The sequence below is a fragment of the Schistocerca americana genome, chromosome 2 (genome assembly GCF_021461395.2).
Source record: "Schistocerca americana isolate TAMUIC-IGC-003095 chromosome 2, iqSchAmer2.1, whole genome shotgun sequence".
NCBI lineage: Eukaryota > Metazoa > Arthropoda > Insecta > Orthoptera > Acrididae > Schistocerca > Schistocerca americana.
In genome coordinates, this window is record NC_060120.1 from 840,779,611 (window position 1) to 840,923,789 (window position 144,179).

Below are 144,179 nucleotides of genomic sequence, written 5' to 3' on the forward strand. Positions count from 1 at the left end.
CTCATCCGTCATCTTCACGTCTATGTATTTCACAAAACTGCGTAGATACTCCTTCTCATACTACGATTGCTCCACTTAAGCACCTATACGTCGTGGATTCCTACTTCTGTAACTACTTCAAAGGCATTATCAAGTGTCATGACTCTGTTGACTTCTTTAGAACAGAGGCAGTCGCATTGTACGTGTTGTTGAACAACGGTGCTCGTTTGGGACCTGACTGCTGTGGTTGTGCTATGACATACTCGGACGACACTTCTTCAGGAAAAATCCCGTGGACAGTGGCTGCTGTTGCGATGTGTGCAACATCTGCGCGTCCTCATCTGTAGGAATAATAATAACAAGGTCGTAAATATAACAATATACACATGTAATAATGATAATTAAAGGCGGATTGTCAAAATATCTACTGATAGCCTTCTTCTTCCCAGCCGATCGCAGCTGCTACTGCTGGCGGCTCTTTATGCTGGACAGCAAATGATGAAGCACACTTAATCACATTATTATGAAAAAAAAATGGTCAGAGGGTGGGGAGATGGATTTGCAGGCCATTGGCTGACAACGTGCAAAATTGCTCGGGCGAACTTGCATGCAATTCGCTGAGCAGGGCACAGGGATGTGGGGGAGCTTGGTGCAGGGGTTGGGGGCACGGGGGCGGGAGGGGGAGGGTAGTGTTGATGACAAGGAAGTGCTGATACTGATGTCAGAATTCTCGCAATGGCCATGGTGCAAATGACCTGATGCAATGATGACATAATTCTAGGAACGGCCTTGATAATAAGACAGCACTGATGTTGATGTCAGCGAAATATAACAAGCATAATTGCTTTAGAACCGAGTGCTGATGCTGATGCCAGAAAAATTCCTGCCCATATTCTCAGTGATCCACTACTTTCCTCAAGCAAAATTATCAGCTGAATCCCAGAGTTCCAATGAGCTACTTAATAAGGGTTATGAATAATAGGAATCAAGATAGGTGCTCAAAGAACAGCATACTCGGTCACGAACGTCGTTCCATAGCTTTTACGAATTATAATCAAAAATTTATCAATTGGTTTCATTAAAGATTGATGGCGTGTCATTGAAGACTTGCAACATGAATGATAGCTATCTTATCGTTCTTGAGAATACGTGACAGAGTAAGCTCATTACAGAACTGTTGCGCAAGTTCACCTTCTGCTGCTCGATCGGAAGCTGATAAAGTAGAAGGTCACTAACGTTCAGTATTCGTTCATTTCAATATTATCTATTGTTTACTGGGATCAACAGAAATTTATGACAGATTCTAACTAATGTGTAAAAATCAATTCGTTTGCTATGTTTTATTCTCATTGTATGTCCAGTTTATATTTGTTGTGTTCTACAGTACCGCCAAGTTTCCGAGCCTGGGGTTACGCCAATAGGCGACTTTCTTAATGGTCTGGGCGGTTGTGCAGAGCTTTCTACACTGTTAGAGTATCCATTTCTATTTTTATATTAGTTTTGTCGCGCAGCACTATTTCCTCTGTTGGAAACGATGAAGACGCTGCGCGATGCTATCTGGACGTGATGTTTCCTCAAGCTCTCTGGAATGAAATAAAAAAAGGGGGTGATTAACCCGGAGTCAATTAACGCTGATCTTCGTTGAAGCCATATACTAGCTGACTGCGCAGCCACCATCAGTTCGATGAACTGAAAGAAACATTTCCTTGCTTTATAGTTAGATCTACGGTTCCAGCAGTCGGCCATCTAAGAGTCTATTAGAATCCTTTTTTTCACATGCAGTCATTTTTTCCTGTTCTGCAGGAGAGTATGTAAAAGATTCTTGTAGTACGAAACTTTTTCATAGTATCCTAGACCTGAACTCAGCAAGCGAAGAATTGTTTCCCGACTGAGCAATTCAGTCACGACAGTTCAGTCACGTCTTACATATCCTCCCTTCCCCCAGTCCCAAATCTACTCACAAGTGCAATTCCGCAAGTACCTCAATTCTACTTTACCAAATTCACTCGAGTTCTCCTGCATACCTTGGTGTACCAAAACAACTGACAGGACGTAAACTACGGAGAACTGGTATACCACTACCTACAAATTGTTTCCGTAAGCTTGTTATCCCCACGTAATGTCTGACAAGGTAGATTGTGACCGTGAACGATACTGACTTCGCAAGGGAGTATCGATGATACTGTAGTAAACCTAGAGTGAATAGCTCTCTCTGCAATAACGTCTACACTCCGCAATGAAACTCTTGTCGTTTTAAACTTATGTGCTGAACCGGGAGGCGAACCCAGAACGTCACTCTCTGCTGCCACTGCCCGTAACAAATGAACTATGCAAACATGCTTCACTGCAATCCAAAAACAACCCAAGATCTTGAATTACGTCTTTGTGCACCATATCCTGTTACTCAGGGCTGCTAGTTCAATGGGCTATGCAGGAGATCCTCGATGAAATTTATAAAGCGGCAGTCTGAAACTTTGACTGGCAGTGGGGCTTGCTTTAGTGGTTCATCCGTCAAAGCGCTGTATGCGACAACTTTCGATTCAGTCGGATTCCTTACCACAAGAGGGATGCCTTTGGCCGACCAAATATCGCTAGAGTATCTAAGCTATCCTTTATAAAGGCTGTTGACTCTCCCAGCCTCAGTTGTCACATATAGAAGAGAGGTGCCTGAATTGCACCACTTTATTTCTTTTGACCTAAACAGTAAGTTACAGAATTCTTTAAAAAACGCCATTCTCAGCTGCAGAATGTTGATCTTGGTATTTTATTTAAGAAAAAGAAATACACTACACTTAATTTTCTTAACATCTGCAAGTGCTACAAAGTAATAATCTGGCTTCCTAATTTGTAACACTTGGTATATAAACTGAGCTACTGTTATAAATGATGTCCCTGAGCTTAAACATTAGTACTAGTCTAAGTTTAAAGAAATGTTCCAAATTGTAGGTCTTACATCATTATTTGCAGACACTGCAGCATAACTTTTTCCCTCCTTTTCCCACCCTCGTTCACTTTGCATGAGTCCACATTTTTCATTTCATGCAGCTGATCATTTCTTCTATTCCGCCTTTTTCTCACATCTCTATACCATTCCTCTGCTTTACGAATAAGTTTCTGTGATGGTTCCCTGCAGAGTCTGCAAAACACTTTTTCTTGATGGGTGGATCTTTAGTTCTAGATTTCTTCCCCATTACTTCGGTTAGCTTTTTTATTAGCCTTGACTAATCTTCAGTTCACAGGTTCCTTGCCTAAGACTTGGAAGTTTTGTTTGGAGCCTTCTTCATTTCCTTCGGCTTCGGCGATATTCCTTGGATGGATATCTTCAGACCATTTTTTGCCTGCCATGGCTTCTTCTGCACTAAAATTATGGAGCAATCTACTTCCTTCTGCAATGCTGAACGCAAGTTTTCTTCCGTGCGACATGTTTAAACCGAACGTTATCTCTCCCAATATAAGAATATGCTCTTCGGATTCGTTTTCTGCACCATTAGAAAACCATTTCCTGAGATCAAAAATTTTTATATCCGAGTTTGCGTTTTCGTTTATATTTTCAGAAGGCCTTCTAACTGTTGACTTGGGCGCATTTTATATGCAAGGACATTCACATAATCTGTGATCCCTGTTGAGATGAGGGACCGATGACCGTAGCAGTCTGGTCCCTTTAATCCCACAAACCAACCAATCTGTTGAGATGTACTGCCACAACTAGATGTAATTTATCTGTGCTACAGTTTCCATAGCGCCTTTCCGTTGCCATATAGTAATAAAAAATAATTAGTTAATTAATAGCTTAGGATAAAGAACACATTATAAAATTCATCATGACATTTCTAAACATTATGTTGCACTAATAACGCTAAATTCGTTTCTAAAGCACAATTTACAAGCAAGTTTCTTAAACTTTCTATAAACGAACCATAAAGAATACTGTTTCATGACTGTCTGCAAACTATTTCATGTATATTCACCAATAATAAAACTTGATATTGGCAGTTAACTTATAACAGTAATTACGTTCACCACATACACAAAAAGTTAAATGAAAGCTACAACAAAACCAACACTGTTCTCAGACGATCTGTTCCTCAACACGCAGAGCTCATAATCGACAAAACGTCTCCAAGAAGCTAGTAGTTCATGCTGACCACGCTAAATACCGGTTAGTGCAAGAGATACCATTTTTTATAAAAAAAAATGTTTCAAATGGCTCTGAGCACTATGGTACTTAAGTTCTAAGGTCATCAGTCCCCTAGAACTTAGAACTACTTAAACCTAACTAACCTAAAGACATCACACACATCCATGCCCGAGGCAGGATTCGGACCTGCGACCGTAACTGTCGCGCGGTTGCAGACTGTAGCGGCTAGAACCGCTCGGCCACCCCGGCCGGCCCATTTTTTATAGCGGAGCCAGTAAAAAATAGGCAATTCTTCCATACCACGTAATTTCATCAACTTTAATTGCGTTTATAAAATCGGAGATTGTGAAAACAATATACGAAATCCGCGGTTAGAAGGAAAAGACCGTAAGTGTCTGCCGGCGAACAAATGGAGACAATCACAGCAGCGCGCGTTATCTACGGCCTTGTAGAGAGCAAGAACATCACTTGAGCTGATGATCAGAGTTTTGATAAGAGCTTGTGGCTTTATATAGGGGAAGGTGCGGGCATCAATCTCGCAGACCATGGCTGTGACAGCTCGTGTCCTTTTGCCGATAGCCGTTCTGTGTGGACTGGCTGTGGTGGAAGGTGAGTACTCTCTGTCCGCAATCTATTTCAGATTGTGCCAAACTATCAAGTTCTGCGGCATTTCTTCCCGTATACAGCAGATGCCCCACTCAGCCATTTTCTTCTGAACGTCTATGGACAAAGCAGATGTACAGAGCGATCGAAAATTCGCTTGTACGGACGCACTGTGCCATTCCTTGCACACTAACAGTACGAAAATATCTGTAACAAAATTTCGTCCCGTACATATTTTCGGGTGAAAATAGACTTCAAAGGACTTAAGAGAAAGACAATTTTGCAGCTTCGATAAGTATGTTCATTCGAGACTGTGCCGCTGTGCTGGTCATATATAACACAGTATAAAGAAAATGTTCTGCAAGAACTATTAAAACAGATTACGGGGAACTTTCAATAATTAAAGAGATAAATTGATGTAGATTAAACATTGAATTTTTTAAAAATTAGACTTTTACTACTTTTCAACTTATTCCCCACCACTATTAATAAATTATTACACAGGGTGTTTCAAAAAGAACTCTCTAGTTTTAAGTATAAATTTAATGGGGAATTTAATGAAAAATTACATCAATAAGTACATTTCACGAAAGAGAAATCCGTCACGTTTTCTTTAACGTTAGTAGACTTCAACGTGGGATCCATTTGTTGCCCTTCTCGCCACGTATTCACCAACATTTCAGGTGTAACTGTCCCAACCGTCACGACGATTCTTTCCCGTAAATGACTGATATCTCTGATCTCTTTGCTGTACACAACGTTGCACTGTAACTGACTCAGTTTTCGCAAGCCAAATAATGCAATGCTCTTTCTGTTGCGGAGTACACATTGTTGCTGAGTTGCTCTGCACTGTACTCCATGCACGCCTGGGCTGAACTGAGGGAACAGAGGAAAAAAGAAACAGCACTGGTGTCGTCTTAAGAGCAAGCAGACCTGCCAACTGCAGGGGAGCCAAACTGGGAGAGTTGATGAATCAAACACCACAAACTAGAATACTAGTCCCACGGATGAACTAGTTTTTTGTTTCATCCACTTTCCCGCAAATTCTTTGACATCCTCGCTGCTACTGATCTTTGTTTCACGCAATCCATTTTTGTGTGGACCAAACAAATGAAAATCCGAAGGAGCCAAATAGGACTGTAGGGAGAACAAGGAAGTATATACAAATCCTTTTTTTTTTTTTTTTTCAATGATTTCTTGGGTTAGCTGGGCGGTGTTAGAGTATTGTCGCGTACAAATATCTCGCATTTTTTCTTCGAGATCCGCGACGTTTTTCCTCTCCCTACTGATTTTTTTTTCGTTCATCAGCATCTTTGAGTGCTGTGCAGTGTTTACTGTGCGCTGATTTCCCAAATAATCACAAAAGACGACACCCAGGGCGTCCCAAGAGACTGTCAACGTGAATTTTCCCGCTGGTGCTTGCGTTCTGAATTTATTTCGAACAGGTGAGCTGGTGCGTTGCCATTCTGTGCTTTGTCTTCCGGACTCTCATTCAAAATAGTGAATCACGACAAGCTAAAATCTTGTTTATAAATTCGTCAGTTTCCCTTTCATACCGTTCTTTCGAGTCTGTACTTTAAGTCTTGTTTCCTTGTATTCTGCGTCATCTCTTTCTGACCCCAGCTTGCACATGTTTTGCTGTACTTGAGCTTCTTACTGATAACGCTGTGAACTGTGCCAACACTTACTGCAACTGCTTTTGCTAGATGTTCAACTGTAACATGTCGGCCTTTACGAATAATTTCGTTAATGCAGGTTCAAAGCAAATGAGTTGACACTTCAAGTTGCCATCCATCACTAAAGTTCGATCGTTTTTAAACAGTTCTGCCAGCTTATAAAAATTTCCACACTTCATGCAATTTTCACCGTACTGAAAAACAATTCCAGAAAACATTTTAGCCAGCCTTTCACCTTCAGAAATCAAAAAGTGGGTTGCTCAAATAATTTGGAAACTTCAAGCGGAGAAGGCATCGTTAAATGAAATTTGAGGTTATAAACAAAACAATGTTTCTCCGTCAGCTGTTATCAGCTCAACGGAATAATGCCACCCTAAAATCACGAGAGTACAGAACTACTGCCACAAACTGTTTCATTTCTGCATCATTTTGTCTCCTTAATTATTATTAAATGTACCTCGTATGTTGTTTAAATAATATGATCCTGTGGATACAAAGAGATGACGCAAAACCCTATGCAGCGTGTTCGACGTTCTCCACATCTCTCACGCTTTGAAGACATCTGGTCTTCAGTTTCTGAGGGACTGTAACGTCATGACTCGCCAGCCAGTACATGTCGATCCGTATCTGTCTATCATGATACCCAGCCGCGTTAGACTAATGTTGCCGATACAGATGGGAGCTATTTGTACTAAACGAAAACATCGTATATCCTCAAATCATCAGCTTTGCTCATGTGCTCATTGTGTTATACTGTCCACGCACAATAAGTGAAGTAAGGGTGCCTCCTGTTCTCCCTGGTTTTACAAGTTCAGTGGTCAGCAATTTATTTGATGCCGGCGTTGCCCGAGTATGTATGTAGTCCAATCTTCCGTTTAGCCATCTCCTCCTTTCCCATCTGCCCATGACCCACTGCCCCCCCCCCCCCCCCCTCTTTCTCTAGTAATATATGAGCCAAGTTCAGTTAAAATTGATCCAGGTGTTTAGCAGGAGCTTTTTATCCCCGAATTTACTAGACTAAGCACATGTCACGCATGTTTAACATATTTCACGCATATTTCACCTGTCTCTGTAGCGAATTACGCCCTGCAGTTTCGTGGTCACGTAGCTCAATAATTATGACGTCACATCTTCCCGAAGAACGTGTCGTACAATGACCTAATTTTGCAGCTAATTTCAGTGGTATATTTGAATATTGTCTGCGAAATGTGTTGCGAAAAGAGTTTGCCACAAGAACGTAATAAATTAAAACGTCATGCATGATCCGGCAGTTTTTCACTCATCTCAGTGTTTATCTCATCAACTATTTTCCTAAACCTAATTGGTAGTATTCTGTCCTAAGCACTCCTCAACATCGCGTTTCGAGAGACAATGCTTTCATCATCAAGTTTTTAAACGTAGCTCACGAGGTTAAACACTTAAATGTCTGCTAACGCAATAGCGGGTTTCATAAAATTAAATTGAGTAAAAACACGTTGGACTGCGTGTCCTCGTCCTACATTAGAATCGTCGATTGTTGTTAGACTTTTTATAGTGTTTTTTTCATGATGAGTTAAGTCTTACAACCTGATAGTGAGAGCATTGTCTCGAAACCCAATGTTGAGCTGTATGTAAAACAGAAATACGCTGGAATACACCATTTATTGCTGTTAAAACATAACAATCGTTATCTCACATCATAAAAATGGATAATATTTTATTCCTAAAGCATTGTGTCTGCCCACGTAACAATGTTAATGTCTTTTGTGTTTTATGGAAACTGATCCATTTCTAGGCGATAGCACACAGCCAATATGGACACATCTACCTCTGGTTTTGCTCTGCGTAAGTCACTGTACGGTGAGTAGCGAAAGTTCCACAGCATACCAGTAACATTTACTCTCCTAGCTATTCTAATCTACGATACTGTATGAGAAATGATCGACTGTTGAAATACCACGGCAACTTTTCAAATTTCTGTAATTTCATTGTCATGGGCATTAAAAAGAGAGGTGTGTTTTGGCATGATGTAATATTCTCGAAACTTCATGCAAAATACTGCCTCATGATTTTAACAGTAAGCGCTCTCGTAGTGCACAGTGCCTCTCTCGTCTCACATTGAGGTTAGAGGATCATTTATGTGACCTTATCGTGCCCACAAAACAAGCCAGTGTCCCGCTGATCTTTTGAATCAGTAACGAAAACGTAAAATCTTACCGTGATATTGAGGTGTACTATGCTATATAGAGGAAAATTCAGCAGTTGCAAGTTACAACATCCATTCAGAAACCACATGTGAATGCTTGCAGGTCATTGCGTTCTGATAGTGGGTTGATTTAAATTCCAGATATCTGCTGTAGCCCGGTGATTGATAGAGATAACAGCTCGCCTCAGATAATGGTCAAATGGCAGCACGCCACAACTCTAGAAGAATAACACCTCTAAAGCCATGGAGGCCAAGTTATGATGTCCAGTGTGCATTCTCAGTAGGTCACTATGTGCAGGAAGCGCCTACTGCGGTAGCAGAGTATGTTGCACACGTGGTTTTTTTTACGTTAGAGACATCCCGCCACTGAGGCGATAAAATATGTTCTAATTTCAAATGGGGAAGAATACTGTCTCTGTTAATTATAAAATAGTATTCATCACGGCATATCGAAGAAAGATTGTTGATATAGTATTAGTTAACTGTAGGATCGCCTGTGGAAGTATCCCTAAGTTCGTTTATAAAGGTAACAGTGCCCACATAGTACTAAGGACAGAAAATGGCTGAAGCCAGATGTTAATTTCAATGATAGTCTAAATTACGGTTGGAATGTGCAGCCATATCGGAAAAATGCATTGAACGCCGGTGTTGGTTGCGAATTCGTAGCTGTAAAAAATACAATACTACCTAACAAGACTAATACGGATTCAGAATGCGAAATAAGTTTTAATGGAGGATCAAACATAGTCATCGAATGTTTTTATAGACCCCTGCTGTACGAACAGAAGCGGGGAAACGTTTGGTGGAAACTTGGAGAAGATTTCGCGTAAATTTCGTGGTCCTGTTTTAATGTTAGGTGTATATTTCAACTTACCAACCATACACTGGGAGACTCAAGAGAAAAAGATAGGTAGTGGAAACAGGGAGTTATGAGAAACTGTTGTAAATGCCGTATCTGCAATTTACCTTGAGCAGCTTATCAGGCAACCGTCGCCTAAAGGCAACATAGTAAATCTCTTGGTCACCAACAGGACCGAAATTTTCGAATCAGTTAGCGAAGAACAGGGGATCAGTTATCATAATGGAGTTATAGCATCACTGAATACGGTTGTAAATTGGAGTGTAAAGAAAGATAGCAAGAACGACAAGAAACTGATTTCAGATTACTTGAGTATGCCGTGAAAAATTTGTGATCGAAAATGTTGAGCATCACTCAACAAATTTTAAGAGAATAGTACAAAACGCCTTAGACAGGTATGTGTCGAGGCATGCTAGTGTCAGTTTAGTATACGAAGTAGTTCATAAAACCCTTTGCTTTCGACAGTGTTCCAGAAATTCATCTAAATGTACTGACGGTTTGTAAGACATCTGCTCGTGAATTTCTCCCATTTCAATAATGCATGAATGAATTCAGATGATGTCGCATTTCCATACAAAGCGACATTTGTGAATGGCGTCCTCCCAAAATTACAATCACAGCAAAGCTAAACAATGCGATACTTACATGCTGACAGTAGAAACTCTCGCCGTTGGCGGATGAGCATTATCTTGTTGGAATGTAAGCCCAGGATAGTTAGCCATGAAGGACAACAAAACAGGGCGCAGATTGTCGTCGACGTACCGTCGTTTTGTAAGGGTGCCGTGAATGACAACCAAAGACGTACGAAATAGCTGGCACCTTATACATGCTATAAGAAAGAGTCTGGTAAGTTAATATACAAAGAAGCCATGAGAAAGCTACGCTCAAGATAGGTACCGCAGTTGTTCATAGCTTAAATAGTGAGATGCAAAAAGGTATTTTCTATGATAATTAATTGAAACCCTCAGCTGCCGACAGGTGTTGTTGATATACCCCGACATCCGTTTCAGTTCGTCATTGATCCATTAGCTCAGTTTTTTTATTGCAGATGGAAGCTAACCCTCTGACAGAACACGCTGAGCTACCGTGCAGGCGGTTTTTTTATGGATATTTTTTTAAATTTTGTTCGTTGTTGATCGTTGTGTTTGGTCGTTGTGGACATCACTTGACATCCTTTCAAGTTCGTTTGATGATCCTTCCACTCAGTTTTTTATGACAGAGGCCAACCAGCTCTCTGACCGAACACGCTGAGCTACCGCGCCGGCCATTAAACTTAGTCTGTGCGAATGCGTACAGGTTGCCCGAACTCTTACGGGAGTCGACACCTTAGTGTGCGCGAGTAATGAGTTGATGGGCAAATATCTATTAGATACATTACGTATGTAGATTGTGGACAGTTGGAAATGTGGGTCTCACGGGAAGCGCGCAAGAGATAAGTCCCTGCAGTCAGGGTTTTCAGCTGTGTCCTCGGTGGCTCAGGTGGCTAGAGCGTCTGCCCTGTATGCACGAGATCCCGGGTTCGAGTCCAGTTCGGAGCACACATTTTCAGGTGTCCCCATCGAAGTACATCAACAACACCTGTCGGCAGCAGAGGGTTTCAATTAATTATCGTTTGTTCTAGTGAAGCTGCACGGTCATCGATGGTCTCTGTTCTTCCGAGAACAGTTACTATCTTCATATATTAGGTATTTTCTATGCTGATGATTCTATGCAAGTGTATTGACCGAAACGGTGAAAAAAATTTGGAGGTGTCAGAGTTACAAAAGAAAACCATATTTTACCATGTGAACAAACCCACTCACAAAAGTCACGTAATCGGAAAATTGCAGTTTTGAAGTACGATGCGTTCACCAGATTTGACATTGGATGACTTTTACCTGATCTGACGTCAAAGCAGTTTGTCTTTTGAGAACCTTTTGACTATTAAACAACTTTTTTTCAGTGTTGGAAACCTCTCAGCACATAAATACTGGACTTATGCACTGACCTGAGAGGAATTTATGACCTAAAATCACAGAGTATCAGTATAAATTAGAGATATTAGAACTGAGACATGTGCTTTCTACGTCTAATTGTTGATTTTGTTCTGAAATTCACTGTTTGACGAACGTTTCAAGTCACAACAATGAGCGCAGTACGGTCGCGAAAGCTTCATAGCCCTCTCTTCGTTGCTGATCTTTTTCGCCGTGATACTCCATCTGACTAGCTTCTTGGATTACTGTCGTGACTTCGTGTTGTTCTGTTGTAGGTTGGGGACGTACCCACCGTCTCCAAGTCCAAGCCGGCCGCATCGTAGGGGGACGAAATGCCACCATCCAAGAGTTCCCTTACCAGGTAAGTCCAAAACCACTCCTCTCCACGAGTGCTGTTTCAAAGGGTTTGCCGGCCGGAGTGGCCGTGCGATTCTAGGCGCTACAGTCTGGAACCGAGCGACCGCTACGGTCGCAAGTTCGAATCCTGCCTCGGGCATGGATGTGTGTGATGTCCTTAGGTTAGTTAGGTTTAATTAGTTCTAAGTTCTAGGCGACTGATGACCTCAGAAGTTAAGTCGCATAGTGCTCAGAGCCATTTGAACCATTTTTTTTTTTTTTAAAGGGTAGGGACAGACATTCATTTTCTGACAATAAACGTAGTACAGGTACACGGCCATCCTGTGAGAAAAGTGAGAAAATATAACTTGACGAAGTCATCTATAGTTCCGACCGTTACAGGAACTAAGCTTTGTCGTATGACTAGCCGTGTACAACTGTAAAGTCGTGCGATCTGGAATTTTATAGTATAAACCAAGCAAAAAATAATAGGAAATACAATCTAAGACAAAAAAAAGATGCACCACGAAGGAATTATCCAAATGGGACGGAAATTAGTAGATGTGATGCACATGTACAGACAGACAACGATTCGAATTTCAGAAAAAATGTGGATGATTTATTCAAGAGAAGGAGCTTCACTAATGAGCAATTCAACAACGTGCTGGTCCATCTCTGGTCCTTAGGCAAGCTTGTTGGCTTCGCTTCGATTGATAGAGTGGTTGGGTGTCCTCCTGAGGGATATCGTGCCACACTCTGTCCAGTTGGCGAGTCAGATCGTCGAAATCCTACGCTGTCCATAATGCTCCAAATGTTCTCATTTGGGCAGAGATTCGGCGACCTTGCTGGCAAACGTACGGTTTGTCAAGTAAGAAGGAAAGAAATGGAAACTCTCGCTGACTGCGGACGCTCATTGTCTTGTTGAAAAGTAAGCCAATATGGTTAGCCATGAAGGCAACAAAAAGGGGCGCAGAATGTGGTGTTGAAATGGTGATGCATATGACAGCCAAAGGTGTCCTGCTATGAGATGGCACCCCAGACAATCACTTCTGTTTTTCGGGCCGTACGGCGGGCAACAGTCAGTTTGGTATCCTATCGCTGTCCAGGGATTCTCGAGATACGTCTTCGCTGGTCGTCCAGACTCAGCTCGAAGCGCGACTCATCACTGAAGATATATATTCTCCTCCAGTCAATGAGATGACAGGCGAATGCGTCTGGGTACGCACTGGACAGTGGTGGGATAACAACCTGACTGTCGCCCGCCATAGGGCCCGACTACCGCGAATTATGGTCTCGGGCGCCATTTTTTTTTTCGTAGCAGAATGCCTTTTGTTGTCATCCGCGGCAGCCTTCAGCACAGCGGCACGTCGACACATTTTTGTGTCCTCCATGGCAAGCCATCATGGGCTTACATTTCAGCAAGATAATGCTCACACGCACACGGCGAGAGTCTCTTACTGCTTGTCTTCATGCTAGCCAAACTCAGAGTTGGCCAGCAAGATCGCTGGATCTCTCCCCAACTGAGAACGTTTTGAGCATTATGGGCAGGGCCCTTGAACCAGATCGGAATTTTGAAGATATAACGGGCCAATTGGACAGAGTTTTGCATGATATTCCTCAAGAGCACATCCAATAATTCTGTCACTCTGTGCCGATTACGAGTAGATTAACTGCTTGCAAAAGAGGCAGAGGTGGACCATTACGTTATTGACTTGGTCGATTTGTTCGAAAAATGGCTCAAATGGCTCTAAGCACTATGGGACGTAACATCTGAGGTCATCAGTCCCCTAGACTTAGAACTACTTAACTCTAACTAACCTAAGGACATCACACACATCCATGCCCGAGGCAGGATTCGAACCTGCGACCTTAGCAGCAGTGCGATTCTGGACTGAAGCGCCTACAACCACTCAGCCACAGCGGCCGGCAGGTCGATTTGTGAAGCTCTTTATCTTGAAAAATCATCCAATGTTGCTGAAACTGAAATAAATTGTTTGTCTGTACAAGTACATCACATTTATCGATTTCTGTCCCGTTCAGATAGTTTCTTCCTCGCACACATCTTTGTGTGTGTGTGTGTGTGTGTGTGTGTGTGTGTGTGTGTGTGTGTGTGTGTGTTAGAGTGTACATCAGCATACAGGCTTAGTACCATAATGTGACAGAACATTCTTCCACAATCTTAAACTATTGTAAGACGGCAGCTTGCGAAATTACAAGTGGGGAGTACCCAAAGGAAGTAAAAGAGGTTTGATTATCTCTTCCACATAGGTAAAGGGGAAAAAAGATCTTAATTTAAGTATTCTGTGGAGGATCTATTTCAATAGGCTAATTTAGAGACGCACTTCCCAGGTGTAAGAGTGCCAGGGGACACTTTCTGAGAAAACGGGCAGTGTTCTAAACGACCGAGTGGTCCATGGCAAAAAATTGCACACAAATCCACAAATAGCAAACCTAGAGGAAGCGAGTAACTTTGTGCAAAAATAACGTCGGTCATTAGAAGGCTTCAGAAACATTAATACAAGTGGACCAGTAAAGTGCCCATACTTTCCTCCTTATGTCGCCAGAAGATCTTGTCGAGGCCTATAAATATATGTCACTGTGTATCTCCTATTTGTATGTCTCTTAATGGCTGTAATAACCAAATCGTTCTTGTACACTGTTCTCATGTTCTGTCTAGATGGTATTTATAGACGTGGACGAGTATTCAAGTCTGTATCCGCAGCCTTTGATACAATTCTTCAAGGACATAAGAAAAGGAACATTTTTTGTGCTAATTTAGATACATAGTCGTTAATATGGATTGAATTGGGAATATCACAAATGCGTACCAACGGCGGTTTATCATTTTTTATTGTATTACCAGTATGATTTTCATTGTATGCTACCTCCGTATATTCTGTGCTATATGTCAGTTTAAACAAGACTGTTTTCTGTCAGAAGCTGTCCACTGTTAAGCCTTTGTAACGTCGTATCAGGGTACAACTTAAAGTAATGTATGCTCTGAATTGTTAAAACCAACTGTAGTATAACATTTCCAGTGCTGAGATGGCTGTATGGACGTGTTCCGAAAGCCAGAAAGTTTTAAAAAATCTGTTTCTGAAGTCCATGCAGCCCGCGGTGTGGGTGCGATACAAAATATGACCAAAGCTAATGCGTCCGAATCAATCTCGATGTCCTAATCCGGCGAGGAAATCGAAACTAGGAGACAGCTGTCTCTCCATACCGTGATACCTCTGCGAAAATTTTACATTTTTCGTCAAAGAGAGCTTCACTTAAAAATAAAAAAGAGGAAAGCTCCCTTTTTGCGGACAAAGCACTTACTGGCTGAGTTATCGAGACACTGCTCACAGTCACCATTGCTTCTGTACTTCTCTTCCACATTCCAATCTTCACAGGTCCATTCTGCATACTTCACTCGGCTAGAGAGCGTTCTCATTCAAAGACAGAGTTTTGGATTTGAATTCTGGTCCGTCGTACGGTTTTACTAACACATGCAGATTCAAAAACCGGCAACCAAATGCCTTGAATGCAAAGGAACATAATATGCACGAATTGTTTTATTACAGCAGCATGGCATCATTTGAGAGACGTTTTGCTCAAGTAACGCGTAAGAGGACTCAACTTTTAACAATACCGTAGTGTACCTGGTGTTTATCTTCGTCTCCATCTATGTCGGGCTTAATGATGTCGGTACTACCATTCTGCCTGGCACCACATTGCCATTTCGACTGACAGACTACTGGCGCCTGCGGGGGGAATATTCAGACACGTAATCTCAAACGCTCTTCGATGCGACTTTTCAGTTATTAGGCGGGATAGATCTGTCTACGTCCTATTGATACTCGACTGGGCTCGTAATGGGAGAACATGTTGGTGTATTTGAGTCGCTCTGCATACAGCAATCTTGTTGCTACATCACAACGTCTGTCACGTCCCCAACTGAGAAAACTGAGCCTCCTTGTAGATGCCTCTCCCTAGTCACAAGGCTCTATCTAATACATATTCACTTCTCTCAAGCTACCATTACCAGAAGCTGTGGCATGCATCCAGCCATACTAACAGCTGTTCGCCTCTCTTCCAGGTGTCGCTGCAACGCAAGTACGCCATCGGCGACGGCGGCAGCCACTTCTGCGGTGGTTCCATCATCGATGCCCGTCACGTGCTCACTGCTGGTCACTGCCTCTACGCATATTAGTATGTCTACCCACATAATGTTTCAATTTCTTGTGTGCGTATGCAAGGGGACGGGGGAGGAGGGCAGAGGAGTGGGTCTGTTTCCACAGTAAAGCAAAGGAAGTCGTAAGTTCTTGACCAGTTATAAAATCTCTTATGTTGTTGAAGAGATCTACAGAAAGCTGCTAGTCAGTCTCCATTAAAAGAGATGTATTTGAGCCATTTGATCAGGAAGTGAGACACTAAAAGCAATAAATGAGATATCTTATTTCTGCACGAAAATAACTAATGATGAATGAAATTAAAAGGGATATACACTATAGACCGACAACAACAAGAAAAATACTTTTCAAAAATTGTCTTGTCTGAAGATACTTATCTGGAGTGTAGCCTTGTACATAACTGAAACGTCGACGATAAGCAGTTCAGACAAATGTGGTGCGACCTCTGGGAATTAATCTACTTTGGAAGGATGAAATGCAGAGATCTGGTTTACACAAATATCCAGTACTGAGACCAGAAATTCCAGTAAATTAATGTACAGACAAATCGTCACAGGTCTGGTATTATTTGCTTTATTACTGTGTCACTCTACAAACGAGATCATTTTCAGATATTCACACTTCTGATGGCAACACGTCAGAGTTCAAAGCTCCTTTCGGCACCTTCGTCAAATTACTAAGTCATCGCTTTAGCGAAGACCCATGTAACAATAATGTCTGTTTGGTGGACAACATTCAGTAACTTGAGGACTCTCGATTTCGAATCCCATTCGGAACTGAAAGAGAATAACTGCGTTTCCCGCTGTCTGTTGAATCATGTTTTATTTTCCTTAAAAAGCATGTATTATAAATACCGTGATAGCGCGTGATAGGCAAATTTTGTGATGCCTCAAGGCCCGTATACTTTCGAGGAAAAGTTTCTAACATCATTACACAGTCTCTTGCAGTAAACCATTTACTCGTAACTGGCCTTGTATTTGTTACGTCACCTTTCCAGAATGTAGCAGAGGCTTGGTCCACTCACAAAAACAATCACTGATATGCCACTGCGTTCATGGGGTGCAAAGTGACACGATGTGAAGTTCTCGGCATATAACCCAACTTTGCCATTAAATCTGACTGATTACTGATCCTCAAAAGTCACGATATTTTAACCCGTGTACACAAATCAGTGTATTGGACATAAGTTCACGCGTCAGCAACTTGAATCAGAAGTGGTCAGCAACTCGCTTTTTCGTGAAAACTTAGCCACTGTCGTCATCGGACAGCTTCATATCAAAGTCATCTTTTTAAAAACAAAAGGATCGTTAGCTACCTCAGTTAAATATGTATACTAACAATAATAAATATTCTTTAAATACCTAGTTGTTTGAAAGCAGAGTATTAAAACAATGGTTAGTTGTCCTTAAGCCTAAGGTTGGTTTGAACATCAGACTGCTGTATTAGGCGTGGTTCTGTTGGGAGAGGTATGTCCTTCCATTCTTCTGGTCTTTGAATTTATTTCCCCAGCAAGTTTAAAATGGACCAAGAACCACGGTGCAACTCAGCATTTTCTACGCGAATAAATCACTTCCGGATGAGAAAGAAGCCATAAGTGTGGGCAATAAATCGTAGCATCGACTGAGGATTGGAGCTCGGATCTTCGGATTGTTCATCTGACAGAGCTACTTTGTCAGCGAGCAACCATAGAATTAGCAGGCAAGCACCCAGGCAGATTCTGCCCAGGTAAAATGTATGCAGTCTAGTGGCTCGTTATGAGCACTACTGACTAACTCGTACGTACCTAGCTATGCTCACAATCTTAATAAAACAATCATTAAGCGGAAATGACGAATGGGAAATACTACAAGCTTCTGTCATAGGGAAAAAACAAGAAAAGGAACAAAAAACAAGTAGGATCCTTTCCAATGATGACGTATAACTTTAATAACTCTTGTTGAATGTCTTGACCATGCTTTTTATTATTTCCAAAATCACCTTTCGATATTTCGTCATTTTCAAAGACTATGAAATACAAAAATGGTATCAGAAAATATGAAAATATGTTACATATAACCATTGACTAGACGCATAGTGTAATGAGTAGAATATGGCTTTCTAGCTTACCAGTGTTATGTCAATCATACAAAATTGTTCATCAGATATATTGCATCTGGCCAACATTCTTCATCACGAGACAAATGAACAAGTGCAAACTGCTACCAAAGAACAAATTGGAAACCAAGTGGACTAAACCGCTAGGCGGCGGTGGATACGTGGTACACGCTGCATTGTTTTTGTTTACAACTACATTTTCATCGTTACATCGGATAAAATTACTTCCTCAGTAAACAGTTCATGGGAATTATTCTACAGTGCTTTACAAAAAGGTACTGTACGGTGATTTCCATTAATTATAGAAGATTGCACTTGTCTCATGATCGAGAATGTTGACAAGATACAACGTATCTAACGAACAATTTATATGACTGACAAACACACTCATTATACTACATCTCTAATCAATTTTGAAATGTAACATATTTTCATATCTTCTGATAACAGTTTGTATTTAATTTCATAGCCTTTGAAAGTGACGGAATGTGAAAACGTGTAAGGTGAATTTGGAAATAATAAAAAGTGTGGTCAAGACATCAGAAAACTTATTACAGTGAGTCCAATAGGCCGCTTCGTCTCAGCATTCTCATGCAAACTGCAGACGTATAACTGTTGTCAGGAAACATATTACGGAAAGGAAATATATACACTCCTTGTTATAGTGTGATCCTTCTTACAGCGACGTGCTGGACCAAGTGATAGTGTCAGCTGGCATGACCAACGTCAGGGACTTCGATGACCCGAACCTTCAGACCCAGGCAGCGGAGGCGGCATTCATCCACGACGGCTTCGACAACGATAAGCTCACATACGACATCGGAATCCTTAGAGTGAGTGGTGCTACAGCTCTCGCCATCTGTCTTTCGAGTCTGCAGTACACTGTATGTATCTGATAGCGAAGGCGTTCCCACATGTAAGGTAACAGTTTCTTCTGAAGAAGACGTCCCTAGTTGGCGTTGAAAACTAGTTAAAGAATTTTAAATTCTGTTTGTAACCTGTTGACTGGAAGTTTGTAAAATTGTAATTAATTACGGTTACTGAGCACAGCCACGTTCAAAATATAAAGGCGTTAGCGGTATTCTCTACGGTGGTCGGTCGGCACTCGCGACGTTTGGGTAATGAACTTATGGTACAGCGCTGAGGAACGAGTTTTGAAATAATTATGCGTATGCGTGGTTTTTTGATAACTGTAACATTTCGGAAATGTGTGGTGAATTAATCCACGCTGGGAAGGTGTGACGCAGGGATCTGGTTTACACAAAAATCCAGTACTGAGACTATAAATGTCAGTAAATTAATTCGCTGTTACATCTGACGAACCTTGGGTACACCGAGCTGCACCGCTCAGCCTGTCAACGTAGAGTTCAACGCTGTATGAATGTCACTTGTGGATGCTCAGTGTTAGTTTACCATTTGAGGACCTTCGAGTCACAGATGCAGTGTGTATGTCACAAAGCCTGAATACTTTGTTACTTGATCACATTTATGGAAAAGTACTATCGCTGCTTTTGCATTTGAGTCGCCTACAATTGTATTTACTTTAATTGGAAATTGAAGAACCTTACTGTGTTGTATGTATGGCTCCTGATTATATACAACATCTATCTCGCAGCTTTCTACTAATTTACCTATATCAGTCATTACTCTAGCACAGTGCATAGCATTTATTTTTAATATCGAGATGTATCAATGCTGTCTAGTAACATTTATTTAATCGTATGGCTAGGGCCTCCCGTTGAGCAGACTGTTCGCCGGCTGCCAGTCTTTCAATTTGACGCCACTGCAGTCGATGAGGAGGATAGCACAATACCCAGTCCCTGGGCGGAGAAAATTCCTCGACCCAGCCGGAAATCGAACCCGGGCCCAGAGGATTGACAATCCGTCACGCTGACCATTCAGCTCCCGGGGACGGACTGTCTAGTAACAGATAACATTTCAACTAAAGTTGAAAGAAATCGAAATAGATCAGAAGATGCGCTTTTACAAGGTCTTTATAAGTTTGTTCCAGGAGGTCACAGAGTTCTGATACGTTCGTTGGTATGCTGTTGACTTTCAATTGAATTTGATCAGTCTCTTCAGGAGTGGGAAAGACCACTCAACCAACCTTTGGGTGTATCACGCAATGTAGGACAGGGCCATTTGAAGTGTGTTGAGGTCCTCTATTCTATTCAGACGAAGATTATTTTCACGAATTTTATACATGTTTTTTAGTTCCTGTTGCATTTCTACAGCTGATGGAATGCCCTTTGAGGGCAATTTCATACCCTCGACAGACTGCTGATTGTCAAGTGCAACAGCTTCCGGTGATCCCACTGCGTTACTGTCGAGGCCACTGGAAAAGACTTGGTGAGGTGAGAGAGCATCCAAAAGGGGAAGCTGCATCTGTCTTTCATCCTTCTTTGCTTCAGTACTGATTTCATCACGTTGTGCGTGGTTTCCACAGAAAGGAGTGTTCGCTTAACAAATGGCACCCCACACCTATGATGTACAGCAGGTTCGGCCACGGCATGCCAAACTACACGCAAGCCTTATGTGTGGGCTGCTGGCAGGACGAGGTTCGACTCGTCTCGTCTTTGCTCAGTACTTCTCGGAAGCACTCGCTACAGCGTGACATTTCACTTAGCAATGCGGCGCAACATTTTTCGATCAGCAAGAATTTATTCAGACAGAACCGTGGTGTCTGCGCTGTTTCCCTTCGCTATCTATTCGTGGCATAAATGAAGTCCACAAGTCCACAAAGAGGCACTGTAGCGATCTATAATCACAAGCTTTTAAAAGTGAATGAGAATGACAGAATAGAAGGATAGCAATTCGCAGTACCTGTCATGTGATACACAGAAACATAATAGATGGGCACAGAATATTTGCTATGAAAAGACGTTACAACACCTTGCACAAAGAATTTAAAGATTTAATTGATGACGAAGGATCAAACAATCGATGGGACTTACTGTTCTGTACTTCAAGAAGCACTTCGTGCTAAATTTTAGACATGGAGCGCTTGATGACATTTGTGATATGAATTACAAATTTTCTGAGGTATTACGCATTATTCCACTGTCAGTGGCAACAGCTTTCGATGGAACCGAAAGACGAGTATGGACATCTTCCATATTACTGCAAAGTACATTGGTTAAGGTAAGGAGCATGCCTGGAACGATTTTGCGATGCAAAACCCGTTATTGTTAAATTTGTGAAGGAAAAAGATCAGGAACGAAAATTAGAACATCCAAAATGGATTTCAGATCTCATTATTTTAAGTGGACTTGACTCCACACTGTCTACAGAGAGACACTGTAAGGAGGGAAATGGCTTATTCTTGATTAGATGACGGTGTATTTAAAAAGAAAATGGTATTGTGGAGTGGACCAGTTCAGACAAAATACCGTCCATTCTCCTAAGCTCATTGGTGTTAAGGAAAACGTTACATTTGAAGAATTTATTGTGCCTTCGAAAGAAATACAAGATAGCTTTCTATGCGTTTCGAGGAAACTGCCAGTCTCACACCTGTTCTAGAACTGTTTTCAAGACCGTTTGTCATTTCAGTTTGAAGTGGCCCTGTGCATGTGCATATGTGACATATTGATCAGCGGTGTAATTACTGTTTAAACGACAAATTCTTATACGTTAAAACTGTTCTGGAGATTTATGTTGTTTTTTTTAGGGAAGAGTCTCCTAATCCCCATAATGACGATGTAAATAAATATTTTGAACTTCGGTGCACTACAGCAACGGTTACAGAACAGCAGATATAAAAGACAGACAACGAGTTGCAATAAATGGTGGTTTTCAAATAATCTTGACCACGGAAACAATTTCCCATTAGCAATTCATTCAGTAAAAACTGTCTCCACGTGACATGTATCGGCAACGATCTGTATGCCCATTTGTAAAAATTAAGGCCCTTAGAGTCAAGGGCTTGTCACATCAGTCGACATGTAGCTACTAACATGGTCTGTTATTTTAAGTGATTGGTTTTACTGATGTGATAACCTCTTAATTCTAGGGGCCTTAATTTTTACACGTGGACATACAGACCGTTGCCGATACGTGTTATGTAGAGATAGCTTTTACTGAATGAATTGGTAATGTGAACTTTGTTTGCCCTTCTGAAGAAGATGGGCTTAAGTCCATCGAAACCATGGTCAAGGTTAATTGAAAACCACCACTTATTGCAATTGGTTGGCTAACTTTTATACATTATGTGATCAAAAATATCCGGACACCTGCCTGAAAACGACTTATAAGTTCGTGGCGCCCTTCATACGTAATGCTGGAATTCAATATGGTCTTGGCCCACCCTTAGCCTTGATGACATCTTCCACTCCCGCAGGCATACGTTCAATCAGGTGCTGAAGGTTTCTTGGGGCATCGCATCCCATTCTTCACGGAGTGCTGCACTGAGGAGAGGTATCGATGTCGGTCGGTGAGGCCTGGCACGAAATCGGCGTTCTAAAACATCCCAGAGGTTTACTATAGGATTCAGGGTAGGACTCTGTGCAGGCCAGTCCATTACGGGAGTGTTACTGTCGTGTAACCACTACACCACAGGTCGTGCATTATGAACAGGTGCTCGATCATGTTGAAAGATGCAATCGTCATCCCTAAATTGCTCTTCAACAATGGGAAGCAAGAGGTGCTTAAAACATCAATGTAGGCCTGTGCTGTGACAGTACCATGCAAAATAACAAGGGGTACAAGCCCCCTACATGAAAAACGCGACCACGCCATAACATCACCGCCTCCGAATTTTACTGTTGGCACTACACAGGCTGGCAGATGACATTCACCGAGCTTTCGCCATACCCACACCCTGCCATCGAATCGCCACATTGTGTGCCGTGATTCGTCACTCCACACAACGTTTTTCCACTGTTCAGTCGTCCAATGTTTACGCTCCTTACGCCAAGCGAGGCGTCGTTTGGCATTTACCGGCGTAATGTGCGGCCTATGAGCAGCCGCTCGACCATGAAATCCAAGTTTTCTCTCCTCCCGCCTAACTGTCATAGTACTTGCAGAGGATCCTGATGCAGTTTGGAATTCCTGTGTGGTGGTCTGGATAGATGTCTGCCTATTACACATTCCGACCCTCTTCAACTGTCGACAGTCTCTGTCAGTCTACAGACGAGGTCGGCCTGTACGCTTTTGTGTTGTACGTGTCCCTTCGCGTTTCCACTTCACTATCACGTCGGAAACAGTGGACGTAGGGATGTTTAAGAGTGTGGAAATCTCGCGTACAGGCGTATGACACAAGTGACACTCAATAACCTGACCAGGTTCGAAGCCTGTGAGTTCCGCGGAGCTATTCTTTGGGACATTGTCTCCGTACGCGGAATCAGATGACTGGTGACTACTGAGGTCGCTGATATGGAGCAACTGGCAGTAGGTGGCAGCACAATGCACCTAATATAAAAAACGTATGTTTTGGGGGGTGTCCGGATACTTTTGATCACATAGTGTACCAGCTGACGATGAAAATGAGATGAAATATGTCTGTCAACATGCGTGCGGGAGAGACCTTTTTTCAATTATGAAACCTAGTAAGTCACGGTTGCCAACCAAAGCGAGAAAATCTGTAAAATTGTCTGTGTCTGTCCTTATGCCGACGTTTGTACTAGATAATAACTGTATCATGTCTTTAGTGTGCCAAAAACAAATAATATTGAAAATTTGTTTTGCTTATGATCTATATTCTTGATAAATGATAAATCACGTTGTATGCACTGCGACGGCATTACCATTTATATGTGGCTCTTTCGCAGTTTCCCCCTCTTCCTTCTTCACGCTCACAGCGTAGCATGGCGTTGGGGGAGCATGCAGCTAGGCGAGAAACCTGTGGCACGAGAGCGAGACCACAGCTCGTGTGCCGAATTCTTGGCCGTATGTGATTTACAGTGTCTCTCTCAAGCACCTCGCCGTCGTCCTGAAAATAACAGTCACGCAGTTCCTTCTTCCGTGAGGAACTGAGAGAAATGCAAATAACTAAGGGCCATGTCCAATACGTTTGCAGAACAGACCAGAATATCAGATCCTAAAGCAGTTTGCACGTGTCACCGTCTGCTGTAAAGCAAGTGTGACACAGTCTTGTGCAGAAGACATGCCCCAAAATGTTTGCTTGATAGCTTTCCGCAATCACATCATGATAGCCTCATTATATTTCAGTGTCATTGTCTGGGCTTTATACAAATAACCTGTTAACAGCACATCGTGGAAATCGAATTATACACTCATACTGACGTTGCTCGATGATGGCCGCATCTCCGCTTTTTTCGACAACAGCCTTCAGTTTTCTACTGCTTGCTCCACTAACTGGCTTTGCTGAGAGATATGCTGTCAGATTTCGGTTTATCTTTCGGGCTACCGTACTCGAAACGGCTTCACCACGTAACGACAGAGCTATTCTTTGGGACATTGTCTCCGTACGCGGAATCAGATTATCACGATTTTACTAGATGTCGATGAATGGAAACATGACGCTAATCACCAACCGCGGTTTCATCGTCTGTAGAGTGTGTGTTGTCTTGAAGTTCGTTCAGTACCATAATTCTACGAGTGTAGGCGATGGAAACTGAAGAAATGTGGAAATTTAAGCAAATATAAGAAATTTTGGGAGTAGTTGCATTCTTGCTATGATAATTTTTGTATACAGTGAACCAATCAAGTTAGTACATACCATCGTTCGTTCCACACCTGCGAATTCTCTTCCTTGTTGCGAACTTGGGAGCACATTGGACAAATGGCTCGCGAACAATACACGAACGGTTGCTCCACAATGTGGAACGTGTATTATTACGAATTTCTTGGCCGCTTCTAGTATACAGTGAACGATTCCAAAACATTAGTTGATATGTCTGCCTAGTAGTGAGATTAGCAGACGATTTATCTGCAATCTCCGATGACAGGCGTCTCGTATCGAGGATTTTGCATAGGTGTCTCGCAGTAACTGCGAGTGCATTGCTACTTGGTTTCCTTTTTTGCATCTAGGATGGCCAACAATATTTATCTGACGAGCAAGAAGACTATCTAAGAAATGGTGAAAACGGATAATGTTGTGAATGCAGCTGCTATAGTTACCTTTAACTAGACAATTTAATATTCAATGTGTTTGTAAAACACCACTTGTGCATTCCTACTGCTTATGCAGTACCTGTGGACCTCGAAGCCCATATTTCGTCTGCACACGGTTATGGCTCTAAATGCATAGCTTCAGCTGTTTGTCGCTTCTTCTTTGATCGGTGTATGTATCTAACACACATCCATTCGTGAGAAAGGGATGACTGTTGGTTGCGTTTAGTTTAGTGCATAATTTCTGTTTTATATTCGAAGTTGTAAAACTGATTGGCTGCTTCAACTGAATCTGCTCGTAACTGAACGTGAACGTATTATGTTGAGCAGGTGGCGGGGAGCTTCAACCTGGACGGGACTTACGTGGCAGCAGCCACCCTGCAGAACAGCACGCCTCCTGCGGGAACCATCTGCACCATCACCGGCTGGGGGTACGTTGAACAGGTGAGACTCTCGACAGTGAATTTTGACTCTCCATTGTAGTGTGCGCTGATTTGAAACTTCTCAGCAGTTTAAAACTGTGTGCCGAACCGGGACTCTAATCTTGGAACTTTGCTTTTTTCGTGCAATTGCACTACCGACTGTGCTATCCAAGAACGACTCAGGACCCACCCTCACAGCTTTACTTCCACCAGTTGCTCATCTCCTACCCTCCAAATTTCACACAAGTTCTTCTCCACCAAAACTCACACCTGGAAGCTTTAGAAGGTGGGAGTTGAGGTACTGGGCTAAGTAACGCTCAGATGTGGAGAGGGAGTCGTGAATCATGTTTGGATAGCTCAGTCAGTAGAGCACTTGACCACGAATGGCAAAGGTTCTGGTTCGAGTCTGGGTCCAGCAGACAGTGTTAATCTGCCAGATTTTCAGGTGAAATTCTGTGTAATACTGAACCAGTGAGTTCTGTTACGAGTCCAGGCCACTCTGAAATGAAGTAAGTAAGGTGCTAGCTGCACACTGTAGTAGGAAACTCCCTGGCAAAGCTAAATTTACACCTAACTTTCGTAAGCCATCTCACGGTGTGTGGCAGATGAAACTTCTATTACCATCCCCCACCCCCTCTCCCTCTCCTCCCTTTTCCTAGTCTAATCGCACACTGCACTCCTTTAATTTTCTTCTCTTGGTCATTTCGCGATGTAGAAGTGGGGGAAAGTACTATGTTGTGGGAAAACTCTTTGAAAGCCAGCAGAAAAAAATACCAGTAAACTTCTCTGTGAAACACAATGCCTCCCATGTAGTGTCTACCATTGGAGTCTGGTGAACATCTCTGTAACGCTCTTGGGCTTGCTAATCGAACCCGTGACGAAACGAGCCGTTGTTCGTAGGATATCCTGTACCTCTTCCATTAACCATACCAGCTAAGGAGCTCAGAGTGACACGCGAAGAATCTGTCGACCACGTGCTTCGTAAGCTCTTCCTTCGTGGATGAATTAATTTTTTTTTAAGATTCTTCCGGTGAATCTCAGCCTACCATTTGGCTTTCCTACCACCAGTTTTATTTGCTCGTTCCACTTTAGATCCCTCCCAATAGTTACTCCTAGGGCTTTAAGGGTTATTACTGCATCCGATGATTCATCGCCAGTTGTGTAACCATAAAGCAGTCGATGTCCATACCTGTTTGCGCGCTGTATGTTACATATATTTACATCCACGCCCAGCTGCTAGTTTTGCACCAATTGTTCATTTCAAGGGCTCCCTGCATCATTTCGGGGAGTCTCCGAAGTTATCCACTAGATCAGGGGTAGTCGACCTTTATTTACTTACTGCCCACTTTTGTATCTGTGGACGTAGTAAAAATTTTTGATCGCCCACCGTTCTCTCAACCATGATGATTTTTAATGTAGGTAAGTGACTATATTTTACAAAGCAGAGTTACAGCAAGTTAAAACATACAAGAATAATTACTTACCAAATACTTTATGTCAAAATTTTATGAAAAACAAATGAAAACGTTCTTAGAATGCCTATCGCAAACGGTCCACCAAATAAGCTGGAAATCCCATTAGTGGGCGGTAGGGACCATGTTGACTACCATTCCACTAGATCATTTATATACAGGGTGTTACAAAAAGGTACGGCCAAACTTTCAGGAAACATTCCTCGCACACAAAGAAAGAAAATACGTTATGTGGACATGTGTCCGGAAGCGCTTACTTTCCATGTTAGAACTCATTTTATTACTTCTCTTCAAATCACATTAATCATGGAATGGAAACACACAGTAACAGAACGTACCAGCGTGACTTCAAACACTTTGTTACAGGAAATGTTCCAAATGTCCTCCGTTAGCGAGGATACATGCATCCACCCTCCGTCGCATGGAATCCCTGATGCGCTGATGCAGCCCTGGAGAATGGCGTATTGTATCACAGCCGTCCACAACACGAGCAGGAAGAGTCTCTACATTTGGTACCGGGGTTGCGTAGACAAGAGCTTTCAAATGCCTCCATAAATGAAAGTCAAGAGGGTTGAGGTCAGGAGAGTGTGGAGGCCATGGAATTGGTCCGCCTCTACCAATCCATCGGTCACCGAATCTGTTGTTGGGAAGCGTACGAACACTTCAACTGAAATGTGCAGGAGCTCCATCGTGCATGAACCACATGTTGTGTCGTACTTGTAAAGGTTCATGTTCTAGCAGCACAGGTAGAGTATCCCGTATGAAATCATGATAACGTGCTCCATTGAGCGTAGGTGGAAGAACATGGGGCCCAATCAAGACATCACCAACAATGCCTGCCCAAACGTCCACAGAAAATCTGTGTTGATGACGTGATTGCACAACTGCGTGCGGATCTCGTCAGCCCACACATGTTGATTGTGAAAATTTACAATTTGATCACGTTGGAGGACATACTGACGAAATTAAAATGAGATCTAACATGGAAATTAAGCGTTTCCAGACACATGTCCACATAACATCTTTTCTTTATTTCTGTGTGAGGAATGTTTCCTGAAAGTTTGGCCGTACCTTTTTGTAACACCCTGTATATTGTTAACCTTATGGACACTATAACACTCCCCTAGGGTATCGCCAGGAGTGCTCCAAGGCAGCGTAATGGAACTGTTATTATCTTCTATGTAAGACTAAATGATAAGGCGGACAGGGTGAGCAGCAATCTGCGGTTGTTTGTTGATGATTCTGTGGTGTACGGAAAGGTGTCGAAGATGAGTGACTATAGAACGGTACAAGATGACTCAAGCTAAATTTCTAGTTGGCGTGATGAGTGGCGGCTGGCTAGAAATGTAAGAAAAAGTATGTTAATGCGGATAAGTAGGAAAAACAAACTCATAATGTACGGACATAGCAGTAGTAGTGTACTGTTTGCAACAGTCACGTGGCTTAACTATCTGGGCAAAACGTTGCAGAGCGATATGTAATGGAATGAGAAGAGTTCCTAGACAACAGAACGCAGCATGTCATTCTCAATGGAGAGAAGTCTTCCGAAGTGAGAGTGATTTCAGGTGTGCCGCAGGGGAGTGTCATAGGACCGTTGCTATTCACAATATACATAAATGACCTTGTGGATGACACCGGAAGTTCACTGAGGCTTTTTGCAGATGATGCTGTGATGTATCGAGAGGTTGTAACAATGGAAAATTGTACTGAAATGCAGGAGGATCTGCAGCGAATTGACGCGTGGTGCTGGGAATGGCAATTGAATCTCAATGTAGACAAGTGTAATGTGCTGCGAATACGTAGCAAGATAGATCCCTTTTCATTTAGCTACAAAATAGCAGGTTCAGCAACTGGAAGCAGTTAATTCCATAAATTATCTGGGAGTACGCATTAGGAGTGATTTAAAATGGAATGATCATATAAAGTTGATCGTCGGTAAAGCAGATGCCAGACTGTGATTCATTGGAAGAATCCTAAGGAAATGCAATCCGAAAACAAAGGAAGTAGATTACAGTACGCTTGTTCGCCAACTGCTTGAATACTGCTAAGCAGTGTGGGATCCGAACCAGATTGGGTTGCTAGATGAGATAGAGAAGATCCAACGGAGAGCAGCGCGCTTCGTTACAGGATCATTTAGTAATCGCGAAAGCGTTACGGAGATGATAGGTAAACTCCAGTGGAAGACTTTGCAGGAGAGACGCTCAGTAGCTCGGTACGGGCTTTTGTTAAAGTTTCGAGAACATACCCTCACCGAAGAGTCAAGCAGTATATTGCTCCCTCCTACGTATATCTCGTGATTAGACCATGACGATAAAATCAGAGAGATTAGAGCCCACACAGAAGCATACCGACAATCCTTCTTTCCACGAACAGTGCGAGACTGGAATAGAAGGGAGAACCGATAGAGATACTCAGGGTACCCGCCGCCACACACCGTCAAGTGGCTTGCGGAGTATGGATGTAGATGTAGATGTAGCATGTGATGATTGTGGTAGCAAAGGCGAATCTGACTCCGGTTTATTGGGAGGATTTTGGGAAAACTGGATCATCTGTGAAGGAGACCGCATATACGACGCTAGTGCGATCTATTCTTGATTAATGCTCGACTGTTTAGGTTACATACCAGGTCGGATTAAAGGAAGACATCGAAGCAATTCATAGGTGAGCTGCTAGATGCTACTGGTATGTTCTAAGAACACACAAATGTTACGAAGTTGCTTCGGACACTCAAATGGGAATCCCAGGAGAGCAGACGAGAAAGTTTAGTGAACCAGCATTTGCAGCTGACTGCAAAACGATTCTACAGCCGCCAACATATACGTCGCGTAAGGACCACGAAGACAAGATATGAGGAATTAGGGCTCATACTGAGGCATACAGACAGCCTTTTGTCCCTCACTCTACCTGCGAATGCAACAGGAAAGGAAACGACTAGTAACAACGTGCCGTATGGTGGCTTGCAGAGTATGTATGTAGATGCAGATGTACTTCAGGATAACTTGTTACGTGTGCCATATCCGTCCATTTAAGAACGATATGTTGAGTTCTGTCTACAAGTAAGTTCTAAATCCAGTCACAGGACCGGCCAGCTACTCTGTAAGTCTGAACTGTAGTGAGAAACTGTATGGAATGCTTTTCGGAGCTCAAGGACCACCACATCAATCTGGGTGACGTTGTCTACAACGCTCTGGATCACACAGACGGATAGAGCGAGCTGTTTCACATCATCCCTGCATGTAAAATCAATGTTGGTTTGCATAGAGGAGCTCAAAAAAGTACCTAACACGCAAGTATAAAACATTTTCCATAACTTTGCAACACACTGACGCCGCGTAATAGGTCTATAACTATTATATTTGCCCGATGAACCTCTTTAAAACGGGAATAGCGGGGTTTCCTTTTTTTATTTTTTTTAACACACATCTACATCTACATTTATACTCCGCAAGCCACCCAACGGTGTGTGGGGGAGGGCACTTAACGTGCCACTGTCATTACCTCCCTTTCCTGTTCCAGTCGCGTATCGTTCGCGGGAAGAACGACTGCCAGAAAGCCTCCGTGCGCGCTCGAATCTTTCTAATTTTACATTCGTGATCTCCTCGGGAGGTATAAGTAGGGGGAAGCAATATATTCGATACCTCATCCAGAAACGCACCCTCTCGAAATCTGGACAGCCAGCTACACCGCGATGCAGAGCGCCTCTCTTGCAGAGTCTGCCACTTGAGTTTGCTAAACATCTCCGTAACGCTATCACGCTTACCAAATAACCCTGTGACGAAATGCGCCGTTCTTCTTTGGATCTTCTCTATCTCCTCTGTCAACCCGACCTGGTACGGATCCCACACTGATGAGCAATAATCAAGTATAGGTCGAACGAGTGTTTTGTAAGCCACCTCCTTTGTTGATGGACTACATTTTCTAAAGACTTTCCCAATGAATCTCAACCTGGCACCCACCTTACCATCAATTAATTTTATATGATCATTCCACTTCAAATCGTTCCGCACGCATACTCCCAGATATTTTACAGAAGTAACTGCTACCAGTGTTTGTTCCGCTATCATATAATCATACAATCCTTCTTTCTATGTATTCGCAATACATTACATTTGTCTATGTTAAAGGTATCTTGGTATCCTTCATGGCCTCGGCGATAAACAATTTGTTGTTGCTAGAAAGGGAGCAAGTTCGTTCACACTTTCACATAATCTTATCAGGATCTCATCACGCGATTATGTCTTTACTCTGTTGAATAATTTTAGTCTACGATCGCTTACTTACTGTCATTTCGGAGCTCGTGCCATGACTTTTCCTGTTGCTATCTAGTACGCTCTCTCGTTGTGTAAAAGGGGTCGCAAGTTTCCTCGCTAAACTAACCCCTGTAGTCTTGAGATAAATTTAACTCACGTTTTACTCCCCAAGCCCCCGTGTACAAAATAAATTACAGCAGTCAGAGAAACAGTACAACAATTGGGTGTTTCATTGGAGAATAAGCTTATCCCCTATGATAAATTCCATCAAACGTTTCATTCTTGTAATTCTAAAAGACTGTCTTTCTTTCACGTTCTTTAACCTTTATTTCCTTTCCCACACTTTTTGTTTTGTATTGATATTATTATAATATAAAACTGATGCTACACGCTCACTTCTTGACGTTACTTTCTATGTAAAAGTGTGTGCAAGTCCAGTCTAAAAAGTAAGACATCTCGGTGGATGTAACTGAGTTTTATACACGCCTCACCTGGTGAGACTACGTAAATACCATTGCAAGTAAGCATTCACTGTGCGAAAGTAGCTGCAACAGTCTGAAAGAATTGTCGAGGGGAGTCGCAGTGCGCTCGTACTGAGATATACTACTTTGGGCGTAGGAAGTTCTTTGCCTAAATGACTTCAGACGTGGAGTACCCTGTGTGTGTGTCCCCAATGATCTGGTCCGGAACACGTGACGAGCCTGTATCATATTCTCATTCCGACGCACAGTGGAATATTTGCACCGAAATCCTGGCCAAAATCAAAGTTTAAAGCACTCCAGTTCGCTTTTAATTTAATGATAAGTGTAATATCCCTAAAGTAAAATATTTCGTTTTCCATTTTCAGTGGCAGAAAACAGAAACAAAAGTGACCTATAGTAAGGCTGTAAAACTTTTAACTTTTATCTCTCGAAGGCAGTGGCTCAATAATACTTCTGTATAACGCCAAGGCCAATTTCAGAAATGTAAGAATTAACTGTTATATTTTTTTTAGAAAAGAGTACACATGTATATTTGTATCCTTTAGTATTCCGTATATAAAATACACAGCCCGTGAAGCACAATTCGGATTCATTATACACGAAAATATAACTTAAAAGGGTAATTTTATAGCAGACAAACATGACAAACAAAGAGATATAACTTGAACGTGACAATATTAAGGAATTGGCAACTTACTAAATTTCACACTCATTAAGGAACGCAGAAATATCCGTAACAAATCAACCGTCTGTAGCAGCAAGATTAACGAAGACAACATTAACGTAGTGGCAACTCACAATCAGAGCGAAAGGTTTCGCCTTGTGTCCGCCAGGTGGCAGCACTTGTGACTATTTCGCCCAATTTCATCTTTGTACAATAATTTCAGCATCATCTCCCTTCTTCTTAGTATTATTACGCAATCTTTGATGTTGTTTCTCTTCTGCTTATGTTAAAGACTTCCTTTTCCTTTGGAAAGAACATTAAACGTGAAATAATAAAGTTTTACTGATTCACATTCACATGAGTCATACAGTTTACATATTTATTTATAAGGTCATTTGCAATCGGAACACACATGAATTTTTCAATAAGTTAAACAACAGCTGTATGTTATTTTAAAAACCTTTTTATTTAAGTATGGGAAATTTGGAGAATTTTTTATCTTTGTAACCGGCTCTCAGTACTGTGACAATAGCGACTACACTTTAGAATAGGCCCAACAAGTCCCAACACATTCAAAACTGCTGAAGAAAATGACAAACGAAAACATTGTTCAGTTAAACTCATCAGTGTCGTTGGTGTGTTATAAATTCGAGTAATTAGGTTGGTTCAAGTTTAAATACAAGCTGTTAAAATCCCTTGATATCTAGATCTGCTGAATATTAAAAAAATTCTTTTAGAAAAGCCACAAAAAATTAGAATCACGCCAATACCTTAATCAAGAAAAATGTTCCCTGGGAGAAAATCCTCATTTCAACTGTTGCTAGGGGCTAACAGATATGCCACAGGCCCCAAAACGCAGGTATGAACCTACCAGTTGGTCAATTACTATACAATATACTTGCTACACTCTTTGGGCAAACTAATTTTTGCAATTTTGGCGACGATTCCGGTACAAGTACTCCACTGTGTGCCACCCTGCACAATTTCCGACGAGATCATGGCCTGTAATTTCACAGAACAATTCCATTCGTCGAGGCAGTGAGACTGTCATCTCTCCAGATCGACTCACGTGCGTATTTATTTTCCAGATGCACTGGATGTGTGATTATCAAATACCGTTCGTTTTGTGTTTCAGGACGGATATTATATGCTGCCTGCGATCCTACAAGCCGTAGATCTGCCACTGATTTTGTCAGATGAGTGCGCCGAGTTGTACGCCAATTACGACGACCCTGACGCCGAAGTACGAGCGGACAACATCTGTGCTGGACTGGAGGAAGGAGGAAAGGACTCCTGTAACGTGAGTAGCCGAACAGAACAATGTGACAAGTGTTTCTGACTGGGTCAACAACGTGCTGTTTCTCTCATAGAAACGAACCCATTGTGACTCTGGTTTCAGGGATGCGTAACAATGGGCGCTGACGAATGGGACAATCAGGAGCTCTTGCTCAGAATCACGATCGTTTAAGGCTCGTTAGTACAATGCGTCCGCAACGGTGAGTTCCGCGTGTCTTGTCTTGAGGGACGCGTAAGGTTGGCAGTACATTCATGCCACTGTAGGAGGGGGTAGACAAGAAAACCAGAATAACACTGCCGTGGTTGGCGCTTGTGTACTAAGCATTTCTGCCGATAGGCACGTACAGAGACATTCATTGCCAGTTCAGTGCCGCCTGTGTTGTCGACCTGGCTTGTTCCGTTCATCTGCAATGATTGTTTTTGCTTGCGCAGTTTTGTTCGTGTTTCGTTTTTTATGAAGCCAAGTTTCAGTGAACGAAGTTAAGCTGTAAAATTTTGTGTTCTACTCGGTAAAAATGTTGTTGAAACTGTTTTAATGTTGAAAAGAGCTTACCAAGATGACGCTATGGAGAAAACCAAAACCAAAAGAACCATGCCATTTTTAGCCAAAAACTGTCACTGTATGGCCCCCACTGGACTACTGAATAATCTCAAAAAACATGTCCTGACACCACTAATGTTTAATATCGCAGATCAAGCTTGAATTGCGTTCCTGGCGGTTTCCAAAACTATATCGATGTAGGTTATTTTCATACTCACTACACAGAGGCCAGATGAACCTAAAGTAAAGTGCGCTTTGTGGTGATCGATTTCAAAGGGTCGTCTGGTGATTCAGGTAATCCTTCCCTCGCTACTCATATAGCATATAGGGATAGAAAGTATATCAAAAGGAAGGTTTAAATCTTCCGTCCGGTCGACACAGGAATACAATGATGTGGTAAGTGAGAAGCATAATTGCACACCACTTTAACAAGTTCTTGAACTATGTTCCTTAATTTCACCTACTTTTCTATTACCCCAACGATTACCACATCTGTAACCTATTCGCAACGTCTTTTACTGAAGTGACACGTGTAACATAATCCTGCAGGTTTCAGGAAGGCATCTATTCCGAAGACTTTTGTACTAGCAGAATGCGAATTAGTGTGATACTTGAAGTTACTATAACAACGAAACACGTTGCGTTAACAGCTACCGAAAACGGAAAAATTTTACAATTATACTGATTAATTTGTGAGTAGTTATCGAGAATGTTATTATTTTTTATCTGAAATTTAGCAGAGCTGTAAATGTTACATGAAAATAATATGGTCGTTAGCTCCTGTTTGAACAAAAGTTATGGAACTGTTTATGTTGAGTGGAAACATGAATGTGAATACTGAAACAGCTGTAAGCAATAACAATCAATGCATGCACGAGAGCTCGGTTGAGAACGCCGTACATGACAAAATATTTTAATTTCTCTAAGACTGAACAGTTTGTAATAACTCAAAATAGAAAGTCATTCATTAACTTGACACGTAACGCAACAACGAAAGAGAAACGTTACTTTACTTCAGTTTTCAATGACCACTTTTTTTTTCAATAAACAGAACACATTATCAGAAACGTGATACATGAACAATGAATACGTCCCGATCAGCAGTAATTGAAATTGACTATACCAAAAATACGAAAGCCAAGAATCACACAATAATGCGATATATAAAATTATAGGAACAAAGCCTAATGTTGCTAGGGATGATTTGGATCTTATGCTTTTCCATTTTTCAATATGTTATCCTTCAGTGTTAAAAGTCGCTTCACATTACATATACTACTTGTAGTATCGTTCCCAGAACCGATCGCAGTCCTCTGGTTTGGAGCCGAGTAGAAGGCTTACACCTGAGGCTCAGACAATTCTGCGGAGATCTGGGATGCAAATTTCTCGACCTCCGCTATCGGGTGGAGAAACGTAGGGTTCCCCTGAACAGGTCAGGCGTGCACTACACGCAGGAAGCGGCTACAAGGGTAGCGGACTACGTGTGAAGTGCACATGTGGGTTTTTTAGGTTAGATGATTCGCTCCCTAGGCCCGACAAGACGCCTCCTGAGGCGTGGCAAGGTAGGAGTAGGCAAAATGCAACAGGGAATAACAATATTAATGTGCTAATAGTAAACTGCAGGAGCGTCTATAGAAAGGTCCAGAACTGCTCTCATTAATAAACGGTCGCAATGCCCATATAGTACTAGGGACAGAAAGTTGGCTGAAACCAGACGTAAACAGTAATGAAATCCTGAACTCAGATTGGAATGTATACCGCAGAGACAGGCTGGACAGTGAAGGGGGAGGCGTGTTTATAGCGATAAGAAGTACAATAGTATCGAAGGAAATTGACGGAGATCCGAAATGCGAAATAATTTGGGTGAAGGTCACGGTTAAAGCAGGCTCAGACATGGAATTGGATATCTCTATAGGCCCCCTGGCTCAGCAGCTGTTGTGGCTGAGCACCTGAAGGATAATTTGGAAAATATTTCGAGTAGATTTCCCCACCATGTTATAGTTCTGGGTGGAGATTTTAATTTACCGGATATAGACTGGGAGACTCAAACGTTCATAACGGGTGGCAAGGACAAAGAATCCAGTGAAATTTTTTTAAGTGCTTTATCTGAAAACTACCTTGAGCAATTAAACAGGCAACCGACTCGTGGCGATAACATATTAGACCTTCTGGTGACAAACAGACCCGAACTATCTGAACCAGTTAACGCAGTACAGGGAATCAGCGATCATAAAGCGGCTACTGCATCGATGATTTCAGCCGTAAATAGAAATATTAAAAAAGAGGAAGATTTTTCTGTTTAGCAAAAGTGACAAAAAGCAGATTACAGAGTACCTGACGGCTCAACACAAAAGTTTTGTCCCAAGTACAGATAGTGTTGAGGATCAGTGGACAAAGTTCAAAACCATCGTACAATATGCATTAGATGAGTATGTGCCAAGCAAGATCGTAAGAGATGGAAAAGAGCCACCGTGGTACAGCAACCGAGTTAGAAAACTGCTGCGGAAGCAAAGGGAACTTCACAGCAGACATAAACATAGCCAAAGCCTTGCAGACAAACAAAAATTACGCGAAGCGAAATGTAGTGTGATGAGAGCTATGCGAGAGGCGTTCAATGAATTCGAAAGTAAAGTTCTGTGTACTGACTTGACAGAAAATCGTAAGAAATTTTGGTCTTATGTCAAAGCGGTAGATGGATCAAAACAAAATGTCCAGACACACTGTGACCAAAATGGTACTGAAACAGAGGATGACAGACTAAAGGCCGAAATACTAAATGTCTTTTTCCAAAGCTGTTTCACAGAGGAAGACTGCACTGTAGTTCCTTCTCTAGATTGTCGAACAGATGACAAAATGGTAGATATCGAAATAGACGACAAAGGGATAGAGAAACAATTAAAATCGCTCAAAAGAGGAAAGGCCGCTGGACATGATGGGATACCAGTTAGATTTTACACAGAGTACGCGAAGAAACTTGCCCCTCTTCTTGCAGCGGTGTACCGTAGGTCTCTAGAAGAGCGTAGCGTTCCAAGGGATTGGAAAAGTGCACAGGTCATCCCCGTTTTCAAGAAGGGACGTCGAATAGATGTGCAGAACTATAGACCTATGTCTCTAACGTCGATCAGTTGTAGAATTTTGGAACACGTATTATGTTCGAGTATAATGACTTTTCTGGAGACTAGAAATATACTCTGTAGGAATCAGTATGGGTTTCAAAAAAGACGGTCGTGTCAAACCCAGCTCGCGCTATTCGTCCATGAAACTCAGAGGGCCGTAGACACGGGTTCACAGGTAGATGCCGTGTTTCTTGACTTCCGCAAGGCGTTCGATACAGTTCCCCAACACCGAGCGAGGTGGCGCAGTGGTTAGACACTGGACTCGCATTCGGGAGGACGAGGCGTCCGGCCATCCTGATTTAGGTTTTCCGTGATTTCCCTAAATCGCTCCAGGCAAATGCCGGGATGGTTCCTTTCAAAGGGCACGGCCGACTTCCTTCCCCGTCCTTCCCTAATCCGATGAGACCGATGACCTCGCTGTCTGGTCTCCTTCCCCGAAAACAACCAACCAACCAACCAACCAACCAACCAAGTAACAGTTCCCCACAGTCGTTTAATGAACAAAGTAAGAGCATATGGACTATCAGACCAATTGTGTGATTGGATAGAAGAGTTCCTAGATAACAGAACGCAGCATGTCATTCTCAATAGAGAGAAGTCTTCCGAAGTAAGAGTGATTTCAGGTGTGCCGCAGGGAAGTGTCATAGGACCGTTGCTATTCACGATATACATAAATGACCTTGTGGATGACATCGGAAGTTACTGAGGCTTTTTGCAGATGATGCTGTGGTGTATCGAGAGGTTTTAACAATGGAAAATTGTACTGAAATGCAGGAGGATCTGCAGCGAATTGACGCGTGGTGCAGGGAATGGCAATTGAATCTCAATGTAGACAAGTGTAATGTACTGCGAATACGTAGAAAGATAGATCCCTTTTCATTTAGCTACAAAATAGCAGGTCAGCAACTGGAAGCAGTTAATTCCATAAATTATCTGGGAGTACGCATTAGGAGTGGTTTAAAATGGAACGGTCATATAAAGTTGATCGTTGGTAAAGCAGATGCCAGACTGAGATTCATTGGAAAAATTCTAAGGAAATGCAATCCGAAAACAAAGGTAGCAGGTTACAGTACGCTTGTTCGCCAACTGCTTGAATACTGCTCAGCAGTGTGGGATCCGTACCAGATAGGGTCGATAGAAGAGATAGAGAAGATCCAACGGAAAGCAGCGCGCTTCGTTACAGGATCATTTAGTAATCGCGAATGCGTTACGGATATGATAGATAAACTACAGTGGAAGACTCTGCAGGAGAGACGCTCAGTAGCTCGGTAAGGGCTTTTGTTAAAGTTTCGAGAGCATACCTTCACCGAAGAGTCAAGCAGTATATTGCTCCCTCCTACGTATATCTCGCGAAGAGACCATGAGGATAAAATCAGAGATATTAGAGCCCACACAGAAGCATACCGACAATCCTTCTTTCCACGAACAATACGAGACTGGAATAGAAGGGAGAACCGATAGAGATACTCAAGGTACCCTCCGCCACACACCGTCAGGTGGCTTGCGGAGTATGGATGTAGATGTAGATGTACACCCCACTACCCTCACGATCACTACACACCAGCTTGTCAAATGTAAAAGTGTTATGTACAAACATATTTGTCCATTGTTATTATGAATATGAAGGTGACCTTCTTGATTCAACGATTTAAAATGGTATCTTTATCATGATTAAATCCAGTGTATCCAACGAATTATTCAAACAATGTATGGCGAGCACTGAAAACTAAAACTCTGAAATACAAAAATAATATCAGAATGACCGAGAAAAACCGTGCTGGACGGAATAAAAATAATACATTAGCACTCATCAAATGGGAGTAACATGAAATAAACTCATCTTGAGTTCCTCTTCTGTGCCAACCTCTTCGTCTCAGTGTAGCACTAGCAACCTACGTCGTCACTTATTTGCTGGATGAATTCCAGTCTGTCTTCCTCCACTCTACCATGGGAGTTACTCCGTGGTGTCTTAAGAGATGTCCTACCACCCTGTCCCTTCCTCTTGTCAGTGTTTTCTATATATTTCCGTCCTCGCCGATTCTCCGGAGATATTCAATATTTTTTCTGTAGCATCGCATCTCAAATACTTCGATTCTCTTAGTTTCCAGCTTTCCTATAGTCCATGTTTCACTACTATTTAACGCTGTGTTCCAAACGTACAATCCCAGAAATTCCTTTCTCAAATTCCCATGTTCGATATTAGTAGACTTCTCCTCGCTAGGAATACCATTTCCACCAGCGCTAGCCCGCTTTTCATGTCCTTGTTCTGTCAGTCGTGGGCTTTTTGCTGCCTAGGTTGCAGAATTCCTTAACTTCATCTACTTCGTGATTATCAATCCTGATGATAAGTTTCTGCTGTTCTCATTTCTGCTACTTCTGAATACTTTCGCCTTTCTTCGATTCACTCTCAATTCACACTCTGTATTCATTAGATTGTTCATCGCATTCAGCAGATCCTGTAATTGTTCTTTACTTTCACTGAGAATAGCACCAGCGACTCTTATCATTGTTATGCTTTCATCTTGAATTTTAACTCCACTCTTGAAGCTTTCTTTCATTTCTGTCATTGCTTCTTCAATGTGTAGAAGGAACTGCAGGGGCGAAAGACGCTTACACCCTTTTTAATCCGAGCACTACGTTCTTGGCCTTCCAGTCTTATTGTTCCCTCATGGTTCTTGTATAGTGAACGTGACCCACCTTTCCTAGTAGCGTACCGTTGTTTTTCTCACAATTTGGAACATCCTGCACCACTTTACATTGGCGAACGCTTTTTCCATGTCGACAAATCCTATGAACGTGAGTTGATTTTTCTTTAGCCTTGCTTTCGTTGTCAACCCCAATGTCAGAATTGCCTCCCTGTCATCTACATACAGGGTGTATACAAATTGCAGATTTATTAGAGGAGATAAAAGAAACGCTTGTGCTATGTGACATAAATGGCTCAGCTACTCTGTCTCCCCGCTAAGCGTCCTTAAAGGATTTGACGCTGAACTTCGTTGAGGCAATCCCTCACACTTGCTTTGACTGCTTTGTGTGAAACATGATGACACTGGAATCTACTTACAATACAATTACGTCTTACAGCTAGTAGTGTCCACAGCACTAGTTAAAGAATTACATTATTGCTGTTTATGTTGTATTTTGTTTACACAAAAGTTTCTAGTGATGTTTACAGGTTCTTGATGGATGATTACACACTAAATGAGTTAATTGACTATGGAGAATGATATTCAGGCAGGCTCTACAGTATCACGTCACATTGACCGACTGACGGAAGACTTGTACGTCCAGTAGTGTGCGAACAATTCAGTTTGAGGAAGCCGTGTTACAGCGAACTGAGGGCAACCCCAGCGCCAGCCAGGGAACTAAACTCCTCCAACGCCAGTGCAACATGTGAAACGTCTTACACGAGACGTGCATGAACCCATTGAAGCACCGGAAAGTACAACACCTACCAGCTGATGATTTTCCCCAGAGCTTGGGATTCCGTCAGTAGTATCTACACCAAATTGTAAACGTCTCTGCCTTCCAAACGTGTGTAGCCACAAGGACCATGCCTGAGAGTTGGAAAATTCTAAGGCAATTCGTGTGTTTTATCTTCAATAGATTTACCATAAATGTGTGCGCTGGTACCGTTCACGACCATGTAATTGGGTCGTATCTTCTGCCCAACACGGTAGATGAGGAAAACTGTCTTGACGAAGTACAGTCGGAGACGTTGGAGAGTGTCCCGTCAGGCAACGATTGTAGTTCCGTCATGACGGGGCTCCACCACAGGTTGCCGGTGATGTCAGAGAACATTTATACAATGTTTTTCCCAGTTGTTGGATTGGGAGGTGTGGGCGAGTACCGTGGCCGCCAGTTTCTCTCGATCTCACTTCTGTGGATTTCTTTTTGGGGGAGACACGCTGGTAAACACCATTGAAAAACTGTTTGTCCGTTTGGCTGAAATTGCAGCCTTTACAAGTGAACACTTGATTGTTTTGGCCGTGTTAGACAACCATTATCCATGCAATTTGTGCATTAAAGTAAACGGACAACATTTTCATCAACATCTCTAAAACAATATTCCTCAACCTGTATGCTTCTACACCTACAGTCACTCAATGGCGCTACTTTTCCGCACAGTACAGCGTTATCAGCATATAGTCGCAGACTGCTCCTTACCCTAGTCGTGAGATCGCCTATATATAGAATAAAAGGGATCCTCTCACACTTCCCTCAGGCGTTCCTGACGATACTTTTATCTCCGATGAACACTCACAGTCCAGAACAACGTACTGGGTTCCATTACTTACAGTGTCTTCGAGTTACATATCTGAGAACCTATACCTTATGCTCGGATCTCTGTCAATAGTCTGCAGTGTAACGCTGTGACAAAGGCTTCCTGGAAATCTAGAAATATGGAATCTACCTGCTGCCCTCCATCCGTAGCTCACGGAATATCGTGCGAGTAGAGGACAAACTGACTGTCACTCGAGCGATGCTTTCTATATCCGTGCTTATTTGTTGACAGAAGCTCTTCTGTTTCAAGTTAATATTAATTTGATATTTTTGAATTCTGTAGCACAGCGACGTTAAGAACGCTGGTCCGTAATTTTGGGGGTCCACTCTTTTACAATTCTTACACACGGGAGGCGGCTGCGCCTTTTTCCAGTCGCTTTATACGTTGCATTGAGCGAGAGACTCACAGTAAATGCACAAGCTAGGTATGAGGCGGACGCTGTAAACTTACTTTTTCGTGTCCGGAAACTACAATTTGTTTGCCCAGTATTGGGCAATGTCCAATGCTTCTTCTTTAGCCAGCCATAGATCGTCGAGGGTGCATCTGTGGGGGTAGGCAGGGCATTGTAGAAAATGTTCTATGTCCTGTCGAGTGCCGCAGTCGCATTTGTCGTCATTTTCGTCCAACAAACCCCATTTGATCAGATTAGATTTCACAGGAGCCACCCCAGTTCTGATGCGGTTAAGCATTCTCCAGGTTTTCCAATCACCAGAAACGCCGCTTGGTGGGTCCTCTCTTAGTGGATAGTAGATGGGGGGCTCATCTAAGGCGCAACTTAGAAAACGGCGTCTGGATTTGAGTCTGCTGGGGCCACACACTAGGCCAAATATCGAGTGACGGGCATCAAAGGTTTGTTTTAGCTTCTCGGTATGTTCATGGGCTTTCCTACGTGAGTCAGGGTTTGTGAAACCTGCGGCCCTGTGAAGATTTTCTATGGGGGTTGGTTTCATGCAGCCTGTCACTATCCTGCATGTTTCATTCAAGCTAATATCTACCTTTTTTGCGTGGGCGGATTTGCACAATACCGGGCAGGCATATTCGGCAGTTGAGGAGCACAAAGCTTGGGCTGAAGTTCTGACCACGGTAGGTTTGGCTCCCCATTTGTTATTGGACAGCTTTCTTATTAGAGAATTTCGTGCTTCTACTTTTTTGCGTGTTTTTTCGCAATGATATTTGTTGTCAATGTTCTGTCCAGCACGACGCCAAGGTAGGTGGGAGTATCTGTGTGTTCTAGTAATGTCCCATCCCAGGTAACACTGAGCCTGTACTTTGCCTGCCTCGAGTTCAGATGGAATGCACTCACTTGAGTTTTGGAGGGATTGGGTTTTAGAGAATTCTTTTTGTAGTAGGTTGACATTGTAGAAAGGGCGGTTTCTAGTTTATCCTCGATGGCTTCAAACCTGTTGCCTTGAACTGTTATGGCCAGGTCGTCTGCATATACAAAAGTTTTGGTTTTGTCTGGAGTTGGTTGGTCATTTGTATATATGTTGAATAGGATTGGCACCAACACGCTCCCTTGGGCGAGCCCATTTTTCTGATTCCGCCATCGACTCTTTTTCCCCTCAAGCATTACGAAGAACTGTCTATTTTGGAGCAGGGATTCGATTATCTTGACTAGGTGGTAGTCTTTCAGGGTCTCGTAGGTTTTATGCAGTAGTGTCCGGTGATCTACTGTATCATAGGCGGAACTTGGTCGACAAGTGCCAGCCCGGTGATTAGTTTATTCTCAAACCCACCTTCGATATGTTCCGTCGATACCAGAATTTGACTGGTACAGGACTTTCCAGGTCTAAAACCTGCTTGGTGTGGAATTAGCTTCGAGTCAACGATCTTCTCTATTCTGTTGAGGATCAATCTTTCATAGAGCTTAAACAGGTGGCAGAGAAGGGTTATGGGTCGATAGCTCTTCGGAGACTCTGAGTCCTTCCCGGGTTTAAGGAGAGCCACCACTTTTGATTTCCTCCACAGTTTCGGGATTTGAAAAGTTTTACAGCACACGTTAAAAAGTCCAAGTATCCAGTCCCTGGCGCCAAGGCCGAAGTTTTTAATCTTTTCCACGCAAATATCATCAAACTCAGCGGCTTTCCCATTCTTCATGGTATTTATGCCATTGTTCAACTCTCTCATGGAAAATGGTTTCTGGAAGTTGGTGTTTTCCGTTGGCAGTAGGCATGTGATTTTAGTTTTCTTACGTTTGGAGTTGAACTTGCCGTTTAGAAGGAGTTGGCTGGCCACCTGGTTTGGAGTGATGTTGGCCAGGGCCTTGCTTAGCCTTGGGTCACCATCCAGTTTCTTAATCAGGTTCCAGGCTATTTTGCTACTGTGGGACATATCCACTCTTTCTAGGGTTACTATCCACTTCTTCTCGCGTGCGCCGCTGAGGTCTGACATAAAGCTGTGCCGCAGGTGATGGTTTCGTCGCTGAATGGGTCTTCCGTGAACAATACTTGATACTTCTCCAGGATGTCCTTTGAGGCATTTGAGAGCCCTGGGGTATAGTGTGGTCTGCAGCCCCTAGGAATATAGCGTCTGGATACCTTTCGCAAAGTCTCAACAAAGATAGGATAATTATTTGGTGTTGGGGTCAGACTGGCTAATTCCTCATCCAGCGCTTGGGAATATTCTGACCACCTAGCCTTTTTAAAGTTGAATCTCCTACGGAAAGGTATTTTGGTTGTTTTGATTGGTGAGTAGACTTGGATTCCAATAGGTCGATGTTGTGTCTTTGGGATTGCATCATATACTCTTTTGTAGCAGGTGTCGTAGATGCTCCGGCTGACGAAGCAAATATCGGGATTGTAACCTCGCTTCCAAATTTTGCTGTTGAAGGAGCAGGGGAGCTTGGGGTCGTGGAGAAGTGAGAGGTTATTTGCCTCAGCCCATTGTTCTAGCAGCTGACCATTGGCGTCTGTCTCGTCGTAGCCCCAGGTGGTGCTGTGGCTGTTAAAGCCGCCACAACGAAGTGAGTCCTTTGGTTGTTGAAGCTTTCTGGCGTTGAAATGTGTAAGTTCTGGCCGGGGGGTTTACATACGGAGCATATTGTAAATGATCCACTCTCTATGGTTAACACTTCAATGTTGTTGGTGGTTGTCTTACTCGTGTAAGAGAGCAGCATCTTGCGTCTGGTAAATATTGCGTTCCCATACCTTCTGTGAGGTGCTTCTACTGCCAAGCGAATTCCTTTGATATTGGGTCTGTTTGCTGTTTCATCTCTATGCGTTTCCTGCAGGCACAGTACGTCCCACTTTTCTGATTGGCATAGTTGCGATATTACATCCTCTTTATTCTTGGTGATTCCCTCGACGTTCAGGCTGACGAACGTCAGGGTTGGCCCTGAAGAGGACCTGTTTTTGTTTTTGGCTTTTGATTGCATTGGTTTCCGGTGGTGGAAGGTTTGGCCGTTGTCCGATTGGGCAACGTTTCCGGGGAGCGCCGGCACTTTACTTTCTTCTATGTAGCATGTAAGTAAAATGCACACGTGGAGGCACCTTCCTTGGTCCCCGGACACTGTAAAACTGGATTCCAAGTGGACATCGGAACTTATTTGCAGCTGCTTTACGACGCCAGGGATCCCTATTTCTATGGCCTCTGCGTGAATGATTTTTTTAAACCCAAAATTTAGAACTTCCCCTTTTTTCGTTGTCTTCTATTGCTACACCAGACTGTCTACGAGTGAGAGACTAGAAGCCTCCTACCCGCTTAGTGATTCTACGTAAGACGAGAATTTTCTACGACTATCAGCTAGATGTTTCTCTAAGGTATGACAGTGGAAGTTGTCTTATAGTTTGTGCATCTATCTTTTTGTAGACGCACTAATTTCTGCTAACTTTTGCCCTCCGAAATTTTGATGGTTCTTTTTTTTTTTTTTTAAAAAAAAAAATGGTTCAAATGGCTCTGAGCACTACAGGACTTAACTTCTGAGGTCATCAGTCCCCTAGAACTTAGAACTACGTAAACCTAACTAACCTAAGGACACCACAAACATCCATGTCCGAGGCAGGATTCGAACCTGCGACCGCAGCGGTCTCGCGGTTCCAGACTGTAGCGCCTAGAACCGCATGGCCACTCCGGCCGGTTTTCTTTTCTTTTTCTTTTTAAATCGAGAGTGCAACAATCTTTATTATCTCAAGATTTTCTGAATTTTGTTGATAAACCGCGGCAAGTCTTATCCCATTCTTAATTCACTTACTCCACACCTAAGTTCTCCACAGCGCGTTTTACAGTCAGTTTAAAGTTTGCTCACTATTCCTTTACGTCCATGACACAGCAACTAAGTGCTGCCCATTCATTGTCTAAGTATGATGTTAACAACTGCTTATCTATTCTTTCGAGCACAAAAACTCGCCTGGCTTTTGCAAAACGCTGTAGAAAGAGAACCACTGCTCAGAACAGCATATTACCAACGCAGGGAAAAATGTCACGGAAGAAAAAAAAATTAAAGAAAACTTTACCAATAGATGGCGCTGCAAGTGTCTTAACGTAAATGGGGTTTGTTACAAATGACAGATGAATTTGCTGTGATTTGATTTGCACACTACATCGTCCATACTGTTAAATATGCACGTCTGCACAAGTTCGGCAGTCAACAGCTGTGGCGCTGTTACTTAGGTAAGCCCATCCATCGCGGCACGGTCGTACCACATCGAATGGGGAAAATCGGTTTTAAATTGTCCTGAGGCCAAAAACAGCATAAAAAAGCACAATGACATTTGTTTTTAATTGTCTTGAGGCCAAAAACCGTATAAAAATCAAAATGACATCGGTTCTTAATAGTTCTGAGGCCAAAAACAGCATAAAAAGCAGCAATGATATCGGTTTCTAATTGTTCTGAGACAGGCACAAGACTTTTCAGTGCGCTGTCAACCATTTTCTGCCACAAGTTGATACTGGGAAATAGGATATTCCACAGCAGATCAGTGCGTCTCGGGGCTGACGTTCAGAATGCGTTGCGCAGTACATGTCTTCAATTCCGCTACGTTCGTAATTGGAGCACGGAACACATCTTTCAGATAAACCCACAGCCAGAAGTCACACGGATTAAGATCAGGTGATCTGGACAGCCAGGCTGCGGGGAAATATTGGCTGCTAATTCTAGAAATTCCGGCACTGGCTGTGCAATGTGCAGAGGAGCGCCATTCTTGCATAAAAGTGATCCTATCCACGCTGCTGAAGAGTTGGAATGACGTTGGTGCGCGTTAAGGCTCTCACAGCGTTCACCAGTGACGGTACGGGTAACATGACCCGCAGGGTCTGGAACCGCGAGACCACTACGGTCGCAGGTTCGAATCCTGCCTCGGGCATGGATGTGTGTGATGTCCTTAGGTTAGTTAAGTTTAAGTAGTTCTAAGTTCTAGAGGACTGATAACCTCAGAAGTTGAGTCCCATAGTGCTCAGAGCCATTTGAACCATTTTTTGACCCGCAGGACTCATCTCCTCGAAACAATACGGTTCTACTATAAACTATACCGTCAACCCACACCACACAGTCACCTTCGCAGAACCATGCTGGTACCCGCTGATGTGCGTGTGGGTTTTCCATAGCCCTTATTCTGGAATACTGTGTACTGACATGTCGTTGGAGAGAGAAATGGGCTTCGTCTATCCACAGAATGTTCCATGGCCGTTAATTATCCATTTCCATGCGAACAAGAACTACCACAACAAACGTTTGTCTTGCTGGTAGGTCAGCAGCAAGCAATTCCTGAACATGGGTGATTTTGTATGGACAGCAATGCACCGTGCTCACAGGCATCTCCAACGTTCGGGCAATTCCCTGTGCCCTGGATGTTTGCACACTATTGTTCGAACCCTCCTGCAATGCTGTGCCCATATCTCCAACAGACGTCGGATCAACTGCTTTTCTGACTCTGCCACATTGCCTTCTAAAAGAAGCTGTCTTTTCGAATTTTTGTAATCATTTTCTCCAGACCCTTAGCAAACATTGGAACAATGCCTCTTTTCATACCCTTAAGTGTCCGGAACTTTCATAGGGCTACTTGTCCACATTCACCGTTCTAGTTCTATACCAGCAGCGAGCGATCCTTCATGGAGACTGTCATGTTGAGGGTCTCGGACGCAAACTGAGTAACAGCCGTGTGCTGTGCGTCTGTTGGTGTGTATATTCTGATACTTGCACATTTTCGTTACTTTTTTTATAATTATTTCATGACGTTTCCCCATGCGCCAGTAATATGTTGTTCAAATTGGACGCCATTCTGAGCAATGGTTCTGATTCTACAGTGTTTTGAAATTGGATCCCCTTTGAGATACCTATGGTAGCACATATAAGGTATTAATTGTAAAAAAAAAAAAAAGTACTGAAAAGGGAAAATATATTTTGCAAATACTAAACCAATAGGATGTGTTGCAGGGAGACAGTGGAGGACCGATGACGTGTGGTGGTGCGGTGACGGGGCTGGTGTCCTGGGGTGACGAGGTGTGCGGCATCCCCCACTACCCTGGGGTCTACACCGACGTGGCCACCTACTCTGACTGGATCGCCGACACGCTCGCTGCCAGTTACGCAGAGATATCTCTCAAGAAACTGCAACAGTAGCTGCCTGCAGCACTGACCGTCCACATCTCGTTCAAAAGTAACACACGTGTTCCACGGGATTTGTAACCGAGCTTACAGGTTATTACCAATCAAAATTTCCCATCCATAATAATATAACAATAAAGGCACATACATCGACAATGTTTTTATTCGTTTTAAAACTTTATTTTATCCTCCTTACGATTTAGCAACCTATGACCAGCCAAAATCAACCATTGTAATAAATTCGTTTGGTCTTCAGTTCCTTTCTCGGTTTCCAGAAACACTTCGTTCTCTCACTTTTTTAATTCTTTGTCTCCCAGTAGTGTACTTGATTTTCCTTCTGGAAATTCCTGAAATTTTGATTCAAATTTCTCAAAAATCACATTAATGTGGAAGTGACACACGTACACTCAATAGCTAGTCATCTGCTTTACCCTATATACACATAAACGAACATAAACAAGAACACTTTTACAAACACTATAGTTAGGGTGACGATACGTCCCGATTAAACGGGATTGTCCTGTTTTTTGAGGCTCAAAAATTTGTCCCGACTTTTTTTAAAACAAGCAATTTGTCCCTATTTTCAAGGATTATTTTCAGACACTTACAGGGTGGTTAAAATATTTTCTGAGTGTCGATTTTATAAACTATCAATTGAAACTGACATTCCGTACGTTGGTACCCCCTGATAATATACAGCTTAAGCACTATAATTGTTGCGTACTCTTATTTTCTTTGCTTTTGCTTGCCATTGTTGTCAGCACTCAGTATCCGTTTCGTGAAGTGCTAGCACGTCGTGGCGATGCCGAAACGAAAATCGAAAGTTTTCGGAAGAGCTTCAGAGGAAATTTCCATGCTTCACTGCTACAGACAATGACTGTTCAGCAAAATTTAACTGCGCTGTATCCGTGTCTCATGGTGGTGCTGCAGATCTCAAGCATCATATGGAATCAGAGAAACACAGGAAGAATCTTCTATCGGCAGGTTCCTCAAAAAAAATGACGAGAGTTTTTGTAACTTCAAGTACACAGGAACAGAAAAACGTAGCTGCAGCAGAAGGAACCCTGTCATTCCATGTTGTTAAACACCACCAAAGCTATCGTTCTAATGACTGCAGTGTTCAACTAAACAAAAAATTTCTTTCTGGTTCTAAGATTGCAGAAAATGTTTCGTGTGGAAGAACAAAGTGTGAAGCAATTATCAACAATGTTACAGCTCCGCATTCCCAGATACAGGTAATAGCTGCTGTAAACAGTGCAAAATACTTTTCAATATCTACTGATGCTAGCAACCATGGGCATCAGAAAATTTTCCCGGTGATAGTTCAGTATTTTTCTGTAAGCGAGGGTGGACTGCAGACGAAATTGCTTGATCTTGATGAACTGCAGAACGAAAAGTCCAAAACAATTTCCAATTATCTATCTCATGTTGTACAGTCATTCAGTATCATCTCGAAGTGTGTTGCATTTGGCGCAGACAATACTAACTGTAATTTGGGGGGGGGGGGGGGGGGGTGTCAATGAAGGACACATCTGAAAGAAAAATTAAAAAACTCTTAACATTGTTGGCATGGGTTGTCCAGCACATGTTGTTCATAACACACTTCAGAGTGCTTGTGATGTTTTACCTGTTGGCATTGACTGCATTGTCATGAAGTTGTACAACCATTTTCATATTTTTTCTATTCATGTTGCAGAACTCACTGAATTCTGTGAATTTGTTGGAGTCACTTACAAAAATTTATTTTCCGTTTTCAAAACAAGGTGGCTTTCATTGTTGCCAGCCATAGAAAGGATCTTGAAAATGTATGAACCTTTGAAATCTTACTTTTTGTCACAGTCTAACTCAAAGTGCCCTGCATTCTTAAAGAGTTTTTTCAGTGATCCTATAAATGAACGTTATGTACTTTTTGTACATTCACAAATGAGTGTTTTCCAACAATCCATTCTGAGCATTGAGAAACAGAATAATTCCATATGTGAAGTATTAGCAGTCTTAAATAAAGCTTTGACAAGTCTAAATTCGAGGAAACATGAACATTTTGTACCACTAAGTGTAAAAAAACTGCTGGATGATTGTGATGACCAGTCTGTTAAGAAATTTGACATAGCAGTATCAACGTTTTGTGATGCTTCAGTAGACTATTTATCCTCATGGTTACAGGGAATAGCTAAGTTTTCTGTATTCTCATGGATGATGCTCACAGAACCACCAGAATGGTCAGTAGTTGAAACTATTTTAATGTGGCTAAATGAAAGGGGCATTCTAGTAAATGACAGCCTCTTATTTGATGAAATAGTTCATATACAGTCATTTGTAAAATAACAATTGGAAACAGACAGTGAACAATGGAATCAGTTGATGGCACATGAAAAATGGTGTAGGTTTTTAGATCTTGCCAGTGTAATGAACAGTTCAGAGAATCACTTAATATAGCGCAGTACTTCTTTTCACTCCCTGCCCACAATGCAAATGTTGAAAGAGTTTTCAGCTTACTATCATCACAGTGGACAGATGAGAGGAATAAGATTTACGGTGAGGAGCGTTAAGTGTATTTTAATGACCTGTTTAAACTTCAGTAAATACGGTTGCACTGACTTCTATTCATACCTATTAGGCAATCCTGAGCAGCTGAATGAAATTTCATCTTCGAAGAAATATGACTGCAGTGTGGAATCCACAAAACCATAAATTCCTTGTGTTCACTAAGAACTTTTTTTGTAGTGCTTGTTACTGTATGTCTTTCTACATTCTGTGTTATAAATGTTAAATTTCTTAATAAGTAAATTTCTGAAAACTTGAAATGTACTTCTTTCCAGTCTTTCCATTCATATCAGTGAAGGCTATATTTGCAGAGGAAGAAGAAATGTTAGCATTAAAAGTGATATGTAACGAGAAATAAAAATTGTCCCACTTTTTGGCCAAGAAAATGTATGAAAGTCCCACTTTTGTCCGAAGAAAATATGGTCACCCGAACTATAGTCCGATCCCCTCGACGATTCACGCAGGTCAAGAAAGGACGGAGATTGCCTTGCTGCTGGTTCGAAACGACATGTGTTTTCTGCTTGATGTAAGCGTGTATATTGCCGATTATGTCTCTCATTTGTTTGTTTAGAACTTGTCGCTTACCACCACCATCACACATAACAACTCCGAATAAATAACGGTACGATCACGTGTAATTGGGTACAACACTTACAGCAGAGCATTCAGAACACTACTGAATGCTAATTGGCAGCCAGAGAATGCGTAATGTAGGTGTGCAGAACGAGTCGAAACTCGACAGCCAGCGTTTTGTGACTAACTATAGACATTCAATTTCTTGGATGGTAAATATTTTCTCTTGTCTGAACGACAAATGCTGAAAACAGAAATCTGTCTCAAATAATCCCAGCAGGGACTCTCTTTGAACTATTACCACATCACTTGAAATTTGCCTGAAAAGTCCCTGACCTCTCAATGACTCTTCACTCGAAGAGTGTGTTCTAGCTCGAGGGGGAAAAGTATACGAAAAAAATCACGTTTTTGAATGAAATTTTATTTTTTTCTCTTTTTTCCAACTATTTCTGTCTTGAAAGTTCTCGGATCGACTACATCTTTGTTCACTATTTTGTAAGTGACTGACATTTCGTTTACTGAATGTCCCGCCGAACATTCTTACTGAAAAACAACCTTACTCGTAAAATTAGGTCCATCTGTTGCTTATCGGTATGAATACGTATTCCACCAGTGCAACTCTTGTACGGGTATACTGAATCCATTGGAAAAGTATACGACGGCAATATTCTGACCTGTTGCCACAGCGACGGTAACCACTTAACAGTACTGTTATTCTAGTGTCGGTAGTTCACATTGTCTATACAGGGTGTTACAAAAAGGTACAGCCAAACTTTCAGGAAACATTCTTCACACACAAATAAAGAAAAGATGTTATGTGGACATGTGTCCGGAAACGCTTAATTTCCATGTTAGAGCTCATTTTAGTTTCGTCAGTATGTACTGTACTTCCTTGATTCACCGCCAGTTGGCCCAATTGAAGGAAGGTAATGTTGACTTTGGTGCTTGTGTTGACATGCGACTCATTGCTCTACAGTACTAGCATCAAGCACATCAGTACGTAGCATCAACAGGTTAGTGTTCATCACAAACGTGGTGTTGCAGTCAGTGCAATGTTTACAAATGCAGAGTTGGCAGATGCCCATTTGATGTATGGATTAGCACGGGGCAATAGCCGTGGTGCGGTACGTTTGTATCGAGACAGATTTCCAGAACGAAGGTGTCCCGACAGGAAAACGTTCGAAGCAATTGATCGGCATCTTAGGGAGCATGGAACATTCCAGCCTATGACTCGTGACTGGGGAAGACCTAGAACGACAAGGACACCTGCAATGGACGAGGCAGTTCTTCCTGCAGTTAACGACCCTAATGTCAGCGTCAGAGAAGTTGCTGCTGTACAAGGTAACGTTGGCCATGTCACTGTATGGAGGGTGCTACGGGAGAACCAGTTGTTTCCGTACCATGTACAGCGTGTGCAGGCAGTATGAGCAGCTGATTGGCCTCCACGGGTACACTTCTGCGAATGGTTCATCCAACAATGTGTCAATCCTCATTTCAGTGCAAATGTTCTCTTTATGGATGAGGCTTCATTCCAACGTGATCAAATTGTAAATTTTCACAATCAACATGTGTGGGCTGACGGGAATCCGCACACAATTGTGCAATCACGTCATCAACACAGATTTTCTGTGAACGTTTGGGCAGGCATTGTTGGTGATATCTTGATTGGGCCCCATGTTCTTCCATCTACGCTCAATGGAGCATGTTATCAATTTCATACGGGATACTCTACCTGTGTTGCTAGAACATGTGCCTTTACAAGTACGACACAACATGTGGTTCATGCACGATGGAGCTCCTGCACATTTCAGTTGAAGTGTTCGTACGCTTCTCAACAACAGATTCGGTTACCGATGGATTGGTAGAGGCAGACCAATTTTATGGCCTCCACACTCTCCTGACCTCAACCCTCTTGACTTTCATTTATGGAGGCATTTGAAAGCTCTTGTCTATGCAACCCCGGTACCAAATGTAGAGACTCTTCCTGCTCGTGTTGTGGACGGCTGTGATACAATACGCCATTCTCCAGGGCTGCATCAGTGCATCAGGGATTCCATGCGACGGAGGGTGAATGCATGTATCCTCACTAACGGAGGACATTTGGAACATTTCCTGTAACAAAGTGTTTGAAGTCACGCTGGTACGTTCTGTTGCTGTATGTTTCCATTCCATGATTAATGAGATGTGAAGAGAAGTAATAAAATGAGCTCTAACATGGAAAGTAAACGTTTCCGGACACATGTCTACATAACATATGTTCTTTCTTTGTGTGTGAGGAATGTTTCCTGAAAGTTTGGCCGTATCTTTTTGTAACACCCTGTATAGATCGATGCAAATGTCCTTCAGATACTGCTGACAATCTATAGCCATATTAAATATATGAAATGTATTTGGAAATTATGAATATGGTTGTACACCATCTGTTCGATTTACTAGAAACACATGTAAGTTTGAGTCAGGATGGAACTCTGAACGTATACAGATTTCCCTCTAATCGCAAGTAGTCGTCTTAACTACATTTTCTTCTTCTTCTTCTTCTTCTTCTTCTTCTTCTTATCATGTGGTAGGTTCTTTCAAGATTTGGAAACATTATCAAAATAAACAACAAAAATAACATACGAACACCCCACTGGCGAAACAAAACAAAATAGTGACTATGTACCAATGAGAGATAGCAGGTTCACATTGATCCACAAGTCCCAGCAGGCATGGGTTGGTCACGTCTTCTCTAAGACATTCCATGGTCCTATCACATGAATCAAGTTCTGAAACAAACACCAAACAAGAACTCACCTTCTATTACCCGGAAACACCGCCTATGGAGAGAATACATGGAAACACTACCCAAAAAAATTGGCATGATATTGGTGACATCTCGAATGGTATATTAAAAAGTAAGACGATCTTGGAGGAATGTCCATTTATCAAGGACGCTCTTTCTGCCATCTTAAAACAAATAATTAGCTGACAGGCATTCGATCTAGTTCACTGCATTTGTCTTCATGCATGGGAAGAAAGTCTCATCTGGGAATGGAAGAAACTGTAACACGATATCCAGTGGAAGAGCGTGAAGAAGAAAGGCAAGTATTTTCCATATCAACGGCCACAGCTCAGTAGAAGGTTGATGTTCATCTGTGTAAAGCATGTGACACTGAGGGCAAAGTGGAGAATCCGTCTTATTAATGGCATGTAGCCAGAGTTGCATCATGTGTTCCTCACTGGCAACCAGATATAATGTCACACAAGCATCTGTGGCGAGGAGGACTTGGTACACGGAATGCCACACCCCTGGTCATGTGATCTCAGGATGCCGACTCTACACCATATTTCGGGTGAGATCCTTCATAATTAGGCAATAAATGTTATAAGCCTTAGGAGTCCTGGTATAAGGCAAGCCGACATGGACATAATTGTATTAATCTTAGAATGGAAGGGGGTAGGCTTCCACTTTTTAATTCTAAGCAGTTTACATATTTGTACAAATAATGAAGATATAAGAATTCTTTCTGATCGGTTAAGAGAGCGTAAGAACCACCAGAAGGGAATATCAGGTGGTTTACAAAAGCCTTATCCACTGTTTCTGCGGTCATGTCATCTATCGGCACTAGTATTACACATCAGGTAAAGTGATCCAATTCCTATACTTATTTTCCGGCTGAATTTGCGAGAAGGGTCACATTATGTCCAGAACTTTTGTTTCAAACTGCCTCAAAGCTTCTAGTAAGTTCTACAAAGCAATTTTCAAACATGTCTGCTGTGCCTCTGGGGCACACGGTAACCATACTCATACATACTTATCGACGTCCACCAATAACGGGTAGCAACACAAGTATTTGTAGCTTGTTTGCCACTATGACAGACTTATATACTACCATGACATTTTCCAAGAGGAGTTTTGAAATACAATATACGTCTTCCGACTCAAAATGAGGCATTGTAGCATATTGTTGGCAATTGGCATCTTCTCTTTAGGCGTATTTAATTTTGCTACTAGCTCTTCATCTGCTTGCACTAGTGGAACCTTTCTACTGAGGGCATCTACATAGTGGTGCAGCTTTACAGGTTTATGACGTACTTCGTAATCATAACTTCAATGCCCAATGAGTCATTCATCTACTGGAATCCCGAGGAGATCACGAATGTAAAATTAGAGGGATTAGAGCGTGTACGGAGGCTTTCAGACAGTCGTTCTTCCCGCGAACCATACACAACTGGAACAGAAAAGGGAGGTAATGACCGTGGCACGTAAAGTGCCCTCCGCCACACACCGCCAGGTGGCTTGCGGAGTATTTATGTAGATGATGTAGATGTAGATTTTTTAAATTTAACAGTCATAACAGGGTAGCATGGTCAGTTACCACAGTAAATAAACAACATTTGAAATAGCTGACACCAAATATCAAAACCAACAACTCCTTTTCCATTGTTTAGCTGCTAAGGAGTATATAACCAATAGGCTTGATTTTGCCATTGTGCTCTTGGCTTCAGATGACACCTACGAGAAATCCGAGGTGTCACAGGACAGTACAAATGGCTTTTCCGAGACAGGATACACCAATAGAGGAGAACTTATAAATACTTCATTAGCTAGACCTATCTGCACACCGATTTTATGTTCTGCAGTACGTTCAAAAGTTACTTCTTTCTTCAATAATCTTTTAAAGGTTTAGTCACATTAGCATAATCTCTTACTAATCAACAGTAATAACTGGCTAGCCTTGTGAAGCTCTGTTATTCTTTCACATTTGCAGGAGCAGGGAAACTCACTATGGCTTCTGACAACCTCCGGTCAAGCTTTTCCCCATCAGAGCTAACAGTGTGTCCAGTGTACTGTATTTGCACTTCGGCAAATGAGGTTTTTGCAACTTCAGACTTAAATGAGCATTCTGTAACTTCACCAGTCTATTTCTCAATGATTCTGCTTGCTCCTTGGGTGTTCGAGAGAAGACTATATTATCTGAGTAGACCAGAGAGATAGTGGGTTTTAACCCTCACAACAACAAATCTCTGAAATGTGGTGGGTGCATTTCTTAGGCCAAAGGGCATCCATATAACTCATACAGGCCAGAAGGCACAATGAAAGCTGTTTTGACTGGTTGTGCATGTGTGTGTGTGTGTGTGTGTGTGTGTGTGTGTGTATATATATACATAAAAACAAAGATGAGGTGACTTACCGAACAAAAGCGCTGGCAGGTCGATAGACACACAAACACAAACATACACACAAAATTCAAGCTTTCGCAACAAACTGTTGCCTCATCAGGAAAGAGGGAAGGAGAGGGGAAGACGAAAGGAAGTGGGTTTTAAGGGAGAGGGTAAGGAGTCATTCCAATCCCGGGAGCGGAAAGACTTACCTTAGGGGGAAAAAAGGACAGGTATACACTCGCACACACGCACATATCCATCCACACATACAGACACAAGCAGACATATTTATATATGTCTGCTTGTGTCTGTATGTGTGGATGGATATGTGCGTGTGTGCGAGTGTATACCTGTCCTTTTTTCCCCCTAAGGTAAGTCTTTCCGCTCCCGGGATTGGAATGACTCCTTACCCTCTCCCTTAAAACCCACTTCCTTTCGTCTTCCCCTCTCCTTCCCTCTTTCCTGATGAGGCAACAGTTTGTTGCGAAAGCTTGAATTTTGTGTGTATGTTTGTGTTTGTTTGTGTGTCTATCGACCTGCCAGCGCTTTTGTTCGGTAAGTCACCTCATCTTTGTTTTTATGTATAATTTTTCCCACGTGGAATGTTTCCTTCCATTATATTGATATCATTAATTTGAATCCAACAATTACGTTTGTTATTGTCACTGTTGCATTTTGAAATCTTTTCTGTCGTCTTATTTTCCTCTTTCTGAAATATGTCTGCTTGTGTCTGTATGTGTGGATGGATATGTGCGTGTGTGCGAGTGTATACCTGTCCTTTTTTCCCCCTAAGGTAAGTCTTTCCGCTCCCGGGATTGGAATGACTCCTTACCCTCTCCCTTAAAACCCACTTCCTTTTGTCTTCCCCTCTCCTTCCCTCTTTCCTGATGAGGCAACAGTTTGTTGCGAAAGCTTGAATTTTGTGTGTATGTTTGTGTTTGTTTGTGTGTCTATCGACCTGCCAGCGCTTTTGTTCGGTAAGTCACCTCATCTTTGTTTTTATGTATAATTTTTCCCACGTGGAATGTTTCCTTCCATTATGTGTGTGTGTGTATATATATATATATATATATATTGCGTGTATTAAACCGGGGATCTAGAAACAACGGAGAGGGTTCGTCCCGCTGTAGCCCTCAGTGGTTCACAGACTATAGCAGTCCACTCACCCCACCGCTACCTCACACCGAACCCAGGGTTATTGTGCTGTTCAGCCCCCAGTGGACCTCCCCAGGAATGTCTCACACCAGACGAATGTAACCCCAAGGTTTGCATGGTACAGTAATTACGGTGTCCATGTACGTGGAGACAGTGTTTGTGCAGCAATCGCCGACATAGTGTAACTGAGGCAGAATAAGGGGAACTAGCCCGTATTCGCCGAGGCAGATGGAAAACCACCTTAAAAACCATCCACAGGCTGGCTGTCACATTGGACCTCGACACTAATCCGCCAGGTGGATTCGTGCCGGGAACCGGCATGCCTTTCCACTCGGGAAGCAGCACACGAGGCCACGCGGCTAGCTGGGCGGGCTTTTGACTGGTACTGAGGAGTTATTGGAATCTGATGAAAGCCAGAGCACATATCAAGAGTGTTCAGAGATTTACAGTTCCCTAAACTGCCCAATATTTCATCATTATGTGGTGAGGGATAGGTGTTATGGGTTGCAATCTTGCTACTGCTCTGACATCTACACATAGGTGAAAAGTCTTCTCGTCATTAATTGATTTCTTATGCACAACTACAACAAGACTTGAACAGGGACTGGCTGATGATTGAATAATTCCTACAACTAGTTGTTGCTGGCTTTTTTCCCTCCTCAATAGACTGTAACTGACACGGAATTTGGTACAATTTCTGGGCAGCTGGCCTTGCATTCCCGGTAGGAATTTTCTTGGCATATTAGATCAGTAGCAGTCAAATATTGCCTCTCTTCAAACAACCATGAATATTCCTCTAATACATGGTATAACAAACTGTGCTTGGACTCAGTTAAATGAAACAATTTGATTTGAAACTGTTGCTTAATGGGTTGTGTGATCGCATACACTTCTCCAACTGGTAATAATTCCCCTCTTTTTGTTAATTCTCTCTTCAGGAAAGATTCTTCACAGTCCATTACCCTCCTGGCCACTAAGGTTCCTCTTAGTATTACTACATTTTGTGTACCAGAATTGTCTAGACTCACTGGAATTCTTACTTTTTCTCCCACAATCTCTGCCTCATAGAGGACTCATTTCACATGCAGCTGTACCCTGTTGAGAACCCCACTCTGCATGAGCAGATCAACCAAAAAGATGGTCCCTTCGCACTATTTTCTTTTGACTGTCAACCAAAGATTTCTTCCAGAGCAGAAGTTTACTGTTACAAGGGTGGTTGATTGTAACTACAAGATACACAGTGCAAAGGAGTTTATGGGAATTGGCCCCTTCCCAAGACTTCTTCGCATCTGTGAGGTGCTGTCACTGCCAGAATGGTGAATTACTTCACCAAATTTGACAGAGTGTGACTGAAAATCGGTCACGACCTGAAACCAGCACAGGAAACCATTACTCAGTATGACACCAAAATCAAGCCTTCTTTGTCTTAGAGCTTTCATCTTAACCTTGTAAGTGGTGCCATTAATTGCTAACTTACCTAAAAATGTGCCTGCGGAATTTATCACCTTATTACCCAAATTACTAACACAACAACAGGGCAGTTTTGAGGACAACTTGTTGCCAGGAGAAAGAAACACTAAACTTTTCTGGGCAACCACATACTCTAAAATTCGAGCTGGTTTTCCGTCCATTTCTGCCTTCAACATCACGTCCTCTTCAGTGAAAAATCTCTAAACTTAAGGAAGCAAACACAATCCTGTAATACCAGGTGTCATAGCCTACACAGCTTTTCATGCTAAAACTGAAAATCTGTAATATCATGTTATTACTTGGGGCAAAGAAGTGAAATGCAGTATAACTCTGAATTTAATTTGTTTATGTCCATTGTGCATTTGAGTACCGGATGCTGCCACTGTGACCAATACTAATATTGATAATTAAACGTTGTTGTTTACAGCGATCTGAAAAGCTGGCTTTTGAACAATGTCTCTTGAGTACCTGTCACTGAATTATAAAATATTTAGTTTCACAGATAACAAACAATATACACTGTTCCTGAAATGTACTGTTTCAACTGCAGTAAATCAGTAACTCAAATGTCTTGCTATTTACCTGCATTTTGAGCCTATTTGTCGGTGAGGCACTATCTTTCTGCTATAGGAAATGTATGCTTCACTATTTACATTTTTTAAATATATTCTTCACTTCTCACAAGATCCTTCTTCCTTTTCTTAGGGGAAGCATCAAGCATCGTCTCGTTTTTGCTGTTTTATAGCTTTGTAAATGTTTTGGCAATACTAGCACTTATTCATGGGAAAGCAGGAAAGTATCCAAGTTAGTGACTTAGGAACCTTTCTGCAGTGCAACTTATTTTCATATAGGACTTGGGACTTGTCAATGTTATGATATCAATGAGATATGAGAGAGAGAGAGAGAGAGAGAGAGACTAAAATACAAGTCACGTGGGAAAGCACTAAACTGGAATACAGAACATAACTATATCAGAAGTTCTCTCTTCTTTTATTTGGAGGAGATGGTGGTCAGTCAGTGTGTAGACAGGGGCAGTGACCTTCTATATTCCCAAAGGGGATTGGTATTGTTTGAGTCAGTTATTGTTGGAGTCACCATTGACTTTAGAACAGATGAAGCTTCACAATCAATTATACTTTTCCGGGTGTAACTGCAAGTACATGTACCATTTTGGTCTCAAATATCTGGATGACAATTGGTTTTGGTGACATATTTTATAATGGCAGTAGCAAAAAAGATGGCAAGCGCAAGGGGCTCAGTGTCAATTTTCTTAGCTCTGCCATAGGACACTGCTGGTCACCTATAGCTCATCAGTTTTCACATTTGAGTTTTTTGTAGCAATTCCTGCACCACATCGAATGATTCATTATGTCTTGTACAGACTTGTGAGGAGATATACAAGACTATGGATTCTCAGACACCACCAAAAACATAAGTGAAGGTTGTATTTTCATACTTTAAGCATTTCAATTATGTGTGTATAGGCCCTAATATTGAGACAGATATACTGTGCTGTAATATTCTTAAGTAGAGACAACAAACACTACACTTTCAATGTGCCCCATACAATGATCATCACATAGAGAACTGAAAAATATTCTCCCTTCACCTCAGACTTCTGATCAATAGACTATACATGCAGGTGAATAAAATGGTTAATTCAAGAAAGGTGTAAGAATGTTTTATAACCAAAATTGAAGTAATAATTCTGATCACATTTGCTGCAAAGACTTGTGTCTACTGTCACTTCACAGACCCAAACCAAGAACACAATTTGCATTTCTACTAGGGCTGCTACTAATGCTAAGTACTTACTATGAAACACTATGGTTCATTCAACACACAGACACACAAATGGCTTATTAGCTTATGACATATTTAGAATGAGTTTCTAATTTTATTTCAGCTTTGCTATTCCAGATTCATATGACAATAACCACTGAAAGTAACTGAAAACATACAGCTCAGGTAGCAGTGTTATCTTGTTGTCTTCCACCTCTGTCCTGTATCCATCATTTCCCAATCTGTGTGATGTAGGTCTTGTGGGTCTAGTTAGAACTATTTCAGTTGTCATATTTTTTATGGCTGAACAGATGAAATAATGCATTGCACACAAACAAGGTATACCCGTTTCATACTCTTATTTTAAAGTATTTTTAATGACATAGAAGTTCTTCCAGCAGTCAAACAGGTAGTAATTTTTATCTGCCATTCACACAGTTACAAAACAGTCAGCTGTACAATTCACCAGAAATAACGCAATCTGCTGTACAACAAAGGCTTGCAGTTGTCTAACTACATAATTTTTATATGACAACAACACAAAAGCAATTCTGCAGATATATGGTTCTTCATATTGTTTGCAAACCTTTTTAAATATTCGTGACACGTTTAAAAATGTGCCACTAACAGAGTTCCCATCAGGTAACTGCTGTGTGACACTACGCAGCCAACAGCATTTCAAAATATGCAGTATCCTCTAAGTTTTCAAACTAGAAGCATTCACGTCTGTATTCCTTACTGTTCATTGCAAATATCTTACTACAGATCTTGCAACTGAAGGAGCATTCACACAGTGGACAAGCAAATGCCTTTTTAGATTACTACTATCTTGGAATGTCTTGCTACACACAGTGCAGCAGTAGGGGCGCTCACCCGTGTGGACACGTAAATGCTTTGTCAGGCTGTCTTTCCATTTAAACTTCTTGCTGCACTCTGTGCATTTGAAAGGGCGTTCACTTGAGTGTAAAGGCAAGTGCTGCTTTAGGAGAGTGGTAGTTACGAATCTCTTGCAGCACACAGTACAACTAAAGGGCTGTTCACCTGTATGTCTACGCAAATGCACCTTTAAGTGACCACTCTGTATGAACGCTTTGCTACAAACAGAGCAGATGAATGGACGTTCTCCTGTGTGTAGCCCCATATGGTACTTCAGAGCAGTGGCTGATTTGAATGTTTTGCTACATTCAGTGCAGCTGAATGGGCGTTCACCAGTGTGCACACGCAAATGCTCCTTTAAGCTATAACTCTTGGTGAATGTCTTGCAACAGAAGGTACAGCTGTAGTAGTTGTCACCACTGCGAAAAAGTGGATGTACCTTCAGACTGTCCTTATTCTTGAATGTCCTCTCATACACATTGTAAATGTTGATAGTATCATTCTCTCTGAAAACATGATCTACAGAATTTCTAGCCTCGTCTGCACCTGATACATTCTGCACAAAATGTTGTTGGCTGCTGCTGGAAAGCTCTGCTTGATCTTCGAAAGCACTTGTAATATGACTGTCATCATTGCTTGTATTGTTGGCTTGTTGACTCCTGCTGCTGAAATAAAGAGAAATATATCAGAATAATTGTCATTACTGTAGTATAAATAAAATATTAAATACTGTACAAGGTAAAACTAACAAAGTTAATTGAAAAATAAAAAAGGAACAAAGATCATTAGTGCCTAACATACAGTTAATGTGGAGGTCATGAGAAATTGAGAATTAGCTCAGATTTGGAGAAGGGTGGGGAAGGAAATGAGTGTCCAATGCCTCATCAGTGTACATACTTGCTAGATTTTATTAGACTGTATTGAATCCAATACAAAAATTCACTATGAATGGGCAAATTCCAGTCAGAAAGCCGCAAGGCTTAGGAAAGAGTCATCCATATGTTCCGTTATTGGCTACACAGTCTGCAAAAGTAACTTCCTACACTACCTGAGCTCAGTGAGAGCATCCACTAAGAAACTATGGATCCTCGTGACAGCAAGAGTGTCACACCTGACTAACAATCTAAATATTTTTATGGAAATCTAGTACTGCGTTACATAACCTTAGAACTTGACTCTTTCCATTAAAATAACAACATATTATATTAATTCTTTAAAGACATATGAATCTGACACAAGAAAAAGTAATATACATATACAAACATTATATGACTTAATCACAGACCAAACATTGGAAACCATGAGAAATAAAATGTAAGCGCTTTGTTTGCAAAGTTCATTTCTTCACAAGACTACCATTTGGTGAATAAGTACTACACACTATCTTTACATATATTACATCCATACTGCAGAGAACAATCTACACTATTATTGCAGAAATGAAAAAAACCCTCAGTTATTGATTAATGGGATAACAATTACAATTCACAATTGAAAGTTTACAATTAGTTGTTAGTTTCTGACACAAAAAGTATATGAAATAAAAGCAGGTAAAGAACATATTACATAGTGTGCAGCAGCTAAAGTGAGAATTTAATTTAGAGATGACTTTTACGTCTGCATGAATGTTTTTGGCATGGTTACTTAAATTCATCAGTTAAATGGTTAGAAGCAAGTAATGATTATACAAACACTTGCAAAATCCAGAGCTTGGCCAAGGAATTGTGATTACAGAAAGTACTTACAGTGTTACACCACCACTTTAAATAACAAACCAATTCAGTTATGGAAAATCAAGATTTTACCAAATCATAACAATTTTTCATCTTTCAATCACAAATAATTTATTTTGGCATGAGGCTGCAAGGAAAAAAGAATCAAAATACAAAACCTTCTCATGGACAACAAAGAATCAGGCAGGTTAGAAGGCATTCACTAGGCAAGCTCAAGTGAATTGTAAGAGCAACCACTGGTTAACCTACAATCATAAGGACATTCCTGTTGTAACCACAACTAAATTTCCCAGTTGTGCCCATGAGCTTGGCACCACTTCAAGTGGCAGCATCATGTTGCCCTACTTTTTATTTCTAGACAGAGTCAGTTTTATCATAAGAGCATATATGGTGTGTGATATTTCAGAGAACAGACACCATTTTGATCCTGCAGCCAATATCAATCAAGAAAAAAAAGAAAAAAAAAAGAATTAATGACATTACCTGCCAAAGGGCATTGAATTAAAACAAAGGAAAAAGTTGAAAATTTGTGCTGGAGCAGGATTCGAACCTGAGTCTCCTGCTTACTAGGTAAATGCGCTGATAACTGTGCCATCCAGACAAAGCAGTCATCACAACAAGAAGTACTATCCTAGCATGCCTCCCATCAGATGCAAATTCTCAGCTTATCCACACACCACTGACATAGTGCCCCTCCCATTATCCTCAATACTCACGGTATTTTGCCAATTCCCATAAGAAGTTGAACATGGTGTACATACACAATGGAGTGATCAGTGGTTGTCCTCTTCTTAATTACAATTAAGGGAAGGATGCCCATTGATCTTTTCCATGCAGATGCACACCACACTTTAACTCTTATGGATACTGGCAAAATGCCACAAGTAACGATGACAAAGGGCATGGAGCACTTCATCAATGGTGTGAGGATAAGTTGATAACTAGGGTCTGATGGGAGGCCTAGTAGGATTGTCAGTGCAGTTGTGATAATGACCATTGTGTCCAGACGGTGCAATGGTCAGGACATCTGCTTAGTAAGCAGGAGACCCGGTTCCGAATCCCTGTCCCACACAAATTTTCAACTTTTCCCATTGATTTAAATCAATGCCCACTGGCAGGTAATGTCATTAATTCCTTAAAATCTTATCACAAGAGGTTTATGAGGAAGTGGTGGTGCAAAAATAGCTCCTGAAGAAGAGTATTTTCCAGCAGGATGTTGTTCATCCATCTACATAGCATCTGATAGAAACTCGCTCTCTGTGGTTTTGTTTGGTGGAGTTCTGGCCTCCATGATTGACATGTTTGACTATGATGTTCAGAGTATTATAAAAAAAAGCCAGTAACAAGCTTAGGAACCTATACGTAGCATCTCTCAATACAGCCATTATTCAGGAATGGATGAAGATGGTGTAAGAACAAATGAAATGTATGTGCTCAGGGTCCAGTCACAGAAAAAATGGAGAAAAGGATTGCATGTCTTACTAATGATGATATCATTAGACATGGAGCACAAGCTCAGAATGGACAAAGATGAGGAAGGATACTGGCTGTGCCCTTCCCACACAAACCATCGCAGTATTAGCCTTACAAAATTCACAGAAATTGGGGAAAGTGTAAATATGATTAGCCAGATGAGAATTAGAGCCCCACACCTCCTGAATACGCACACAGTGTCTTAAATGCTGAGTAACCTTTCGCAATATGTCAGGATCAGAATGGAGGTGGAAATCAAATTGGTAATGGTTAAACTGAATGAAGGATTTTAGGAAGCCTTTACTAAAAATCTAATATACATCTTTATCTGAAAATCTGATGTGAGTAAAATCTTATTTCTATCTCAGGTTATTTGCTGCACTCTGCATAAAGGAAGTGAGGCAGAACTGGTAAAACAATTATCTCACTGTCAAGTCTGACTAGATTTAATTGGCATCACCATGATGTGAAAACCTTGTGTAGGCCACAGGTAATATCAAACCAGTAACCTTAGAATGAGTGTAAATTGCTAACATATTGTCAAGAGGAACATCATTCAAGGGAAAATATAAATACAATCACTTAAGAATGCAGGGTGAAAATGATTAACACCACTTCGAGGAATGATCTGATGAGATGGTGAGTATAATATCTCTTTATATTCGATGAATTACTCCAATACAATTCTACCCTTGAATAACGTTTAATAATTTTTTATCTTCATACTCGCAGAATCCATGCGCAAAGTAGTTTCATATAATAGCTATGCCATGAGCGCATAATTATTCTTTGTAGTACTCTCTCTGGTGATTGTTAGAAAAAAGCTTCCGAGATTGTCTTCATGCCGATTAGCCTGAGCATTGTTTGAAGAATTGTTATCTGAATATTGAGATTTTTATATATATATATATATATATTCATCAATATATTGCGTAGTTGTTAATCAGAAGAGAACTTCCGAAAGACTGGATACGAACCTGCATTTAATAATCCAAGAGCTCCATTACTTCTTCGGGGGGTTAAACTTCATCAAAGCCAAATATCCGCTTGATCTGAGGTTTCCTGGCGGATTATACAACACTCCCAAAAATACGAGGCATTTTATTTGTACAGATTAGCAGACTGCAGCAAAGCACGAGCCTGCAGAGGAGAAGAATCATCGCCTGATTTCATTCTAACAAGTAAAATTTCTGAATCATTTTGAGTGACTGGGTTATGACTGTGTTTCCTATTATGAATGATTGATTGCTCGAATGAATTGAGAACTACATAACCACATAATTAGTGATATGAATATAATAGAGGGAAACATTCCACGTGGGAGAAATATATCTAAAAACAAAGATGATGTGACTTACCAAACGAAAGTGCTGGCAGGTCGATACACACACAAACATACACACAAAATTCAAGCTTTCGCAACCAACGGTTGCTTCATTAGGAAAGAGGGAAGGAGAGGGAAAGACGAAAGGATGTGGGTTTTAAGGGAGAGGGTAAGGAGTCATTCCAATCCTGGGAGTGGACAGGTATACATTCGCACACACACACATATCCATCCACACATACACAGACAGAAGCAGACATTTGTAAAGGCAAAGAGTTTGGGCAGAGATGTCAGTCAAGGCGGAACTACCGAGGCAAAGATGTTGTTGAAAGACAGGTGAGGTATGAGCGGTGGCAAATTGAAATTAGTGGAGATTGAGGCCTGGTGGATAACGAGGAGAGAGGATATACTGAAGGGCAAGTTCCCATCTCCGGAGTTCTGACAGGTTGGTGTTAGTGGGAAGTATCCAGATAACCCGGACGGTGTAACACTGTGCCAAGATGTGCTGGCCGTGCACCAAGGCATGTTTAGCCACAGGGTGATCCTCATTACCAACAAGCACTGTCTGCCTGTGTCTATTCTTTCCTGATGAAGCAACCGTTGGTTGCGAAAGCTTGAATTTTGTGTGTATGTTTGTGTTTGTTTGTGTGTCTATTGACCTGCCAGCACTTTCGTTTGGTAAGTCACATCATCTTTGTTTTTAGATATATAACCACATAATTACATAGATAGGAGGAAAAATTACATGAGAAACCTGTCAGTTGGCTTCCAAACTATTTCTTTTTCAGCAAAATTGTTGCTACATGGGTGGCATTGATTTAATTTAAATTATACTTCATACACATTAAAAGCATTTGACAGAGTTGCACCATCTTGTGCTTAGAGGATGTAATTTTAATTATTGGTGTTTACCTTATGATCACTGCTGTTTTCTAATTCTGACCAAATGTTTATGGTGAACTTCACAAGGGTAAAAATGAAATGTGAAGTTACTTTACTGTACCTTGTTGTTCAGAAACCTGTTTACACCCTACTTGAGGATGTATTCACTTAAAGTAACCCCTGCTGTAAATTATGTACAAAAGGTATTATGTCTGAATAGTAGAATAACAACAGAGCTTTACTCCAAAGCACAATAAATAAATCTGAACAAAGTATGCAGTTGTAAATTTTGACTTCTAAATGATCACCAGCTAGAGGGAGATCAAAAATTGCAGATGTCTATAACATGTAATTCCCAATTCCAGGTGTGAACAATATGAAAACCTATAAACATTAAACGTTTAATTTTTACACACTGCCATTTCCTGAAGTTTCACTGTTGCAGTCTAAGTCACACTCTGACTTTAACAAAATAGTAAGACATTTTCTTAGGTAATGATAGATTTATACCCATTTATACCTAACAAGATTAACAGTGGTCCTACTACTGGGCCCTGTGGCGTGTTGGTTGTTACATGTATAGATACAATATGATTTGTTACTCAAAGTAGTGGAATTTCCCAATTCGATACTTTGTTTCTTATTGATTAAATGTGAAGTAAACTACGTATCAACTGGTCCTGTAATGTTGTACATTTTGTATATATATCTGCATATGCCATGTGTCTAAATCATAAAAAAACAGTTTTTATTAGAATGAATCAATGGAGAGAGATTTGAAGATGCTAAAATGCAGTATCATTGAAGGTGCCCACACTGCATTGCACCAAAAAGATTTCACAGGAGCCATATGTTGTCCATATACAATGCTGGTAAAATTACTGTGAAGTGGAAACACTAAGCTCATTACACTCGAGTACCACACTGTTAGGCTTTAAAAATTAGCTGATAGAGGTACTCAAACATACAGGGGAAAAAAGCATCAAGCTACTGAAAAGGACTTCCGCAGCAGCTCAGTTTCGGAGGTCACTGACAAAGCAATTTAGTATGAGGTGACCAAGCTTAATTTTCACTCAGTTTGATCCCTACATGACAATGACCACTTCAATTGAAGCACATCAGTTTCTATAGTGGTCCAATCACTGCAGTCATTAGCACATTAATCCGCATTCCAATGAACTTCTGTGAATTAGTTAATGTCTGGTAAACTGTGTTTCGTCAGCAATGAAACTTAGCAATGTAGTGTGGCACCTGCAGATGGTTTTAGTCAAAGGTACAAATAACTCAGATGTTTTATGTAAATTTTACCCAATTACTTACTTCCCATAGTATAGCAATAGTGTGGAACTGGACCATATCTGTAGCTATGGGAATGATCTTCAGTACAAAAAGGAAGGACAACTGAATCATGGTTAGAGGAAAACCAGACAGATATTCTACACTCATCAGCTCAAGTGCTGACAATAACCTCACTGAACCTCTTTGGGCTTAAAGTGTAGCCTCAGTTGTGTGCCACTTCAATTTAACCAAAACCCTTTAGACTTTCTTGCTTTTCTGGTTACAACACACTGATTGAGGTGAGCTGGCAGGTAACTGAGCTGCTACATTTCATGAAATAGGTAAATTACTTTTCATAATAAACACCATACTATCCCTTTTCTGAATTTCAGCCCCCTTTCCGTGATGTTAATCAGCTGGCTGATTGCCAGCATTAGACCTATGTAGCTGCTGAGGCCCATCTTACCCACAGTTCTCCACACACCCCACAAACACCCTTCTGTTTTCTTCGCCTCAAAAATACTCTGCACAGATGATACTTCTAATCTCAATGCACTTCCTAACCATATAGTTCATGCCATCCTGAGCGCCAAAAGCAAATGTAATGCTGTCACTAATTCTGGGTGTTACTGGGTGAAAAGCAGCTTTGCATTGTAGCCATACGTGAGGCAAGAAGGTAGACGCCACACAATGAATGCAGAAAGGCTATGCAACTAGGAACTGGCCTGTGAAGTATTTCCAAACCACTGAGCCATGAAGATGTTGATCTGTATGTGCCTGGAACCAATGTATTGGCACAACAGTGCTATCAATCACTATAAATACCCCCTGATTCTAGCATGGTTATGTGCAGTCTGGCAATGCCCTTCACAATGTCGGGTCCACGCAAGTCCCCATCACATTATAGCCCACCCCTCTTTATGATTGTGAGTCCAAACCTGTGGACTTAGGACAACATGGTATATAAGCCATCCTCAAGCTACATGGTAGCAACCAAACTCCTGCCTTGGAGCGCAGCAGTTAGCGGCCAGGGCAGTATTGCCACCATACATCTACACTGTGATGAGCTTCTAACCCATTAGTGATGAACTCCTACAAGAATTCGTCAGACGTTCAAGTCACTGGCATTGCTCACTTGGGGTCACATAGTGCTAACACAGGCATGACTGGTTAAACAGTATCAGCAAAAAGAGGACGCTGACTTCAAAAACCTATCTCACTGCTGTGACCTTCCAGCGTCAATGGCACCACCGGTAAACCATGCACCTGCAGAGAGAGTGTCTGGCTGCATCTCAGCACTTCAACATTGTAGCTCAAGATTAAATAAAAGTTTTCCTAGCCAACCCTGGTCTGCACCACCATCTGTACAACCCACACTCCACCACCTCTACACCATAGAGGCCTCACTCACCATGAGTTACTATGCCTTAAGTACTTTGGTATCAGTGGACCTCACCTGGCAGCTGGAGCCACAGACTTCACAACCGCAGAACGCAATTTTGTCAGCCAGTGTTGTAACTGAGCAGACTATTGATTTTTGTGGTTGTTTCCCCTGTTTTATGTGCAGATGGCATAGAGCCTAGGTGAGTATTGCACAGGGATTTTAGCGTTATGTTTGGAAAGCCAGGAGAACTGGCTGATATTCCGCAATTGCATGGTAATGCAAAGGAGCACTATTTACGACCTGTGAGATATGGTTAGTGTAAGTTGCCAGGACAATGTGCACCTAGTACAGAGTTAGTACCAGTAGTTTATGTTAATTGACATTAGTATGGGCATCGGGTTAGTCAGTGGACAGAGAAGATAGATGATAAAATGTAAGTGGTGTTGTGTCATAAGGCCTGTTGTGAATATATTTTGTGTTCCTTAAAATGATTGGAGATTAAGGTTCCACAATGGCAGAGTCTCAAATGCATTATATCACTAGTGGGAGGCAGTTCAACCATTGGTTAATTAAATGCTGCAATTCAGAGCAAATAATGCATCTTGCATAATAGGCTTGCAAGTAGGGTGGAAGAGATGGAATTAGCTAAGCAATCTACTCCTTTATTAGATCCAGCTACAGCCAGCTTGATCACACCCTTCTGTCTTTTTTTGGATGAGCTGCTGTTATTACAGCTGATGAAGTTATGGTTGTTAGGGGAATCCCCTTTGTTGGGGCTAAGGAGTAAATAGACATTCGATGAATTGAAAAAATGGCCTGCTACAAAGGAACAAGAAGTAAAACGTAACAGTTTTTTTCAGAAGCACTTGGGATGCTTGTCAAAGGAGAAAACTGAGTTGATACAGAATTTGAGAGACAGAGTATGGAAAGTGAATGTGCTGACATATGAATTAGGAGAGAGTGATGATGCAAATAGAGTCATACTCTACAGTGCAGAACAGAGAACACTGGATGGATTTTTATGGGGTTTGCCACCGGATATGTCATGAAGGGTGAGAATGGGTGCCCTCAAGGTTTATACTCCATGGTCAAATTAGCCACAGTGTTTGAAGAAAATGATATAGTTATAGGAATGCAGGATGAGAGAGGAATATTCTCCACTAACACGAGGTGTTACAGATGTGTGGAAAATGTGGTGTGGTTTGACACCATCAACATGATTGTAGAAATGGTGAAGGGAAACGGGAAAAATAAGCATGGTGTTTCATGCAAAAGGGAACCCTAGGTCCACCACACAGTGTTCCTGATAAATTTTGATGCAACTGATACAGATGCAGAAGTGGAATGTAGTAAAGTGCAAATAGTGAAATGCAGGAAGGTCTCTACTGGTCACAGGGGCACATTTGTCTGTAGCAAGTATGGACCTAATAGCTCACAAGCAATTAAACCCTTCACGCTAAAATTTATGTGGAGTTTGAGATAGTGGAGTCTTTTGGTTCAGCAATGATGTACTTTCACGTTCAGACACAGAGTTTTAAGCACATGAGCAGAAGTAGGTGATGACACATCACGTTGCTTTGAAAGAGAAGCAGTGTAAGTATATGAGAGGAGTTGGATGGGAAAGTAGTGCTCATGAATTTAGATAATTTTGGCATTAATGGAGCAGAGTTCATCACAGAATATTGTTAGCTAATTTGTAAGTCTCAGATGATGTGAGTTGGGACTCAATCAGTGTGCACCAGCAATGTTTGCAAACCACTGATAAGACTGCATTGAGAAAAGAAGTTGGAGCATCTTAGATGGAAATGTAGAAATTATTGTTTTTTTTTTCTCAAGAGCCTCTACACTATAACACTGCATCATATCCCTAAGAAACTGAGTTGCCAATCCATCGTAGACCTTGACAGAACCACAATATTTACAACCAATAATAAGAGAATTCATTGATTAACAGCTGGTTGGTAGGGTAACAGAGGAAAGCACTATTCCATAGAATGTAGCCTTGATGGTAGCACCAAAGCTGTCACCATATGGGACTAAAACATATAGATTCTGCTGTAACTACATAAATCTTAACAGAAAAACTGTAACTAATGCATATCCAATCTCAAACATCACTGAAACTACTGACAATGAGGGCAGTGCAGGTACTTCTCTACCTTAGATCTGAGGAGTGAGTACTCTCATATAGATGTATTCCCAGATGATCATCCTAAAACAGCATTCTCTGTCCCATGGGGCCACTTTCAGTATCACATGATGCCATTTGGGTTAAAGAATGCTCCGTCAATGTTTCTGCATTTGCTCGATGCAGTGTTGAGGGTACTGAGACCTCAACAGTGCAGGGAATACTTAGATGATATAATTGTTTTTGTGAAGGTTATGGCAGGACATACACAATGTTTGTGAGAAGTTTTTACAAGATTATGAGCATTGAATTTAACATTAAGCACGGAAAAATGTCACTTTGCATTGGAAAAAATTATGTATGTCGGGTACACAATGAAAGGGTTCAGACAGATCTGAGTTTGATACAGGGAGTAAAAGAATTTTAGATTTGGGGTAATGCAAAGGAGTTGCAATCTTTGCTATAAGGGTTAGGGAATTATTATAGAAAATTCGTAAAAGAGTGTGCAGATGTAGCAAAATCACTTACATGACCTTTAAAAAAAATTGTAAAATTTAAATGGACGAAAGAAAGCCAAGATGTGTTCAAAGAGTTACAGAGAGAACTGACACTGAGTTCAGAACTAATTTTTACAGTCTTTGAGAGAACGTTTATCTTGTCAACCAACGCTACCAGTCAATCTACAGGGTGTATTCTCAGTCAAGTACTAAACGGAGAGGAACAACCGGTATAATATGCCTCCAGGCAGTTGAAAAGATCAGAGGATAAATACTCCGCAAATGAAAAAGAGACGCATAGTGTGATGTATGGAATCCCACATTTCTGATATTATTTGTATGGGAAGCAGTTTATAAAGGGGTAACTGATCATGCAGCTCTTAAATGGTTGTTGGGGCTTATGGTCATTTCTAGTAGACTGACTAGATGATTACTGAGGTTAAGTGAGTTTGAGTATGAAGTCATACATAAGCCCAATAAGAAACAAAGAAAACACGGATAGTTTAAGCCAAAAAGTAGCACTGATACAAACAGAGCATAATGACCTTGCACAATGGGCTGACGCAGAACATAAACAGTGTGTGTTGCAGCCACAATTCCCTGTGTGTGACAAACTGTTGTGTAAGACAATGAGGTTGGGTCCATGGGTAGTAGTGCTAGCTGAGCTACAATAGGAAGTGCTGCAAGAGGTGCATGACCACATATTGTCAGGACACGGGGGGTTGTAGAATAATAAAGAAGCAAGTAGTGGAATGCTACTACTGGTAGTCAAGGGAAGATTAAGTGGATCAATACATAAGGGGTTATGTACAATGTACGTAACTGACTGATATGAGTCATACATTAATACCTTTGTAGAGGTTACTAGAAGTGAAGGAACTATTTAAAATGATTGGGTTGGACGTGCTCAGGCCATTTAACCAGACTCCGGATGGGAATTGATTTGTGCTGACTATTTTGATCATTTTTCTCCATATTTGGAAATAATTGCAGTTCCTAAGCAACAGGCAGCATTGGTAGTGCATGCATTGGTCAACAGCTGGATGCTCAAATTTGGAGAGTCAGAGCTATGATTACCAATCAAAGGACAAACTTTGTCAGATTTGTTGAAGTAGTTGCGTAGTTTGCTAAAGGTTAAGAAGTTAAGGACCAGTCTACTACACCCTCAGGCTAATAGTAGGTTGGAGAGAGTACAATACAATCGGAAAGATGTTGAGATGTGTATTTATTTTTTGTTGTAAGTGGATGTAATTCAGAAGTCCATTCTGTTACAGGACCATCACTGTATGAGCTAGTTTACAGGAGGCAAATGCCGCCACCATTTGACTAAATTAGGATAAGAGCTGGCAAGGATGGTGATTCCATGAATGATTTTGCTTAAACGGTCAGAGCAATTTGGAAGTGCTTTCAAGTAGCAAACACCAGAATGTCAAGAGCAATTGAAAAATCATGTGGGCAGCACAAAGTCGGTCACTGGATAATGTAATAGAACCCTTACATTTCAAACGGTAAGACCAAGAAATAACTCAATATCAAGGGTTATATCAGGTAGCTGAAACAACATTGCCAGTAAACATCAAGCTTTAATTACTGACTTGTTCATGATGGGCATCTGGAGCCATTTCAAGGTGCTCCAGATGCATTGATGTAAGTGTCGTCATCCACTGAGGGTAAAGCTATGGGTGGTAGGAAGAAGGGGAAGTGCGCAAAACCTTGCACAGCATGTACAGGGGATTCTTTATATGGATTAAGTTGAAGGAATGAGGAGAGAACAGTTTATGTTTTGTGTTAGAATGTGTACAGTTGAAAGTTGGGTGACATATTATTTAGATGCATAAGAGAGTAGTGTACCAGTTGAAGGCGAGGGTAGGAGAAAGGAGTTTTGTTCATGTTAGATGTAGTGTTATATGTTCACTTTTGTCTAAGATAGGTGTTTTAGGGTTGGGTATTCTACTTCTGTGTCTACTTGATGCCAGACCTTTCAATGGAGCCTTGGGAGTGATGAGAGATCCCCATTCCCAGGTTGCTGCAGGTCAAAGTAAAGATGAGGGGAGCCCTTATCTTGGCAGTGCTCACAGTGTCAGCATAGTGTAGTGGATGTTCTGTGTGTACTATAATTGCAAGATGAAGAGCTTTTCACAAGGCAAGAGAATATAATACTCACAAGCCATATTTGGACACTGAAGCTGATCCTGAACGCTTGGGAAATTCGTAATGAAGTGAGATGCTTAGAAGATGTGTCTATGGAGTTATGGTGGAAGCTGGAAGGAAAATGCATGCTGAAGGAAATGAGGAGCAACTATGGTAAGTTGCACCATTCGTACAAACAACTGCAATGAAATATGCGGCAGATAGTGGAAATAGTGCCACGCACATGGTGCTGCAATATAAGCAATGTTAAATGCAGGGGGTAGGCTATTGAAAATGATTTTCAGGACTGTGGATGTCAGTGACATCTGAGAGCTAAATGGGACAACAGAGAGAGTGAATGAGAAATAAAGCCACCATGAAATGGCACCTGTTTGAAACAAAGGGCTTTGAACAACACAAGGGCATAAACAAAGCTTAGCAATGGAGGTAATGTACTTGATCAAAGCAACAGTAAGTACTGTGAGCCAGAATCTAGTAGTTCTAAGTGCTCAAGTAGATGCTCTGGATAGGAGAATGGCAGTAGCAAGACTGCTGCAATCTTTAGCTGTTAGCTTGCGGGATGCTCAGACAGTGGTAACAGAGTTATAGGAAGCAGTCACCAAACACCAAACCAAACACGACCGTGCACAGGTGAACGCACATTCACTAGCAAGGTGCATTGTCTTGTAATTACGAATATGCATTTACACCGGTACGAAAGAAAGCAAAAGCACGTGATGCGATTTGTTTTTCTGGCACTATATCTATTTCATGTTAACATCAGTATTTAGTACAACCTGATGGAGAACAGAAACACACAACTTGGTTTATTTTGTATAGCGACATGCTGTTGGTCATGAAAGCCAAACGGTGCAGACAGAGAAAAATTTGGGTATCTGAATTTTTGCGCCAGCATTAAGTAGTGGTGGTTCAGCTCTGATCAGTGATTTGTAGCTAAAGCAATGAATTGGTTTATTCGTGAACTTCACGTGTATGTCAATGGATGATTTTCACCTTCTTCTAACAGCAACTGAACCAAAAATTTCAAAGCAAGACACAAATTATTGATTAATCATATCAGCAAAATATGGGCCAGCACTAACACTGCGCTTCTTAGTAAGCGACTGTTATGCTAGCTTCAAATATCTATTTCGTATACAAACAGCATCTGTTTTCCAAATAATTCCTGAAGTATGCAGTGTCATATGCCAAACACTAGAGGATTTTATAAAGGTAAATGGCTATAAGATAAGAGTAAATGAAAATGAATAATGCAGCATAAAAATATAGAAAAGACCAGTCTTATAGGCTATTTCATATCTGCAGTTAATAAAATAAAACACACATTATTAAAGTGCAAAAAAGTTCCGCTACTTCTGTTTCTGTTTTTAAATGTAGTAAAACAGTTGGTAAACTGTGACATTAACAAAGATACCTTGAATGTAAGTCACATAAATGATGAGGTCTTTTGTGTATTTCTATTTTATGTTAATCAACATTATTTGTTTTGGTTTATTTTAATGGTGTTTATTTCTCTTACACATATTACAACTAAGAGATAAAATGAAATATGATTTAAATACAAAATTTATACATCACATATTCACTATGGTGTGTTTGTGTTGATGTGCTGGAGGATGATGTATAGACAATGTCAACTGGCAATACTTCCTGTGCAGGGTTGAAATTACCCATGACTGCCTGGAAAAGTAACTCATGCATTTTGTGCTGTACAATGTTTTGTACATAAACATAGCAACTTTTTAGTTTGGAGGCAACATACTCCCCAAAGCAATCTGATGGGGACTTTTTCTCTGGATTGCTTACTTCCTTTAAAAATTATCACTTAACCCCTTAATAATTTCAAGTGCATCACTAAATTCGCTGTCTACTTTAGGCATACTGCCTTTTTTTCTTATGGAGGGACAAACATCACCTCCATTAAGCTTTCATGTTCTACAACTTCAACTTCTGGTGCTGTAGTGTCTTACATCACATCCTCTTCTGTCTGACTGAGTTCCTAAAAGATAACGATACTGTTTCATTTTGTAAATTATTTTATGGCAAGATTTGTTACCTGTAATGGTACAATAAGCATTTTCCACATTATCATAATAAGACATTATGTTCTTCCAATTGGTGCAACCCTGACATCAGTTAATTTCTTGCTTCAATGCAGTCACTTTAGGTATAGGTTGCAACAAAAGTTATGCAGTAACTAATTTACTGGCAATATGGCAGCACATAATCACACAAAGACATAACATAATAGTAACATTCTTTGGATTGGCGTAACCCAAACATTAATTAGTTTATTGCTTTCATACAGCTTGTTTCAGATTTTATGTATTTATTATTTTATTGGCAGCAGCATTAATATATTGTATTTATCTTTTTGTTTCAGCTTCCTCAGCATGAAAATGAGTAATTAGAAATCACACAGGGCTTTGAGTACCAATGGAACTTCCCATACTGCTTGGAGCTATTGATGGGAAGCATTGAGAGATAATTACACCTGCAGAAAGCTGAACAGATTTTTATAATTATGAAGGATATTTCAGCATTGTGATTTTAGGAGTAGCTGACACTGGTTACTACTTTATATATACAAATGTTGGTTCATAAGGACATATTTCAAATGGTAGGGTGCTGAAAAACACTTTCTTCTGGAATCAAATGGAAAATAACAGCCTTGTTATTCCAGAGGAGGCACCACTTGCAGAAAGGAGCAAGAGCATACCTTATGTATTCATCGGTGACCAAGCATTTGCTCTCCATGAACATTTGTCAAAATCATATCCAAGTCAACATGCACAAGGAAGTGATGAACGTGTGCTCAGTTACAGACTGTGCAGAGCAAGGAAGGTGGTAGAGAATACATTTAGAATTCTTTCATCAGTGTTACAGATGGTGACAAAGTCAATGTTATTGGACACTGAAAACAATGTTCTAGTTGTGCAAGCATGCATGCACTTATCTGTACACTTTTTTGTAAAGAAGCAAGACCCCAAGGAATATTTACATGCTGCCAGGGACAATTGATGAAGCAACTGAGGATGGAACTGTGGTTCTGGGTAGCTGGCAGCAAGGAACACCAAGTGACAGGTCTTTCTTGCATCTGAGATCTGTATCATCCACTTCTTTAAAAAAAAATACATACCAATATAATTGTTGTTAAGCGGATTACGTAATGATTGTACTGCTCTCATTAAACTAAAACATGAATAAAAGAAAATTACTACTAACACATGCTTATCATTTTTTACCTGATTCTCCTAACTTCGTATTTATCCAGGAGGAATGACATTGGTCTAAAAGAAAACCACTTAGATATCTATTTCTCTACTGCACCCATCACTGAGGTTGTGCATTCTTTCGCTCGCTCTCGCCAGAATGAGGACAGTAGAGTGTTCATCTCCTCCTTTACTTCGCCTGCAGGTATTTTGAGACCTTTGGCAATTTCTTGTCTGGCATCATTCTTCTTGTTTAGAATTTTGTGATGATCTTTAGTATCCCATAAACACCTGTGGTATCAGTACTCTTCAGTTACAAGGAGAACAATATCATCCAGCCACTCCATCACTCTGAAATATCTCCACAAAATACTATACCACCACAGTTTGCACGAAAAAACAGTACACTGTGGCAAAGCAAGTGTCTTATCATTGAAGCTGGTGCCGAAGACGTGAACTTCATCCATAAACTGACAACGAGCAAATCACAATCGAACATCTGCAAATACAACCCTTGCACGATCAAACACCATGCACACAGTGTTCACACCGGAGTGAATGTGTGTTAGCTGTTGCGCGTTCGCTTGTTTTTGCTTTGGTGTAAATGGTTCTTAATAGGTAGATATGTCTACAGTGTAATCCCACATTTATGTTTTCATAATTAATGTTTTCCTGCTACAGTATTTGACATTTTTTGATTGAGCCTTTCAAGTTTTCCATGTTTACAATTGTAATTCACACCTGCTTTTAAGACCTCATAATGATAAATTTCATATCACTTTGATTTAATGAGATAATGTTCATGCAGAGAGGAAAAAAAGTGTAATTGACATAAAAAGACATTAGCAAGGCATTTATTTTCAAGTAGTATTTACAACATTAAACCTTGTACCCCAGATACTCAAGTTTTGAAGCAGTAGAAGCTGCTGGAAGTCTGAACAGTTTGTGCCACAAATGATTTGTCTCCTAATACTGCCAGTCTAATGATAACTATACAGAGTGCCCTGGAGGAATGGTCAGTATTCAGGTATCTGACAGGAATGATCATTCAAAGCAAAAAAGCCTAGTAAACATTGGCTCTTAAATGCATACCTTAAGAGCTATGAGCACATGTTCAGTAAAAGAGATGTGTTTCACAGTATCAAAGATGAACAGGTGCTCACAGGTATTCAGTTTGGATCCTATGTAAGTTAGACCTTTTTGTTTCGAATGATCATTCCTGTCCTACCCCTGAATACTGACCATTCCTCCTGGGGCACCCTATATTGTGAGTAGTACTGTTCACAATTACATTACTGAATGAAGTGCTGGGGGCTAAACTTCAGTATTAGTCTAAATGGACGAAAAGTAAGCACAATACACAGGAGGTATGATAGCACCTCTTTCCTGTAATACAACTTGTTTCGAACCATCATAGATGCGGTGCTTCCTGTGACAAATGTATGAACTATATGGGGACTGTTGGTGTATTATTTCAAAATGCAATAACTCTGTTTGGCAGGGAAACATTATCAAGTGATGTATGGGGTGGGAGGGGAGGGGGGGGGGGGGGGGGGGGGGGTGGCGAATATGAAGTAATTTCAAAGGTGATGGTTAGGTTGGGATATACTAATACAGCTTTAACAGCTGCGAGAAAAATGAGCAGGAATGAAACTTAAATACAATAATAATTGCCACATACTTTTGACACTTCTTTTGGAATACATGCCAAATACCAGAGTTGGCTAGACTCAGACATGACAGAAAAGCTAAAATCTATCTCTACATTCTGCTCTATATTACATCTGAAGTATACTTTATTCATTACACCACCACATTTCTATATACCATCAAACGGGGTGATTTTGGACACTGGGACAAATTCGGACAGTATGGCTTATTTGCTCCTTGCTACTGCATAGAAACAAAGAGTTACTTATTTTAAAGTCCAGGCGCTGGTTATTTTAAGTGCAAGATTGCATTTATCGCTTTTATTTTGCGTCAATTGTTTCCCTAGGTGAATAATTGACAAACAGTCTCAGTGTTAAAAATCCATGCATTATTGTAAAGTGGAAACTTTCTATTGTTGCGCCGAGTGGGAAGTTATTGTAACCGTAATTGTCAACGCGCTCGGTAGCTAACAGCATCGAGACAATTTCTGTACAAGTTTGTCGAGTTTCTCGTGCAAGGTTATAAAATAATGACGGTTTTTGTAAAACTGTATACTGTGTGGGGTGATTTCGGACAATGCCAAGAATGTATAAGAGCAGGAGAAGTGCTACAGTACAGTATAATTATGACCCGGAACTTTTAAATAAAGCTGTTCATGATATTCAAAGTGGTAAATTATCATACAGAAAAGCATGTGGTTTGTATGGTATACCTAAAACAACCTTACAAAACAAAGTGCAGGAAGCCCATTCGAAAAAAATGGGAGGACAGCCAGTGCTAAATAAAGAAGAAGAAGAAGAAGAAGAAATGTTGAAGCAAGGTATCTTGAGGGTTGCACATTGGGGACTTCCCTTCACTAAATTGGATATTAGATATTTAGTTAAAGGCTACCTTTATAAATCTGGCCGAAAAGAGAAGAAATTTCATAATAATTTGCCAGGAGAAGAATGGGTGCAACTATTCCTCAAACGACAGTCAGAAGATCTTTCCATTCGCTTAAGCGAAAATATTAAACGAGCACTTGCAGAAGTGAACAAAGAGACTGTTTATTTAAATTCCTGCAAAATAAAAACTTATCTGTAATATATAAAATTCATTATATCATTCCATATCACTTATTCGTAACAAAGGGCTGCCTTAAAACGTGTAAAATGTCACCAATCCATGGGGTGACTTCGGACACTATATTTAACTGCCTCAGATAAATATACATACACATACACTTTCTGGTTCTGGGATATTTTATTCATTACACATATATCCTACCACTTTCATAACAATCCATTTAATCTAAGAATATATACGAAAGTTAAAATCAAAATAACAACAAAACCATCCGAAATCACCCCGTTTGATGGTTATGTCATGAGAACTTTGTGGAATGCAAAATTCTCATTGAGTCTGCCATCTTATGTAAATCTTATGCAATCACCAATATCACCCTCTGCCAACAGCTATCCAGTATTTCAAATATTTTTATTAAAAAAATCATTTTCAGTGTACACTGTAGTAAGTTTTATTATGCGAAGTTCGATATACTTCTTGTCTACAGCTTAGTGTCATATATATGAATGTATGTATGCACAAGTCCGCAGCTCGTGGTCTCGCGGTAGTGTTCTCACTTCCTGAGTACGGGGTCCTGGGTTCGATACCCGGCGGGGTCAGGGATTTCGACCAGGCTCGAGATGACTGGGTGGTGGTGTGTTGTCTTAATCATCATCACTCATCCCCATTACGGTTGGAGGAAGGCAATGGTAAACCACCTCCACTAGGACCTTGTCTAGTACAGCAGTGCGGGTCTCCCGTATCGTTCCCTATGTGTAACTTATGTATGGCCAACATCAGTACAATTAATAATGTAGCTTATTGAAGTTTTGTTTTTTTAAACTGTGTGTTTAAAAAGTAATTTTCTGTCATTTTGACTTTCCCATAATCTACATCATTATTTTAGAGTCCCTTGCAAAACGTAAAAAGGGGGTTTCATTGTAGTTCAATTGTTCTCAAGTGTGTATCTTTTAGTTTTTCTCTCCTAAATTAACTTTCTTCAATAGAACATTCCTCTATTTGAAACATTAATTAAAATTTCAGTGTGTTCATAATTATGATCTATCAGTGTATTTCAATTCCGTATTATTTTCATATATCTAATACAACAACAGTAGAAATCCTTGAGTAACAGAAGAAATATTGAATTTAATCAATGAAAGGAGAAAATATAAAAATGCAGTAAATGAAGCAGGAAAAAGGAATACAAACGTCTCAAAAATGATATCAACAGGAAGTGCAAAATGGCTAAGCAGAGATGGCTAGAGGACAAATGTAAGGATGTAGAGGCTTATCTCACTAGGGGTAAGATAGATACTGCCTACAAGAAAATTAAAGAGACCTTTGGAGAAAAGAGAACCACTTGTATGAATATCAAAAGCTCAAATGGAAAACCAGTTCTAAGCAAAGAAGGGAAAGCAGAAAGATGGAAGGAGTATATAGAGGATCCATACAAGGGCAATGTACTTGAGGACAATATTATGGAAATGGAAGAGGATGTTGATGAAGATGAAATGGGAGATATGATACAGCGTGAAGAGTTTGACAGAGCACTGAAAGACCTGAGTCGAAACAAGGCCCCGGGAGTAGACAACATTCCATTAGAATTACTGACGGCCTTGGCAGAGCCAGTCCTGACAAAACTCTACCATCTGGTGAGCAAGATGTATGAGACAGGTGAAATACCCTCAGACTCAAGAAGAATATAATAATTCCAATCCCAAAGAAAGCAGGTGTTGACAGATGTGAAAATTATCGAACTATCAGTTTAATAAGTCACAGCTGCAAAATACTAACGCGAATTCTTTACAGACGAATGGAAAAACTAGTAGAAGCTGACCTCGGGGAAGATCAGTTTGGATTGTCAGGTCCCCAGAGGATTTAATTAACAAAATGACATACCTACTCATAATGTAAAGGTTCAGCCAGTATTTATTACGCGGACGCCGCGCAGTACCGCAGACACGGAAGTGAAAGTGTCACACAGTACAAATAGCCTGAGCTAGTAAACACGTCGAGGATACGAACAGCGCGTCTCTCGGACCTTGGAGGGTGAGAAGGAACTTTCCGTCCGGGATTCGGCCCGACATATCGAAACCAATGTAGGTCCACAGCGACGAAATGTCCGGGAAGACCGAAAAATAAGTTAGAGAAAGCAGATGCGAGGGCTGGGTCCGAGCAGGGCAGACCTTCACAATGGGTATTTAAGGGCATCCACGAGCAGCACGAAGCAGAGTTGTCGCAGAAGTCGAAGAGGGCACAAGCAGCGCCCAAGGCCCGGCAGCATCGAGAAGGTAGCATCCGCTGCTGATGAGGTTGTAGTAACTGCAACTACAAGAAGACGGTGATGCTCTGGTGGAATCAACTACAACTGTCAGTTAAGTAGAAGTTTTACCGTGGCATAGTTTTGAACAGGGACAGTTTGTCTCTGTCTCAAGTAGCCTCTACAGCTAGTTTCAGCAATAGAAGGAACAAGCCACTGGCTGGTGCTTGTCTCCTGTGGATAGGATCAGGGTCCTTTATTTAAACGAAGAGTAAAGTGGAGATTCTGGCTGAATCTATAGAAGTGTACAGAGTAAGGGGAGGGGTCTGACACCTCACATGTTCTTTGTGATATTAGTTTAATAAATTACGTTAAAGGATAAATCTCACCTTACTGTTTTCAGTGCTGCCAATTCCCCCATTGTATCCGCTACCTATTGGGAGTATTGTCTAAGGTATCTACACCTCCTACACGCCCTTCGACAGTCCAGGAGATTCTACTCCCTCTCACCTCCGTAATAAAGACTAGTTAAAGGGAACCGAAAACCCATAATTGTCGTCAACATCCCGAGTGCGCCACGCAGGCTTGACCAACTCTATATTGGTATCCGGGACCTGTGCCGGGACGCGACAAATTTTTGGTGTCAGATGTGGGGTGGTGCCATATATGCGTAGATCCATAATACCATGGTGGTGGAAAGATAAGTAGCAGCAGACAGTTGTACCACCGAGTATCACCGCAAGAAGAAGAGGCCCATACGAGTAGCAGTGCCCAAGACTCAGCAGACCAGAGGAGCCCAGCAGCCCAACGAGAGATCGAGCAGCAGAGCCCGCAGTAGGAAGGCCCAGCAGAGCCCAGCGGACGGGACGAGCAGCGCAGCAGTGGGCAGCGACCAGAGGAGCCCAGCAGCCCAGCGAGTACATCAAGCAGCAGACACAGGCAAGACAGCACGTCGAAGTAGTAGTAAGGCCCTTTGTAATTGTAAACAATGACTTCCTCCAGTACTGATAAGAGTGGCATAAGCACGAAAGATGCGTTAGTTTTAGTTCCTAAGGTTTTCGAGGGTAACCGAAGGGAATTACAAGAGTTCATTGAGAATGTGAATGCTGCATTCGATGTTGTTAAAAGTGAGGACGAGAAGTTATTGTCCCAATATGTAAAGTCCAAAATAACAGGGGAGGCCAGGGCGAAGCTATTAGTGGGGGATCGAACAAATAATTGGCCGGAGGTTCGAAGCATATTGGAAGAGAATTATTCGGATAAGAGAACCATAGATTTCTATGCATGTCGCATGTTCCAAGCAAGGCAATATCCGGGAGAATCTGTAGCATCTTCGGGTAATAGAATAGACGAGCTACCCAGATCATTCAGAGTTGCCGTAACACGAGTAACAGAGAAGGCGCAGCCGAAAGGCGCATTAGAATTGGTTTACGCACTAGGTCGTGCATGCTTTATTCAGGGGCTAGTAAATGATAGAATACAGACGATTGTGCGCAGCAGAGGGGAAGAAATAAGTCTTGGGGATGCAGTAGAAATAGCACAGCAGGAGGAAAGTGCACTGCTATCGATGAAAGAAAAGGGACAATTTCATAAAGGGGCTCGCAGAGAGACGGAAATTAGAAATAAGTGGGGAGAAAAATGCTATAATTGTGGGAGAAAGGGCCACATTGCTAGAGAATGTAGGAAACCAAAGATGATTAGTAAAGTACGATGGGTAAAGACACCCACTAGGGCAGAGGAAGCTAGGAGGTTCCAGAATTTTTGTTATAATTGTGATGAGTCAGGGCATACGGAAGCTATGTGTAGTAAAATTATAATTTATGAGAAATGTCAGAGACGTGGGCATAAGGAGACGGAATGCCGAACCCCCAAGTGTTTTATATGTAATAAATACGGGCATACCGCATACCAATGTAGGGAAAAAGTAGGAGTAACCTCAGGAAAGAAGAAAGTGGTTTCGGGAAACTAAAGAGGTGGGATACGGAGCAGTCTCGTGTTACCACCATCAAATGGCCCAAGGTTAGGGTGATAGACTGCGAGGCAGAAAATGATGTTATGACGACTCATTGCCAAGAAATCGGTTTTTAATTAAGGGAGAAGCTATGATCCCAGGGTTACCAGTTAACAGAGCACAAGTGCGGAGGTTAAAAGGGGTAACAAATGGTACAGTAAGTACGCTGGGTACTGTGATATTAACTTTGAGAATAGGCGAAACTGTGTTGGGGAAACACACATTTCACGTGTTAAGCAAGTGAACAGATGTCCCGTATAATGGCTTGGTAGGCAGAGATTTTCTACAAAAGCAAAGAGCAGTCATTGATTACAGAAACAGAATGTTAGAAATAAATGGATGGACAACGCCATTATTAGCACTGCCCGAAGAGGAAGCAACAAGGGAAACAAGAGAAGTACAAAGCATGAGAGAGATAAATACGCATCAGAAGGGTAAGGACCCGACAAATGGAAAATGTGGGAAGAAACGATGTTATAGGCCGCGCCACAAAAATTTAAAGGACCAGAGCATCGTCGGTGAAAGCAACGGACCGAGACAGCCATCAGGCGGGATGACTCACAGCCAGGAACGCGAAAGTAGCGACAGAAGTGGAACAATCGGACCAAGGGAGGAGAAAGTTATGAGAATTTGCGTCAAGGGACACGAAGCTATTTCAGAGGGCGAAGAGGTTATTGTACCAAAACAAGAGAGAACACAGGGTATTTATGTTCCAGAAGCGATAGCACGAAACGTACAAGGGAAGTGTATCATTAGTGTACTGAATACAAGAGAGGAAGAATGTGATTTAACTTCCATACAATTAGTGGCAGAAAAGATATGCAATGAAGCCACAATACGAATAGTGCAAGACGCGCCTGAACAGGCAAAAAGTTATAGGGATCGCAGTTTACAGGTCCGAGAAGCTTTACGAACGGAGCATTTAAATGACGAAGAAAAGCATGAGTTGCAGAAATTGTGTAGTGCATATTGTGATGTGTTTCATTTAAAGGGGGACTGGTTATCCTTTACAGAAACAGTAAAGCATACTCTTCCGATACTGCCTGAGCATAAAGGCAAGGTTATCAATGTTCAACCATATCGGATTTCAGAAGCACAGAAACAGATATTGAGGGAACATATAAAGAAAATGCTGGCTGATGATATTATTGTGGAAAGTCAGAGTCCCTGGAACGCACCCGTTTTGTTAGTTCCAAAGAAGATTGATGCTAGTGGGCAAATGAAGTACAGGTTGGTGACGGATTACAGAAAGTTGAATGAGATTTCAGTAGGGGAAGCGTTCCCAATACCGAATATATCGGAAATACTGGACCAGTTAGGAAAGGCTAAGTATTTTTCCACGTTAGACTTAGCAAGTGGCTACCATCAGATATTAATGGACCCTCAGGACAGAGAGAAAACAGCTTTCAGTGCCAATTATCAGCACTATGAGTACAAGAGAATGCCAATGGGATTAAAAGGGGCACCCAGTACATTCCAGAGATTAATGAATGTTGCACTAATTGGGTTACAAGGAACCAAGTGCTTGGTGTATTTAGACGATATATTTGTTATGGAAGCTCATTGGTGGAACACAATGAAAAATTGAGGGAAATTTTCGATCAACTAAGGGAACACAGCTTAAAGTTGCAGCCAGATAAGTGTGAATTTCTGCGTAAAGAAGTAGTATTTCTTGGACATAAAATCACAGACAGAGGGGTACAGCTGGACGAGAGGAACGTAGAAAAGGTGAAGAAGTTCCCAGTACCGAAAACCAAAATAGAGTTAAAAGGACTCCTAGGATTAATAGGCTACAATAGAAAATTCCTGAAGGACTTCAGTAAGATTGCAGCACCCTTGCACAAATTGCTGAAGGGAAATGAAAATTATGAATGGGGAGGACAGCAGCAAGATGCATTTGAACAGTTAAAAGAGAAGTTAATCAATCCCCCCATATTACAATATCCCGATTTTGAGAAACCGTTCGTTATTACCACAGATGCTAGTGGCGAAGCGATTGGAGCAGTTTTATCTCAGGGGAAGATTGGAAGCGATTTGCCAATAGCATATGCTTCAAGATCATTAAATAAAGCAGAGAGGAATTACTCAGCAACTGAGCTAGAGTGTTTAGTGTTAGTATGGGCAACAAAACAATTCAGACCATATGTATATGGGAGGAAATTTACAATTGTCACAGACCATAAGCCACTAACTTGGATTTTCAGTGTGAAAGACCCATCATCGCGTTTATTAAAATGGAGGCTAAAACTAGAAGAGTATTCATACGAAGTTATATATAAACCAGGGCGACTGAACGCCAATGCAGATGCATTGAGCCGAATGAGACAAAGTGACGAAGAGGCACAGGCGAAGGAAAGCCAAGAGCCAATAAGAATGATAACCGAGACTAATGAGTTAGAGGAAGAGGAGGCAGAGCTAAGTGAGGAACAGAAAGCCGAAATTTTGAAGGAGGTACACGTTAATCCCCTAGGAGGACACCAAGGTATTCACCAAACTCTAGAACGTTTAAAGAGATACGGTTCATGGAAAGGAATGAAAGGTGATGTCGAGCAATACATTAGAACATGTGATAAATGTCAGCAAAATAAGTTTACGCAAAGTAAGATAAAGATGCCATTAGTTGTTACAGACACGGCAGAAACTGTGTTTGAGAAGTGTTACATGGACATAGTTGGTCCTTTAGACGTAACAACAGGAGGTAATAGATATATTTTAACATTTCAGGATGATTTGAGTAAGTTCACGGTAGCTATTCCAGTGGAGAGGCAAGATGCAGATACAATAGCCGAGAAATTCGCCGAAGAAATTATATTATGATACGGAATTCCATCAGTATTGTTAACAGACCAAGGATCAAACTTTCTGAGTCAAGTGTTTAAGAGATTATGTAAAATATTGAGAATCAAAAAGATCCAGACCACTGCTTTTCACCCCCAGACGAATGGAGCGCTAGAAAGGACGCATCGAACGCTAGTGGAATATTTAAGGCCTTTTATAAACGAGGACCACAGCAATTGGGATAAGTGGGTTCCTTACAGTACGTTTGTTTTTAATACTACCCCTCATAGCAGCACCGGGTATACCCCATTCGAGCTACTGTTTGGGAGAATTGTGAATGTACCAGGAATCTTATAGAAAGAGACAGCCACAATAGGGTATAATTATGACGATTATGTAGACCAGTTCAAAACAAGAATGCAGGAAGCATATATGGTAGCACGAAAGAAAATAAAAGAGGCAAAATTAACCAACAAGGCTTACTATGACAAGACAGAGAATTCCCGACACTTTAAGATGGGTGACAGAGTGCTGGTACATGACGAAACCATGAGACGCAGGAGATCGAAGAAACTAGATTCCCAATTTAGAGGTCCCTACAAAGTAGTGGAAGTAAATTTGCCTAATGTAATATTGAAAACGCATAGGAAGCAACAATTAAAAGTACATGCTAACAGGCTGAAGCCATACTATTAGGCTATTTTCGCTTACAGGCCCAGCACGGTGCCCAGACCCGCGACATTTTGGATTTGGATTGTCATCTGCGTGGGGTGGTCATACTGTTTTTAAGCACCTGGTGAAGTGGACAATTTCGTGGAAATTCACCTGATAAAGGCGTCTCCAGGTCTGTACTACCACCATGAAGGAGAAGTAGAAATTACTAGTACAACGTGGAAACTGGTAACATATCTTAACCTTAAAACATTAGATGAGAAATTCTATGCTGCTGCAAGGATGGGAACAATGGCGGTGCAACAATGTAGGGAAAAATTAGTGCGTTTAAACATTAGCAGAACTGAGTGTAACATATTAAGTAATGGAGTCGAACAGAGTGTAGAAAGGTTACAAGAAACGAAATCACTTATACATCAATTAACTAGACCCGGAAGACGGCAGAAAAGAGGTATTTTTAACTTTGTAGGAGAAATCAGTAAAATATTGTTCGGCACTTTGGACGAGGTGGATGCTGCATATTATAAAACTCATATTGATCAGATGGAAGCAAGATCTGAGCAGTTATTGAAGTTATCAAAAGAGCAAGTGGCTGTAGTCAGAGCCACTTTGACTGGTCTAAACAGAACGGTAGAATCAATCAGTTCAAATGAGCTATTGCTCAAGAACGGAATGGCCAACCTGGAAAAATTTATCATGTATTCGTTGAAAACAACCGATCATGGTTTGAAACGGATGGCAGCATTCATGACGATCAATGAGCAGCTCCTACAGTTGCAAGGCTTGTTTAATGAGATAGGTGCGCAATATGAACAATTAGTAAGTGCCATAGTTCATGGGCAGAAGGGTATCCTTGCACCTCATATTGTGAATCCAGTGCAGATTGTTCAGAATTTAAGATTAATTCAAGACGACTTAAGAGACGTAAGATTTCCCATCCCTCTAGTAGAAGAATATGGGTATATACTTTAAAAAGTTATGGATCTTGATGTATTTGTAACCAAGGAAGTATTAGGTTATGTTATAAATAACCCCTAATTGAAAATAAGGAATTTAATCTATATAAGATGTTATCACTACCAGTGGAAGTAACGGCTGGCACAGGACAGTTTACTTACATACAGCCGGAAAAAGAATATTTACTGTTAGATAGCTCTAAAAAGTTATATGCTAAGGTATCCTATGAGCATTTAGAATGTAAGGAAATAGATAAGAATAGAAAAATATGTAAACAGACATTTGGCCTAATATCAATGTATGACCAAGAGGACTGTGAAGTGAAGTTACTACAAGAGTCACAGATCCCAACTAATTGTGTTAAGAAAATGATTTCCTTGGAACGAAGTTTATGGACTCATTAGAGTACCAAAGCATGGTTATATATAGTACCTAAGGAGGAAGACATGACGATTTTATGCAGTTCACACCCGTCACAGGACATAAAACTTCTTGGGAGAGGAATAATAAAATTCAAAAAGAATTGTAAAGGATATGGGACACACATATATATTCAATCAGATAAAGTGATTCAAAGCAACTATACTAGGAAAGATATTATACCTAACGTAGATATTAATTTAGATTGTTGTGAGGAAGTGAAAACGAAAATTAATGAGTCGGAAATAAGATTTGATTTACCTTTGAAGCACGTCACTTCCAATCTAGATGATTTAAGAGTAGCAGGTAAAAGACTGGACGAAATTAGTAAATTCATAGACAAGGAACAAATTGAATTAGAGAGAGAGAAAAGAGTCCAAACATATTCAATAACTACGTGTATCAGTATAAGTTTAATTGTCATAGTCATTGTAATTCTGTGTTGTGCGAAGTGTAATTGTTGTAAATATTTATACAAGAAGTTGTTTGACGAGATGGGAGGAGGGAGCTATTGTCGCTCGATTTGTGTAAGAACAACGGTAGCTAACACAACTGAAACATCTAGACTACCTGTAAGATCAGGAGACAGAGATGAAGAAATAGTAATTTATGAAAGGCATCCACGAGATGCGGACGACAGAGTATTTATAAAGAATACACGATAGAACATAGCAAGTAGTCATTTTCTTTCAGGGTAATATAAGGAACATTTTTGTGATATTGCGATGTAAAGTTGTTTCTCTTTCAGGAAAAACAAAGAATTGTAATAATTTGATGTATTAACGGCACTTTGAGTAGTGCGCATTAATGTACTTTTGGGGGGAGGTGTCAGGTCCCCAGAGGATTTAATTAACAAAATGACATAGCTACTCATAAAGTAAAGGTTCAGCCAGTATTTCTTATGCGGACGCCACGCAGTACTGCAGACACGGAAGGGAAAGTGTCACACAGTACAAACAGCCTGAGCTAGTAAACACGTCGAGGATACGAACAGCGCGTCTCTCAGACCTTGGAGGGTGAGAAGGAACTTTCCATCTGGGACTCGGCCCGACATATCGAAACCAATGTAGGTCCACAGTGACGAAATGTCCGGGAAGACCGAAAAATAAGTTAGAGAAAGCAGATGCGAGGGCTGCGTCCGAGCAGGGCAGACCTTCACAATGGGTATTTAAGGGCATCCACGAGCAGCACGAAGCAGAGTCGTCGCAGAAGTCGAAGAGGGCACAAGCAGCGCCCAAGGCCCGGCAGCATCGAGAAGGTAGCATCCGCTACTGGTGAGTTTGTAGTAACTGCAACTACGAGAAGACGGTGATGCTCTGGTGGAATCAACTACAACTGTCAGTTAAGTAGAAGTTTTACCGTGGAATAGTTTTGAACAGGGACAGTTTGTCTCTGTCTCAAGTAGCCTCTACAGCTAGTTTCAGCAATAGAAGGAACAAGCCACTGGCTGGTGCTTGTCTCCTGTGGATAGGATCAGGGTCCTTTATTTAAACGAAGAGTAAAGTGGAGATTCTGGCTGAATCTATAGAAGTGTACAGAGTAAGGGGAGGGGTCTGACACCTCACATGTTCTTTGTGATATTAGTTTAATAAATTACGTTAAAGGATAAATCTCACCTTACTGTTTTCAGTGCTGCCAATTCCCCCATTGTACCCGCTACCTATTGGAAGTATTGTCTAAGGTATCTACACCTCCTACACGCCCTTCGACAGTCCAGGAGATTCTACTCCCTCTCACCTCCGTAATAAAGACTAGTTAAAGGGAACCGCAAACCCATAATTGTCGTCAACATCCCGATTGCACCACGCAGACTCGACCAACTCTATATTGGCATCCGGGACCCGTGCCGGGACGCGACAGGATTCCGTGGAAATATCGGAACACGTGAGGCAATACTGACCCTACGACTTATCTTAGAAGCTAAATTAAGGAAAGGCGAACCTACGTTTCTACCATTTATAGACTTGGAGAAAGCTTTTGACAATGTTGACTGGAATACTCTCTTTCAAATTCTGAAGGTGGCAGGGGTAAAATACAGGGAGCAAAAGGCTATTTACAATTTGTACAGAAACCAGATGGCAGTTATAAGAGTCGAGGGACATGAAAGGGAAGCAGTGGTTGGGAAGGAAGTGAGACAGGGTTGTAGCCTCTCCCCGATGTTATTCAATCTGTATACTGAGCAAGCAGTAAAGGAAACAAAAGAAAAATTCGGAATAGGTATTAAAATCCATGAAAAAGAAATAAAAACTTTGAGGTTTGCCAATGACATTGTAATTCTGTCAGAGACAACAAAGGACTAGGAAGAGAAGTTGAACAGAATAGACAGTGTCTTGAAAGGAGGATATAAGATGAACATCAACAAAAGCAAAATGAGGATAATGGAATGTAGTCGAATTAAGCCGGGTGATGCTGCGGGAATTAGATTAGGAAATGAGACACTTAAAGTAGTAAAGGAGTTTTGCTATTTGGGGAGCAAAATAACTGATGATGGTCGAAGTAGAGAGGATATAAAATGTAGACTGGCAATGGCAAGGAAAGCGTTTCTGAAAAAGAGAAATTTGTTAACACTGAGTACAGATTTAAGTGTCAGGAAGTCGTTTCTGAAAGTATTTGTATGGAGTGTAGCCATGTATGGAAGTGAAACATGGACGATAAATAGTTTGGACAAGAAGAGAATAGAAGCTTTCGAAATGTGGTGCTACAGAAGAATGCTGAAGATTAGATGGGTAGATCACATAAATAATGAGGAGGTATTGAATAGGATTGGGGAGAAGAGAAGTTTGTGGAACGACTTGACTAGAAGAAGGGATCGGTTGGTAGGACATGTTCTGAGGCATCAAGGGATCACCAACTTAGTATTGGAGAGCTGCGTGGAGGGTAAAAATTAGAGGGAGACCAAGAGATTAATACACTAAGCAGATTCAGAAGGATGTAGGTTGCGATAGGTACTGGGAGATGAAAAAGCTTGCACAGGATAGAGTACCATGGAGAGCTGCATGAAACCAGTCTCAGGACTGAAGACCACAACAACAACAATACAACACAGTTTTCACAATATTTTGCACATACTATATTGCAGAAACTTTGTCTTTCTACAAAAAAAATTATTTACTGTAAAGATAGACTCATGGGTTGTGAGTAATTTAGTACTAATAAACATGTACCAAATGTTCACATCACAGACTGAAAAGATCTTTGCTGCGCAAAAATCTGACAATGACTATATCTTCTATTACTGAAATCTGCTGGATTAGAGAGAGAGAGAGAGAGAGAGAGAGAGAGAGAGAGAGAGAGAGAGAGAGAGAGAGAGAGAGAGTGGGGTGGGGGGTGAGGAGAGTAAGGTCAGATACATCAGAAAAAAGAAGATGAGTAGAGCATCATACACTGTTGCCAAGCTTTCATAACCAATACTGCTAGAGCACCTCCACACTTTTACCCTTTATCATTGCAATAAATATTACAATTCAGTGTCACCCGTAACACAGGACATGCTATTAATTGTACATAAACAACTGTTTTATGGAAAAAGTTTGAATAGGTCTCTTAAAGAACCCCTCCTTCCCCCCTGCATCTATTAATCAGGAAAGTACAAATTTTGATAGAGAATACGTAATCACACTGCTCATAGCCAAGTTCTATGCTGTGCATTTTCAGAGATATGAAGAAGGTTACTGACTGTTTTAGCTATAGAAGTTTGTGAGTGAGTGAAACTTGCTGGCGCAGCATTTAATACTTTTCATTTTCTCCATTACCAATTAGAATCTGGGAGCCTGGTGAGAGGTGGAGATGTTTGGAGAACAAGAAAGCATAATGAAATACATTTGATGATGAACCAGTCCAACGTTTTGCAATATCAAAAGAGCAGATGACTCCCACAGGTTGATCAAATAATCTCTCTGACAGAGACCAAGTTTCCTAAGTGAGTTTTCATTGTACACATCACAAGAAAAGACTCCTGGGCATGTGAGGGAACAGATGGGAAGATGACAAGAATAAATGACAAAGCTTTAAGCATAGCCTTTTGGGAAGAAACAGCAAGACAGAGTTCAGTGTGGAAACTGATTGTTGACACCGCATATGCATTCTACAGGACTGGTGACCATTGGGTAGGTAAGTACATTAGTAAACCTGAGTTGCTATTATTATTCAAATTATGAAGCCATTAAGCTAGGTCACCCCCTGGGAAGATTTTGGCCATTTGTATTAATGAGAGGTAGAAGTACAGTCAGTGGAATGCGCTATGAAGTCCACAGGCACAGCAGCAACACACTGGTTTTGCATGGTGTGAGAAGGTGGGCACTCACATCTGGCTTGCCTACCTCTGCATTCACATGCCTTATCTGACTCCATCTGGAAAACATCAAGTAAATTTTATGTACAAGTTCAAGTAGTATTGACTGATTTAAACCACACTATTCATTTGATAATCTTTGAATCACATATTTCTGTTGCTATGAGTATATATGCGCACACCTTGAAACAGTGTGTGGGCAGAGCATAGAGTTTACAAGAAGCTGTGACAATTTACAAATACGAAATTTTTAATGTAAACATTATAACAGAAAGAGTGAATCTGATAGACGTGTCATTTGTTGAACAATAAGTTATTTAGCAAGAAAAGGCCTTGCCTGCAGGGGAAGCAACTGTTAAAATTAAATTTTTGAAAACAGCCACAAGTCGCACTTAGTATGTTTTATTTGCCAATTCTGGTCTTGAAATGAACAAGTGCATCATCCGAATATACTTTTAAAGTCGGCTGACAGCACTACAGATTAAACTGCCTGTATTATAGTATTTAAACTTACATTTAAATTACAATAGTAAATGATGACACTGACAGTGATAAAGATTAAATTATTAACTTTAATTATTATTAAATTACATTACATTATTATATTGTAATGTAGAAGAAGGTGTAAGTAGATGAATTATGAACACTAACTTCACTTAACGAAGGTTTATTCAGCACTTTCACATAAAAGGGCGCGGAGCTAACTGCCTCCAGCCAGAACACATACAGTATATATACAGCTACAGAACATTCCAGTACAATGGTTCTTGACATCTGTGGATAATTCTAGAATTTACTCGAACCGAATATAGAAATTAAAATTGTACAGTCCAGGTGAGTTTTGAACTCACGACCCTCCATGCAACAGTTCAGTATCATAACCACTACACCACGCTGCTACTCAGCTTCTTCTGCAACAATATTAAATTATGTAATTATTTAATTAATTAATTAAATTAAATCTCTGGCACTCTCCGTGTCATAATTTATTACTGACTTTAAACATAAGCGTAAGTACTATAATACAGCCAAATTAATCTTTAGTGCTTTCAGCCAACTTTAAACTGAACAGCTCGTTCATTTGAAGAGCACAACATGTAAATAAAAAATATTAAGTGTGACTTCTTGTTGTTTTCGAAAACTTAATATGTTATTTCACCAACATGAATGATGGACACACAATCTTGAGAACAGTGCTTACAATTTTTTTTTTCAAAAATGGGACTTTTGGATAAGTAGCAGGGTTCCATGAAAGATTAGTAATGATTTAAATACAGAGTGAGAAACATGGTAAAAAAACTGAAAATTATTAAGAAGAATGGAAGACATTCACAAAGTTTGCCTGCAATATTTTCAATACACATTTTTTAATTTATGTGCACTTGTTATACACCACCAACACCAGTTTCTGTCAGTCCACTGAAGTTAAGTGCTGTGGGCTTGGCTAGCACTTGGATGGGTGACCATCACATTCTTCCGAACGCTGTTGGCAAGAAGAGTGCACCCAGCCTTTATGAGGCCAACTTAGGAGCTGCTTGACAAAGAAGTAGTGGCTGAGGTTATGAAAACTGACAATGGCCAGGAGAGCAGTGTGTTTACCACATGCCTCTCCGTGTCCGCATCCAGTGACACCTACCAGCTGAAGATGACATGGCAGTTGGTACCGTTGAGGCCTTCCAACCAAGGCCTGTTTGGAGAGAGAGGGAGAGGGAGAGGGGGGGGGGGGGAGAGAGAGAGAGAGAGAGAGAGAGAGAGAGAGAGAGAGAGAGAGAGAAGGGGAAGGGGTGGGAGAGGAGAGAGGGAAAGAAGATTCAGATACTTATAACATACCTCCCTGATGTGAAGCTATCACCAGACATGCTCTTCTTTCTTCTTGCAAGCTTCTGAGAAAATAAAAAAAAAAAATTAAAAAAAAGGTTACAAGAATGACAACTGTTAATAATATAATCACAACAAATAAATCACAAAAAAATGAAACTAAAGATGTGTTACATGTTTACAAGTAAAAAGTGGAATATGCACCTAAGCATACTCATCCTAAAATTATGTGTATATTAGAAGTGGTGTCTAAAATAGGTACCATCAGCACTAACCAATCATGTCACTCCATATGTAAGATTTCGGCAAAACTTCAGGTATCAACATCTATAGTGATGGATTCTGTGGTATATAAAAAAATAAATAAATAAATCCAGGAAGCTGGAAAACCTGAATCTCACACAGAAGTCAGAGGTGCTAAAAAACAAATATGGATTTTTGATACCTTTCATATGAGGTTCTAGCCATCAAACTTCGTTGAGAACCACTGCATGAGGTTCTGCCATCTAGAACTAATGCAAGTAATTGTACTATTGATAAAGAAAGTTTTTTTTTTCCCACTGGAGATTCTGTAGATAGCACATAAGGACTGCAATCTGATTATACTGAGCTACAATCTGATTATACTGTGCTTCCCAAGTAATGGACACTTCTACATAATGGTCCATTATTTATTTAAATTGACTCTATAGCTGTTTATAGTAGAAAGCCTATAATGTATCTACTGAATGGTCACATAGAGCAGCGATCATAGTCCATCTCTGGGTCTAAGCATGATGCCAGCAGAAAGGCAACAGATTACATTAATTCTGAAAAGCTACACAACTGGTTACAGTGTGAAGCTTGCTGGAAGGGTAGGTAATGCAACTATACCACTAAACCATGACATAAAATGCATTTCCTACAGATGGCAAATATTTGACAGCAGTGTAGTGTATATTGTTACAAGTAAATCCAACTCTCAGTCTTGGACCGAAGGCCTGACCTCACACAAAAATAAGAAAAAGTTACTGAAACGTGGGGAAGATGACATAATTTTGGTTTTCAGTTGCACAACAGAATCACTGTCAGACAAAACTAATTTTTATGCTTCAGTGAGTTTCTCACGATGTTGTTAAAGACTGTAACAATATTATGAAAGGGATAATTGCTACTCACCAAATAGCGAAGAGGCTGAGTTGCAGATAGGCACAACAAAAAAGACTGTCACAAAGTGAACTTTTAGCCAAAAAGGCCTTCGTTAGAAATAGACACCAAAGACACATGCACACAAATACAACTCGCACACAAATACAACTCGCACACAAATGATCAGTGTCTCTGACTGCCTGAGGCCAGACTGCGAGCAGCAGCACATGATGGGAGTAGCAACTGGTGGCAGGGTTAAGGAGGGAGAGGGGTAGTAGATTAGGGTGGGTGACAGTAAAGTGCTGCTTGTGGAAGTATACAGGGATGAGATGGAGAGAGGGTAGGAAAGCTAGGTGCATGTAGCCACTATGCTGCATTCTATGTGGACATGATAACCAACAAGCTGTCTGTCCGGATGAATGTCCACCGACTAATTATGGCCAAAAAGCAGCTGGACCACACCATTGCTGAGCACGACATCCAACATGACATTCTTCATTTCAGTGACTGTTTCACAGCCTGTGTCATATGGTCTTCCCACCAACGTCAGCTTTTTTAAATTGTGCAGGTAGGAACTCTCCTTGCAGTATATCCTATGTTCCCGTAATCCTCCTCGCCTCAAACTTTGTCAGTCATTGTCCTACCCCATCTAGCCCCTTCCTTGTTCACGTTCCAGCAATATACAACCTCTATTCCACCAACACATCCACAGTCTTTTCACTTCTCTCATTTTCTGCTACCCCCCCCCCCCTTCCCACCGTCTTCACTTCTCTCATTTTCTGCTACCCCCCCCCCCCCCCCCTTTCCCACCGTCTAACCTCATAACTGCACTTAGCTGTCCTACCCTCTCTCCACCTAGTCCCTGTATGCTCCTTCAGGCTGCACTTTACCATCCTCCATTCCTACTCTGCTAGTTGTGTGTGTGTGTGTGTGGGTGGGGGGGGGGGGTCTATTTCTGACAAAGTCCTTGTTGGTCGAAAGCTCATTTTCTGACAGTTTTTGTTGTGCCTATCTGCAACTCAGCATCTCTGCTATATGGTGAGTACCAACTATCCTTTTCATAATGTTGTTACATTCCATTCTGGAGTTTCCACTGCTTGTTGTGGAGATTAATTCATGACAAGATGCAGAACAAAAATTATCATCAGGACAATGAGTGTGGCCCATTTCGAATTACCAGTTGGTTATTCATGAATCTGTTAAAACATATTATTATCCCAAAAATTGTTCCTTCCTCCCTCACAAATTAATACATTTAAAAATAAACAGGAGTGTGGAAGAAAAGATGGGCACTTGAAGGAGCTGGGTGTTATGAAGTTCAACATTAGACCAAGTATTAAACTAGCTTTTAAGAACTATGTCACACATTCCAGTGTGCTTGAAAGTAGAGTGATAAAAGGAGGTAAATGCACTACATTAAGACAACTTTTTACACCACAGCCAACTATCTGTCCTATCCAATTAAACACTTGTCTATATTCATATGTCTATACACACGACTTTTTTTTCCCCTTTTACTAAGGTGACAAATCCTGTGTCAATGTAAAACAATCCTTGGATGAATAAATTAAAAATACAAAATCATCAACTTCTATGGCCTACACATTCAGAGAAAAATTGACTTCTTGCAAGATTGCAAGCTCACATATTCATTTGGTTAGTGTGAAATATAACCATTGGTTTATTTCTTCATATGTTCCACCTGTGTAATTATCCAAATATTTAAACTGCAGCATCATCATGGATCTTGGGAAAAATAGTTGCAAAATACTTCTCACCATTACTGCCAAAGTGCTAATACATCCCTATATGTCTGATTTCTTGAGAAGTGTGTTCCTGAAGGACTCAATGAGTTTAGTCAGCAGGTTTTCTTCAGTCAACAATAATACTGCAGGTAATGGCCAATGAAATACAGTGGGAGAGGCTTAAAGGATATCTCAGCGCATCACAGGCAGGCTTACTCTTCAAATAGACATGCTTACTCTTCAAAATTTAAGTGCACACATTCAACGATGGATCAAGAAACTTGCTACTTCCTTCCATACATCTCTCTCAACATGGTCATGGCAACAACAAAATACAGAGGAGAGCACCTATATTTATTCAAAGGAGCTGAAGTCATATGGGTAAATTACTTACCCTTTGACAGACAGAATATGGTTGATTGTGGACATACAGAATTAAAAGGTATTCACATATATTTATCTAATTACTGTTGGAGTATTAAAATAGCAACAAATATGAAACTTAATATTTTTCATCTATTACTGTTGTAAATATATTATTCCGTAAGTCACAACTCTTCACTACCATCTTATTATCATCGTCTCGGAATCTAGTGATATAGCCAGTATAATGGGACAAAAAGTTATTTCAAACAGTTCTGAAGTATTTATATGACATAGGTCTAAGTGGATATCCTAAAAATTTCAATATTTTTATTGTTGCTTCAAAATTACGGCTTAAGTAATTTTTAGTACTGCTAGTAACACAGGTCACGAATGCTTTTGTTTGTTCATAATTTAAGGTGTACTGGTAACAAATCACGAAATAGCAGGTGTCAAACTGTGCATAAATAAGCCTGAAATCTTTGCTAGCTTTTGGATGAATCTCTTTTCAGAGATATTAAGTTCTCAGTCTTGCACCTTAAGAGAACTTTGTAGCTCTAATGTTCAGTGAGTTGTTTATTTAGCTTGCTACATTATTTACATCCCATGAGCAAAAGCACTTGTTACAGCTGTTTGGATGTCCTATACTACTGCAAAATGGTGTCCTTTAACAACTGATTTTGCTTTTGGGAATTTTAAAAAAGAAAAAAGACACAGAGCCATGTCAGATGAATACAGAGGTTGTGGTACCACCTACAATGGAGTTTTAACATCAAAAATTGCCTAACAGACAATGCTGTATGGGGTGCTACATTATTGTGATCCCATTGTTAGCAACATCTGGCCAAACACGACTGACCTTTTTCGAAGTTTTTCACGAATTTCTTGGTAGCAGTATTGGTTTACTGTCTGGCCTGGAGATAACTACATTTTGTGCACGACACCCACAGAATCAAAGATGCACACCAGCAAGCATTTCACATTTGACTTTAACATGTACCCTTTCTTTGGGCTTGGTGATTCCTTTGAACACCACTGCAAATTCTGATGTTTCCTCTTGGTTTTATGTAGGTGGTGGTGGTGGTGGTGGTGGTGGGAGAAGGGGGGGGGGGAGGAAGGAAGAAATTCATCACCAGTGATAACATGATTGAGTAATTCCGGGTTCAATTCCACCTGTTCCAAGACGTCAGCAGCCACAGTCCGCTGTTGATCTTTTTATTTCTGTGAGATTTTTTGGGAACCATTTTTACACAAAGTTTTCACATTCCCAGATTTTCAGTGAATATCAGGTGAGCATTTTCCCAATTAACGTTCAGCGAATTTGCAATAACTTTCATGGTTAATCTTTGATCAGCTGTGTTGTCATCTGCTCGTGCTGTTGATCATCCACTGCAGTGTTCATCTTCGTCAGTGGTTCTGCCTTCATGAAACATTTTGTGCCAATGAAAAACTTCATTTAAAAGCCTGCTGAAGCTCTCTGTATGTTACTGCAGGATTCTTACCTAGTTCTACACAGAAAGAGGTGGCATAATTCTGCGCAGTATTTTGAGGTTCCAGTGGTGTGACAAGGAGCAAATGCAGGACTTCACAATGCAAGCTGCTGCTCCTTACTGAAACACTGTAGGTGCTTGACATTTGTGGTTGTGCTGAGAAAATGTCAACATCACACAGTGTCTGCAGTAACAGGGTGCAGAATTGCCACGTTAAGGAAGAAAAAATGCGTCATCACTTTATTGACACATCTTGTATAGTAGCAAAAGGCCGCATTTATACAAGATTTCTTCTCATCCACATTCATGCTAATACTGCTACACTATCACTTCTATTTCATTACTAATAATAGTAGGACCAGGTTCTTCCAGTAACTTTATTGACACCACAGTTTTTAATAAAGCAGAGAGTCATTGACTACAGAATCTCAAGAACTAAATGACAGGACATGAAAATAGCATGGAAGGCAACTATTATTACAGCCAATTGCTTAACTGAGAAACAGCTGAATGAAGGATAAAGACTTCCTCTACACATGAAAATCTTTGTAGAAGTACTTTTGCTGATTCCAATCTATCTCCACTGTTGTATGACTTTGAACACTGTTTACAGTCCTATATTCTTGTTGAAAGTGCCAACAGATGACCCACTCTCACAGACCGAGTTTAAATTATGTGCTTTTGTTCATGATATTGTTACAAGATTTTGGCTTATTATCCCAATTACACATGAGGGTATCAAAGTAATTTACACCTCAGTTTTACTTGGCCAGTGTATAGGCAGCTTTGATTCTGAACATCAAATAACGTCAAAGCTCTGAAGTCATATGCTTGCAGTGAGCACTTCATGGCAAATGAAAATAAGTTGAAGCTGAAGCAGGATCTACTGCTTTACGTGAGCAGTCATCTGAACAATTAAGCTATCTGTGCCCACTTCCAGACCTAACTTTAATTTTCATTGTTATTGATGTTTCCCCTAGTTACTTCCAGTCACTACAAATACAGGTATTCCCTGGTGGTATGCTCGAACAGCATCAATGGAGGAACCATTTGGTAGAGAACTTTGGATTACCCGCAGATATATCAACTAAGTCAAATTCACTGTTCAGATTAATTGTATAGATGGGGCCAAAAGCAATGAAGATCCAATGACATGAGGTGAGAAAGTGACCAATTGCAATAATTGTAAGACACAGATTTGAATCCAGCCCGGCACAAGTTTTCGTCTGTCACAACATTCAATACAATGTATGTTCAGTATTACTAAATGGTTTTAATGGATACTGTGTCATGTCACTGTATATTCATTAATTTCATGCCCTTTGGCTCCATTTCAGTTAATTTAATCCAGTTGACCATTTGACTGTACTGGGTTGCACCAGGAGCAGGCTAGTAACTGGCTAGTAACTGGCCTAGGTGAACTCAAGGCAATCACTGATCACTGAATATTTTTGTCAGGCATCCGATTCCACTGCAACAACTGTAGAATCATTCACAGAAAGTCTACCCTCAGTTGTACATAAGTGCACCAATCACGCAATATTATTTGGAGGCTACTTTAACAAAGCGAATATAGACTGGGATATGTATGGATTAATTGCATGTAGTGTGGACAGTCAGTCAAGTGAAATAGTTCAGAACAGATTTTCTGAAAACTATTGAGCAGCTAAGAGAGTTTTATGCCGGAAAGAGCACATAAGCAGTTGTTAGCATCCTACAAAGGCAATGCTAATAGACAACATTCAGTTCAATTACAATGGATGTAGAAGAATTACTGGCAAGGTTTAAACTGATTATAAATTGCACTCTGGAGAAATATGTGCTGAGCAGGAATATTAAGGATGGAGAATGGAAAAGGCCAAGCTTGATCTAATAAAAACATTTGGAAAATGCTGAGGAAGCAGAAATTGTTGCACTCTTGGTTCAAAACAGTATGCAGAAATCTGGCAGGCAAAAGTTATCAGAAATTTGGAAACTCAAGGTATGAATACCAACAACATAAAAAAAAAGACAATCACTCACTGATAAGTCAGGTGTGGCAGTAGACGACAGCAAAAGGAAAGCTGATGTTCTAAATTTCAGTGTTTAAAAACTCATTCACAGACAAGGATCGTGCAGAAATACCATCATTTGACAGCTGCTCAGATTCCTGTATGGATGATACAGAGACAGGCATAGAGAAACAACTGAAAGGATGAAAAACGAAAACACTAAGTCTGTGTGGAATCCCAATTTGGCATTGGCTCCCTACTTAGCTTGCATTTGTTGCAAACCTCTCACCAAGCACAAAGTCTTAAGAGATTGGCAAAACATGTACACAATTCCTGTACATAAGAACGGTAAAAGAATGGATCTGCAAAACTGCAGACCAATATCCTTAACATCAATTTTCTGCAGAATTCTGAGCATATTGTAAGTTCAAATGTAATAAACTCTCTTGAGGCAGAAAAACTTCTGTCCACAAATCAGCAACAAACTTAGAAACCATGACTCACATGAAACTCAGCTTGCTCTTTTCTCACACAATATCCTGCAAATCATGGATGAAGGGCAACACACAGATTCCATATTCCTAGATTTCTCAAAATCATTTGACACAGAGCCACACTGTAGATTTATAACGAAGGTCTGAGCATACAGAGTCGGTTCCCAGACACTTGAATGCCTAAAAGACTGCTTAAGTAATAGAACCCAATATGTTGTCCTGGAAGTGTTCCATGGAAGTATGGTTAGGACCTCTCTTGTTCTCTATATACAAAAGTGGTCAGATGGATATGGTCAGCAGAAATTTACAGCTGTTTGCTGGTGACACTGTAGCATATGCAGAAAAGTGTCATCATGAATATAGGAGGATACAGAATGACTTTGACAAAATTTCTATTTGGTGTGAAGACTGGCAATTTGCTCTAAATGTAGAAAAATGTAAGTTAATGCATGTGAGGGGAAAAAAATAAAAAAAGGAGCTGCAATGTTTAAATACAGTATTGGTGGTGTGTTGCCTAACACAGTCACAATAATTAAATATCTGGGTGGAACACTGCAAGGCAGTGTCAAATGGAACAAGCACCTAATATCACATTTTGTGTAAAAACTGTGATGACAAGACAAGAGAAGTTAGGACTTGTATGGAGGTGTGTCAGACATTAGCCTTTCTCTTGGTCCATTTGTGAGTGTAACAGGATAGGGAATGACTAGTAGTGGTACAAGGTACCCTGTGGTGTGGTTGCTTATCGAGTATGTAGATAGATGTAGATGTAAAACATTGATATGAACCACATCTGTCTCTAAAAACCTAAAATCCCTGTAGATCTAAGAAGGTCTAGTTGTTCACCATTCCACGTGGACAAACAATGGCATATGAAGCAGGTGTCTCTGACATGGATGGTGTTTTACAGACCGCACTGTGCAGGGTAGCTGCCCAAAGCTAAGTTGGGGCACACCATCCTCGGTACTAAGGCTGAAAATTTCATTGGCACTGAAAGCTCTGTTGCCCAGTCTAGTTTCATCATGGTGCTACATGTCTACCACTGTTATACAGGAAAACTTGGTAGCTTCTTCAACCATGGATCTATAATCAAACGAGGACTGCAAAATGCATGTGCATAACTAGAGAAGAGATGTTCAAGCTGCTCCCCATGAATTATGAATATTACATTTTAAAATATTCAGTACTCTTAGGGATTGTACTTTAAAGTCCCTAACATCTGGTGAAGACATAAGTATCCAACCACCCCCTCCCCCTTTCTTCTTCTTCTTCTTCTTCTTCTTCTGCTCTACAATTAATTATGGATCTTGGTCTCTTCAATAGTTCTCCACCAGTTATCAAGATACAGCACTTGAACTGTGCATCCCATTTTCTGCAGGTCCTCCATGATGCCATCTGTTCAATTGGTCCTTGGTTGACACTGTCCTTTTTGAACCTCACATTTTCATCTAAAATGCTTTTAGTTACTTCTGTATCACTCATCTGTGCCATATGCCCATTCCATCTCAATCTGAGTGATTTCGCTATTCTTCTAATAGGTGAATTGTTATATATAGTTTGTAGCTCATGACTGCACCTCCTCCATCCCCCTCTTTCACAGGTTGGGCATATTATTCTTTGAATTACCTTTCTCTCAAAGTTTTCTAGCATTCCAATATCTTTCAATATAATGACTAAGCTCTTGAGGTACATGTAAGCAATTATCTTTTGTGTGTTTCATTAATAATTAATTTGGTAATATAGTTATTAGTCTTGAGGAAAATAATTTTTTAAAGCAATATAGGTGCTTTTGGGTGCAGTTAATCTATTTTAATTTTATCAGATGTGTCATCTGTGTGGGTGGCCATCAATCCCAGATATTTAAACTACTCAACTCCGTGAAACCATGACTTCATTGTTTTCCTTGTGTGCTTTCCAAATAGTCTTAGATTTCATTTTCTGTTAATTGATATTCAGTCCCATATTTCTACTGGCCTGCCAAAATGCAATGATTGTCTCCTTTATTGCCTTCCAAGATACAAGATAAAGCATAAGCAAGTATCTGCACTAATTTATAAAAGTTCATTGCCTGGTCAGCAGGTTGTCCCCCTCACGACCTTTTACAATGCAACATTAAAAAGGAGACATGCCAACCCATCTTCTCGCCCTACACCGCCTAGTGAACGAGAGACCATTTCCCCCATTCTTATACTACCTGTACCTCATTCACTGTCATTCTCACAAGCCTTAACAATTATTGAGCTCCTAGTTCAATCATGACACAGTAATAATTGCTTGCTATTATGCTGGTATACGCTGATTTGTAATCAATGAAAAGGTGACATGTGTCAATCACAAATTCAAATGTTTTTTCGAAGTTCGCTTTTAAAAGTGATGATCTGATCTTCTGTTGATTTCCTGGGGAGAAATCTATATTGGTATGAGCCAATATCTCTGAACAATTGGGAGGCAACTGTCAAACAGTATGAGGTATGTTGGAGAAAACTATATCCCACATTTCGCAGTGTGATTTCTCGATAGCTGTCACACTCTAACCTATCTCCTTTTTTGTATACAGGGCATATAATATCTTCCCTAGACTACTGGGCATTTTCTTCTCATCCCATACTGAAATAACCAGCCTTAGCAGAATCTGTTCTAACTAACTGCCACCTTGCTTGAACAGCTCAGCTGGAATATTATCTGTTCTCGGTGACCTATGGTTTTTCAATATCTTTTAAGGAATTTTCATCTCTTCCAGCTGGTGGGACAGGGTTTTTGTCCATGTCATTTACTCCTTCCTCATCTCTCGCATCTCTTGGTATCAGTCTGGAATGGAGGAATTTACCAAAATGTTGGCACAATCTTTCACAAATCTCTTTCCTCTCTATTCTTCTTGTTTAATTCTGTATGAAGCTATAGTTTTTATACTGAATGGCTTCTGGGCAGCACTTACCTTCCTCATTTCATTCGGAATCATTAGGTCCATCTTTCCAGTCTTGTTCTTCTTTAACTCTCATTCATCTCCCCTGTTGCGATCTCACACTCATTACCAAATGAGGATCCCACAATCATGTTTCAGTTTACTGTGGATAAGAAAAGCCTTGTTCCACTCTCCTTCCTTGTGGTATGTTTCTTGTGGAGTCCAATGGTGAGTTTAAACATCTGTTCTCTCCTCACTTGGCCATTTACATCACTAGCAATTATTTTTACATAGTGGTCTATGCAGTTATTACATGTTCTTTCCAACAGTTCACAAAAAGTCATTTGGAGTTTTATAATGTAAAATATCCAAAAATTTTAGGAACCATACTACTAAGTGCTTATGATATGGCAAACAGGTAAGTTTAAAATCAAATGTGAAATCCAAAAACCACCTATGCCTTTAAAATTTAGAACAGTGGGCAGAGTGCAAACAATTAGAAAAGAGACTTTTCAGTTGATAACTTAACATTACTTTTCTCCATCCAGCCACCTTATTGTAAGACTCAAGAAGACTAAGAAATTATCAACCAATGGTTAACACGGGACAAGAATTTTCACTTTAAAGTTTATAATGCTGACATTACAACCACCAAAGCAATCAAATTCTTCTGAAAACACTCCTACAAACAAAATATTTTTATTCTGCGAAACTCTGAAATTTTGTGACTTATTTATTTTAACCAGACACTGTACTGCAGAAATTACAGACTTGTAGCTACACTTGTCACTATTATTTCTCATTGTGTATCTGGAATTTGAGTGCTTAAAGTTTCCTTATGCACATGTCATGTGAAAGGACTGCAAATGCCCAGTTGTGTTTTATGTGACTGTACACTACAATAAACTGAATGCTGAATCCAAGGGCATATGGAAAATACATGTAACTTCATGTGTATGAAGAAACATAGGATACGAGACCTGTACACCATTAGGGAGCACATACTGTCACTGGTCAGCTAAGCTCCTTTCTGTCAGGTACAGAACATGACGAGTTGTACCAAATACAAAAGTATAGAAACACTAATGAGCCATAGATTCACCATGTTGATCTCACATTGCAGTAGCCACCAGAAAGATCGCGGGAGGCACACATCGGCATGGGGCGTCATGGACAGTAGTTGCCGAAAGTTAAGTCCCGTCCACCAGAGGGCACGCGAGAATTCGGCCGTGACCTCTGCCGGCGAAACAACAACAACTCGGGCAGCACAGGCCGTGCCCAGTTCAGTTCACACAGGGCATGCCTGGCAGACAGTTCACGGTCTACACTATGTGAAGTGTTACGGAAAATGTGAATTGTGTTACTACACAATTGGCGACAAGTAGGGTCGTTCTTTCGCGTGTTGCATCGTCGTTCCGGTTTCACAGCTTATACACGGCATGGAGGATTTAGTGTGGGTTTCTGCAGACGGAGCTCATGGTAACCATGAAACAAGTGCTTCCGGTGTTGCTCTCCATGCAGTCTGCTCCAGCGCCATTCCCTCCTCCCTTTCCCCCGTATGACGAGACGGCGGAGGATTGGGACGCATATGAACATCACCTTCGGCAGCATTTCCAGGCGTTTCATGTTGCCGATGCGGAGGTATGTCATGCTCTTTCTTGTCTTGGATATTTCCCTCGCTGTATCAAGTTTTGCGGCAGCTAGCACCGTTGCAGGAACCCTCGTCCTTGTCTTTTGATGCATTGTGTTCATTGCTGTCTTCATATTATCACTGCCGCACGCATGTTGTGGCGGCTAGGGTCGAGTTCTATCAATGCAAGAAACAGCCCCATCAGTCTTACCGGGTGTGGGCCCTGCATGGTCTTAGTCGCAAGTGTCATTTTGTCACAGAGCAGTCGCGAGAGTCGTATGCCCACGTTATGGTGTGCGACGTCATTTTTCGTTCGGCCCGATAGGGAGGTCCGGCAACGGGACCTGCAGTTAGAAGACCCTTCCCTTGAGGAAGTCCTGTCCATTGCTCAATCGTATGAAGTCTCTCACGCCGCAGGTGAACAGTTGGAAGCGTGGTGCGACATCGCGGCAGTTTAGGGCGGCACGGCCGCGTCCACTGCACCCGGAGTGGACGACGTGCAAGCGGTACAATCCGGCCATTACAGTCGCTCCTGCATGGCGCATAGAGTTCTGGCCGCCAGACCCTGTTACTGTCCTGTGCGTCATGCTATATACATCATGATCAGTCAGAGTGCCCCCAGCATTGGGCCGTTTGTCGCAAATGTAATAAAAAAGGACACATTGCTAAAGTTTGCCACTTAGCCTCAAAAGAATCGAAGGAAGCAGGTACAGAGGACATGGACGTTGACATTCAGGAAGTTTCATTGGGCCAGGCTCCCGACGCATTGGCACACAAACTCTTTATCGCGGTGTCAGTTCGGTCGCGCTGATTACAACTGCAAGTAGATATGGGAGCGGCAGTTTCCTTGTTGAATGCACAAACTTACTCCGACCTTGGGTCACCCCCATTGGCGCCAGTTTACCGGCGTCTCCATGGTTATGGTAAACAGTTCATTCCCCTACTGGGTCAATTCACTACTTACAAATCACTACTTACAAATCAGTCACTCGGCCTCTTACTTTTATTGTTGTCAGTGATGCGAGCTCCGCTAACCTTTTTGGATTGGATGCCTTTCGGTTTTTCTATCGCAGACACCATACAGTTGCTCTCCGAAGACGTTCCCTATCAATCATTGGAATGTTTGATCTCTGACTTTAAGGATATCTTTGAGGAGGGCCTGGGGCGTGTTTCAGACTTTGAAGATCACTTAACATTGCAGGTGTTGGCTCGCCCGCGTTTTCTATGCGCGAGGCAGATCCCCTTGGCTCTCCGCCCTCAGGTAAAAGCAGAGCTAGACTGGCTGCAAGCCCTTGGGGTCGTTCTTCCCATTTCTTCTAGTGAGTGGGCTTCGCCCCTCATTATTGTCAGGAAACTCTCGGGAAAATTACGTCTTTGTGGCGATTTCAAGGCCACCATTAATTCCCAATTGGTGGTGGACACCTATCCCTTGCCTCGTTCTGATGAATTGTTCCCCGCCGCCACGGGCGACCAATATTTTTCGAAAATCGATCTTTCGGAGGCTTATCATTAGATACCACTTGATGAGAACTCCAAACGGCTGGCGGTCGTAAACACCCAGTTTGGCTTTTACCAATACCAGCGGTTGGCTTTCGGAATATCCAGTACCCCGGCGATATTCCAGCATTATCTTGAGCACGTCACGTCGACAATCCCTCATTGTATTAATTACCTGGACGACATAATTGTCACAGGCCGCAGCATGAAGGAACACTTGCACAACCTTCGAACCCTCTTTCTCAAATTCAGATCCATGGGCCTGCATTGCAACCTGCGTAAGTCGAACTTCTTCCAACCATCCATTGAGTATGTGGGCTACACCATCTCTAAGCACGGCGCCCAGGGCACTAGGAAGTTTGGTCCAAGCTATTGTCAACCATCCGCGGCCCACTTCGCTGAAGGAGTTACAAGCTTTTTTAGGCAAGATTGCCTATTACCACCAGTTCATTCCCAGGGCTTCCACCATAGCCCGCTCCCTGTACTGCCTTCTGCGCAAGGGTGTTCCTTTTGATTGGTCGCTGGCATGCGAGCGAGCGTTCACCTCGTTAAAGGGCCTCCTCACGTCAGCACCTTGTTTGGCTACTATTGACCCCAATAAGCCATTGGTCCTGGCTACAGATGCTTCGCAGTATGGGGTGGGGGCAGTCCCGGCACATCACAACGCGGATGGATCCAAGCAGCCACTGGTGTCTGCATCTAAAACTCTTAGTCCTGTGCAGGCCCATTACTCCCAGGTGGAAAAAGAGGCTCTGGTCATTGTCTACGCTGATACCAAGTTTCACCCTATCTTGTATGGCATGAAGTTTCAGTTAATCACTGACCATAAGCCGTGTATGTCGTTATTTGGCCCCGCCTCTCAGATTCCGGATAGGGCGGCCCACAGACTGCAGTGCTGGGCCTTGTTCCTCTCTAAGTACCATTATGACATTCATTTTCGCCTTACCGGACAGCAAGCCAACGCCATCGCTCTTTCCCGTCTTCCGGTGAGCCCGGATCCTAAGTTCGATCAGGAGGAGATTATGTGTTTTCATTTGGATGTGGCGTCCCGATCGCTAGTTCTAGAGTCGCCAAGGAAACGGCAGCTGCCCCGGTTCTCCGGCAAGTAGTTCACCTCGTTCAGCAGGGGTGGTCGTCCCGACCTCCAGGCCGGGCCTTGGACCCTCTTCATAATTATTTTGTTCTATGAGACCACCACTCAGTCTTGGAAGGAGTTCTCCTTCTGGCTACCGAGGATATGGCTCGTCGCATGGTTGTTCCTGCAAGTTTGCGAAGGGAGGATTTTTGTAGGTGCTTCGGTATTCAACACATTTGCTCTCCCCCCTTTCATCCACAATCGAATGGGGAAGTCGAGCACATGGTGCGCACATTTAAGGCGCAGATGAAAAAGTATGTGCACGAATTTCCTGTGGAGGAGGCATTGGCGTTTTTCCTGACGGCATACCGGACAACATTGATGGGAGAACACAGCCCCGCAGAGCTCCTCCGGCTTGGTCCTTGCCAGTCTTCGCAAAACGGGGTACCCGGCTTTCCACCGGGTATGTCGGTCTGGGCACGTGGGTTTGGTCGCAATCCACATTGGATATCGGCGGTGGTCCTGTGCCGCAATGGCCGCCGGCTCTATACCTTGCAGGCAGGGGACCGGGAGGTACGTTGTCACCAAAATCAGCTACGTCCACGTTTGGGCACCCACCCTCCGACCCCTCGGGCACCGGTTTCCCCATTACCGGCACCAGTGTTGTTTTCTCAGGGGATGCTACCCCCTCTCCCACCCATGACTCCGCCACTCTGCGATGGCTCTCAGCCTTGGCAGCCTCCAGTAGCTCCAGCACCGGCATTGCCATCGTTAGAGATGCCCCGGCGAGAGCCGGCCCCCTCACAGGCCCCGTTTCTCAGGAGGCTGGTTCACCTGTGGTCGTCCCTTCCCCATCGTCCCCGCCACTGGGTCTTGCCCCTCCCGAGGTGGACCGGGATCCGGAGTTCGACGGCTTGTCGCCCGTTCTGTCCCGGACTCCGGTGGTGGGATGATGGGGGCCTCTGCATGTGGGTCGCTTCCAACCGTATTCAAAGGTTCTGACTCAAGGGTTGGCAGATCCCCCCTGACTCCAGCCTTCCAATGGACATGGAGGTCATCGCTACGGCACGACGCTCCACCTTCTGACGCAGTGGATCACAGTGGCTTCACCCCCCCCCCCCCCCAAAGTTGGAGGAGTGCAGTAGCCATCAGAAATATCGCGGGAGGCGCACATCGGCATGGCGCGTCACGGACAGTAGTTGCCACAAGTAAAGTCCCGTCCACCAGAGGGCACGCGAGAATTCGGCCACAACCTCTGCCGGCGGAACAACAACAACAACAACTCCGACAGCACGGGCCGTGCCCAGTTCAGTTCACATAGAGCATGCCTGGCAGACAGTTAGCGGTCTAGACTATGTGAAGTGCGACGGAAAACATAAATCGTGTTACTACACACATGCAGGGCAAAACAGAGAATGAGTAATCTAGCTATTACTTAGAATATTTCACACGCATTGAGGGGGCAGAGGGTTGTTGCTCTGGACCCCTAAAACAAACCCTCTCCCATGAAATATTTTGAGGAGGAGATAGATTAGGTCATTATGTCAGGCATCTGTTTTTCTCTGCATGTGTCATCTGTGTGTTGAATTCCTAGGTCCTTTTTACTCTCATACTTGGTATGGCTCTTAATGCATTCCTAATACAGAGAGGTGGTTGCTTTGTCTACCTGATGACAAGTAGCTGATCAGTGACAATGTGTGCTCCCTAATAATCTGTATGTATATTTTTCTTTTGCTGAAATTCACTCACTCATGTTAGTCAACACCTTAGAACCGTGGTCTGCCATGAAGAATTGTACAGTGTGATTCAACCTGGAAAAGCTGTTTCAAAGAAAGCTTACACAATGTGTGTCAGCAGATGCACAAATTATTCTGTCACACGACTTAAAAGACGGTTCATTCTATCATGCCCAATTGACAACTAAAATGTCTGAGCTATATTCTCACTTCAGTAATAATACACATGTCTGCATTCAGATACAGTTCCTTACACAAAAGCATGCACTTGTACAAGCTGCACTATTCGTTCATTTATACAACACATTCTCTCTCTAGTATTGAGAGAGTATGAGCTGTTTGAAAACTGAAAACATGACTTTATGTATATTTTGATGAACAAAATATTACTTAATTAACTATTTAGCAAAAAAATTGCTGTCCAAAGAAGTGCTATTTCTATCAATACATAAACTGTTAGAAGCTTTACACAATGGTTATCAGTTTAGTGTGCTCATACAATCTACATCTCTATCTACATCCATACCCCGCAAGCCACCTGACGTGTGTGGCAGAGGCTACCTTGAGTACCTTTATCGGTTCTCCCCTCACTTCCAGTCTCGTATTGTTCGTGGAAGGAAAGATTGTTGGTATGCCTCTGTGTGAGCTCTATTTCTCTGATTTTATCCTCATGGTCTCTTCATGAGATATACATAGGAGGGAGCAATATACTGTTTGACTCCTCAGTGAAGGTATGTTCTCGAAACTTCAACGAAAGCCCGTACCGAGCTAGTGAGTGTCTCTCTTGCAGAGTCTTCCACTGGAGTTTATCTACCATCTCCGTAACACTTTTGCGATTACTAAATGATCCTGTAACAAAGCGCACTGCTCTCTGTTGGATCTTCTCTATCTCTTCTATCAACCCTATCTGGTACAGATCCCACACTGGTGAGCAGTATTCAAGCAGTGGGCGAACTTCCTTTGTTTTCGGACTGCATTACCTTAGGATTCTTCCAATGAATCTCAGTCTGACATTTGCTTTACCAACAATTAATTTTATATATTCATTCCATTTTAAATCACTCCTAATGCCCAATCCCAGATAATTTATGGAATGAACTCCTTCCAGTTGCTGACCTGCTATATAGTAGCTAAATGATAAAGTATCTTTCTTTCTATGTATTCGCAGCACATTACACTTGTCTACATTGGGATTCAATTGCCATTCGCTGCACCATGCGTCAATTCGTTGCAGATCATCCTGCATTTCAGTACAATTTTCCACTGTTACAACCTTTTGATATACTACAGCATCATCCGCAAAAAGCCTCAGTGAAATTCTGATGTTATCTACAAAGTCATTTATATACATTGTGAACAGCTACGATCCTACGACACTCCTCTGCGGCACACCTGAAATCACTCTTACTTTGGAAGACTTCTCTCCATTGAGAATGACATGCTGCGTTCTGTTATCTAGGAAATTTTCAATCCAATCACACAATTTGTCTGCTAGTCCATTTGCTCTTACTTTGTTCATTAAACGACTGTGGGGAACTGTATTGAACACCTTGCCGAAGTCAAGAAACACGGCATCTATCTGGGAACCCATGTCTATGGCCCTCTGAGTCTCGTGGATGGATAGCACGAGCTGGGTTTCACACGATTGTCTTTTACAAAACCCATGCTGATTCCTACAGAGTAGATTTCCAATCTCCAGAAATGTCATTATACTCGAACATAATACGTGTTCCAAATTCTACAACTGATAAACATTCCAGATATAGTCTATAGTTCTGCACATCTGTTCGACGTCCCTTCAGGAAAACGGGGATGACCTGTGCCCTTTTCCAATCTTTTGGAATGCTACGCTCTTCTAGAGACCTATGGTACACCGCTGCAAGAAGGGGGGCAAGTTCCTTCGTGTGCCCTGTGTAAAATCGAATAGGTATCACATCAGGTCCACTAACCTTTCCTCTTTTGAGTGATTTTAATTGTTTTTCTATCCCCCTGTCATGTATTTCGATATCTACCACTCTGTCATCTGTGCAACAATCTAGAGACGGAACTACAGTGTGAAACAGCTTCGGAAAAAGACATTTAGTATTTCAGACTTTAGTCTGTCATCCTCTGTTTCAGTACCATTTTGGTCACAGAACGTATGAACATTTTGTTTTGATTCACCTACCACTTTGACATAAGACCAAAATTTCTCAGGATTTTCTGTCAATATAGGCAGGTTTTTTATGTTACAGCGTTCCCTCCCTAGGCCCGCCAAGACACCTCCTGAGATGCAACAAGGTAGCAGTAGGCAAAATGAAACAGGGAATGACAATATTAATGTGGTAATAGTGAACTGCAGGAGCATCTATAGAAAGGTCCCAGAACTGCTCTCATTAATAAACGGTCACAATGCCCACATAGTACTAGGGACAGAAAGTTGGCTGAAACCAGATGTAAGCAGTAATGAAATTCTAAACTCAGATTGGAATGTATACCGCAGAGACAGGCTGGACAGTGAAGGGGGAGGCATGTTTATAGCGATAAAAAGTACAATAGTAACGAAGGAAATTGACGGAGATCCGAAATGTGAAATAATTTGGGTGAAGGTCACAGTTAAAGCAGGCTCAAACATGGTAATTGAATGTCTCTATAGGCCCCCTGGCTCAGCAGCTGTTGTGGCAGAACACCTGAAGGAAAATTTGGAAAATATTTCGAGTAGATTTCCCGATCATGTCATAGTTTTGGGTGGAGATTTTAATTTACCAGATATAGACTGGGAGACTCAAATGTTTATAATAGGTGGCAGAGACAAAGAATCCAGTGAAATTTTTTGAAGTGCTTTATCTGAAAACTACCTTGAGCAATTAAACAGACAACTGACTCGTGGCGATAACATATTAGACCTGGTGACAAACACACCCGAACTATTTGAACCAGTTAACGCAGAACAGGGAATCAGCGATCATAAAGCGGTTTCAGAATCGGTGATTTCAGCCGTAAATAGAAATATTCAAAAAGGTAGGAAGATTTTTCTGTTTAGCAAAAGTGACAAAAAGCAGATTTCAGAGTACTTGATGGCTCAACACAAAAGTTTTATCTCAAGTACAGATAGTGTTGAGGATCAGTGGACAAAGTTCAAAACCATCGTACAATATGCATTAGATGAGTATGTGCCAAGCAAGATCGTAAGAGATGGAAAAGAGCCACCGTGGTACAACAACCAAGTTAGAAAGCTGCTACGGAAGCAAAGGGAACTTCACAGCAAACATAAACATAGCCAAAACCTTGCAGACAAACAAAAATTACATGAAGCAAAATGTAGTGCGAGGAGGGCTATGCGAGAGGCGTTTAACAAATTCGAAAGTAAAGTTCTATGTACTACCGTTAGTTTCACATGAGCTCCCGAGGCCCACCGCACAGCATCCATGTAGACAAGGCGCATGCCAGAGCTTGGTGTTGACTTAGTACTTACGTACTGCATTTTTAAAATGTGACTACACCTACTCAGGCTGTTTTAGTTTTATTTTTAGATTGTGCCCTCTTTGACAAATTACTGATTCAGGTATATCTTCTGAAGAAGGCTCAATTATTTGGGCTGAAACCTACGTAAAGGTTGGTTTCATTAGCACAATCGAGGCTGATAGTTTCTTATATAATAAATTAAAAATATGACAAGAACAATTAAAATGCATACAGACATGTTCTCTCTCTTTCAAGCTCCAAATGAAAAGACACTGTTGCTGTGCTGGAGGAAAAAAAAAAGAATGCAAAATCGTCCACAATTAAGGATCGCTGAACAGGAGATGATACGGCAAAGAGTGTAACACTTAAAAAAAACTTCCCTGGGGAACACCATTCTCCTGCTCAGAACTACTTGACAGCACATCACCAACTCAACACCAATGAAAGTGCTTCAATAAGAAGGACTGAATGAAGATGGCATCAAAGAATTTACCTATACAATGGTGTTTACATAGGAAAGCCTGCTCGATAGCTGCGTCTAGCAGGGTTAAGTTCTCGACAATTGATCTTTATCTTCTGAATATGCACCGAGAGTGACAAAGGAGCAGCCTCGTCTCTAACATCTAAACCAGATGAGGGTTAACCATTCCACCTCTTGTCTTTCCTTCACATGTCATTAAGATGATGCTCCAGTAGTCACCCATTTGGTATTTACCTAGTTTGAGGGAGGTATCAAAATTGTCTCCCTCCATGAATTGGGAAAGCGGTCTGTATCCATATCAAATGGAAACATTCAGGAGGATTTTCTTTGAAGTTGCTTGCAAGTGTCAAAGAACGCTGTACTGGATTTGGTCACAACTGGATGCAGCATCATGAACCTACGACAGTGCTGAATCCTGCTCCCACATGGAGAATTGTTGCATTGGAAGTCCAACTTGCTCATTTCTAGTGTCTGATACTAGTGGTGGAGTGCTGGAGACTGGCTGGCATTGGAAGTAGTCACTGTGAAATGCTCTGCCCCATTTGGGTGATGTCTATGGGTGTTGTCTTTGGTGAAAACTTGCATTTACTGGAAATCCTCCTGATAGCTTCCCATACTTTTGTAGAACAAGTGGAACAGTTGACAGAGTCCAGGAACACTTGCCATTGACTTTTCTTGCTCTCCTTAATTATGCATTGAGCCTTGGATCATGAAACTCTACAGGCTGAAAGGTTGTCTGCTGCTGTGCAGCATTTAAACTACTGTAGAGCCCCACAACTGACCAGGATTGCTGAGCAGCACTCATGGGTTCACCAAGGTACTGGTCACCTCTGAAGATGACCTGAGGCCTTCAGGATGGATAACTCTGCAGCAGGGTGGACCACTTGTGTGATTGGTCCATCCATTCCCGGATGCTGCCTCAGTGTTCTAACACAGCCCACTGACTGGGAAGTGTCCAGTTAGCTCTGCTGATCATCCATCTTGGCAGTTTCCTTTCAGGGGTTGCAGCATCCGGTAGGTAAATCCTGAATGGGAAGTTATCACTGGAATGAAAGGTATCAGTAAATTCACACTGAGCAGAATCTGCAAGGATCAGGCAGCAGAACAAGAAGTTGACATATGAGGGTTACCAGTAGCAGCGTTCAAATCAGTAGCATTGCCTGTGTTTAGGATGCACAGCTCAAGAGATATGGGGCTCTCTAAAACTCAACCCCTAGAACAAGTAATGTTGGAGCCCCATAATATATTACAGAAATTGATGTTTCCCAGTGGGAGAAATGGCCATGTGAGTTGTTCTGAGAGCCTCACAATCTATAGCTCCCTGTGGTGGTAAATACAGAGAGCAGATGACAATGCTTTGACTCTCATGAATTTTAACAGCAATGGCTTTTAGGTCAGTAGCCACGGATAAAGAGAAATGGTGTGTGTTATTGGAAAACACAGTAACCCCCTCCCTTGGCTCTTTCCCCAGTGATAAAGGATATAGTGTCGTAGCATGGATGTGTGTGCCATTTTTCTTGGAAACATAAGCACAGGGCATTCCTGTGTGAGGAGTTTCAGTTCCTCTACATATGCTCCAAACCCATTCATGTTCTAATGTAGTATGGGAGTCATATATCACGAGGGTTGCACTTTCACACTGGCTCTCCACTGAGGTAGGAAGCCTGCAGCAGATGGAGGCGCAATTGTGGGGCGAGATGGTTGTCCCAGGCATCTACATCTACATCTATACTCCGCGAGCCACCTTACGGTGTGTGGCGGAGGGTACTTATTGTACCACTATCTGATCCCCCCTTCCCTGTTCCATTCACGAATTGTGCGTGGGAAGAACGACTGCTTGTAAGTCTCCGTATTTGCTCTAATTTCTCGGATCTTTTCGTTGTGATCATTACGCAAGATATATGTGGGCGGTAGTAATATGTTGCCCATCTCTTCCCGGAATGTGCTCTCTCGTAATTTCGATAATAAACCTCTCCGTATTGCGTAACGCCTTTCTTGAAGTGTCCGCCACTGGAGCTTGTTCAGCATCTCCGTAACGCTCTCGCGCTGACTAAATGTCCCCATGACGAATCGCGCTGCTTTTCGCTGGATCATGTCTATCTCTTCTATTAATCCAACCTGGTAAGGGTCCCATACTGATGAGCAATACTCAAGAATCGGACGAACAAGCGTTTTGTAAGCTACTTCTTTCGTCGATGAGTCACATTTTCTTAGAATTCTTCCTATGAATCTCAACCTGGCGCCTGCTTTTCCCACTATTTGTTTTATGTAATCATTCCTCTTCAGATCGCTCCGGATAGTAACTCCTAAGTATTTTACGGTCGTTACCGCTTCCAATGATTTACCACCTATGGCATAATCGTACTGGAATGGATTTCTGCCCCTATGTATGCGCAGAGTTCATATTCCATAGGCTCTGAAGACGAATCTTGAAAATCATCAGATAGAAAGATGTTGACGTGGTCTGATGGTTTACTACCATTCTTTGTCTGTGGTTGAAGTTTCCCTTTTTTTGTGAAGGCTTTGCAGCAATGACTACAGTAGGGATAGTGGCAGCACTGGACTGTTTACCAGACTCTACCTTTGCAGACACCGGAAGTTCTCAATGGTGGCAACTGTAGCTTTTTCTGACATTCTTGGTGATGAATGCAAGTAGTAATGCTGACACTAGCAATCTCTATTTGTGCAGTGACATGGGATTTTGGAATTGGCTGTTTATAAAAGCTGTAGCAAAACAAGATGCAAATACAGGAGGATGGATGGCTTTAGAGTGTTTTTTTTCCCCTCCTCACCATACGGGATACATTTCATTGTTTTCAGCTCCTGTATCTTCCTCTCTTCATGGCGGATGCTGTAGTCCTTACTCCAGACAGGCTGATCCCTGCAGCAATTAACACACTTCCAAGGAGATGGACAACTGACTTCTCCATGGGCAGCCCTCGCACATTTACCACAAGTGGCTTGTCACTAACACCTGAGAGTAGTGTGCCAGAAGTACTGACATTTAAACTGTGCATTGGTTTGGAGACATAAAGCTGCACACTTAAGCGAGGGAAACCTGCCTTGACATGCTCTGGAAACTTCATGTGACTTACCTTGAAGGAAACGGTCTATTGACGCACAGTCAACATCGGTTTAGAAAACATCGTTCCTGTGAAACACAACTAGCACTTTATTCACATGAAGTGCTGAGTGCTACTAACAAGGGATTTCAGAGTGATTCCGTATTCCTGGATTTCCGGAAGGCTTTTGACACTGTACCACACAAGCGACTCATAGTGAAATTGCGTGCTTATGGAATATCGTCTCAGTTATGTGACTGGATTTGCGATTTCTTGTCAGAGAGACCACAGTTCATAGTAATTGACATAAAGTCATCGAGTAAAACATAAGTGATTTCTGGCATTCCCCAAAGTAGTGTTATAGGCCCTTTGCTGTTCCTTATCTATATAAATGATTTGGGAGACAATCTGAGCAGCCGTCTTCAGTTGTTTGCAGATGACGCTGTCGTTTATCGACTAATAAAGTCATCAGAAGATCAAAACAAACTGCAGAACGATTTAGAAAAAAATATCTGAATGGAGTGAAAAGTGGCAGTTGATCCTAAATAACAAAAAGTATGAAGTCATCAACATGAATGCTAAAAGGAACTCGTTAAACTTTGGTCACATTATAAATGAGTCTAATCTAAAAGCCATAAATTCAACTAAATACCTAGGTTACAATTATGAACAACTTAAATTGGAAAGAACACACAGAAAATGTTGTGGAGAAGACTAACCAAAGGCTGCATTTTATTGACAGGACATTTAGAAAATGTAACAGACCTACTAAGGAGACTGCCTACACTACGATTGTCCATCCTCTTTAGAATACTGCTGCGCGGTGTGGGATCCTTACCAGATAGGACTGACAGAGTACATCGAAAAAGTTCAAAGAAAGGCAGCATGTTTTGTATTATAGTGAAATGTGGGGGAGAGTGTCACAGAAATGATACAGGATTTGGGGTGGAAATCATTAAAAGGAAGGCATTTTTCGTTGCGATGGAATCTTCTCACGAAATTCCAATCACCAACTTTCTCCTCTACATGCGAAAATATTTTGTTGACACCAACCTACATAGGGAGAAACGATCACCACTATAAAATAAGGGAAATCAGAGCTCGTAAGGAAAGATATAGGTGTTCATTCTTTCTGCGCGCTATACGAGATTGGAATAATAGAGTACTGTGAAGGTGGTTTGATGGACCCTCTGCCAGGCACTTAAATGTGATTTACAGAGTCTCCATGTAGACATAGATGTAGAAAGTAAGGATAAGTAAGTATGATCTGACCAGACCGCCATCTACCCTTTTCATTATGTTTTGCACATCCACAGTACCTTCATAAGCCAACTCAGCTTCCAGTTCCTCTTTGGGAATATCTACCAGAGTCCTGCAAGACACATCTTTGCTGTAGTTCAAGGTGTTGTGTAACTCCATTTCAATGGCATATTCACCAAGACATCTAGCTTTTGGATGTTCACTGCTTGTTGGAAAATGGAAGGTTTGACCAACAGTGTCCCACCGCATAACTGCTTGACAGATTTTGAACTGCCAGCAATGCCCTATGAACCCTTTTGGATGTAGAAAGATGCACTATTTCCTTTTGATTATTAAAAACATATTCTGACTGCAGCACGAGTTCTGTTGCTATAAACAGAAGCAATCTGAATAATTCCTGAATCAGGATAACTGGCTACACAAGGCTTCTTGCTGGACTGGATGTTCATACCTATCAGCAATACACCAATTCTGCTAAGAGTTGTTAAATTTAAGTTTGAGGGTTCCATCCTGGTCCCACAAGTAGCTGGGGAACTAAGTGTCCACCCAGACAAAGCCCCACTTGCCCGTGTAAGCCTTTTAGAACTGAGGTGCAGCAGTTTCCCCAGAGGTTGCCCACTAACAGCTGTTCCACCTCAATAGCCATGCATCTCATCAGCACACAGCACATCTTGAAAATGAGGTTTTTTTTTTTTACAGAGGTAAAGCTAAGAGGGCAGCTAAGCCAAGATCCCTGGTCTCCATGACAACCAACGTGCTTGCAGGATACAGTGGTCGCTGAAGCAAGCTCAGAGCTTGTAGATGCTCTCACCAGTGTCGCCTCAGGGAACTCAGGTTGGCCAAGCCCATACCCAACAAGTGAATGCTGTGCTCCCCGAGGTGAAGTTAACTTCTGTTTTTGTGAAAGGCTATAAAATATTTCACAGTGATTGGTATATGTGTAATTATTGTTTCACAGGTTGGTGCGAGATTTGAAAGATACTGTTACCATAACAATAACCAGTCAGAACATGAGTTTGCTCGCACCTCCTCATCTGTGCACAGTTGTCATATTGTTCTGCTACCTCAGCTGTCACTTACAGGTCAACTGTGGTGACAGTTGGGATATGTTACATAATTGTTGTAATTTGTTGTTGTTTGCTGTTTCTCTGTATGATGTTTCTTTTACAGAATGTGTGAAGATAATTGTGAAATAGCTTAGGACAACAAGACTTTTAGGACCCTGCAACATGAATGCAGAACTGCACGCAACACAGAATGTATGAATGTTCTCATCATGGAACCACGCAGCTGTTGCTCCTGGAGCTATATTGCATTCACGCAAAACAGTGAACTGACAGCATTCTCCTTTCAATGCTCAACTGTCTATCACTGTTACTGCGATCCAGGTATAGGCCTGCAATATGTGAGCACACCAATGACAGATGGCAACCTCACAGAATAGGTACACATTCCATGGCACATCAGACCACTAAAAACAAATCTCACAGCTTCTTAATCATCAATGCATATTGCTACACCACACACTTTCACTTGTTTGTGTCTACAAACAACTCAGTGCTCCTGCTTTTTGGTGAGTGGTCTCCTTGAATCCAAAAGCATGTACTTTCAACAAGAGCTTTCCTACAACAGTACTGCCGAAATTAGACTTGTGTTGCACTTCACTGTCATCTTATTACCAGCGAATGGAGCACAATTAAAAGTGCACTCCCTCTGAACATGTGACAGATTGAGGCAAGTGTTCTAACTTCAACTTTTGGATGTAGATTATTTAATGCAGTAAGCTGTGTTGTGATCTGCATAAAAATGGAGTGGATGTGAGAGAAATAGTTATCTGCACTGAATTCCATACGCAATAAGAGTGTTCTGAAATAACTGCAAACTCAACTTTCATTCATACTAACACCTCCCAAATGAATTAAGACTCAAGTGACATTATAACAAACACAGTGACTTGCAGTAGTAAATGGGATATTGGATGATATGTGAACAAAATTGACATTTATTACTTCTGTACAGAACAACTGTTGAAACCCCGTGGGTGACATCAAAAGATGATGTATTCTTGGCATCTTTCAATAAAAACTTTTGTTTCCAAAAAACAGTAGCTCCACAGGCAGTGCTGGACGGTTATTCTGAACAAATGCAAGGGGTATTTCATAAAAGTTGTGTTCTTTTTACACCAGACATTATCGGGAAAGCGAGTAATCAATACTTGGGCCTTTTAGTAACATGGTCATGAGCCAATTGACAGAAACTTCTAGAAAAATTGTCAGATTACATATTATCCAAAAGGTGTCAAATTCACTGACAGTCTATTGAAGATAGCAGAAAGAAAGCAAAAATCTGTTGGCATCAATTGGACAGGAAAAACACACATCAAAATGTTAACCATAGGAAAGTGGTTTATAAATTATGAAAATTGATCTAATGTTTTCAGCAGGAACTGACTCTTTGGGGCAAACATGGCTCTGGAAACATAATGTCACATGACACCATTTTAAATTATGGGAATTTCTGCTCACTTCTGAGATTCCAAGCTGAAGCTAGCAATTTAGTTTTGCAACGGTATCTTCAAAACTATCCTAACAATGCACAGTCAGTCAGTGATGGTACTCAAAACCACATAATATATGTGATGATATTAAAAAAAATTGTCCTCAGAGTGAACAGTTGTAAGTGCTTTGCCATTCTTGCTGACAAAATGACAGACATTGAACATACTGGGCAGCTATCTTTGTGTTATCGGTACGTAGTTTTAGTATTAATTATGATCCATGGCGACTTCCCGGTGTTTATAACTGCCACAGACTTAACAGTGTATGGGCTGCAAACTCAATATCGTAATGTCCACTTTCAAATAAATCAGTGTTAATTGTGAAATTTTGGGGAGTCATGAATGCAACCGAGCAGTGGCATATACGCTTTTCATCAGAAAAAAACACTCAATGGATGCTCATACACAAAATGTAAATTATTGAACTACATGAAAATAAACATAAATTAGTTACAAACTATGTCATGCACACACTTTATTCAACATGTAAACATCACTACAGAAATTCAGATTTAGATTATGACATGTTCAATATGCCTGCCATCATTGGCGATGTTGTGGTACAGATGAATAGCAAAATTCTTCATGAACCACTGACTTCCTGAATCACTGTTTTCAGCTCAGCAATGGTTTTGGGGTTATTGCTGCACACCATGTCTTTAATATAGCCTCACAAAAAGGAGATGCATGTGTTTAGATCCGGAGAATATGGCAGCCAATCGAAGCCCAGGCAAGTGGCCTCTGGGTACCCCAGAGCCAGAATGCGGTCCCCAAAGTGCTCCTTCAGGACATCAAACACCTCCTGTGCTTCAACGGGGTTGACCTCCATTTTGCATGAACCACCTCTTGTCAAAATGAGGGTCACTTTGGACAATGGGGATAAAATAAACTTCCAAAACGCTCACATACTGTTTGATAGTCACCGTGCCATCAAGGAATATCACGCCGATTATTCCAAATCTGGACACTGCACACTACACAGTCACCCGTTGAAGGTGGAGAGACTTCTTGATTGCAAAATGCAGATTCTAAGTACCCCAAATGCATCAGTTTTGCTTATTGACGAACCCATCCAAATGAAAGTGGGCTTCGGCACTAAACCAAACCATACCCCACATACTAATTCCCATCATGCCCTGCAACCAACCACACAGTTTGAACATCCAAATGCAAACTGCTCAAAAGTTATGACAATTTTATTTCTTATAGTTCTCTAATTGTCACCCTGTACACTGTAGTGCCCGCTCTTTAAACATAGCCTTTACTGGTTCATGTTCCCTGCACGGTGTCAGGAATTGCACAGGGAGAGTACAATCCACTGGGAACTTCTTCAGGAGCTCCACTAAACATAATGACTTTCTGAAGCAATATTACTGGAAACCAGACACTCAACACTTTTGGGCATTGTGCAAAATTCAGTAGATGTATAAAATGAAGCAATTCTACACTCTAAAGAAATGTCTTTAGTCAGCATTCTCTGCAACAGAATTGGTTGCTCACAAAGAAACTGCTCAAAAATTACACCCATTGTAACCAGTTATTTATTTCTCTTGTCCAAGTGGAAAAATTCTTCTCCTTGACTCTTTCATTTTGCCGAATGCTTGACCCTTTCACTTTGCCAAATGCTTCACAGTGTTAACTGTGATCTTGTTGCAGCATTGCAGTGCATTAGCAGTGTGCCCAAAGCTTTACAAGAAATGGTACAATCAGCGATAAAGAATTCAAAGACCTGTTTATAAAGGCCTCTGAATTTGTGCAAAAAATCTAAGTAAAATTCACATCAACATTGTCTGTCTCCATAATGAAATGTTGAGATAATAGTGCCGCTAGCAGCCCAGAAAAGTGTTACAGGATAAACAAAGCTTTGCCTTTCTTGCATCACATAGAAATCAAATCTACAGAAGATTTCAGAGCAATCAAAATTGAATCACATCCTTCAGGGCATAATTCAAAGGAAATGGATAAATTTCAGTTCAGAAGATACACTGGAGTCCATCAGATTTTTTGAATGTTGCCAGAAGCTTCACCTGTAGCTGAACAATTTTCTGTTTGAAAACAAAAATGGCTTAAAGAAGAACCAAGTATGATATCAGAGAGCATTTTGGTGGCATTAGAGACACACACTTCTAAATTTTTCACAATATCAGAACTCCACTCCAAACTCTAGTCACCATCCCTATTCCAACAGCAATGCCAGCAGTGGCATTTTCAACTTTGATTGATTGACTGAGGGGGGGGGGGGGCGATGGGACTAGATGGCAAGGTCATCAGTCCCACAATTCCAAAGTTACAAACGGAAGGGAGGGGGTCTGCTAAAAGTGGTGAGCAGTCAAACTATAAAACGAGGAAGTTAAAACACACACAGAAGAAGGTGTAATATGGCAGCCCAAATCTAAAAACTGGGAAAACAGAGGAATAGAGAGAGGTCTTTGCAAGGGAGTGTGGTCAAGGGTCCAGACCGATAAAACATTAAGAGAAGCCCCAACCACAACTACCCTTCACCTGCTCCAGGAGTAAAGCAAAAACCTACCATCTGAAAATAAAAACCACTTTCACAGAGGAAACTGAGGACCAGTTGAACCATCCGTGAATCATCTGCCAATAGCATTTTCAAGTTTAAAAGATTTACAACTGGAACAGTGCAAATCAAAAGAGAGTGAGTCATTGTGCTCCACACTCTGTGCATCACAGTGTTCCAGTTGATCCAGACAGAGTAGTGACTCACTTTTCCAAACTGCCACAACAGATGAATATTTACTAAAGTATGTGTTACCAGGTATTCTGCATTTGACTGTCTGCTTAATATTGATGAAATCTATAACTTTTTGGGCTGTAATTAAATAGTGAAAATTATGACCATATGGAATTTAGAGAGAACCCCAGCCCCCCTCCATGAAAAAAATTCTGAATGCACCCATAACCCAAGCCTCTCAGCTGAATATTGCAACTTTCTGTTCACAAGTACTTTGGTGAGTGTAAATCATAACACCGACATTGAAAATGTCCTGTAAGGTAGTAATGGAATACTCAGAATATCTGCAGGAAGTTTAACTGAAAGAGTTCAAAGAATCATAGATTAGTATTGACGACTAAATTCCAGACAGTGCTGAATCAAGTGAAGAAAACATTTGTGTTATGCTCTGATGTGATATGTGCAGAGAAGTTACACCACTGACTGCTATAGAACTAAGACAAATTCCTCCATTAAAACCAGTATACAAAGAACGGATGGAAGTCATTACACCCAAGGAAGACAAAGAGAAAGACGTAGGTGTCAGGTGCAACAGTTTTCTGTGGGCGTCCTGGAAATAATGACAGGGTATTTTCCTTTCTGAGCTTGATATGTAGGAACATGTCATCCCATGCTAAGTCGATTGCCCCACAAGGTAGACAAGAAACTCAAATCCACTGAGGTAGAGAAACAGAAGAAGCATGTGAGATTATTTTGGCAAGACTCAGTATCAGGGTTGGGCATAAAATGATAACTGGATCATTCTATTTCCCACTTGACTCATCACCAGATGTAACCGAAAACTTCAGAGAAAACTTCAGTTCACTTGTACATAAGTTCATACTGTAATCATAGGCGGAGACTCCAATCATACAACAATTAACTGGGAAAATTACAGTTTTGTTAGTGGTGGGAGTGATAAGACATCCCGTGAATCTTTACTGAGTCCTTCTCTGAAAACTACCTAGAACAGATAATTAGGAACCCCACTCATGATGGAAATATATCAGATCTAATGGCAGCAAACAGACCTGACCTCTTTCAGAACATCCACATCGAAATTGGTATCAGGATCCATGAAGCGGTTGTGCCAATAATGATTACCAAAGTACAATTAGCAAAGTACAAGGGTCATATTGGAAGTAATGCCTCCTATTTCTATTCATGGAAACTACAGGAGATACATAATTCCCACCAGCACAGCTAAAGAGAGCAATATTTCAGCTACAGACTTCCATTTTCCACATAGTCATCACCATTCATTATGCACTTTTTCCAACAATGACCAGTGCCTGCATGCGGCAATTGTTAAAAATCTGAACCAGCTGAGGCTAACCACTTCCTTGGCCCAAAGAGATGGAAGTCTGAAGGCAATAAATCGGGACTGTACGGTAGATGTGGTAAGACAGTCCAGCCAAATTTTGTAATTAGCTGTGTGGTCACAAAACTGGTGTGTGGCCTGGCTTTATAGTGTTGCAAGCGAAAGTTAGTCTTCTTCTCTGGCCTTACCCTGGAAATTCAGGCTTTCAGTTTAATCAGTGTCGTCTCGTAGCATGCTGCGTTTCTCCAGCCTCCAGGACATCCAAAAGAACCACACTCTGGTTATCCCAGAATACTGTGCACATCACTTTGCCTGCAGGTGGCTATGTCTTGAATTTCTTCTTTGATGGAAAATTCACATGTCGCCATTCCATGGGCTGCCTTTTGGATTCTGGCTCAAAGTGGTGACACCACATCTCATCTCTGGTGATGATGCTATTCAGAAAAATTGTTATCTTCAGCTTCATATTGGTCCAGCAGATCTCAGCAAATGTCCATTCGACAAGTCTTTTGTTCTTCTTTAAGCATCTGTGGGACCCATCTTACACAGACTATGCGATAACCGAGATGTTCCAACATTTCTTTCAAGGCATTCCAGCCAAGATACAGCTTTGCACACAATTTTCTGGTTGTTATCCACCGATCAGCATGGATGAGTTGATCAAGACGCTCTTCCTTGTGAGGGATGACAGCTGTGCAGAGTCGATTGAGCCATGGCTTGTCATGCACACTCTTTTCACTACCTTGAACATGCTGTACCTGTCACCTCACATTGCTCACATTATTGTAATGCCTTCGTACATCTTTAGCAAGCATCAATGGATTTCAATTAGCACAATTTCTTTAGCAGTGAGGAATTCAATCACACATTGCTGTTTTTTAAGTGCATCTGCATCAGACTCCATTTTGGAACACTCCTCTGCTGGTGCCAACTACCCCAGAACAATGAAACCACCTGCAAATGAAAGAGGGAGGTTGAAGCATTAGCATTACACCAATGACATCTGGCGTGGACATCCAAAGTCACCACAAAAAAATATTAGACACTACTTTTGGAGGGACCCTTATACAAAGGACAACTAAAACAAGCAGAAAGACATACATGTTCAGTAAATTAGACAAAAAACCATTAATGTCACATCTCAATGAGGAACTGAAACATTGAGCACAGGGCAGGAGCATGTAAAACAACTCTGGATCAAGTTTGAAAGAATAGTTGACCAGGTACTGGACAGATATGCATCCTGTAGAACAAAGCACAGTGCTATAGATACAGAGATGCTGAATGAAATGTATTTGCCTGTCAAGAGAACAATGCATGATGCTTTCAATGGCTACCACAGCAGAATATTGTCATGTGGCCTTCCATATAACCCAAAGAAATTCTGGTCACATTAAAGGCTGTTAGAGGCACCACAGTTAGTATCCATTCCCTAGTGAATGAGACAGGAACTTAAATTCAGGACAGCCAAGCACAAGCTGAAATGTTTATCTCCATTCTCTAATGTTCCTTTACAAAGGAAAATGAAGAGAATTGACCCAATTAGTCCCTGTACCACTGAAAAGATGAATGAAGTAACTATTAGTGTCAGTGATACTGAGAAACAGCTGAAATTGTTAAAATTGAACAAAGCTCCAGGGCTCAATGGAATACCTGTCAGGTTCTATACTGAATTTGTGGCTGAGTTAGCCCTCTTCTAACTATAATCTAGCGTAGATCCCTCAAACGAAAAACCATGCCCAATTCTTGAAAAAAGGCACAGGTCACACTCATCTAGAAGAAGGGTGGTAGAAGTTATCCACAAAACTGTCATCCAATCTCTTTGACATCAATTTATTGAAGAATCTTAGAAAATATTCTGATCTCAAACATAATGAGTTACCTTGAACAGACCGACCTCCTCAATGCTAACAAACACGGAAATCAAAAACATCAATCATGTGAAACCCCATTTGCACTTTTCTCACACGGCATACTGAAAGCTTTGGATCAAGGCAATCAGGTAGATATTCTTTGATATCCAAAAAGCATTTGACTCAGTACCACACCTATACTAATCGCCAAAAGTATGATCATATGGGGTATCAAGTGAAATTTGTGACTGGATTGAAGACTTTTTGGTAGGAAGGATGCAGCATGTTATTTTGGATGGAGAGTCATCATCAGATGTAGAAGTAAGTTTGGATGTGCAACAGGGAGGTGTGTTGGGACCCTTGCTGTTCATGTTGTATATTGATGATATTGTAGATAATATTAATAGTAAAATGAGGCTTTTTGCAGATGATAGAGTTATCTATAATGAAGCATTATTTGAAAGAAGCTGGATAAATATTCAGTCAGATACCTATAAGATTTCAAAGTAGTGCAGAGATTGGATACTTGCTTTAAAATGTTTAGAAATGTAAAATTTTGCACTACACAAAACGAAAAACATAGTATCCTGTGACTATAATATTAATGAATCAATCAACCAATTCATACAAATATCTGGATCTGCCACTTTGTAGGGATATGAAATGGAATGATCACGTAGGATCATCACGGATAAGGCAGGTGGTAGACTTCGGTTTATTGAGAGAATACTGGGGAAGTGCAATCTGTCTACAAACAAGACTACTTACAAATCACAAGCGCGACCATTTCTAGAATATTGCTCAAGTGTGTGGGGCCCTTACCAGACAGTACTAACAGAGGATATTAAATGTATACAGAAAGGGCAGCACAAATGGTCACACTTTTGTTTAATTTGACCTTCACCTCAGAGATGGCTACATCAGTACCTCCGTCCATATCAGACCTACTAACCACCGGCAATACCTCCACTCTGACAGCTGTCACCCATTCCATACCAGGAAGTCCATTCCGTACAGCCTAGCCATCCATGGTCTTCGCATCTGCAGTCACGAGCAGTCCCCCTCAAAATACACCGAGAGTCTCACTGAAGCCTTCACTGATCATAATTATCCTCCCATCCTTGCACAAAAACAAATCTCCCGTGCCTTATCTTTCCAGTCTCCCACCACCTCCCGAAGTCCCACAGTCCGCCCACAGAGGAGCATTCCCCTAGTAACTCAGTACCATCCAGGACTGGAGAAACTGAATTAGATTCTCCGCCAGGGTTTCGATTACCTCTTGTCGTGCCCTGAAATGAGAACTGACCTGCCCACTATGCTTCCCACCCCTCCTAATGTGGTATTCCGCTGTCCACTGAACCTACAAAATATACTCATCCATCCTTACACAACCCCTGCTCCCAATCCCTTACCTCATGGCTCATACCCCTGTAATAGACCTAGATGCAAGACCTGTCCCATACATCCTCCTACCACCACCTACTCCAGTCCAGTCACTAAGATCACCCATCCCATCAAAGGCAGGGCTACCTGTGAAACCAGTCATGTGATTTACAAGCTAAGCTGCAACCACTGTGCCGCATTCTAAGTAGGCATGACAACCAACAAGCTGTCTGTCCGAATGAACGGCCACCAACAAACTGTGGCCAAAAAACAAGTGGACAACCCTGTTGCTGAACACGCTACCAAACATGATATCACTGATCTCAATGACTGCTTCACAGCCTGTGCCATATGGATTCTTCCCACCAACACCAGCTTTTCTGAATTGCACAAGTGGGAACTTTCCCTGCAATACATCCTACATTCCCGTAACCCTCCTGGCCTCAGCCTTCGTTAGTCACTGTCCTCACCCATCCAGCCCCTTCCCTGTTCCCATTCCAGCACTACACAGGTGTCATTTCACTGCCACACCCAGTCTTTTAATTTCTTTTTATTTCTCTCCTTTCCACTACTTACCCCCTCTCCCCTCTGGACCTTATCTCCTGCCTTCCGTCTAAACTGCAACACTTCACTGTCTGCCACTCCCACCGTACTATCCCTCCCCCTCCTCACCCCAGCCTCCTCCTTACCCCCACCCAGTCGCCACTCCCATCATGCACTGCTGCTGCTGCTCACAGTGTGGTTTCAGCTCTCTGAGACTGCAGATGCGTGTGCAAGCTGTGTTTCAGTGTGTGTGTGTGTGTGTGTGTGTGTGTGTGTGTGTGTGTGCGTGAATTAGCAAAAGCTATCATTGTGTGAATCTTTTTGTTGTGCCTATCGCGACTCAGCATCTCTGCTATATGGTGAGTAGCAACTTTCCTTCTCTGGTATTGTTACATTCCATCCTGGATTTTCCATTGTTTGATTTTTGTTTAATGCGAGAGAGATGTCACACAGAAACTGAAGGAACTGAACTGGAAGACTCCTGAAGACAGACTAAGTCATTCTGAGAAAGCCTATTAACAAAGTTTCAAGAACCGATTCTAAATAATTACTCTAGGAATATACTACAACCATCCTACATATCATCATCTTGTGGTGCAGTTCTTCTTGTTGTCTCCGTGCTTGCTAAGAAAATGGGATGAGAAGTTCCGCTTTATGCAAGACACCTATTTTCTTTTGTTTCACCCATACATGTTTCAGCACTTTTGTGCTATCAATAGTGGGTTCTATTTTTATTTTTAACTTACATTATATTATTGTCCGCTTGTTTTGGTAGCTGTTATGCTACACAATATACAACAGGTCATAGTTTTGAAGTTGTGGTACGTTTTCCTGTTTTGTTGGCGAAGTAACTGGGCTTACTTCTTTGCCTGTGTTCGTGTGGTAATGCAGTTTTTCGATTACTCAAAACATAGGCGGAGTTTTCGCTGCCATTACGTGTCGTAAACGACGACACGTAATGGCAGCGAAAACTCCGCCTATGTTTTGAGTAATCGAAAAACTGCATTACCACATGAACACAGGCAAAGAAGTAAGCCCATTTACGACGACACGTAATGGCAGCAAAAACTCCGCCTATGTTTTGAGTAATCGAAAAATTGCATTACCACACGAACACAGGCAAAAAAGTAAGCCCATTTACTTCGCCAACACAACAGGAAAACGTACCACAACTTCAAAACTATGACATGTTGTATATTGTGTAGCATAACAGCTACCAAAACAAGAGGACAATAATATAATGTAAGTTAAAAATAAAAATAGGACCCACTGATGATAGCACAAAAGTGCTGAAACATGTATGGGTGAAACAAAAGAAAAAAGGTGTCTTGCATAAGGCGGAACTTCTCATCCCATCCTAAATATCGCTCACATAGGGATCATGAGGATAAGATTAGACTAATTACTACACACACACACACACACACACACACACACACACACACACAAACAATCAGTCTTCCCACACTCCATACCCGAATGGAACAGTAAGAAACCCTAATAACTGGTACAATGGGACATACACTCTGCCATGCACCTCACAATGGTTTGCAGAGTATATATGTAGATGTAGACAAAAAGTGGCACATTGTCAAAAGAAAGTACATGTTATAGGCTTCCTACAGAGACAGCTCCACTGTGGTACAGATAACAAGTGCATCGCGGTGTGGGACTGAAATGGGAGGGCAACTGGAAAAGTACTCAAAAGCTGAAGAATGTGGGATAGTACAATTGTTGTGGAAAAATTATCAAAACTACACACAGCTTCACAGTGAAATTCTGGTGGTTTGTGGACTAAACAAACTGTCATGTCCGGCTATATTGAAATGGTGCCAAACATTTGACCACAGCCACACCACTGTGGGCAATGCTGATTCGCCATACAGTCCATATCTTACACCTTTCATTTATCATCTTTTTGGCAAGCAAAAGAACATATGGGGAGAGATATTTTCCAACTATGAGGATGTTCACACCATGTTTTCTGAATGGCCCCCTGACCAAGGAATTGATTTCTATCATTGAGGAATTCAACAATTTGTAGAACAGTGACTTTGTGACTGTGGTGTCACCGCCAGACACCACACTTGCTAGGTGGTAGCCTCTAAATTGGCCGTGGTCCGGCAGTATACGTCGGACCCGCGTGTCGCCACTATCAGTGATTGCAGACCGAGCGCCGCCACACGGCAGGTCTAGAGAGACTTCCTAGCACTCGCCCCAGTTGTACAGCCGACTTTGCTAGCGATGGTTCACTGACAAATTACGCTCTCATTTGCCGAGACGATAGTTAGCATAGCCTTCAGCTACGTCATTTGCTATGACCTAGCAAGGCGCCATTATCAATTGCTATCTATCTTGTGATGCATGTACCGTCAGACCGATGTTCACCAATTATGGATTAAAGTTAAGTATTCCAGAAGCTACGTACTATTTTTGCTACTATAAAGACCTTGTCCTGTTCCAGACCTCACGCCATCCTGCGTGAGCTTAAACACGTGCCTTTTGGCTACCTGTCATAGTGGATTGGCTGTCCTGCCAGTCCACAACAGTGACTATGCTGCAAAATAGTGTCACGCAAAGGTGTAAAAACTTACTTGGCCCCTAGCTGCATAGACAGCACGGTAGGACTGGGACAACAGTAGTGGAGGCATAGTACTGCAATTGGAGCTATTTTACAAACATCTATCTCACAGAACATCCAAGCTACAGCTACAGAGTCTGCAAATGATTGTATTAACAGTTTATGTCTTAAGACCAATAATTCGACAAATACAAAGGTCTGAACCCAATACTATATTGAAAATAAAAAATCAATACCTAAATGAAGGATCAATCAAAGGAAAATAGAAGTCCAAACACGCATGGCAGGAAAGAACTCTCATAACACAAAAAAGAGAAAAATACAGTGGATAACTTCTCATAAGCGACGCTGACAATGTAAAATAAAGAAAATGTAGAATATTGATCACAGACCTTCCATTTACCTGCTACTGTCAGAATGCACGAGTCAAAATTGTTGTCACCAGTGTCATTTGAATAACTAATGTGAAGACAGATAACCCGTTCTATTTTGTCCAGTAATTTTTCGTGCTCAGTATACTTCTTTTTAACACCTTCCATGTCTATCAACTGCCTCCAATTCTAGCTCAGTGACAGAGCTAAAATTTTTCCTTACCTAGCTTACATACTTTCTTGAGCTTAAGAGTAACACACTTTACATTTGCCCTTATCGTTTCTATTGTGTTTGATTCTCGGTGATGCGTGAGAATTTTTTGATTTTTATTAAGGCATGTCACATTATCAAATTTAACATTACCAGAATTTAACAAATTTGTCATCTCTGCTTTCCTGAAATTTGTCATCTTTCCTTTCCCGTTGTTCATTGTTGGTGGTTTTCCTTCTATCATATTTTGCCCTACTATAGGGCACAATAATGGAATTACTAGGCACATTGGGCACTAATTTCTGTTCCAGCCACATGATACAAAAAAAGAAAGTAATCCAGTTGAGCTGCAATACTATTTTATGCACTGTACAGCAATGGTAATGACTCAATTAGCTTCAAAAATTTACAGCATTCATGCCATATATCAGAACATTCAACTATTCGCTTCCTGTTACCTCATGGCCTCCACCTCGTAAATGCTATACAATGTCAATTAGATGAACATTTGAACATATAAACAAGATAGGAACAAAACAACTGAAAACTGACATATGTGAAGCATAACTTGTCAAGTAAAAGTATGTTCTCTGATTAACAAAAGAAGTGATTTTAATGTCAGACATACCGTGTCATGCAGAAAAGTTACGTATCAATCTCCTGACAACATTTTCGTCAAAATTATCTAAATATGAAGTTTTCTTCGCCTCCTTCTGCATCTTTCATACAGCAGAGAAGGCTTTGGAAGCACCTGTCACTATTTTTTTCCACTCTCTCTTCATTGAGTGACTGGAAATACCAGTGACTGCTCCCACCCTCCCCAGCAGACATTTTAATGGGGTTTTTACTCCCTTGTCTAAGTCTTCAAATATAAATCTTAAATTGCACACAATCATCCACACCTGACGATGATGGACCTATGGTGCTTGGAGCCTGTGATGCCATGCTTTGTAGAAGAGTTACTGAGAGAGCATTGAATATAGGGTTGTCAGGTAACTCACAACTGAAAGACAAAGTGCACAGCTACGCAAGCAGCATGTGACCAAAGCGGACACCCCTTCAGGACAAAGGGATGGAGTCACCCATCGGTCAAGACGAAAATGCAATTCTGCAAAAGTTGCCATTTTATCTTGTGTGACTTCTATCTATGTCACTTTGAATCGCAGTGCAGCATTCAATAAAAGTTACTTGGCGTGCCATAATAATACGTAACTTACTTTTAGAAATCTCCTTGTAATTTCATTGTAGTTTTGCATGCTTGAAATACTGCAGGATTCTGTAAAGCTTTGTACAATTCAAAGCATGCATTGGAAAAAACCTATTAAAAATGAAAATAATGAGATTCTGTACATAATGAAAAATGAGAAGTATAAAATGATCCTATGAAGGGTGGAGAAGTAGCTGGAGACGATGACTTTTCAATATAAATAGCTTAAGATCAAAACACAGAAACAAAAAAGAAAATTACAACATTATTTCCAGAAAAGCAAATAGATCAGCAAACAAACTGTAGAGGAAGACAATGTTGACTTCAATGAAAATGGAACAGATGTGACTGGTACACACTGCCAGGCAAATTGATGGAATACTGAATAAGGAAGTAGATTGCTAGATTCCAAGAGAAAAGGAAAGATCAAGAAAATAGCCTTATCAGAGATGGACAGATAATGGAAAAACATATGGGTAACATGGTTGCATATCGCTGAAGACTGTAACGCATGGGAAAAACCCTAAAAGCGTATATGAATCAGGAGATATGGCTAACGATGAACTGTGTAGAAACATGTCACATGAGGCACAAGAGGCCTTTAAAAACATAGAAGAAAAGTGAGGCACTAAAACAAAGTCATGTTCTTCCGACAGATAAAATAAAAGACACTGAGCATTAGTTCACTGATGTCACAGTAGTGCTGCTCAAAACCCAGTAAATCGGTGGTAATGCCCTCTTCATCAAAGAGAAATTATTTTATGATTACACATGTCCGTAGTCCAGAAATACCGGGTAGTTCCAATTAAAGTGCAGCTACTCATGGAGGTCCAGTGGGGACTGTAATTATTACATGGCAGCAAAACTTAGTAAATATGCTAAGTGCATAAACACAGAACCGATTTGTACTGGAAAAAAAATTTGTTCCAATTTTGGCAACCAAGTGCACATCTGGCTTAATACATCATTTGTTTGATGGTATGACATCCACACTGTCATCTGACAAGCTGTAAAGTGAGTGAACAGTATTTCTACCGAGAAGAGAGACTGGACGCTGTTCTCAACACTGTTTTATGTGAACAGCAGCAATTACAGTGTTGAACTGAGAGAGTATCGCTGACTGAAAGGTCTGAGTAGAGGCCCAATGTCATCAAATGGTTTAAAAATGATGATAACGAAATTTGAAAAGATGGGCGAGCTTGGTGCAGCACCTGGAGAGGAAGGCGTCCTGTCCTGGTGGCAGTTATTGACGAGTTGGTTGTTGCCGTCACTGACCATGCAGCAACTGCCCTGCATAATGCTAGTGCTCATGCAGTGTCACGAGAATTGTCCATCCCATTGTCAACAGTACAGTTTGCCATATAGCCCTTCATTCAACACTCTCAGCAACACTCTAGCTGCGTGAGAAACTAGACTGACGGTCCTATGCTCTTCACATTTTTTGGTGTTTCTCTTTTTCTCTATTGGTATCAAAACTGTTGCAAGGAAGTCCTCAGGCTATTCCCCTTTGTCGTATATCTCATTACAGAGGTGGACTCTTTCTTGCCTTGTTTCCCAGACTCTTCAACAGTTCTGCTGGCAAATCATCAATTCCACATGGCTTCCTATTCTTCACCATCTTCTTCAGGGCCTTTTCTACTTCTACTTCCAAGATGGTGAAACCCTTTCCACCTTCCGGCACATGTTGCTCCTCTTCAACCTTAATTTCGCTTTATATTTCATCCCACTTATATAGACATTCAATATATTCTTGCCATCTGTTCTAAACCTCCTGTGGGTCTTCTGCTAGAGTACCATCAGCTCTGTCTATTTCCATGTTATTCCTTTCTTTTACATTCAAAAACTATCTCATTAGCCAGTCTATACATCATTTCACACTTTTACTATTCCTCCATTTTCTCTATTTTGTCACATTTCTATTTTATCCATTTTCCCCTTGGTTCTTCAGTTTCTCTTCTTAATTCATTAGTCAGTTTCGTGTACCTCTGTTTGCCTTCTTCAGTTTCTACATTTTTCCACTTTCTCTGCTCTTCCATCTTTCTCAACATGTTTTCTGTTATCCATTCTTTCCTGGTACTTTGGGATACTCTAATTCCTAGTACTTCTTTGGCAGAGTCCGTGCGTCCTTCTCCCATTTGTCATTAACACTTTCATCAACACTACCTCTTTCCCATTTTTCCATAAATCTGTTTTCCAAATCTGATACCTTTCCTGCCTCTTTGAGTCTTTCTATGTTTGGCCTTTTTTTTTTTTTTCTTTAAATCATGGAGAAAAAGTGTTAAAGAATGCTGATTCGAGAGTTGGAACGGTGCTCCACAAACTTTATTATTTGTCTATTGCCTAGTACCATAATAATTAGTAGCATGCAATCACAATTTTTTTTTCTACAAACGACTCAACAGCATTCTTCAAAAGACAATAATCTCATCATTAGCTTATAAAAAAACAGCTAATGAGGTTAAAATGCTGAAAAGTCTATCAATATTATTGCAATGTTCATAGAATAAAATGGAATAAAAACAAATTGGTCAGTGTGTCTTCATCTTACATCAACAACTTCTGTCAGTAGTTATCCCATCTCACACCACATACTTCACCAGGCCACATCCTGCTGATCTGCTCTGAACTCCAAGAGTGTCAAGTTGACACCCACGCAGAGCTGTGGAGATGCTTGTGAACTAACATGTCCATAGCATTACAACATAAGCACAGCTATTGGCTCAACCACAATGCTGTTCTATTGGCTGCCTATACTTTCCACATTTTCTAACTATACAGTCGTCAGCTTATAGCTACTTCAGCAAAGACGCACTGCAAATTTATGATAAAGCATTAAGAAATCTCAGTCCGTTTTCATTACCTTGTGCATTCTGGATACCGCCACATTTCTTTTCATTAATTATGACTGCACAGATGAGGAAAATATAGGCAACCAATAGAACAGCATTATCATTGAGCCGATAGTTGCACTCATGCTGTAATGATGCGAACATGTTAGTTCACAACAACCCTTGTCAGCTTGACACACTGCTGCAGTTTCCTGCAGAAAATTAACGGGACCTTTTTTTTCTGGCGTCTTCTTCCCCCACTCTTCCAGATCGGGCAATCTCTAACAAAATGCCATTTCTCCACAACGGTAGCATATTCCTTTAGCTATCGAACCCTCTCAATAATGCTGAATGTCATTACTCTATCCCCACTACAGCCTGCTTCCAATTCTCTCTGTTTGCCATCACCATAATGAACATTTTCAATTTTAGTTAAAAGTTCGTCCAATTCAGCAAAGGAAGGTGGTGTATTGCAAAAGAGAATTCTACTCTTATGGGCGGACTGCATACCTTCCAAAATATTCGTGACTGCTTCAGTCTCTGAAATTTCAATACACAAGGCTAAGATAGCACAACGGACCTGTTTAACGTAATGGGATAGTGTTTCATCCTTTCTTTGTACCTGATAAACATATTTATCAATAATGTCTTTCATCTCACAAGCATCAACATCAAGAGCGTTTTCTGGATATCCCAGAATGTTTGTTGGTTCTAGGCCTCAGCAAAAATTTTGGCTAAGCTTTATAAGTTGCAAATTTTAAAAGAAAAACAGCCTTATGGCCTCAACTTTACACTAATAAAAAATTACTTTACATGAATATAACTTTAACATAACTGCAGACCGGAGTTCAGTAGTTGTGAAATTAAGTCAATTATTAAGCCTTGTGAATATGTAAAATAACGATTTATAAAAGCTATTACGTTTCAAAAATACCCAAATAGCAAGATCTCATAAATACATGAATTAACTATTATGGAAAACATTCAGAAATATGATGTTATGATAGCCTGAAAGATCTACACAAAAATCAGAGCATTCTCGATGTTTGTCGTTCACATCAACCATGCGTCTGAATTCCGTGCTCAAGAGCTCAAGTGACAGCAACAGGGAGGAAGACCTGCGTACACCAATAATGGCTCCTAGAACACACAAACCCAGTATTAATACACAGTTCATGAAAATACCAAAACCAACAGCCAAGCACTGGGTAGCGCCAAATTCAGGAAGAGGTGTTAAACATTATAGTGTGATAATCCCAGTTAATATTACAGCAATTGTTCATTAAACAATCTCCAATGACGTTAAATTTCACTTGATAAATTTATAACCACAACTAGCTCAAGCTCCACTTGCTGCCAGACCAAGGTGCCAGAATTTCAACACCGTGCATCATCGCAGTACATCAAGAGCCGACTGACTACTCGCGATGCTCCGTATGCTGTCTTCCCTCTGCCACTGCCCCGGGTCTCACCTCGCGCGCTGCAGGCGTCCTAAATAGAGGGCACTAGCCAACCAGAATGCAACAGAGAGCGTAACTTTGACAGAGAAACTATCCTGCCAAGAGCATTGCAGGAAGACATGGCTCAGTGTTTTATTCCATTTTATTTTTGTTGACGACTCTATTATGCTGGTAGATTTTTCAGTGTTTTACCCTCATGAGCTAAGTTTTACAACCAGATGATGGGAGCATTCTCTCTCAAAATACGCTGTTGAATTGTGTGTAGGACATAAATTATGGCTGAATGCTAATAATAATTACAGTAAAAACATTAAAGCCATTAGGCCTGCATCTCATTTGTGATAGATAATATTAAATCTATTGCCCAGCACTTTTTTAAAATTGTAAATCAGGCTTCTCACATATATTGTTTGTTTTCCATCCAAGATTTTCTGCTATTTCAATAAATTACTTAGACTTTGATGGTAAGGAAATAAATTGTGATTCATACACCTGCTAACAATTACAGCCATTTTAAAGAGTAGGCCTACAGTTAAGCAAAAACGGCAGTAGACAACTCAAGATGCCCCTGCACGTCCCACACCAAGCCATATTTGTAATTCACAAAACAACACAACACTATATTTCCTCACTCTGCTAATATCCAGTTCTCCAAAAAAAGTTAGGCTCTTTCGGAACAATTATAAATACTCATTCAAAATTAATATTTGGTGTGACTGAGGTTGCTAACCCGCAGGACTATAATTCAATGAATATGACCAATTTATTGCTTTTTGGTCGCTGACACTCTTGGTTAACACACACCACTGTTTTACAGTTCTTTGAACCCAAATATATTAAAATTTAGATTACAACACTCAAATTGAGTCACTAAATTTGCTTGCTTCTCTTTCTATTTCCTTTACTCAGCCATGAGAGATCCACCCATACTCAGGATGTGCTCGATCCAGTCATTTGAGTACGTTGACACAACTACAGCCTTCTGAAAGTTCGACGATCTCTGCCTATAATTTGTTCTTGGTTACAGCTGTTATCATCGACAAATCACTTTGTTATTGCACCCTATGCGCTCCATCTTTGATTTGTGTATCTGTATTTTACACCACACAATCTTATATACGAAAACGTTTAAAATTTACCCTCTATTTAAAAATACAAACAGAGAGTGAAACATGCACAATATACTTGAAAGCATAGTTTGACATATGGTCACATACGAAGAAGGTAGCAAAACGTAACTTAGATATTACATGAAACAACATTTTATATTTCGGTACACACTGTGTACTACACAGTTTCATCATGTAGGTTTTAGTTTACAGCTGTGTGGAAACTCTTTGCGGTCTGTTACGGGCGTAGACGACGTAAGCGTGTAGTTGGTTTGAAAGAATTAAAACGGAGAAATCTTGGATAACAGCATTCATATTAAATTCACTATACTTCAGCTTGCCATTTACCTCCGGAACAACGCATATTTCCTGGTCAAATGGATCACGTCGACGTTTTCTCCCCATGTTTGTATCTCCAACACACCCTTCCCATACTCTGTTTTGTTTACAAATAAAAACACGTGGTTCGTGCAAAGATGGCACATTAAATTCAAAGCAGTTATCTCTACTTCGAAGACAGAAGATTATACAAGTACTTACCTTTTATCCACAGACGAAGTTGTTACCATGGAGGTAGAATAAGGGGCATGGAGATAAGAATTCTTACCTCCATGATAAGGGGAGATGACGCTAAAGACATACGCTGTACGTTTTTCTGAAGCCTGTGAGCGGGGTCTCCCGCCATCTTGGATCCCCCTTGGGGATTGCTTCTTGTTCGTTATTTCTGTCGTGTGCACACGATATTTTTTTTATATAGTAAATGTTACACTGTTCTAGTGAACAACACAGTCTAAGGAACGCAACTTCAAACGTTTTTCTGGTCTCTTAAATGCGTATTCGATACAGTAATACGACACGAAAATATGAAGCTTCTGGCCTCAGTACTTTAATTCCTTTTTGTTTATACACTTCGAATAACCTGGAAGAGAAGTATGCGCTATGAAAAGCGTGCTTTTGCAATCCATTTCTATTCACTTTCATTGTGTTTGTGTCGATAATTGATAAAGCCAGAACTCCAAAATCAGTGATTGATAGTTTAGAGGCACCTATTTGTATTCGTTGCTTTTCCAAGTCAAATGCAAATTTTAAATGTTCAAGTGTGCAAGAAACTTACCTTATTTCCTTTGGTGTCCCGTAGATATATGCAGGGATGATATAAACAAGCCAGCTGTCATGTTAACAAAGTGAAAGATTCGTGAAATTACAAAGGAAAAGAACTGAATTTAAGCTTGTCAGGTCCATTGTAGTTTACACATCTGCTTTGTTTTCAAATTGTACCTACCAATTGATATTCAGAGTGGCACATAACAGCAATTTACAGGGTAACACGACAGCACAGTGATTAATGTAATAATCTAAATAGCCTGGACTTAGATAGGGAACTTTGCTTTAACAAATATGTAAAGCTTTAAGTACTTATAATTCAATCACTGTAACAGGCGTTCACTCAGAGAGCTCTTCGCATTGGATTGATAGGAAATCTAAAGTCAAATCACAGAAATAAAACCGCACAGTAAAACTTTATAGTGCATCAGAATTTCAAGTATATATAAGAAAATAGCGCTTAAATAAGTCCAATTACAAATGAAAAGTGTTTTGTTTACGCTTTAGACTACAATCAGAATAATTAGTACACCCGTGCTTTTTATCAAAACACTTCACGACTACATGGAATCAAACGACCAGAAGAGAATGTTTTGTGGTAGCTAACATGGCGGACCTTCAGTTGGGTCGGCTTCAAGTTTGTGACGTCATGACAACTCCTCTTATTTTTACCTCCATGGTTGTTACATTCTTTCCAAGTTCTTTCCCCTTTTGCCTTTATTTTTAAAATTTAGCCAGGACAGCATAATTTAGGGATTACGATGGATATCAACATCCGTACTGTGTAAACTACAGTGAAGTGTATGGTAGATGGTAATTCTTGGGATATGAAGTGGAATGATCACATAGGTTCACCTGTGGATCAACTGGGTGGTAGACTTCAGTTAACTGGTAAAATACTGGATCAGTGCAATCAGTCCACGAAGAAGACTGCTCACAAATCGCTCCTGCATTATAGCAGGGGGTTTTGTGATTTTTTTATCTTCTTAGGTTTTATTTTTATCATTCTGCTTTGTCATGAAACGTTCCCAGTGCCCCCTGACAACTTTGATATTTCTTGCATTGAGTTTTCTTCTCAAGAAATGCTAGATATCTGAAAGTGAAAAAAGGTTTAATTTTAAAATAACTGAACAGAGCTGACACCTACAGCATTATAAAAAAGAACGTATGGTGATGAAGTAATTTTCATTAAATGACTTTTTTAGCGAACAAATTACCTCTATTGAAGCAGAAAAATACATTTGTTTTTCATTTTATTTGTTATGCAGGTAAAAAAGAAATGGATCAGGTAAACAGGCTTTATGAATTCCCCTACAAATGTTGTTTGATGATATGTAGGGTGAACATTAATAAAACTGACAAGCTGCAGGAACGGATTACTGACTGAAAATAAAGGAAAAAAGGTCTTACGAACATGTGTCCAGAAATGCATTGTTGTCACAGTATATAGTGCTGACAACTCAAAGTTAATTCTGACCAAATGCAGTGTGTTCCTTGCATATCTTAGGCTACGTGATTGACACAGCATACGGTATGCAGCAGAATGATCCAGTATTTATGCCAGGAACAAGTCAAGATGGTGTTGTGTACAGCGAAGGAGATGAAAATGGTTGACAGGCAGAATCCAACCCTCCAAATCTAGTGTACGCACTGTCTGCTGCCTCCTTGCACATTCATCTGCCTCGTGGGGGAGCTGTGTGGTCTTAGACATCTTGTCACGGTTCACACAGCTCCCCCTGCCGACGGTTCGAGTCCTCCCTCAGGCATGGGTGTGTGTGTTGTCCTTAGCATAAATTAGTTGAAGTTAGATTAATTAGTGTGTAAGCCTAGGGACTGATGACCTCAGCAGTTTGGTCCCATAGTCCTTATCACAAATTTCCAAATTTCAATTCATCTGTCTCAAGGTACCCATGATCACACAAACAGCCAAAAGCGGCTTGAAACGTTGTGTGATGTGGTTGTTGTCTGTGAGGATACTTTTTTTGGTATATCTGTGCTGCCTCTCGATTGTTTCCATCAGCTTGCCCTACAGAAACACCATCTTGGCTTGGTCCCAACATGAATATTGGATCATTCAGCTACTTGCAGGATGCTGCATCAATCAGAATGCCTGCAACACACAAGGAACATATGACAATTTGTCAGAGGAACTTTCATTCGTGAGCATGATCTACTGTGGCAATGATGTATTGCTGGACACATGTTTGTAGGGCCTCTTTTCCTCCATTTCTAGTCAGGTATCCAACCCTGCAATTTGTCGATTTTATTAATGTTCACCGTATATATACGTCGACATTCTGAAATGTTGTTTCACTCCAGTTTAAGAAACAAAATTAATAAAGAAATCAATTATAAAGTTTGCTTCAGCCCACTGATGTACATTATATCTGTTGTGATGTCATGACCACCTTGTACTTCATAGATATATTTCTGATGACGATGAATATTTTCATGTGGTTATATAATGTAGAACATGAAGTGTGACTATGTTTACTTTGCTGTTTCCTATACGAGATCCTTGTGTTTAAGACTTAGATTGATTCTCACGGTCTTTCAAATAGTTTTATTAAGTATATCGTGTGAAACGGAATGCAATAGGCAGAAGTGTAGTAAGAACTGTGGAGCAAAAGAGGTATCAGTAGATGTCGGGTCGAACAGTGTGGCAGACAGTCGCAGATAGTGTGTGAGCTAGGCAGTATGAAAGCAAGTAATGTGTGTAGTAATGGTGTGCATTTGATGGGATATTAATTCCGGACTTTTGTGTGTCAGACATGGTTTGAAATTTGACTTTGTGATGGACATTCTAAACGGTCGTTGTATTACGGGAACACTGTTGGTTTTTGCAGAACGATGCTTGTGGCAGTGACAATGCACTCGTGAACAGACAGTATTGTCGTCGGTTTAGAATTGAACTGCATTACATAATCTGTGAATTTAATATTGCTCGTTTTTCTTG

The 144,179-nt window shown here is 41.1% G+C and overlaps 1 protein-coding gene and 1 long non-coding RNA gene across 2 annotated transcripts; one reads left to right on the forward strand and one right to left on the reverse strand.

The window, feature by feature from the left end:
- The first annotated feature begins 4,662 nt into the window (after positions 1-4,662).
- LOC124594475 (trypsin-like) lies at positions 4,663-48,311 on the forward strand. The gene is made up of 7 exons (XM_047132851.1): positions 4,663-4,726; positions 11,689-11,774; positions 15,831-15,943; positions 18,701-18,851; positions 25,417-25,530; positions 33,512-33,676; positions 47,985-48,311. The coding sequence occupies exons 1-7, from the start codon at positions 4,663-4,665 to the stop codon at positions 48,168-48,170; spliced, it is 879 nt and encodes a 292-aa protein (XP_046988807.1). The 3' UTR covers positions 48,171-48,311.
- Positions 48,312-60,919: 12,608 nt separating this feature from the next.
- On the reverse strand, positions 60,920-65,941 carry LOC124594944. Its single transcript, XR_006978165.1, has 2 exons — positions 65,884-65,941; positions 60,920-62,365 (listed from the first exon to the last, which is right to left on the reverse strand). It is a non-coding gene; the product is annotated as an uncharacterized LOC124594944 (long non-coding RNA).
- Between the last annotated feature and the right edge of the window lie 78,238 nt (positions 65,942-144,179).

What these genes read in the sequence shown, in the direction of transcription:
- LOC124594475 (XM_047132851.1), top strand. Translation starts at nt 4,663, where the DNA reads ATGGCTGTGACAGCTCGTGTCCTTTTGCCGATAGCCGTTCTGTGTGGA. An exon ending in TCCAAGAGTTCCCTTACCAG is followed by an intron (nt 11,775 to 15,830) that starts GTAAGTCCAAAA and finishes CCTCTCTTCCAG; the next exon opens with GTGTCGCTGCAACGCAAGTA. An exon ending in GCTGGGGGTACGTTGAACAG is followed by an intron (nt 25,531 to 33,511) that starts GTGAGACTCTCG and finishes TTTGTGTTTCAG; the next exon opens with GACGGATATTATATGCTGCC.